The sequence below is a fragment of the Hibiscus syriacus genome, unplaced genomic scaffold, assembly GCF_006381635.1.
Source record: "Hibiscus syriacus cultivar Baekdansim isolate YM2019G1 unplaced genomic scaffold, ASM638163v2 tig00111199_pilon, whole genome shotgun sequence".
Classification (NCBI taxonomy): Eukaryota; Viridiplantae; Streptophyta; class Magnoliopsida; order Malvales; family Malvaceae; genus Hibiscus; species Hibiscus syriacus.
Window position 1 is genome coordinate 631,476 of NW_024063015.1, and position 144,179 is coordinate 775,654.

Genomic DNA, 144,179 nt, shown 5'->3' on the forward strand with positions numbered 1-144,179 from the left:
AAAAGTTAATGTGATCAGTGAAATGTGTAATCCTTTAGCAAATGTAATATCAGTGATGTCTGTCAAGAAATTACTGCTACAAGGATGTCAGGGTTTTCTTGCAAATGTGATAGATTCAAGAGCTCAAGAGAAAAGGTTAGAGGAGATTCCAATAGTTCGAGAGTTCCCTGATGTTTTTCCTGCTGAATTGTCAGGATTACCTCCAAGTAGAGAGGTAGAGTTCCAAATTGAAATAATGCCGGGAACAGCTCCGATTGCAATGGCACCTTATCGAATGGCTCCAAAAGAACTGCAAGAGTTAAAGAATCAATTACAAGAGTTACTAGAGAAGGGATTTATCCGACCAAGTGTATCGCCTTGGGGAGCTCCAGTGTTATTTGTTAAAAAGAAGGATGGATCAATGCGTCTTTGCATTGATTATCGACAGCTCAATAAGGTGACAATCAAGAATAAGTATCCCCTTCCACGTATTGACGATTTGTTTGATCAGTTAAAAGGAGCTTCGGTATTCTCGAAGATTGACTTACGTTCCGGTTATCACCAATTGAAGATTCAGGAGAAAGACATTCCGAAGACAGCTTTCAGGACGAGATATGGTCACTATGAATTCATTGTAATGCCATTTGGAGTAACGAATGCACCTGCTGCTTTCATGGATCTTATGAACAGGATTTTTCAGCCCTACTTGGACCAGTTTGTTGTTGTCTTTATTGATGACATACTGGTGTACTCGAAATCCCATGAAGAGCATAGCACACATCTGATGATTGTCTTGCAAATTTTAAGAGATAAAAAGTTGTATGCCAAATTGTCCAAATGTGAGTTCTGGTTAAATGAAGTAATTTTCTTGGGGCATGTGATCTCCGCAGATGGGATTAGGGTTGACCCTCAAAAGATTAAAGCTATAATGGATTGGGAAGTTCCTAAGAATATGTCTGAAGTTCGAAGTTTCCTTGGACTTGCCGGTTATTATCGAAGATTCGTTAAGAATTTTTTGATGATTGTGCTGCCTCTAACAAAGCTGATGAGAAAGAACATACCGTTTGTTTGGACTCCTGAATGTCAAGAAAGTTTTGAAGTTTTAAAGGAAATTTTGATAGAAGCTCTTGTATTAGTTCAGCCGAAACTGGCAAGAATTTCGTAGTGTTTAGTGACGCGTCCTATAATGGGTTAGGGTGTGTGTTAATGCAAGAAGGGAAAGTGGTAGCGTATGCATCAAGACAGTTGAAACCACATGAAAAGAACTACCCCACCCATGATTTAGAAATGGCTGCTGTAGTGTTTGCTCTCAAGATTTGGCGTCATTATCTTTATGGAGAGCGTTGTTACTTATATACGGATCATAAGAGCCTGAAGTATCTTATGACTCAAAAAGAGCTAAATTTGAGGCAACGTAGATGGGTAGAGTTCTTGAAAGATTATGATGTGATAATTGACTATCATCCCGGAAAAGCTAACGTAGTAGCAGATGCCTTAAGCAGGAAAACGTTTGCAGCCTTACGAGCTATGGATGCAAGATTATCTTTAACTAGAGACGGTGGTCTATGTGCAGAGTTAAAACTTAAACCAGCATGGTTGGATCGAATTAGAGAATTGCAAGGTAAAGATGAAATGTGTTTGAAAAGAATAGAGCAAATAAAGAATGAAGAAATTAAAGACTTTGAGGTTAAGTCAAATGGAAATTTTTATTACAAAGGAAGAATTGTGATACCCGACAATGAAGATTTGAAGAAAGAAATATTGACAGAGGCTCATTGTAGTCCATTGACGATGCACCCGGGTGGAACCAAGATGTATATGGATATTAAGGATCGATTTTTGTGGTCAGGGATGAAAAGAAGCATCACTGAATTTGTGTCTAAGTGTTTGGTATGTCAACAAGTTAAAGCTGAGCACCAAGTTTCATCTGGATTATTACAACCCCTTTCCATTCCTCAATGGAATTGGGATAATGTGACGATGGATTTTGTTTCGGGGTTACCCTTGACTCCGAACAAAAGAGATTCAATTTGGGTCATCGTTGATCGTTTGACCAAATCAGCTCATTTCATTCCCGTCAGAACTAATTTCTCTATGGGAAAATATGCGAAGTTGTACATAAGAGAAATTATTAGATTGCATGGAGTGCCTGTTTCTATAGTTTCTGACCGAGACCCTCGATTCACTTCGAGATTCTAGAAATCTTTACAGGGAGCGTTGGGAACTCGCCTTAACTTTAGTACGACCTTTCACCCTCAAACGGATGGGCAATCAGAAAGAACTATTCAAATATTGGAAGATATGTTGCGAGTACGTGTTATTGAGTTTAAAGGGTCGTGGGAGAAATATTTACCACTGGCAGAGTTCGCTTACAACAATAGTTATCAATCCAGTATTAAAATGGCACCCTATGAGGCATTATATGGGAGGAAATGTCGTACTCCATTAAACTGGTATGAGCTCAAAGATCGAAGTGTAATTGGTCCAGATTTGATTCAAGATGTGGAAGAGAAAGTGCGGGAAATTCAGCATAACCTCAAAGTGGCATCTGATCGGCAAAAGTCCTATTCTGATCTTAAAAGAAAAGGGATTGAGTTCGAAGTTGGAGATAAAGTTTTTCTTAAAGTATCTCCCTGGAAGAAAGTATTACGTTTTGGTCGGAAAGGAAAGTTAAGTCCTAGATTCATTGGGCCATATGAAGTTGTTAAAAGGATAGGACCCGTGGCATATCAGTTATCCTTGCTACCATAAATGGAGAAGATTCATAGCGTCTTCCATGTATCCATGTTACGAAGATATAGGTCCGATCCCTCTCACATCGTTGCACCAGAACAAGTAGAAGTCCAATCGGATCTGACATATGAAGAAGAACCAGTGAGAATATTGGCTTATGAAGTTAAACAGTTGAGGAATAAATCAGTTCCGTTGGTCAAAGTTCACTGGAGGAATCACAAAGTAGAGGAAGCAACGTGGGAGCGTGAAGAAGATATGCGTTATCAATACCCCTATCTGTTCGTGCAATGAAAATTCGAGGATGAATTTTCTTAAGGGGGAGATTTGTAACATCCCTCATACCGGGTTAGTGATCAAATTGTGAGATTTTAATTTCAGTGACCAAATTAGATAAATTGAAATTTCATGAACTGGATTAAAATATTTGGAGAAGGATAATTTAGCATATAAGGAAAAGTTAAGAGGGCAAACTAGTCTTTTATCAAGTAAATGAATTTAATATTATTTGGGGTTATCTTATAACCCACGTGGATGGCATTTGGGAGAAAACTTAGAGTTCTAGACATTTCTCTCATCTTCTTCTTCTTCTTCCCCGTGAAGCCAAGCTAAAGGTGAGTTTTCTTGTGAATCAAATTCTTGATGAATTTAAGGTTGCTTATTGATCCTTAGATAATAACTAAGCTTAAGGAAAGCTTAGATTATCTTAAAACCATAAGATGAGGAGTATATGAAGAATTAAAGAAAGGAAGTAGAAAAGTGAAATCTTGAAGTAGAGTTCATAATAAGAATTGAAAGTGGGATTTGACTTGTCATAAAGCTAACTAAGAAGTATGAGGTGTTAGAATTCAAATTAGAACATGTTGGAATTTGGGTTAGATTCTTAAATTCTACATGGAGAATTAGATTTCTAAGTTTTAGAAGTATTTAATGGATAATAATTAGTTTAAGTAAGAGTATGCAAGTTAGGGATATTAAAAGAGGGGAAATATAAAGTGTCAAGTAGAGTAAGAAGAGATTTTCGTGCTTAAATGACATTTCTAGGCAATGTGCATCGATGCACATTCATTATGCACCGATGCATCAATGATAAATCCCAGAAATTTGTTGAAGGTGCATCGATGCATATGAAGTGCATCGATGCATTAATTTAAATACAAACATCGAATGTCGTAAGTGCATCGATGCATAAGGAGTGCATCGATGCATGCCTCCATTAAAAGATAAAAATGGCTTTTCTTTTAGCCTAAGAAATGATAGTTTAGAATATACTAATTAGTATACTGATAAGTATCAATGAATTACTATGTAGATATCGAGCCTAAACGAGTTCTGGAACAATCGACAAGTAGGATCGATCGAGGAAAAAGCAAGGAAATATAGGTGAGTGCATATGCATAGCATGAATATAGTATTATAATCAGTTCTAGACTTATGATAAGTCTAGATTCAATATTTTAATAAATGATTACATTCCATATTATGAAACATGATATAAGTTTATACCATATGCATTACATGACATTAATATGCAGGAAATGATATGCCTATGTGATAAAGGTATGAAAATACTATGTCTACGTGATACAAATTATGTGAAGTGTGAAAGCCCATGTTATGTAGATGAGAACTATAGGTATAGTTGGCATGCCAAGGGTAGAGGGTCTACGCGGTCCTTCAGGATATATATATATTATGTGGAACATGTGTGAAGTCTTGTAAGACACATACTTGATCCCTAGTATATGTATATGATTCTTAAGGAATGATATGTAGTCCTTATGGACATTATTATATGGCACTACGGTGCAATTCTACGCGGTCCTTCGGGATATATATATATTCTGTGGAACATGTGTGAAGTCTTGTAAGACACATACTTGATCCCTAGTATATGTATATGATTCTTAAGGAATGATATGTGGTCCTTATGGACATTATTATATGGCACTATGGTGCAATTCTACGTGGCACTTCGGTGCAATTATACGAGCTATGGTGACAGCATAGTGCACAACCTCACAATACTCACATACCTTAGGTTCTCAATATGATATCATGGGCCAATAAACTTATTAATACAAATTCATGAATGTTAAAGTAATATGCTTACAGGTATGGATATTGGTGATGTAAACTACATTGATTAAGTACATGCTTTCATATTATTTCATATCATTATGACATTTTTATTACATTTCCTTGTTATTATTATTACATTGCCTTACTAAGTCGATGACTTAGCGTGTGAGTGTTTCACACGTAGGATCCAAGAAAATAGACGGGACACGTTAAATAGCTGGACAACATTACTACTGCAACCACCAGATCAGAAGCAACTTAATCAGTAGGTCATTTTGTTATGTAAATGGCAGTTGGCATGTAATTAAAGGGTTAAGTTGTGTATGCTCTGAATATTTTGGTAAACTTATATTACAATATGTATATTATCGTATTTTCTTAATATAAGTTCAAATATTTTGCTATTATTTGTTAAGAGTTGTGTTTTAAAAGTCAATGTAATATCTCCGACTCATATCCGGGTCGGGTACGGGTTGGGGTGTTACAGTCATTATATGGACTTAAGCATGCACCAAAGCAATGGCATGAAAAGTTTGACAGTGTTATGATATCAAATGGATTTAAAATAAATGAGTGTGAAAAATGTGTCTATGTCAAAACTATTGTTGATGGATATGTAATCCTATGCCTATATGTTGATTACATACTCATTGTTGGAAGTAACAATGAAATGATAAAACGTACCAAAAATATGTTAAATTCAAAATTTGACATGGAAGACATGGGACTTGCTGACATGATTTTGAGCATCCAAATCAAAATGTCACCTGAAGTCTCATATTGACTCAGTCACACTATATAGACAAGATTCTTGAAAATTTTGGCAAGGATGATTCTGGTGTAACCAAAAATCCGATAGATACAAGTCAACATCTATCTAAAAATAAAGGTGAAAGTGTTAACCAAGTGGAATATGCAAGGATCATAGGCAGTCTAATGTACCTTATAAGTTGCACTAGACATGATATTTACTTTCACTGTAAGCAATTTAAGTAGATTTACAAGAAATCCAGGGGAGAAACACTGGAAAGTAATTATGAGGGTATTGAGATATCTCAGATATACTCGAAACTATGTATTACATTATTCTAGAGATTCTGCTATGTCAGAAGGATTCTTTGATGCTAGTTGGATATCTGATAATCAAGATACCAAAGGCACAAGTGGTTATATTTTCACATTGGGAGGAGGAGTAATGTCATGGAAATCCTCAAGACAAAAAATTATAACCAGATCCACGATGGAATATGAGTTTGTAGCCTTGGACAAAACTAGAGAAGAGGCGGAATGGTTACAAAATTTTTTGGAGGATACTCTTGAATGGTCAAAGCTTGTACCCAAAATATGTATATATTGTGATAACCAAGCAACAATTAGTAGAGCACAAAATGTAATGTATAATGGTAAGTCGAGACACATGCGACGTCGACACAATACCATTAGACAACTGATCTCAACTGGAGTTATCTCTATTGATTTTATAAGATCAAAAGATAACATTACAGATCCGTTAACCAAAGGGTTGAATAGAGATCAAGTTGATAAAACATCAGGAGGAATAGGACTAACGCCCATTAATTGTTAAGCCCTATGTGAAGAAAAACCCAACCTAGTTGATTGGAGATCCCAATATCTAGGTTCAATGGGACAACCTACTTGCATAGACCTTGTGAGGTCATTGTAGGGGGTTTATCCCCAAGCCCATTCTTATGATAAAAACAGTGACTAAAATGTGGATGAGGTTAAACAATGCTTTTAATGACCAATGTGTTTCGTTGAACCAAAAAACATAAGTCACTTATGTGAGAGTGAAGTGGAGCCGCTTCAAAGAGACTATTGGGGTATAGTTCTCTACACTCTTGTAGAACCAGAAGATGTCCACGGCTATATGGACATAATAATGAGAACCAAACTCTTGTCAGTGAGATATTTGTGAGGTATGTCATCACTTACACAAACGGCAGGATAGTTCAAGGACATCACGTCTACTGGATAACCAATAAGGTAAACATATTTTCACAAGGGAATGTTCAAAAGGGGACGCCTAAATATCCTATGCAAATATCGAACGTAGAATCTATCACCATATTGAGTCAATATTTTAAACAATCAAATTCATTCATGTGGGGGTTATTGGGAAAATATGAATAAATTGATTTATTCAATCATGACTACTAAACATCTCTATTCATGAAAAATAGTTAAGTCTTTTCATGAAAAATAGTTAATTCATTTCACCCAAAAAGTTAAGTCTTTTCATATTAACCTTTTCATCAAAAGGTTATAATTTTTAATCAAATGGTTAAGTCATTTTTGTTGGGTTTTTTGAAGCTCAATTTGATCAATCGAAAATTGCACAAGGGGGTGAATTGGAAAAAATTTGTTTAGGGAGTTAGGAGAATAAAATATAGAAAATTTGGCACAGATATTTATAGTGGTTTGACTTCTCAACTAAGTCTACCTTTACTACCTTAGCTCCTAACTATGGATTTTCCAACAAATTCACTAATTTGTTCTTTCTTTTTCAAGGACAAAGAGATAACCTTTACAAGACTCCCTAGCTTTTCAAAGGCTCGGCTAGAACCAAAACCCCTTTACAAAGAAAAATATGTAAAAAAAATAAAACCTCTAAAAGGTAGGGTGTTTACAAGAATTTTGCTCACAATAACAAAATATTTACAAGAGAATATGAATAAAGAGTAAAAAGTTCTTCTCTTGTGTTTGATTGCTTGGATAGGTGTTCTAACCCTTCTTCAAGTGTCTTGAACTTATATTTATATGTTGGAATGTGTTTGTGGTCGTTTTTAGCCGTTGGGACTGATTTGAAGCTGTTGGGGATGTTTTCTCTACAAAATAAAACTGTTAAGTATAGAGGGTATTGGTACACCTACAGGGAGTATCGATATTACCTTTGTTATTTTTAAATAAAACTAGTCGTTTTTAGTCGTTGGGCCTGATGGTATCGATACTATTATGTAAAGTAGTATTGGTACCCCTTTGGGTATCGGTACCATTTTTGCATTCTGTAATTTGAGCAATGCTGGTATTATCGATACTACCTAGTGAGTATCAATACTTTCCTTATCTTTGGTATCGATACCATATGAACAGTATCGATATTGTTCATGAGGTATCGATACTGTAAGAACAATATTGGTACTTCTTGTCCAGAAAAGTATTTTGTGCTCAATTCCAAGTTAAATGAACTTTTAATTATTTTTGAAAAACTTTGAAAACTTTGAATAAATTTAATTCAAGTCCAAAAACATTTTGCCTTAAAACAAAACATTTAAAAAATTGTTTTTTGCAAAACTCCCCCTTAATAAAATATTTAATGAAAAATATGTCAATTGTTGAAAAATTTTCAGCTCCCTCTTTTTCATTTAGAAATTGAATTTTTCAAACCCATACTTTTCCCCCTTTTTGTTATATCAAAAATAATTCAACTTTAAAGTAAAAAAAATAACATTTGAGAGTAAGAGGTAAATTTGACATTAAAAACATTTGAAAAATCTAAGACTCCCCCTCAAAAAATGCATTCCAAAAAAACATTTGACTTTAAAAAAACATGACACTTAAAAAATTGAATTTAAAAAAAGAATAACAAACATGTTAGTAGCACATGAAATTCAATATATCCAAGTCTAAAATAAACTTTATGCAAAACCAATTGTTGAAATTAAGTGCATATGCATAAAGTTATCCAAAAATGTTATGCATTAAAAGAAAATTTGATATCAATTGTTAGAGAGATATCATTTGAAATAAGTTATATGCATAAACATTGAAATTTAGGTCAAAAATTAAAATTTGTAAAATCAAAGCATTTGAAATTTGATATCAATTGTTAGAGAGATATCATTTTCATTTAAAACCAATTTTGACCAAAATTTATTATGATGAACTAAAAATTATGAAAAATCATTAAAACTTTAGAGTTTTCATCATAACACATTTTTCAACATACATGAGATAGAAAACATGAGATCATTTAAAGTCAAAACTCATGCATGTATAAACCTAAATGAGCAACCAAATAATCAAAAAGCAAAAGCATTAAGCTTAGAGGTTACCCATTCCTTTTCAAGTGTGGCTAGAGCATTTGAACATCTTCATTTTCATCATCATTACTCCCACACACCTATAAGAGACATTTAAGTAGATTTTGGTATCCAAATTTCTTTGGATCCTTGAACGTTAGTTTCAATTCCTCTTGTTCCCTTGAGAACACATATTTGTCTAATTTTAAAACGTTTTCCTTTCTTCAAAGGACAAGTATGTTCCAAATGACCATGAAAATGGCAATGTGAGCATTTTGCCATTTTTAAACATAATAAGTTGTTTTTAGAAATTAATTCTTTTTCTTTTGTTAAGCTCTCGAGCTTAACTTTCAAATCAAAATTTTCTTTTTCTACATCATTGATTTTGACTTTTGAAAGTTCTAAATCATTTTTCAAAATTTCATTTTGTTTTTCAAAATCAATTTTTGTTTTCAAAACCAAATCATTTTCAATTTTAAGTTTTGAAAATTAATTTCTTATATTTGGAATGCATGGTCTCAAATTCCAAATACAACTTATTGTAAGCAACTGTAACTCATCAAAAGAATAAGAATCTAATTCATTTGAGTTAGAAGTTACCATTGAATCTTCTTGGATAGCCATGAGGCATAGGTTGGCTACTTCATCTTCATCATTTGAGTCATCTTCATCACTCCAAGCTGCCACAAATGCCTTTTTCTTGTTTTATCACTTCTTCTTTAGGAGGGGACATTCATACTTGACATGCCTCGTTCTTTGACAATTGAAGCACTACTGGGGACTCTTATTCTTACTCGATTCATGTTTCACTTCCTTAGAAGTCATTAATCTCTTGAATCTTTTGAAGAGCTTGGCCATCTCTTCCTCTTCATTATCGTCTTCATCCATCTCTTCACTTGAATCTTGATTGCTCTCATTGGTGGATTTGAAGGCAATGTCTACCTCATTCTTCTTCTTATTTTGATTCTCTTTATCTTCTTCATCTTCCTTCATCATCAGCTCATGAGTGAGAAGAGAACCAATCAACTCATCGAGAGTCAGAGACTTTAGATTCTTTGCCTCAATGATCGTCGTCTTCTTTGATTGCCACGACTTTGGAAGAGAGTAGATCATCTTCCTCACAAGCTTCTCGTTAGTGATTACTTCTCCAAATCCCTTTAGATAGTTGACAATCACGGAAAATCTATCCTTCATAGCTTTGATATTTTCATCCGGTTTCATCTTGAAATTCTCGTAGCTATGGTTGAGAAGACTTATCTTGGTTTCCCTCACTTCATCTGTTCCTTCATGAGTGACTTGGAGCTTATCCCATATCTCATTGGCATTGGAACAAGAGGAGACTCTTCCATATTCATCCGGGCATAATGCACAAAATATGATGTGCATAGCCTTAGCATTAAGTAAGAACTTCTTCTTCTCTTCATCACTCCAATCATTCATCTCATCGGGTGGTATAGAGTATCCCTTCATGATTGAGTTCTAAGCTCCTAGATCATTGGCTTGAATGAAGAGCATCATCCTATTATTCCAATAGGCATAATTAACTCCATTGAAGTAAGGTGGCTTGTTGACCGGTTGTGAGTCTTCAATGTAGTAAGAGTCGGAAGTCGAAGCCATCTTCTTATTGGTTGCGTCGGGAATTGGTAGAGCTTCTTCTAGGATCGTATTAAGGTTGTTAAACCTTCTAATGAGTCAAACTATGATACCAATTTTTGGGATTTTTGAAGCTCAATTTGATCAACTAAAAATTGCACAAGGGGTGAATTGGCAAAAAATTGTTTAGGGAGTTAGGAGAATAAAAAATAGAAAAAATGCCACAACGATTTATAGTGGTTCGACTTCTCAACTAAGTCTACCTCCACTACCTTAGCTCCCCACTAAGAATTTTCCAACAAATTCACTAATTTGTTCTTTTTTTCAAGGACAAAGAGATAACCTTTACAAGACTCCCTAGCTTTTCAAAGGCTCAGCTAGAACCAAAATCTCTTTACAATGAAAAAGATGTAAACAAATAAAACATCTAAAAGGTAGGGTGTTTACAAGAATTTAGCTCACAAGAATAAAATATTTACAAGGAATAGAAATAAAGAGTGAAAAACTCTTCTCTTGTATTTGATTGATTGGATAGGTGTTCTAACATTTCTTCAAGTGTCTTGAACTTATATTTATATGTTGGAATGTGTTTGTTGTCGTTTCTAGCCATTGGGAGTGATTTAGAGCCGTTGTGGATGTTTTCTCTGCAAAATAAAAATGCCCAGTACAGAGGGTATCAGTACTCATACAGGGAGTATCGGTACTTCCTTTGTTATTTTTAAATAAAACTAGTCGTTACTAGCCGTTGGGCCTGATGGTATCGATACTAAGCCTATGGTATCGATACTACTATATAAAGTAGTATTGGTACCTCATTGGGTATCGGTATCATTTTTGCATTTTGGAATTTAAGCAATGTTGGTAGTATTGATACTACCTAGTGAGTATCGATACTTCCCTTACCTTTGGTATCGGTACATATGAACAATATCGATAATGTTCATGAGGTATCGATACTGTAAAAACAGTATCGGTACTTCTTATCCAGAAAAACATTTTGTGCTCAATTCCAAGTTAAATGGACTTTAAATTATTTTTGAAAAACTTTGAAGACTTTGAATAAATTCAATTCAAGTCCAAAAACATTTTGCCTTAAATTGTTATATCAAAATATAGTTCAACATTTCATTTAAAGGTCTTAACCTTTCAATACAAATTCCTCTCCCTATATAAAGGCTAAGTTGTGACACATCTCAACACACAACTTTTCCAATTTTCTTTCAAATACTTTCCTTTGAATTCTCCGATTCTTCCAAAGTCATTTTCCTGTGATAAATAAAGACAAAGATTGTGTTCGATTGTTTACTACGGTTGTGCTTATTGTTGTGAACGTTTGTTGTTGTATCCTGGGAGACCGACGTCTAACGTTACTCAAAGCACCGGGGAGAGGATGAATATGTCTTAAGAAAACTGTTCATACAAACCTCAACAAAACTCTTCTTCTATTTAATCAGTTCCATCCGATTACAGGTTCCATTTTAATTTCACAATTTTTTTAACTTTATTATTGTAATTGAATTTTTAGATTATAATACTACAACAATAATTTTCAATATTTGCAACAAACCAAAAATTATACAGAAAACTACATATCCAAATATTTATGTACCATCAAAAGGAGCTCTGGCAACACAACTGGACTGAGGTTGTTAGTACCAATGACGATCTCTTATTGCATGAATTAGAATGAATTGATTGAACTTCTTGCAAGTTGAAAAATAAGAACAAACAACATTTAGAAAATGCAATACAACTTCTTTCATCTTTTCCCTATAAATAGAATGAATTGTTTATACAAATCATCTGCAATTGTTTGTTACTTTCCCCCAGCATACGGGACTGCCTTACGCAGGAGGCAAAAGTGGTACAATGTTTGGTCCAATTCCTACTGATATACAACTTAAGATTGACTGTACTAGCTAAGAGTTGAGTAAAGCATACAGTTTATCTGGTTCCTAGGATCGGAAAATTCAACCCTGCAAACTCGGGCGTTTCAAGAAGCTGTACCTTTAGGCTTTTGGGTGTCCAACTCATGCTCTGCTACCATGATGCATGAATCAGCTTCCAGAGACAAAGCCGGGCTTTTCTCTTTCAATGTTTCCTTGGGTGGATTGAACATGTCAGTTGTGCATTGTACATCAGGCGTTATGCCAACTTGATCTATGTCATGAAGAGCAGGTGATAGATACTTTGCAACTGTTACGAAAAGAGCAGATCCGTCGTGCAGCTCTGTGATACTCTGCAGCAAAATTCATTCAACAGTTATGTCGAATAAGCTTTGAATGATTAAGGCTTCAATTAAAGTCTACAAAATGGCCAAGTTCAGTACTAGAAAACAATTGGAATGCGATCCATCACTTGTAGGATTAAAGCAAAACTGGATAATATTGACAGGCATACATCATATAAAGTCATTCACATTAATAGCATTTGTGGTGCCAAAACGAATTACAGAACAAGCACCGCCAAAAGAAAAAAAAGCACCATTGGTGCTAAGTCCCATTGCTTTGGATGGGATAATTATCCACCAGTTTTTAACCAATATCCAGAGCAATTAAATGAGGTATGGAAAGATGAATTACCATCTCACCAACTGAACATTAAACTTACCTGAATTTTCCCTTTACCAAAAGTCTTGTGGCCCACAAGGATAGCTCGGCCATTATCATGCAGTGCACCTGCCAAAATCTCACTTGCACTCGCACTTCCCTCATTCACCTATTACAAAGTAAAATGATCTGTTTAAGTTCTTTAAAGTCATAACGAAAATTAAAATAAACAGATGCAATAAACATTTTCAGATTTTCAACAAAATTTCCGAGATTCAGCTTCAAGTTTCAGGGAGAGTGAAATGATCTAGTAAAAACCTTAGCAAAAACATTCTAAAAGTATTTCAATTTGGTGAAGATACGACATAGAGTTACGATCATTCTTATGCATTTCTCAAATTCATATTTCTTGGCTACCAGAGGTCATCTTTTTTGTGGTAGTTCATCCACTCAACCGAATCGTTATCTATGTTGAGAAAACAGTACATAAACTAAGAAAAAAGGTTAACTAGTTCAATTTAGGTTGATCTGAACTGAGAAGCTAAATATTAAAATACCTATCATACTCTGGCTGACCTGTCAACTAACACATGAGCTAGTCAAAAACTCTCTGTTTTAGAAAAGGTGTCGTGTTCTAGGTTACATTTTCCATAGTTAGTTACAGTAGAAGGTTGAACAAGAACAAAGGGACTTTCAGATATAAAGTTCATATTAGATGACAGTGGATGCATGTTCTGATAAAATTTGCATAATGACAACAAGAATGGTTGCCCAATGATCCGGCTAAGCCGTGATATAGGACTAGAAGCAATAAACTGTTCAGAAAACTTATGCGCTAACACACACATGGATACACAAAAAGGAAAGAACATAAAAATAAGAATTGTTCCAATGTTGTCAAAACTAGACTGAAGTAGCTGGTTGTCCATGCGGTCCAATACTCAACGTACTGGTTGAATTAATAGAAAACCAGAAAAATCAATTTTTTTAAACTTATTTTCAAATCCTTTTACGTGAGATTGATATATGTGATGAAACTTCGACATTTAACCCCTTGAATTTTTATTAAGATCTTGAATTATTCCCTTCAGGAAAATTTTGAATATCAAGTGTCAATACTCACAAGAACAACAAGAGGATCATGCGTTAAAGCATGACCATTGGCCATGTTAATGGGGGACATATGCCCATCACGGTCAATAGTGTTCACGAGAGTCTCATTCCCATCTAACCATATCTGAGCAACATCCAGTCCAACTTTCACTAGACCTCCCTGCACAATGATTTGGGAGGAGAAATTTAAGGACAGAAATTCCATCAAAATTATATTCAATCAACAAATATAGGACTGAAAAAATAACCGGGTTGTTCCTCAAATCCAGTATGTACGATTGTACACCCTGGTTCTCCATTTCATGAATTGTATTCTTCATATCTGTAGCAGCAGTCTGTCAAAGAAGAAGAGGAATGTCTTTATTAACCTATCTGGTAGTAAAATAGATCAAGATCATTACTTTCACAGTCACTTTTGCATGACAAAAAAAGGCTAGTTAACTGGTGATTACCTGCGAGAATGTCAATAGCTTCACGTAACCAGTTTTTGTTAGTTGGCCATCTGGGGTTCTATGAGGGATGACAGTACTGGATATTGGTGAAAGCCTAATCAACTCACGAGGTAGTTTGACCTTCAAGTAGAACAGGCATGTTTCAAAATTAACAGATAAAAAAATATACTAAAAGATTCCATTATACTTATAATCTAGTAATGTATGCATAATTCCTTGACTACTATAGCCAATTTTCAACTTTCCTTTCTATTTGTTGGGAAGCAAATCAATAGCGTAAAACTTCAAACAAAAAATGATAGGTGGCAAGTGATTGTTACTTCCCTTCTAGAAGCAAAAAGAAAAAAAAAAGAACAGAAGGGGAAAAAAAGGCATTTGAACACAGAAACAAACAATATTTTGAAAGAAGTAGCTATTTATAAATGAACCTTTCTGAAAATGATATTCTATATATACAAACAAAGGAAAAGAAACAATCAAAAGGAGCCCTAAAAAACACCATTGAAATGCCTGCATAATGAACATTGAACGGTTTGTTACCTCTTTGATACCAGAACCACTTCCTGAACCACTTCCTGAACCATTTCCCTGCAGAGCAAAACATAAGTTTTATTAAGCATATAAGCATTATGCGAGACCAATAATTTATTTAGATCGCCTGGCCTAATTCTGTCTAAAACAAGTAATACCCAAAAATAAAATATGAACTCAAGAGTTGAAATGAAACATAAGAATGTCACCAAAAAGGAGATACAAACACTTATGCCACTTTCACAATACTATATTGCTTGCTTTTGTGACATAGGTTATGCAGCAAAGTTCAACCAAGTAAAGATATGATAAATTTCATCTTCCACGTGCTGAGGAAATTTTTTAGGACCAGGCTTACCTTAGATTCACTGTTAGCTCTTACAAATAACCAATACATGCTAAGAGGGGTGAATTGGTCTTTAAAAACTTTGTTGTGCAAGCAACCATAAAATGAAATCTTGTACAAGGAATTTAAAGTGGTTTGACTTTCTAAACTAAAAGTAGTACCGTTACTACCGATACTCCCTTTGTGATTTTGGAAAACAAAAATCCAATAACCTATTTTGGTACCAATATTGTGCAGGTATCGATACTCAAGTTGGAATACCGATACTCCCCTCCCGACGGTTAGAATTTTTGTATTTAATGCAGGCAGTATGATACTCCAAGTACAAGTACCGGTACTCAAGGTGTTTGGATAGCATTTGTTGTGGGAAATTTTATCCCAGCGGCTCTATTAACTCCCACAGCAACTAAAACGATTAGAGTTGAATGAAGAGGTATAAAAACAAGATTTCAAGTCATATGTGAAGACAAGAGATCAAAGAGAAAGCCAAAGCAATCACATTGAACCAAAGTCAAAGTAAATATCCTTCATTTGCTTTCAAAAAACATTATTGTACTCATTTGTTTTATTTGTCAAGTGTTCTTATTTGTTCTTGTACAAACAATTTTCTTGCGAGGTTTTTACAATTTTCTTGTGAGGTTTTTCTAAATTTGCAAATTTGTAATTTTCTCTTAGGAGAGTGTCTCAAGAATTTTGGGTATAATTCTTGAAGGAGTTGTAAGGTTACACCTTGTCCTCAAAGGTTGATGCAAATTAGAGAATTTGTGAAAATCCTTAGTTTGGATAGCTAAGGTAGTGGACGTAGAATTTGATTTAAAAAGTCGAACCATTTTAAATTTCTTGTGTTCATTTTTCTATTTTCCATAAGCTTCCACAATTATTTGCAAATTCACCTCCTCTTGGCAATTTCATTCTTTTGATTGACTCAAGATTCACTATTTATGCAAAGAGATTATAACTTCTAGTTCATGATAAAGGGAGGGATAGAGCATTGTCAACTCTATTTCAGTCAATGTCTTCAACAGATGCTCAAGTTTAACGCGTCTGTATTTGATCTTAGTGCAATGAATTTAAAGAACGCCTGATCTCAAATCACTACATGTCCTGTCAAGATAAAAATGATCATATTTTATGCAGATTACTGAATCTTCATTTAGATTACAGAGAATCAGGATGGATAATTACTCTGTGGAGCTTCACTGTAACCGATGTTCCGGCTTGGCCTCTAAGCCTCTGGGCTGCTGATTCACTGTCAACACCATCAAGTCTCTGCCCTGAAACATCAAAAACAGCATGAAAATTTAAGCAGAGTTATGTTCTAACATAAGAACCATATTTGGAAAAAAAGAATGTTTTCACTCATGAATCATATCTTCAAGAAAGAAATATAGACGTCATGTATTTCTGAATTTGAATTGATAAAGCAAAAACAGTCCTAAATAAATTCAGCCATGATATATTACGAAAATTGTAATTTGTAACCGTGGAGGGGCAAGGTAAAAGCCCAATAACATACATACCATTAATCTCAATCAACTCATCTCCATCATGTATACCAGCACGAGCAGCGGGGCTACCCTCTACACATGACAAAACAACCTGCATGGTTTAAATAAATTATAATCACAATGCTTGAGCTTATTATTAATGTCAAATAGGAAACATTTTAACATACATAATGACTATCAAATTTGAGCAGAAGGTAGAAATCATTCATTAGTGCCAAAAAAATTGAAAACTTTATCGGGAGAAATTTACACTAATCAGTTTTCAATAATCCAGAAGGAAAATTCGTCACCTCCAATCCGTTGTCATTTATATGAACTAAACAAATTTAAATTGATTGCCACTGGAGCACAGATTTTTCCTGATCTCCTCCCGCAGGTTGGCATTGAAAGATAAGATTTTTGCACTCACCAAGTGACCAGTTTTTGGTTCAACACTTATGAATAAGCCAACTCCTTGCAAATTCCCATCGCTCCCAATTCTAAAACTTTGGTACTCCTGAAAGAGAGAATGTGACAGAATGGTATGGTAATCCTTCGTGTAGATCCATCAAAAAATAAATAAAAAATATTGTAATCACCAAGAATTAAGTAACCCTAAGAACAATTAGTAACTTGGCAAGATGAAAAGACATAACAAATGAGTAGCCACGTCACAATTCATCTTGTTTTTTAGCATCAGTATGGTACAAAATTATCCTAGCTAAACCAAAGCACAGTTCTCACAAGTCATAAGATGCAGATTGTTATACCTTTGGACTGATAATCCTAGTGAAGGGATCTCCAAGAGTTGAAAGCATTCCTCTGATTTTACCGTATGCGGCATCAGCTGACTTCAAGGGAAACATTTCCACCATGGTTTGCTGCAACTTCAAATCCCAGTCTGCAATAAGGTAGCTCTCAATAATTTATTTACTCACTATATGTTCTTTCTTAGTTCCAAAATAACAGAAGTAGGGGACAAAAAAAAACATAATACTCTATGTATATATACCGCTCCCTTCCCAACGATCTGTGAAAATCTAATTATCCATAAGGAATTTAAATCTAATTTTTCCAACTTCAGCCACAAGCATAGACCATAGCAGCTTCTATGTGGAGAAAAAAAAATCCAAGTCAGCGTTGACTGTAACAAATGTCAGTATATCATTTAGACTAAGGATTTATTTAATACAAATGTAAGAGCCTAACTTGAATACAATAAAAGTAAAAAAAAACTCACTTAGAAAACTAGAAAATCTTAGTGCGTGTTCTATTTTCTATTTTTAATGAAAGAAAAGAAAAAAACACACAATTGCTCAATTCCTCGTGTAGTGAAAGAAAAAGAGAACGAGAAACAATTCAATTACCTTGATGATTAAATGTAGGGTCAACGAATGTTTCTCTTATCAACCCCCAAGCTTCCACAAGAGTTCTTTGAACTGTGTTCACCTAACACAAAAACCTCTAATCAGTCAGTAATTTAAGTTCGACAGTCACACCAAGAACTCAGTTCAATGTCTAAAACCATGTCGGACAGTAAAAATAGAAAAACGAAACACCTCTTGAGCGCGGGAAACAGGAAAAGCAACGGTGAGGGACTCAGCAAAAGCCGGAGAATCACTACAAACGGAGGCCAGAGCCGTGGCGGCGGCGGCGAAACCGACAAAACCTTTTGTTAGCGACTTGATCAGGTCATGAGCGGTGGATTGTTGCGTAGGGGCCTCTGTTTTAACCGACGGGTGATGGTTATCGTTGCGGTTAAAAGAAGCGGTGGGACATGAGACACTCGGTCTTTTATGAATGCCAAGATTCATGGACGAGAATCGATGAGAAAAGAGGGGAACCGAAGTGAGCCGTGAGAATTTCAGGAGATCAAAATTCGGGCAGAGAGGCTCCATTATTTTTCGAAAGAAGGAATAATAATGTTTGGATGGTGGGGAAATCTATCTTTTAAGTCTGTAAGAAGCTGAGAGTGAATTTTCTTTCTATATTTTGCTGGCGGGATTCTGGTGGATTCGGGCCCACATGAATCTAACGGTGTGATATTTATTTATTTTCCTTTTTTGTGGCAACGGGATCTGTTGCGTAGCGTGTTCGGAGTATCTATCAGAGGAAGAATCCACCACCGTCTGCAACACGTGTGTAAGAATATAATTTTAACAAGCCTAAATTCTATTAAATGGTTCTTTCTCTTCTATCTCTTCTGATTTTGGCTGTTAACTTTTAATTGTTATGTTCTGCTCACACTCTTGTTACATTCATAAAAATTGTTAATTTCTAATTTAATCTTAAATTTTAATTAAAATTTTAATTTAATTTCTCCATAATTTTTATGATCCATGTTATAGATAAATTTTATTTATTTTTTTCACTTATAAGTTTCTAACTAATATGTTTATGAACTATGACAGTATGACACACTGAAATAGAAAATAGAGAGAGAAGGATCTGGTATGTGAATAAGGACTGTCATCTCTATGAAATTATGCCTGAATGAATAGAGAGGGGGCTAAATCACAAATTACATATATGTCATAATGTTTCATCTTGGCCATGCTACATTACAGTACATAGATCAGATTTCGAGCCTATTTTTTTTTCATGCCCTCCTAATCACAAGCACAAGAAGAATATTTGAATATGTTACGAATCAGTATAGCACATATTATCCTAATACAAACATTTTTTGCTACTGTCATTTTAACTGTCTAATACAAAATTTACCACATAAAAGCAAAGAATTGATAATGCATACACTTCTGTCATCTCATGACCAAAAGAAATATGTTTGGAAACATGTCAAATGAAAACGGACTAATGTAAGTGGATGTGATACAGACATGAAATTCCCGGCCATACGGAGGAGGGAGCTCGATCTACTGCTGTTTCTCCTGTCTTGCCGCTGAACTCTCCCCTTCCTTGAGTTTTCCTGCTGCAGCCTTGGCAGTAGTTGAACGCTCTGACTGAGAGAAGCGAATCATGTTTTGCATGAGAACGGTAATAACGGCCAAGCCAAATGCTGACAATGCAATGCCCTTCCATGAGGATAAAAGCGAAGACAATCGGAGAAATCTGAGAGCCCCGAAAGCCATGAGACATGCCCAAGTGGATACAACCTGACCAAGTCATGTTAGTTCCAGAAACAACTTTTATAACACTGAAATAACTACACAATGCCACATTAACTGAAGAAAATCAAAATGAAGATTCGTTAATATGAAAAAGAAAGAGCCTCACCAAAAGAGACTTGATTGGCCGACCAATATCCTGCAATGGTTGGTCACTGAAAGTATCATCATCTATGTGCTTGTCTAACAACTTGTCCTATACGAAAAAAAGAGAAACAATACAATAAGTAGGAAACTCATGCATGGCACAATAACATATACGATTAATTCACACATAAAAACACGACAATACACAAGCTTGTCAAGGTTAAGAGTAATTATTCTTTTCATTTTTGAGAATAAAATTCATCTTAGACATGCATTAAAGACCACCTATAACAGTGTCTTCATACGACACTAGATGAATATTACTCACCTTCTCCACAAACAGATCTTTACACCACTGTGCAACAGCCTCTTCCGTTTCAGGCAGTTCCTTCATGAAGTGTCGTTTTATGTGTACATGCACCTGCAAACGAGAGAGAATATATCTTAACAGATGAATAAACCCAATACAAAGATCAATGATGCTGGTAGGTTTAATCATCATAGCTTCAGAGTGACACATATGTTTACACCATAGGAAAAGAAATGAGTAAAGCAAATGCTCTTTCAGCATGACCTATGACTATTCTAAGTGAATTTCATGATAATGCATAATTTAATGAAGTCCTTGAGGAGATGTGCGTCAAATTCTCCCAAGGATATATCATACTAAACAAGGCAAAAGAAATGTAAATACTCAAAATCCATGCACAATTATGCAAAAATATTTGACTTGTTTTTCAATTAGGATGAACTCTGACTTACCACAGAAGGTTGCCCCTTGAAAAGTCTAAGCATTGTAGGTGATGGTGAGCTTTTTGGAATAGCCAATGTCACGTCATATATGGCTGGGACAAATGAACGCATGTGACTTACAGCTGAAACAAAACCCTGAAGCAACACAAGTGATATTGATATCTCAGACATGTTTTTCATATGGAATAATGATTAGCAAGGGCCTAAAAGATGAGTGCTATTAACAAAATAAAGAACATTATTACAAACAAGTAAGACTACAGCCAACATGATTAACTCTGAATTAGGACCGGGAACATATGTGATGATGCACAGATATATCGTGGCTGAGGCTGGCTAAGTATCGAACATGTGCAAAAGAAGCAAACTTGCAAGGCGAGAAACTGTCTGGCAAGAGTTTACAACAAAATCTACCTATAATGCTTTAAGGTAAAAATATGATAAACCTTGAACTGAAAGAGTGCCAAACACACACATACATTAAAAAAATGAAAAATAGCCTATAATTTAACAAAATGCTATAAGGTAGTGTTGGAATATTATGAATCTTGACAGTTCCCCACACACACAGACATACATGATACATATATATATATAATGATACCTAGATAAAGATGATAAGAAATTTAAGAAAACCGGAGCAGCAAAAATCCAACCTTTGTACGAGGAATCAAAACGTTTCTAGGTACAGGCAATCCTTGTGAGGTTGCATATTCTTGGGCTGCTACAAGCTTTGCTTGCGTAAAGCGAGTTCCTTCTACGAAAAGTGCCAGCCAAAACGGATGTGGAAAGTCCCTTAATCGTTGAAGGCCTGCCTGCACATATAATTCCACAAGATTTTGACAAGACAAATAAGGTAGTTTGAAATCAAGCATGCACAAGCACACAGCACACAAATACTTATGGTCAGTGTATGTGTATACTGTATAGAGGCATAAGTAACCAGCTATGTAGCCCGGACTCTTCATTTTATGCCTGTGACTGACACTTGGATATTGGGATATGACCTACAAGGATCATCCAAATATATGTAAAAATTTAACCATACCTGTGTCGGATACATAGCCGTGTCTGACACTTGCACATGATTCCAAGTAACATCGGTAACCAGTGAGGTTAAGGTGTGAGCCTAAGCGCTCAGCGGCTCAGGTACAGTAAAAAGGATCAGAAGCGCCTCAAAACCTCCCAGGCAAGGCTCTTTCAAAGAGGCAACACTTTTCTTGCACAATGAGCTGCGCTTTATTCTAGGCACAGAAAAAGCCAGCTCCACCTTTAGGACTTTTCAGTTTCCATTTTCTTAATTTCTTGGTTTTAAAAAGCGTAAAGCGCCCTAAAGCGCCTAGGGTCCTAGACGCCGAAGCGCTAAGCGAAAGCGCTCGCTTTATGCACAAGAAGCGCCAGAAAGGCCGAAATTCACAAAAAAATACAAAATATTTATAAATTATCTTATAAATACTTAAATATCAAAGTGTCAATACATATATTCAAAACTTATAAGTACTTAAACACCAAAATATAATTCTCAATTTACTTATAACTTATAAGTTATAAACACTTAAATACTTATATACGATTAACCATACGACTATACGAGCATACTAATCTCAAAAGATGGTCTACACTAAAAGTAGTCTAAAGTGAGATGAACAAAAGTATTTTTCTAAACCCTCAATTCCTTATAACTAAAAATCCTCTAAATCGTCATCGTCATCAACTCGGACAACACCATCTCCTTCATCACTAGACACTCCAATATCTTCTTCCATCTCATCTTCATCAACTAAGCATCTACGAGATGGTCTACTAGAGATAGGATTATGAGAAGGAGATTTTCCTTTATCATTTCTCGATGGTCCGGCTCCATCATTCACTACTTTTGATGCTCTAGTTAGATAACTAGGCTCATATGCACCGGAAGCGTTAGCAACATCACTCTATGTCAAATCCTCACCAACAAACACCGCCTCATCATCATCTTCATCTTCTTCCATTCTTCCCATCAACCACTCATTGCTCTCATCAATATCTTGCAAAAGAATGGGATCGGTCTCCTTACTTTTAGCTCGGCGCTCCAAGGCATGATTGAATTTCACAAACACCATGTCATTCAATCTATATTGTGCCAATCTATTTCGTTTCTTAGTGTGAAGCTACTACAAGAAAAAAAAACCAAAACTGATAATTTAATAGCCCGCTAAACCCTAAATAAGCCCAAAAATCGTATCTGCTAAAGCCCAGAATCGTATCTTCTAAACTAGCGATTAAGCGCCGATTAGCGCTTTGCTAAAAGCGCTGCAAAAGCGCCGATTACTACCGCTTAATGAATTCGTAGTACTTTTGCTATGCTGAAGCGCCAAGGGCCTCGCTCGCGTCGCTTAGCGCTTTAATCGCGCTTAAGCGGCGCTTTTTTAAACTAAGCTTAATTTAAAAGCCAAAATACTATAAATGTCATCTTTATTTTATTAATTAGTCCAACCCACCAACTTTATTGTGTTAACAATTCAAAACAAGTTTAAAACATTGTAATGCAACAAGAACAATTCATGCTTTGTCTCTGTTTTTGGGTTCGTAGTTTGAACTGTAATTTATTTTTTCCATTATTTCTGCAATCTGAATTTGAAACAAATATTTTACCTTACTAATTATTATTTACATGTATTACATATAATATTTTTATATATATATATTATACGTAGTGCTTTATTTTAGTTGGGTCAGAACTTTTTCAGCGCCTTGTGCCTCAGGCTATATGGAGGTCATAGCACCTGGAGTGCACCTAGTGCCCTTGACAGCACTATATCTAACCCTTAATAAACATGCATCAACAAAAGGAAAAGCAAACTTCTACCTTTAATGTGTTCTCATCCTTTGCCCAGCTTCGTTCCAGAAACAGATACTCAGAAAACCACATTGACCAACCGATGACCTGCACAATCAGACATGATTCTATTCTTCATAACTAAACACAACTAAATCAATCTCGCTTCTTTATAAAGAAAATTTTAAAATAAAACGTTGTATTCACTAATACAGTGAGATTCACAGATGGCAAATAAAGCAAAAGAAAATCTAGACTTCAATTACTTCACTACATGACCTATCTTCAAAAGACCAGCACTAATTGTCACTATAAAAGTAATAGCACTTGCCTCATCATTTTGCTTTAGTTATAAAGACGAAAATGTTAACAAAAAGAAATTGAGCCAATCGAACAAAAGTAGACAAGAAAAAGAATAAACTGCTGCTTCCACAGGAAGCTTGTTTATCCATCACCGGATCACCCAGATAAATTTCATTAATTTATACGACCATATTCATGAAAATACTAAGGTCATCCCTCCATACTCCAGACAGCTCACTTAACATGTGATTCAAACCAAACTTAAAACTATGACTAAGAATACTAGATTGTTCACTTAAGAATACTAGATTTTCAAGTGAACAATCCTATTCCAGTTCTAAAAGCAGAAGCTAATATTACATAGGATAAAATTAAGGAACATTAACCAGAATGTCACACTAATCATCTTAATATTCTTTCTTATCTCATTAACTACCTATTGCACTAATTACAACTCGAAATAAATACACATTAACATGTGTGCTCAAGCACAGACAACTGTGTATGAAAATACCATGCAATTGGCATTGTCATTAGCTATTACCATTTAAATCGAAGACAAAATATGAATATCATATAAAACTAAAAGAATTGGTAACAAACACAATCTCATGATAGAAATTTGAAACTTCAAACAAATAACACCAACACATACCGGAAGAAATTTTGATGATTTCTTCATAACAGCTAATGAACTGCCGAGACAACCCGATCGCTGTCAAAAGCAAGTGTAATTGTATCTTAGCCCAGAAAGCATTTTAAGAGAGAGAAATGAAGTTAAAGTGCCAAGTAGAAAATCTCTGAACACTGCCAAATATGTTTTAGAATGCATGCTTCAACAGTATGTAAAAAATTCTGAGTTGGAATATGTTAATTACAGACCTGAGCCAAAACCCATCCAACTAACCAATCAATATCACTTCTGTGATTTGATAAGACAAGGGCATGTTCCTTACCTGAAAAAATCTACAATATCAGATGGCAAGAAAACGATTCAAAAGATTTAGTATAGAACAATAACCATTATCCATGTAACTCTAAGACCGAGACCTAAGTTTCCTAGTAGAGGAGATTGACGTCACCCATTAAACTGAAGCTTTCATGGTCTGCAAAAACTTTAATCTGCAAATATATGTATCAAAGATCTAAAGTTAGTTTCTAGGAGACCGCTAAAGAAATGGCATCCATGGAACCAGTTCTTTTTCCACATTAAAAAAGGCTGGCTCAATAACAGTCAATAATTAACAACTTATTCATATAACACCTATCAGCCCTTAGAGAAGATAGGTCACACCAATTGTTCAACTCATTACTTGCCTAACATCTAGATGAATTGACAATGCACTGATCTTGATGCCTCTGGACACCAAAAATATGGGTTGGGCAAACATAATTCACCTAAATAGAGTTAGGCAAAACTTGCCACAGTCAGAGTCCCAAACGAAGCAGAGAAAATCTTTAACCGGATTCTGCATCTAGATACTTAGCATGCAAAATTATTTTGGAGACCTTTTTGAAGTCTAGTTGGAAATGGAAATACAAAACAATTCAAGCATTTGATCGTCATAAAATGCTGTCTATGATTTCAGAATTAAAACAATACAATGCAGAAAGGATTTCAGAATTAAACTATGCTATCTTCAAAAATGCCCAAAAGGAATAATATCTTCAAAAAGGATTTCAGAATTAAACAATGAAACAAAAGAGCTGGTTAACACCTTAACTCCCGCCCACCAATCAACAAGCCATACGAGTTCTAGCCACAACAACTCTGCCACCACACGGTTGATCTTTCTATACGTCTTCTTGGAAAGTGTCCGAATTAGAACAAAGCATACTGCCTAAAAAGGGCATCATATTGTATAAGATTGAAAAGGGTCATTGAACAAGAGAGTCAGAAAAACAAAATTTACACATCAGCCAATGAAACAAACCGAACTAACTTATCTAACCTAATAAATCATGATTGTTACGAATACATAGGGAACAAAAATGAACTTTAAAATACCATTTTTACCATCAAACAAAAGCAGAGGCTTGTAAAAGCTGAAATCAAATATCCAAACTTAAATTATCTTTTTCCTTTCCAAAATTTTATTAGCTCAGAAGCAAAGTATAATCCAAAACCCAAATTTGCATATGCAAGCTCATTTATAATTCAGCTCAAAAGGAAAACCAATTTAACAGCATTTTCCTTTCAATCCAACCGCAACACGTATGAGAAAAAGGGAAAAACGCAGAAAGCTACATTCAACAAAGAAAAAAAACAGAGCGCGAAAATTACCAAAGAAAAGAGGAGGGGAGCGCACTTAATCAAATCAAAAGAAGAAGCGAAACCCTTGAGAAGTAGAACAAAAGAAAATAATCTATCAAGAAATAAAAGGAAAAAAAAAACCTGAATGAGATTGACAACGAGGCCGGAGATGAAGAAGAGAAGGCCCAATGGAACGATGACAGTTGCTGCTACAGACGCCATGGACCACAACTACTCCAGATCTAGAGAAATCGTAGCAAAAGGGTGATGCAGTGAGATTTTAGATTGATTGGTTAAGGAAAAAGGAGAAGATTATTTTAAATCTATCCTTCGTTTTTTATATAAATTGGGAGAATTCATTGTATATAATGTTGCTATAAAGATGATAAAAACGTCAGCCACTCTTATATCACCTCTCCTTTATAACGGGATTTCATTGGAGGGGGAGTTGGTTTTAATAGATTTGATAATATTATTTTTTATGTGTTTGTGTAATTATATATATGATTTTATATTAATTCATATACTTGTTAAAAAAAAATTTCTTTATGATTCATGTCGGATAAAATATTATAATTCATATATACAATACATAAATTTAAAATATTATTATATTGATCATGGTATTATTATTTTTCAAAATTAAAGCAAAATTAATATATCATATATAAAATTATATAAGACTAAACTTTACATATTATGTGTACAATTAAGATTGCTATATAATCGTTGAGATAAAAATAATATTGTTTTTATTTTTTTGAAGCTTTAAATTCGAACAACAACTGTGTATGCGAGACTTTTTGTCAATATATTAGTAAAAGTCTAAGTAATAATATGATCACTCTAAAATATTTAAAATATAATGTATAAATTAGATAGTTTTTTCTCTTTTGAAAAACATAATTTTCTTTAATGGTTTGTCGTTCATTTTTTTTTTGTTAATTGATGACAGCACCAACATCAATGGTGGTTGTTGACTGTCTATATCTATTTATTATCTTTTTCCTTTCTTATATTGTATATTTATTTTTTTTTATTTTCAATAAGTCTATCTATATGACACATTTTCATATGTTTTTTTGTAGTACGTTTTCTTTTGTCTTTTGGTATATTTTTTGATCGTTTGACTTTTTTTTATATATTTTTTTGAAGGGTTGATTTGATATCGCCCCAACTAATCAAGATGTTGCTTATCTGATATCTTATTGATCTTCCCTGCTTTAGACCCTCGAAGTAGATTTGAATATCATTTTACGTCCGTGGATAGCTTTTCATGTCGTTCGAGTTTGATTTGCGATCTTGTCGACGGTCTTTCAATAGCTTGATATACTTTTATGGTTCGTTTATCGATGCGATCATATACATTTATATCTATATTTATTCGAGTATTTTTAATCTTTCCTCATATAGTCATTATGATCTTAAGTTGTTAATTTTGTTTAAATGATTATAGAAAAAAAATTATGTATTTAATTTACGATTATGATCGTAAATCTTTAATGTAATTTGTGATATTTACTAGTTTAAATAAAACTAATTGGTTTCGTCCAAAAAAATATAATGTATAATTATGGTATGTTAAAATTAAGAACATTACTCTCGTGTCAACAAAAATTATGGTGCAATTATAAAATATTTTAGGCGCTGAGGAGAGTGACCAGCAGCAGATTGCAATATGACGATTTTCTCGAAAAATCATATTTTTCTTAAATATGTACGTGTCAGACACCTTTGAGATAATATTTCGGATCTAACACCCTTTGCAGAAAGGCGCAACCTATGCACCGCGCCTTACGTCATGTGTTGAAAGGCACGACCCATGCACTGCGCCTTGTGTGACGTATAAAGATCATGTGTTAGTTTCATAAATTTTTTTAAAATAGTGTCTAATATGTAATTAACTTTTTTATGGTGATTTTTATGTAAAAACGTCAATTTTATTTATTTTTTTTTGTGTGAAAAAAACTTTCTACATTAAAATCTTTAAATTTTCTTTTACAAATTATTTTATAACTTGACAAATTTTATTTTTACATGAAATTACACAATACGTATAATCTAGTATAGGAAATCTTTGAGGGTAAGCAATTTAAAATATGAATAATTTTATAAAAGTTTTATAACTAGTATTTCTTTTACAAAATGATGACGATGATAAGAAATATTTTATAATTTAAAAATTATAAATTTCATATATTTTTAAAAAATTTATTGACATTTAAAATTAATTGTTTAGAAATATAAAAAATTTTAAAATAAACTTTTAATAACAATTAAGGGATCAAATGAATTATTATTTTTTAACAACAGTTAATAATTTTAATTTAATTTTAATAAAATTGAAATTTAATATTTATTTTATATTTTTTAAAATTAATATTAGAAAGAATATTTTAAATATATAGGTGATATTTTTTAGTTTTACATTTTTTTTGAATTTTGATACAAGTTTAGAGAGTAACATAAAAGAAAGAAAAATCTTTAGATTTTTATGTATTTATTTATACTTTTCTTTTATAAATATTTTACCATAATTTTTCTTAATTAATTTGAATAATAGAAAAATAAATGATTAATTTGAATTATAACTCATATATTTAAAATTCAATAAAAATAAAAAAAGAATTAAAAGTTAATAAAATTTAATAAAAAAATGTAAAGATAAAAATATCACATATATATTTAAAATATTCTTTCTAATATTAATTTTAAAAAATATAAAATAAATTTTAATTTTTAATTTTATTAAAAATGAATAAACATTATTAATTGTTGTTAAAAAATAATAGTTCATTTGATCCCTCAATTGTAATTAAAAATTTATTTTAATATTTTTTTATATTTTTAAACAATTAATTTTAAAAGTAGATAAATTTTTCAAAAATATATGAAATTTATAATTTTTTAAATTATAAAATATTTCTTATTATCATCATCATCATCATTATCATTTTGTAAAAGAAATACTAGTTATAAAACTTTTATAAAATTATTTATATTTTAAATTACTTACGCTCAAAGTTTTCATATACTAGATTATATGTATTGTGTAATTTCATCCAAAACTCAAAATTTGTCGAGTTATAAAATAATTTACAAAAATAGATTTAAAGATTTTAATACAGAAACTTTTTTGCACACAAAAAATAAATTAAAAAGTTGACATTTTTACACAAAAATACCCTAATAAAAATTAATTACATATTAGTTTTAGAAAATTACGAAACTAGCACCCAGTCTTTACAGATGGCTTAAGACTCAATTCATAGGTCGCGCCTTATACCACGTGGCGCCACATCAGCGTAAGGCTCGGTGCATGGGTTGTGTCTTTCTGCAAAAGGTGTTAGATCGAGAATATTATCTCAAAAGGTGTCTGACACGTAAATATTTAAGAAAAATGTGATTTTTCGAGAAAATCACCATGCTTCTCGATTTAAAAAATAAATTAAATAACATTTTTATTAAATATTTTTAGTTACTCTCGCCCATCTAATGTGAACAAATATACAAAAAAGATTTAAACTCGAGATAAATTTAAATAATAAAATATATTTAATTAAATGAACTATTTCTTGAGAAGTTATGCAGTGTGACACCCTTAATATACAATTAAGAAAAGGTGTTACCGATTTTGTTATTATTTAAATAATAAAATCGATAAAAAATTACCTAAAACATTAATTTTTTTTACATTTCCGATAAAGTGCCTAACAATAACAAAATAGATAAAAAATAATAAAATATATAAAAATAATAATATTTTCAATAATTTTTTACTAATTTTATTATTTAAATAATAAAAAACCGACAATACGATTTTTTGATCACATAAAAAGACTGCCACGCATTATCATTTCGCCAATTTCTTGCTCATTCGTTTATTTTCTTAAATTCCTCATCGTGTCCGCTGCTCTGTCACTTTTTGTTTTTGTGGTTTCAGAATAAATAATGTAATAATAACCATAAACATAGAATAGTGGTAGGAATATTTTATATGCCCTGAAATAATTTAGAACATATCTAAAAACATCTACTAATCAAATTAATATTCAATTTTAAAAGGTGTATTAGAGCTTTAGTGTACAACAGCATCATCAAAATCAAATTAATTAATAACATTTAGTTTCGTAAACTTTTACATACAGAGAAACAAAATGCCCAAGAGGACAATATCCATTTATATTTTCTAAACAACAATGGCTAACCCGACAAGTATCAGATTATTGGGAATATATATTTACTCTTTCCTTAAACCCCATAAATTACCAACATCAATAATAAAATGAAATTTACCCACACAACAAAAGTAAAGGATTCATTCGTGCTTCGTGAACCATGAGCATAACAACAAAAGCAAACCTCAATATTGCAGAAAAAAAAGATGGCTGAATCACAAAATTCCAGAGTCTTTTTAAAGAGAAACCATTAATTTAAAACTGTATCATCTCCAGAAGCATCCCAAATTCACAACAACAAGCCAACAAAATCAAAAAGAAAAGAAAAGAAAAACCAAAGTATAGATACATTTAGGGACGGGGGAGACTTGTTGAAAAAAAGAAGAAAGAAATCTACCTAGATAAGTGAAAAAACGGAGTGGAAGATCCGAGAAAACCCTAGATGGAGACGAGGATAAAGCCTAAGTGTATTCAAGCTGGTCTCTCGGAGCATATCTTCGATCGCCTCCACGAATAGGCTTAGGCTCCGAATCGGCGGCACATAAAGGGTCAACGGCACAGCCGAGAAAGCCACCGTGAAGAACAGTTGCAGCATCTGCTTTGGATCTTTCCTTGATTTGTTCTCTGTAGACGAAGAAGAAAATGAAACTTCAAATTTGAAGAAGGAAAAATGTGGTAAGTAGAGGGGAGCTTGAAATTGAATGGCTGCTGGGGGGAAATTTGTGGATGCCAACTCCTTCCATTTTATAATATTGGTGGTACTGGCAGGGCAGACCTCTCTACACAATTTTTTTTTTATTTGGATCTGATTTTATAAGTCAAGGTATTTATTAAAAAAACAATTATTCATCATTTTTGCCTTATTTAGTACTACTTTTGTTTAGGGTTTGAGCTGTACAATTTGGTAATGGTACATTTCAGAGCAATAAATTGGTAGATAGGCCACCACTTTTTGCAGGATTTTCATGGTCATAAAACTTTATTATAAAAACATATAGAAATTAATATCAAAATATTTCCTTTTATTCATCTTTTAAATTTAATAAGATCAAGGGATGGAGTTAAAAGAATTTAAAAATAAAATATAATTTAATTCATGAATATATATTAGAAAAAGTATTTTATAACTAGTTCATTTTTCAAATAAATTTAGAATGAATAAAATGTAATATATGTTCAAAGACTTATTATTTTAACGATGAAAACTCGTATATATGCGATGTTTCAGCTCAAATTTCTAAAAAATAACAATAATCTTTTAATCACTAAAATTATTTTGCGGTAAGTCAATCATTTATTATTATTATTATTTTGAAATAAATTCAATCATTTATTGAAAGTGCCACTTACGTTGGATTTTAATTGATTCACGATTTGTATATGGGTTTTCCCTTGATCAGTACTCTTTGGCAATGGATTTTGTAATGTAGCTTCTATTCTATTCTATGTTAATTAGAGAGTCACCTTCTTTAATTATGAATTTTAGGATAACTTTTTCCCCTTAATTTTATGAATTTAATAATTTTAATTTTTGAATTTTCATAATTTATTTTGGTCTCGAATATTTTTTATTCATTATCAAATTAAATTCAAACATAATAAAACAATAATATTGAGGGTAAAAATAACTTATAACTATCCACCCAAGAATAACTTGGTCTACTCTTATGGACGAAGCCCAAATGACCGGTAGGGCTATGAGTATAACTTGTAACTATCCACTTCAATTCTCCCAAATCGGTGAGGGATCTGATGTTCCATCAATTCCTGGAAGCCGCAAAACCTGGCCAAAACCCTTTGAGCCTCAGCCAACTCCCGTAGGAGCAAAAGTACAGAAACATCTGCAACATTCTCCTATCTTTAACCCACAAAAGGTCCCTCTCAAAGGGTCTCCAACTGCATGCCCACATCATCAAATCAGGCATACAAACCATCCCTCTCGTTTCCCATCACCTCATCAACTTCTACTCCAAGACCCAACTCTCTCTCTTTTCTCGCTTAGTCTTCTTCGAAGCCCCACATAGAAGTCCCACTACATGGAGCTCCGTCATCTCCACTTTCGCCCAAAATGAACTCCCTTGCCTCGCGCTCCAATTCTTCCGTGATATGCTTGTGGATCACATCAGGCCCGACGATCATATCTTCCCTAGCGCTACTAAGTCATGTGCCATCCTGGGAAGGTTTGATATCGGGCAATCCATGCATTGCCTGGTTTTGAAAACTGGGTATGATACCGATGTGTTTGTAGCCAGTTCTTTGGTTGATATGTATGGTAAATGCGGGAAAATTAAGGATGCGAGGAAATTGTTCGATGAAATGCCTGATAGAAATGTTGTTTCTTGGAGTGGGATGATATATTGGTATGCTCAGTTTGGTGATTTCGAGGAAGCTTTGGGGTTATTCAAACAGGCTTTATATGAACGTTTGGACGTAAATGATTTTACTTTTTCAAGTGTTGTACAGGTTTGTGCTAACTCGACTCTGCTTCAGTTAGGTAAGTAGATACATGGGTTGTGCGTTAAAACAAATAATGATCTGTCAAGTTTCTTGGGGAGTTCTTTGATATCTTTGTATTCTAAGTGTGGAGTGATTGAAGGGGCTTACCGGGTATTTGATGAAGCCTCTGTTAAGAATCTTGGGATGTGGAATGCAATGCTGATTGCTTGTGCTCAGCATTCACATACCGAGAAAGCTTTTGATTTGTTTAAACAGATGGAAGGACTTGGGGTCAAACCGAATTTTATTACCTTTTTGTGTGTGCTCTATGCTTGTAGCCATGCTGGGCTTGTTGAGAGGGGGCAGCATTACTTTGAATTAATGAAGGAATACGGAATTGAGCCAGTTGATCAACATTATGCTTCTTTGGTTGATTTATTTGGCCGCTCAGGTAAACTGCAGGAGGCACTTTCAATAATAAGGGAAATGCCCATTCAGCCAACAGAGTCTGTCTGGTCTGCTTTTCTAACAGGGTGTCGAATTCATGGGAACGCTGAATTGGCGGCCTATGCTGCTGATAGGATCTTTGAGTTGGGAACTGTGAGCTCAGGTTTGCATGTGTTTCTGTGTAATGCTTATGCCGCTGCTGGTAGATATGAGGATGCCGCCAAAGCTAGGAAGATGCTTAGAGACCGAGGGATTAAGAAAGAGACGGGTTCGAGTTGGGTTGAGGAGGGAAATAAGGTTCACACATTTGCTGCTGGGGATAGGTCCCATGCAAAAACAAAAGATATCTACCAAAAATTAGAGGAATTAGGAGACGAAATGGAGCGAGCTGGTTATGTTGCAGACACAAGTTTTGTGCTGAGAGCTGTCGATGGTGAAGAAAAGAATCAGACAATCAGATATCATAGTGAAAGGCTAGCCGTTGTATTTGGGCTCATTACCTTTCCACCAGATAGGCCAATCAGGGTTATGAAGAACTTACGCATCTGTGGTGATTGTCATACAGCAATCAAGTTTATGTCCAAGTGTACTGGAAGAGTAATTATTGTGAGGGATAACAACCGGTTTCATCATTTTGAGGATGGAAAATGCTCCTGTGGTGACTATTGGTGAATGAATTATAGGATACCATTATTGTATCCTAACAAAACTCTGAAACAAGAAATGAGCAAATAAATTCATAGAATGAGTATAGTGTGAGACAAAGAAGCCGCCAGCTATTTTGAGGATGTCAAAAATGCTTCTCTGATGACTATAGATGAACAAGTTGTAAAATAGTATTTATTGTGTACCTTAACAAAATTTTGAAATTAGAAGAGGAAAATAAAACTGATGAAAACCTTTTTATATGATGCTTCTCTGATGGTTAATCTATTTTTGTTTATGTGATGTTTGATGCTCAAGGATTACCGAGACACACTGAATATATTTGCTTGTAACATGTTGTTTTGGTGCTTACTATCCTATGTTTAAATGTAATGTTTGATCATTGACCAGTGAAGAGTCTTGATGTATTCCATGTTATTATGGCTTTCCTTCTTTTCATTCTTTTGTTATTTACCTTCAATGGTTGATTACATCTGTTGCATGGACTTGTGGACTTCACTTTCTTTTGAGGTTAGAATTACAATAAGGCATACTGGGAGTTTAGCAGCCACTTTACTATCTGTGGCACTGATAAAGTGTTATGCTGGGAGTATAATGTGACATAATACATCTTCACAATTTAAAGTACATGATTAACTATGATAATTAAATTAATGTATTTACTTTTTATGTTTATAAATTGTAATCCATAAATATATTTAAAAAAATTATTAAATGAATGGCTTAGAATTGATAAAGTTAATAATAAATGTAAAATAAATTAGTAATTCTGATCATTATATTACTAAATTTATTTTATTTTACTAAGTTTACCTTCTATATTTATTATGATCATAATATTAAAAAATAATTATATTTATTAAATGATTCATGAATTGTTTTTATGTAATAATTAATAACTTAAATATATTAAACATGATTCTAGTTATGATGATATTAGGATATGAGATTAAAAATTTAATAACTTTATAAATATTGAAACTAATAAAATGTATAAAGTATACAAATTAAATTTATTACAACTTAAAACACCACAATTACAATTAAATGTAGTAAATAAATTTATGTTAAAATCTAAGTTATCGGATCTTATAGCATAAGTTTTACAAAGTTGAAAGTCTGAATTTGCTACCAGAAATTTCTTTATCGAGCTTTTGTTTATTTCAAAAGATCTAAATGCTGCCAACATGATTAAATTATGGGCAACTTTTCAACTTTAAAAGCCAAAATGACCCTAGCATAATTTAACTATGGGTAACTAATTAGATAAGGATTTACAACAATTCTGTTCAATGAGACCAACAACAACAATTTACAAGGCAACAATAAGCTAACAAGCATCAATTTATCATTAGACCTAGTTCAATCAACATTCAGATGAATTCTAGTTAGCATTCAGACCAGTTCGTACAACATTCATACTAATCCAAGCAATGGTAAAGCCAACAGTGTCAAATATTTCTGACTTTACCAAACCTTTAGACTACAATTATTTCATTAATATGCTTGCTATAAGACACACTACTAAAGTAAAAAGTAATCCTTAATAAATTATTTTAAATATGAATGAAAAATATGAAATAAACGCAATAAAGAAGTTATCATAAAAGAGAAAAATTAAGAAAGAATTATTCTCAAACTCATTTAAATGTTCTTGCTGTAAGTGTAAAAACACCCTATAAAAACAAAACAAAAATCATTAATAAACAATTTAAATGAAATAAACACAATAAAAATAAAACAAAATCAAATATTTACCTTTAAAGGAAGAATCATTTGTTGGATTAAAATCCACAATTATGGGTACATATTTATAATGTATGTTGTTATTATAAAATATGACATAAATTAAGTAATCAGTTATGTTATAAAGTCATAAGGTATTAGAAGTGTCATGGAAATAAAAGTGTAGATACTATTAAAGTTGTATTTATAATTCGACGAAGGACAAAGTTATAAGTACATACAATAATTGATTCTTAAATCATTTATATAAAGGGTTTATGATCCTCAAGAAATAGATATACCGTATTTTTTTTATCCCTTCAAAGAGTTTATACTCAAGGAAATTCTATCTTCTTGAAAGATCACAACCGGAAGACAATCTTCAAGATCACAACCTTCTAGGTAATCTTCAACAATAGATTCATATACGCTTCCACAAATCTAGTATTTATTTTATTCTTGATGGTTTGACATGATTAGATCTTGGTTAGTTTTTAATATTTATTTATGGTTTGGTTCTAACAAGTGGTATCATCGTCAGATCGTGTTGAATCATTGAGAATGAATTTATTTCTTTTAGATTAATTCATATAATTTCTTGATATTATAAAATTTTAGTATTCGATTTTATTAATCATTTGATGATTTTATATGTGATAGCCCTCTCGCTGTTGTTATCGAATTTGGGGTCTTAAATATTATTCAGTTTATCGTTGCTATGATTGCAATGTGATTATATAGTTGTTAAGGGACATTGAAATTGCAGTTTAACGACGAACAATTGAATTGCAAGTTTCAATCGTTTATTATTATTTTTTGGTTCCTTTTTATATCGTGACATTTATTAGCTACAACAAATCCTAATAGATTGTTTTATTATTATGAATTCTATTTTGTGATATATTAGTTATTCAAAAATGCTTTTAATTTTTTTGGTGAGGTGATAAAAGATTACGTGCAATTTAATTTTAAATATTAAAAGCAGTGGACAATTTAGTTTGCAATCATGTTTGGGTTCTAAGGTTTTATGTTAATAATTATTAAATTCTTTGATATAAAAATAAATTTATGTTCCATGTGTATTTTCTTCCATTTAGAAGAATTTTATTCTTGTAACATGTTTTGTTTTAATCCATGATTAAGAAATTCTTGGAATAATCAAATATTTAGGTTTACGATTTCTAATAATGTCATTTAGAAAATCTTATTATGTGTTACTTCGGAAATGGTGATGTGATTAGAAAATTCAATTTTGGTTTTTGACTGTTATGGATTATATAATTCAATTTGATCATGAATTTTATTTTTGATCTCTGGCTATGATGGAATATGTATTTTAGAAGCCTTTAGGGACACATAATCTGAAAATATTACTCAGGCTAATAGTTTCCTTGATGAAATTCATAAATATTTTTCTGAAATAATAAGTTTTAAATGACATCATTTTTTTGACTTCTTTGATGTCTATAAAATATAAGGATAAAGGAAATATGAGGGAGTACATTATGGATATATTTCATATTGCTTCAAGACTTAAGACACTTAAAGATTGAATTTTTTTCTGAAGAATCACTTGTTCTTATGAATTTAGTATCACTTCCTATAGAGTTTAATAAACTCAAAGGGAGAAATGAACTCTAAATGATCCAATTTTTCATTGTATACAAGAGGAAGAAAGGCTGAAGCATAATAAGTCTAAAAGTACTCACTTGAAACTGCATATAAAGATAAGGGCAAAAAAATCAAAATGTAGTTGTTAAGGGTTCAACTTAAAAGAGACAACAATATGTTACAAATTGTTGTTCTCTTTTAAGTTATGTTGGGATATATGACGAGAACTTAAATTTTAAAATAGTAAGCAACTATTTTGGTTATTTTGAGAGGTCCGGGTTATAAGTTTTATGATCTCATAATTAAAAATATTTTTAAGGTGAGATCTATAATATTATCTTTTAGGATGTTGAGTTTAGGGGGAGAAATAAGGTTTAAGGAATTAATTTTGAGGAGGAATTGGATTATAACACAATTCCTATGATCACTTTTGATAATATCCATGTGTTCATACATGTCGTTAATCAAAAGTGAGTCTAGAATCTCAATAAGATTATTTTTGAACAATTCTCTAATTAAGAAAAGAAATTGTTACGGAAGATCAAACTTAACAATCTCAAAGAACAAGTGTCATTAGGAAGATCCACGAGATGAGAGAAATATTATTTTAGATTATTATGTTTCTACAAGAAATAAGGATGATAGTAAAACGATGAAAGATGATCTAATCAACTTTCGTCATGTTATAAAGGTTATGGCTCTCAAAAGTGGATTAATGTCAAGTAAGAAGAGTATAAGTTTTATACAAAATAATAAAGTTTGAGGACTTATCCCATTACTTGAAGGTGCAAAGTTAATTAGTTATAAATGAGTATTCATAATCAAGATGGATGCAAATGGTGATGTTGATAAGACATGTCCTGTATATAAAGGATATAATAAAAAAGGAGACATTAATTTTGTAGACTTTCTCTTTGGTTTCGTTGAAAGACTCTTTAGGATAATTATGATACTTGTTGCTCATATTTGATTTTGAGTTACATAAGTTGGATTTCAAAATTGTGTTTCTCAATGGTAATATTGATGAAATATTTTATACGGTGCAATTAGAAAATTGTATCTAATGATACAAAATTAATAATATGCAAATTAAGGAAATCCATTTATAAGTTCAAGTATTACTCTCATTAATTGTATAACAAACTTCACCAATTGATTATCTCATTTGGTTTTGAGATGAATTTGGTTGATAACTATATATTTTATAAGTTTAGTGGGATTAAACCAAATAATGCCCCTTATTACTAAAGGAACCAAGTTTAGTTTTGATTAAGGCCCTAAGGATGATTTTGAAACTAAGAAAATGTTAAAGGTTTCTTATGCTTCAAAATAACAAAAGAATTTAATGTATACTCATTTTTATAAGAATTCAGACATAGCGTATGATTTTAGGATATTAAGCAGATATTTAAGTAATTTTGGGTATGGATCATTTGATAGCAGCCAAATTGATTCATACAACATGTTTAAGAACAAAAATGTTACACGCTCACATATCGAAGGTCTAGTAAGAAAGAGATCATTAGGTTTATGGACTTTGACTTATTAGAATATGGATGCAAAATTTTGTCACATGAACAATTAATTATAGATTGATAAGAAAAATCACTTGAGTTATTTTGTGACAACTAAGTTGCAGTCCTTTTTTCCATATACATGTTTTTGGTTCTTAAAGAAAATTCAAAGTGATTATGTGTTTATAGAGCATGTTGGTACAAACTCATAACTGCGCGCTTACTAAAGAATTGTCTGTCACCCAAGGTCTTTCATGAGAACACTACTCATGTGGGTGTAATATCAATTAAGGATATTCGATTTTAGTGGGAGTTTGTAATTTTAATGTTCGTTTATTATAAACATAACTTCAGTTTAAGGATATTTATTTTAAAGTTATTTTCTACGAAAATAAAGTTTGTTTTGGTTTATTCACTCTGGTTTTGGTAAAATTTGATCTCACTAATGTTTAAAGATGACTAAGTTGGAAATAAACATGTGTGGTTCACATTACATGTAATTTCCATGCTACGTTCCATGATTGATCTATGTCATTTCATTGTATTTGTATGCATGACCATTGATGGGTCAAGTCATGATAGAAATGTCAAAGGCCGCTTTGATCCTATATGGATACAGTTGATGGACGAGATTTTTATAGAACACATATTACATGATAACAAATTTTGAGCTCATAAGGTTATACATTTATCAGGAAACATATGTTGCTCAAGTGGAAGATTGTTAGATTAAAATTCATAATTATGGGCACATATTTATAATGTATATTGTTATCATAAAATATGACATAAATTAAGTGACCAGTTATGTTATAAAGTCATAAGGTATTAGAAGGGTCATGGAAATAAAAGTGTAGCTATTATTAAAGTTGTATTTATAATTTGACGAGAGACAGATTTATAAGTACATACAATAATTGATTCTTAAATCAGTTATATAAAGGGCTTATGGTCCCTAAGAAATATATATCTCGTATTTTCTCTTTTCTCCGTTAAAGAGTTTATACTAAAGGGAATTCTATATTCTTGGAAGATAACAACCGAAAGACAATCTTCAAGATCACAACCTTCTAAGTAATCTTCAACAATGGATTTAGGTACACTTCCGCAAATATAGTATTTATTTTATTCTTGATAGTTTGACATGATTAGATCTTGGTTAGTTTTTCATATTTATTTATGGTTTGGTTCTAACATCATTAACCACTGTAAGATATTCTTCATCTCTTTCTTCCAGTTCAAAATCATACAACTAATTTTGAGTTGTTACAAAAATCTCAATATTTTTATGTAAGAGTTTCTCTCTTAACTTGTTCAAAATTTGACCCCCATGCTAAAGGAAGATTCAGAAGTGATTAAAGTAATTGAAATGGCCAATATATCTCTCGCCATGAGAGAGAGTACCGTAAAAGAAGCACTTTATGATTTTCCAATGCTCCAAAATGTCAAACTCAACTTCTTTATTACAGGGAACAAGAGGCAAATTAATGTAGGAGTCAACATTTGATTTTCCAGTTTTTGAAGCAATTAAATTGACATCAAAATTATGAAAAATAAAATAAAATGAAATAAGTATACTTTTGAAAACATAATAATTAAATTAAAATAGTTAAATTTACGAAAATTGACTTGAAATAGATCATATTTTTAAAATGTTCGATGCCGATTGAAAGTATTTGACACTCTTGTCTATAGAGATGTGTTACTTTGGATAAAAGAAGAAGAGCCTGAAAGTGCAGATTTTGAATACCATATATATAAATTAACAAACTCATTATATATGGCACTTACCCTTCGTTGAACCTTGTCCTCTAAATAAAGAATATTGTACAACTCCTTCAAAAGTTGTAATTTATATCGAGGATCAAGCAAGCCAGCAACGAACAAAATCAATGAGTGATCAGAATAATATTTCTCATATAATTCAAGCACATCTCCTACAACTGCAGAAATACCTTGATAAGAATCATTTTGAATATCACACAACAACTTTTCAATGCAACAACATTAGCCAAATACAAGTTAGAGGTGGAATACTTAGATCTAGATAGTAGAGTAGTCATTTCATAAAATGGCTCAAGAAAATCATAGTTTGTTTGAACAATTTCCCATTTATATTCAGTAATCATATCCAAGTCATTTTCCCTATTCATAATAAGTTAACGGCTAATTTAGCATCAAGTGCCCTATGAATCTTTGAGTAAGTAGAATTTCATCGAGTATGAACATCTAGTAATAATTTACCATGAAAAGAAGAATCACAATCTTTAACAACTAATTCAAAGACGCAAAGTGGAGAATAAGAAGAATCAATAAATTTAACGATTTCTCATAACTTAATAATAGAATAATCAATTACGTTCAAACCTTTTTGAACTATGAAGTTTAAAACGTGGACAACACACCTTATACGAAAATGTTTATCATTGCATGAAAGAGGAGAAATAACATACAAATCTTCTTTAAGGGTAATGTATACTTATATATATAAACTTTTTTATATACTTATAAGTATAATGTATACTTATATATATATATACACACAAAAACCTATATATACTTATAAGTATAATATATACATTCTAAATATATGTATACTTATAACTATACACTTACATCATACTTATAAATATATCGTATAGGTATACATTATATACTTATAATATATATATATATATACACACACACTTATATATATTATATATTTACATATTATAACTATAATGTATACTTATATACATTATATGTATACTTATATACTTATATAACTATAAGTATAACATTATACATATACATACATACATACATGCATCATCATATTATCATAACATTCATCATACATATTATATATGTATATATATATATATATAATATATGTATTACAATTGTTTTAATTTTTCCTTAACTTTTGAAATGAATAATTCAGTTCATTTTTTATTAATTTCAGTTTCATATTTTACAATTATTTGGATTTAATCCTTATATGTTGTGTAATTTATTTAAATTTTAAATTGAAATTTTATATTTATTCAATTTAATCCTTAAAATTATATTTGTATCTAAAATTAACCCATGCTTATTTATATTTTTGTAATTTACTTCAAACCCTAGAAATCACATAATAAACTTAATTTCAAATTCTATAAATTATATAATAATCTCAAAATCCTATAAACTTTTGTTCACCAACTTTTTAATTGGACGCAATTTAGTCTATTTTTATATTAATTTCAACTTCTTTTTTATTATTATTTAGATTTGATCCCTCATCCATTCGTGTTGTTTAATTTTTTTCAATTTCATGTTTGTTCAATTTAGTCCTTAAAATTATATTATTATTAAAATTGACTCATAATTATTTATATTTTTTCTAATTTATTCCAAATCATATGCAATTACAAATTACAGTTCGTCGTCATGAAAGGCAAAAAAAAACCCAAAATGACCCAACTTAAAGTCAATCCGTACCTGGTAAGAATCGACATGAATTTTGTCTGTCAATGATGCGACCCGATCTGAGTGAGATCTGACATGAAGTCCATCCAAACCTGAATTAACTTGAAATTTAATTGATTCAGACCTTAACCGTTTTGACATGAACTGACATTGATCAGAATTGAAATTAACCTGATTCGAACCCGAATTGAATATGATATCAAAATCAATATGAAAATAACCCGAATTGATTTGACATGAATTCAACTTGATCTAACTGAAACCTGAATGATTACCTGATTTCACACTTATAATCAGAAAATTTAACCGAAAGTTAAATAAGGCGCAATAAATACCAACCAATTCATAATCATAAACCTAAAATTAGAGTTAGACAAGCCATCGACGTCATCAGAGACAAATCTCGATCCTTTGCCAACTCAGAACAAATTAAAAAAAAGGGTAGTTGCAACATTATAGACAACATCTAATTATATGATTTAGTCCCCTTAATATAAAATTGTGTTGATATTTTATTTTATCAGCTTCCTAATAGAACATTTTATGATTTTTTTTTTAAAATTTTAAATAAAAATATTATATTTGAATTTATCCAAACCTCTTAACAATACAACGATATTATTTTTATTATAAGATCTGAATTTAAATAATTATATCTATAAAATATATATAATATTGATGATTAGAAAGCAGTTAAGAAAGAACCTTTGTCAAATTCGAAAGCATAATTGTTTTAAAGTAGATGCCGATTAGTAGTAGCATTTATGAGCTTCTAAATTCACTGTCGACCACTCCCCGGCCAGTTCTTAAGCACAAGTGCTCAATCATCCTAGTCCAACCATAAAACAAAAAAAGCCACGAGAAACACAAAGTGAAATAAACTTGTATACTTGGAAAACAAAAGCAAAAAAAAAAAAAAAAAAAAAATCCAGAAGACGACAGTACAACGACCCACCAAAGTCCAACCTACTAGCAGTTGCTTTACATACAAATTTTACATTAAAGCATGCCCAAACCCACCACCTCTCTTCCCTTCACTTGTCGGCAACCACAAGAAAGATTGTCCATCAATTCTGTTTCATTTACTCAACATAAAGTGTAGAGTCAAGCTGAATGAGTGCAGCTGAGGATCACAAGTTAAGATCTACCCTGATTTTAGCTTTGTAAATTCCGTAAGCAAAAAGATCAAATGTTGGTCCAAGATCGTGCAGTTCCCAAATCTTCTAAGCCTTCCCAGATCAGAACCCTCCCTACAACTCAACCCAACAGGTTCTCTGAGTCCAAAAACCTCGATTTTTCCATATGGGTTTCCGAGAATTTCTACAGAATCATATCAATCTTTGTCCTAATCTCCACCGTGGCCGCCGTTTTCTTCCTCTACAGTTCCACCGACACGGCTTCCTTCATTTGCCTCCAATCACGGACCCAACGCGCCATGGATTCCATATCTCTCCCTCAAATCAACTGGAATTCGGTCAAACCCATTACTGACAAGACTTCTCCGTACGCTAATTTCAGATCGGAGCAGTGGATAGTTGTCTCCGTTTCGAGTTACCCGTCCGATGCGTTGCAAAAGATGGTGAAGATTAAAGGGTGGCAGGTTTTGGCAATTGGGAATTCGAGGACTCCCAGAGACTGGAGCTTAAAAGGTGCGATTTTTTTGTCCTTAGATACGCAGGCTAGTTTGGGTTTCCGTGTTGTGGATCATTTGCCTTATGATTCTTATGTTAGAAAAAGTGTTGGCTATTTGTTTGCGATTCAACATGGTGCTAAAAAGATCTTTGATGCCGATGATCGGGGTGAAGTGATTGATAATGATATACGGAAGCATTTTGATGTAGAATTGGTGGGGGAAGGAGCCAGGCAAGAAGTTATATTGCAGTATAAGCATGATAACCCTGATAGGAAAATAGTCAACCCTTATATTCATTTCGGGCAACGGTCGGTTTGGCCTAGGGGGTTACCATTAGAGAATGTAGGTGAAATTGGACATGAGGAGTTTTACACTGAGGTTTTTGGTGGGAAACAGTTTATACAGCAAGGAATTTCGAATGGGTTACCGGATGTTGATTCGGTGTTTTATTTTACTAGGAAGTCGGGATTGGAAGCCTTTGATATTAGGTTTGATGAGCATGCGCCCAAAGTGGCACTGCCGCAAGGAATGATGGTGCCGGTGAATTCATTTAATACAATTTACCATTCATCAGCATTTTGGGCCTTGATGCTCCCTGTTTCTGTTAGCACAATGGCTTCAGATGTATTGAGGGGTTATTGGGGGCAGAGGCTTTTGTGGGAGATTGGTGGTTATGTAGCTGTGTATCCACCTACGGTTCATCGGTATGACAGAATCGAGGCATACCCCTTTTCTGATGAGAAGGATCTTCATCTGAATGTAGGTCGTTTGATCAAATTCCTGGTGTCATGGAGATCAAATAAGCATAGGTTGTTTGAGAAGATATTGGAATTGAGTTATGCTATGGCAGAGGAGGGGTTTTGGACTGTGCAGGACCTCAAGTTTACTGCTGCTTGGCTTCAAGACTTGCTTGCTGTAGGTTATCAGCAGCCAAGGTTGATGACATTAGAATTGGACCGACCACGGGCAACTATCGGTCATGGGGATCGAAAAGAATTTATCCCTCAGAGACTGCCATCTGTCCATCTAGCGGTGGAAGAAACGGGAACAGTTAGTTCTGAGATTGGGAATTTGATTCGTTGGAGGAAGAATTTCGGAAATGTTGTACTTATCATGTTCTGCAATGGTCCTGTGGAACGTACTGCCTTGGAGTGGAGATTGCTTTATGGGCGGATATTTAAAACTGTGGTTATTTTGTCTGCAAAGAAGAATTCAGATCTTGCTGTTGAAGAAGGACAATTAGATCACCTTTACAAGTAAGAATCATTTCCTTAACTAAGACATTATGCTTTTAGTTTATCATTTTATTTGTCTATGGTGCATCTTGCTTAGAACTTTGATTTTTAATTTATTTACTTTCTTCTCTTTTGAAATTTTCTTAAGAGAATAAAGTGACATTTTGGTTTACGGTTTACCTGGTAGCTTTTCCATTGAGCAATTAGAGTGAAGATTTGCCTTATTTCTTTTTCATCCTTAGCAGGGCATTCATGATCTTAACCTTCGATTTTATGTTAATCCTCATGCTTTAAATTATTTTATAAAATTTGAGGTAGTGAAATTAAGAACTAGACAATAGCAGATTCTACTATATTAGGTTATGAAGGGTGACGTGTTGTATAAAGCAACTCGTAATCATTTTATTTGAACTCAAAATAAGATAAAAAAAATGAGTGAACTATTGAAAGGAACATACAAATTTGAACATTGGTTGGGAGAAGCATGATGCTAAGAGGCTTTCATGAGAATTTCATGATGGAATCATTTACACATAGGTTATAGGTGCTTGGAATGTTTCTGGTATTAGATTTTTTCTCCAATGGGGGCTACCCCTGTTTGATTAGCTGTTCCAATATCCAGGCATGGTTTATTCTTTTGTTCAACCATTAAATCAAGCTATTAACTCAAAATATACTAGATATACTTTGTGAGTTGTATTTGACTCGGCTATTTTTGCAAAGGGCTTTTGTTAGCCTTAAGCAGCAAAAGTTGTATTTTAATGAATCCTTGCATAAAGTAGATACAGCACAGGGTTTGAAACTGGGTTTTGGAACCTTTTGATTTGCTGGTTCTAGATAGTATCATTAGATATTTTAAAATATCAAATATTGTCCTCTTTTCTGATTTTATTCATCATCCTCGACAACTTGTTCCTTTCTTCTCGAGCCACTCTTTTTTTTAGTATCTCTGCCTTTTGTTGCTGCTTCATACCTAGGCTCTCTCTTCTCACTGACTTCAGTGAGGTTTTTGCCTTGTAGGAAGAATTGTGGGGAAACATCTCTTTCAATCAAAGGCTGTAGATTCGTGATTAATTTTCGATTAAGAATTTTCTTTATTGCTGTTTAAACCTCCCTCTTGAGCACAACCTTGGAGGGGGGAAATAGTGCACATCCATTTTATTTTCAGAATAAATTAATTGTCTAAATAATTAATCATCTCGTTGAAGGAATTATCTTATAGTGCAAATGGATTTTTCCAATATAAATTACACCATAATTGCCATTTCTTTTCCTATTATGTTGACATGTAAGTTAGGTTTGGCATTAAGTCAATTAGGTTGTTTGTGTGTTCCTTTCTTCTGAAATAAGCCTTCCTAAAGGCAGCAAATTGTTGTTAGATGGTCAATTAATAGTTGATAATCATGGAAACTTATCTCATAAGTGAGGCCATACCTGTTTTACCAGGTGTCTGTCATGTTTACTAATTATCTCATAACATATTTTACAGGCAGATGCCCAAGATATTTAATCAGTTCCCTAGTGCGGACGGCTTTTTATTTGTTGAAGATGATACCGTGCTTAATTACTGGAATCTACTACAGGCAGACAAGGCTAAGCTATGGATTACAGATAAGGTACGTAAGCCTTCTCGGTGAGCATTTTATTTCTTTGGTGCCTACTCTTGATATGCTCCTTTAAATATTTAAAACAGAATTTTATTAGTAATTTTTGTCCCTAGGACTCTGGGTTTCATCTGTTTCTTTGAACCATTTATAAATGATTATATATTATTCTGGTAGGTATTTGTGAATTGCAATAGATTTTCCATTTAATGAAGGAAGCAGTTGTTATAAAATTGCTGATCATGAGTAACTAATGAGTCATTATTTTTCTTCTCAATTTGATGTGATTTAGGTACCCATGTCTTGGTCAACCACGACAACCAAAGAAAATTCGGATTGGTATTCAAAGCAAGCAGACATGGTCAACAAAGTTGTTAGTACAATGCCAGTTCACTTCCAAGTAAACTATAAAGAAGTTGTGAAGAATGAGCAGAGCCTAATAATTTGCAGTTCGGAGATATTCTACGTTCCTCGGCACTTTGTGGCTGACTTTGTTGATCTCGTTAACCAGGTCGGGCAATTAGATATCCATCAAAAGGTTGCTGTACCCATGTTCTTTGTGTCAATGGATTCACCCGGGAACTTCGATTCGGTGCTGAGTACAATGGTGTATAAGCAAGATCTACCTTCAACTAATTCTTCTTCAACACATTATTCGGCACAAGCACCGGCAGTTCATCCATGGAAGGTGTCGAGTGAAGAGGAATTCATAAAGCTAATAAGAATAATGGCGGAAGGTGATCCCTTCCTAATGGAATTAGTTTGAAGGTGGCAAATTTGTTTGACACCTAAGAAATATGGTTGGATGACCACTTTTGCAACTGTAATACCAAACACTTTTTTTTTTGGTGGGTTGGGGGGGGGGGTTCCTTAATTCTTTTATGGGGAAGGGAACTTCTCTGTAGATGGTTTACCTTTGTATGATTCTTTTACTGATTGGAAATTCCCTCCAAAGGTCTCATTTAAATAGCTGCGAAGTCTTCTTTTTTGTTTCCTTAGCTGTAAACTATGTTGAAACTCGAACATCAAATTTATTAAAAAGACCTTTTTTTTCATATAATGTTAGGATCCTCTGGTTCATATGCAAAGACATAGATGAACTCATTTTTTTTTTTATTAATTTGGGGTGAATACAATGTAATCATTTGACAATAAACGTTTATATCCCTTCATACGTAGTACTCGAGTTCAAGGTCTTAAAAAATAACAATAAATTCCTTAGTCACTAAGATATTGGTTCGTACAAAGACAATAGATTAAAAAATCGACATAGAAGGACAACTATCAAATTCAAACATTATTCAGCCATAAAAAAATAATGGGCTCATATTTAAACCAATCCCCAAATTCAAGCCCACATCAAACAAGCCCAAATTCCATAGCTAGACAAACTAATTTTTGTATAAATTTTGATTGAATGAGTGTAAATTGATCATAACTGAACATGAAAATGAATTAAACGGGGATCTAATACATTAAAAAATATATTTTATAATTTCAAAAAAATAAATATATATTTATAATTAATTGTTTGTTATTACAAACCCCAAATAATTAATCAAATTAATTCATTCCGATCGATTAATCTACTCTTAATCAATTTATGAGCTCCCTACCAATATATGGGCATGGAAACAGTGAATGCAACATACCAACTATGCATTTTTTTAATAAAAAAAGTAGCATTACTACATGACATATCATGTGATCATGACCTAAATGCATAATGGTTCAAAAAAGGAAAATTACCTAAAAGTTTAATGGTATGGGTTGTCTTTTTAAATGGTCTTGTATGAGTTGGCTTTTCTCATTTCTTATTCCTATTTATTTTATTTATTTTTTAGATTGGGGTCAAACTTGTCATCTCATATGACTTTTTTTCCCCTTTGTTTTTGTGTTATTATGACTTTTTTTTTTAAAAATGTCCCATTCCATATTTGATTATCCTTAAGTTTTACATTTTTTTTATTCAAATGAGTATACATTTAATAATAATAATTTAATGCGATATCTATAAAATTTATAATTAAAGTTTAAATCATTTGATATAATCAAAGAAATATGCACAAATAAATTTGATAGGGGACTAATAAAACAATTGGTAAAAATCAATTCTCAATTTTAATGGAACAAAGAACAAAATTAATCTTCAACAACTAGGATTATAATAAAATTTAACTTAATTACCAATTAAAATTTGAGTCAATATCTAACAATAATAAATATCATATAAAATTATAACCTTAACAGACATTATTTTTGAAGGTCCTTAATAGGCATAGAATTCCTAATAATATTTTTAAATTTTATTTATTTAATACATAAAATTCTAATCATAACACTTTAATCATATTTTTGAATAATTAGCTTTTTAAGAATAGAATAATAAAAATGTAAATATATTAATATTAAAGTATTGATAAACAATGTATTCATAAATATAATAACAATGAAAAAAATATTTTCATTTTATTAATAGTGAATGAAAAATATTTTCAAAAAATAAATATAATATTATTAGAATATAAAAACAATATATTTAATAAATACTAAAAAGATAGATTAAAATTATTATTAGTTATTTGAGCATGAATATAACTAAAATCTTGACTATTAAAAATATAACTAAAATCTTAATACATTCGATAAATAATGTTATTTGTTTGTATAAGAACTGATTTATCTCGATAATTAAAAAATTATAAATATAACAATTATAGCAAAGTCTTACTAATATTTAAACTGTAAAAAGAAAAAAAGAAGAAGAGAAAAGACTGAAAATAGAAGGAAAAAAAAATAAGGTAATGGTAATCGAGTAAAAGTTCTATCTAAGCAATGCTATGGTCACTGGATATTTTTACAAAGATATGATTTTTGTTGACCTAAAAAGCCTTACTTTCCTTCCTAACATTATATTGCTTGTTTTTTCGGCTTTTAAGTTTCAACCACAATTCAATCATTCATATTTCAGTTGCAAATCTCGAAGAAGTCTGAGAAAAATGAATATATAAAGTTGAAGAGAGACACTCAGCAAAACACACGACGATACCGTTGCAATAATTCACTTTTTTTTTTCTTTCCCAACATCTTCCCTTTTATTTTTTTTATTTGCCTACTCTGCTTACTCCAAGGGGGGGGGGGGAGATCTTTCTCAAGGTACCCTTTTGCCTTCATCACCATCTGTTTTTCCTCCTATTGCTACCATCAATCTCTTTGCTTTCTTTGGTTATCACTCATTTGGATCTCCATTTTTTCGTTTTTGTGTTCATGTCTATTGATCTGGGTATGCTTGATATTGTCTAAACTTTAATGGTTTTTTTCTTTTTTCCCTTAACTCTTGTTTTGATCCAATTGTCTGCTTGTTAAAGCTTTATTCTGACAAAGAATTCAGTTTTTTTTTGCAGGGGTTTAGAAATGGTTTAATTTGTTATTGTAACCAAGCATTATAGATTAAAAGATGAGTTAAGTTTTGAATGGTTGTTGGGTTCTTATTAGTCAGTTTTTCCTTGCTTTTTGATCCCGCGATTGATCATGTAACTTGCTGCTTGGATTGCTCATCAATGGCACTAATACTAAAATTCTGTTGCTGCCTTCTGATTATTTGTGTGATCAAATAAAAAATACTTTGCATTCCTCAAAGTGCTCTTGGTTGATTGATGTTTATGTCAAGTTTCGAGCATGATTGATTAGGGTATTCTCCTAAGAGCATGCGACAACTGCAAGCAAACGTTTGGAACTTAGTGTGTAGTATAAGTGGGCTTCTGTTATAATATAATTAAAATGAATGATTATTGGTTTAAAGAAAATCAGTTTATCTTATTTTATTTTGTTGGCCAGAATAATATGAGATTATTTATTATTAAATTCCATATCATGTGAAGTTGTCAAATGTGTGCATATCCATATGCTTCTTTTTTTTTTACTGTCAATTATTTGAACTTTATCTTGATGTTTTGAATTAGGCAATAACACGTCATTCAGTTTACACAAGCTGAAAAGTTGCTCTTAGTATTTCATATACTGGTGTGGAATATAAAATGTGTTAATTGTAGACATCATTCTTATTCTATTTTTTATCACCGCCTTTTCGACCCGGCTCAGCCAAGTCTTAGTCTTAGTATGGATACTGTCATTAGAAACTAAAGCTGTAATTACTTTAGTAACCTAATTAGAGCATTTTGACTGGACCGGTAGATCTGGTTTTGGAAGGAAGAAATACATTCTTAAGACATTAGTCTCTTCCTTCTGATGTGGATCAAATTCCAGACATTAATTTATGGAGGAGAGAAGATATATCATGAAGGTCATGGGTAAGACAGGATTCAGCTACTGAGATTGTTAATGTTAATTTAGAATTGTTTTACTTAGAAGCAATACATATCAAGTTGGCTGCATTGCATGCTTGGACACATAAAGACTATCTGAAATTTCTTAATGTAGGATCTTTGACAGTACATAGTGTCGTTGCATTGGCTTATTACTGAATATTGTGAAACCTATGAGTTCTTTTTGATTGTGCTGTTATAACAAGAAACTCTTTTTTCTGCTATGGCCCAGATTGTTACACTGTTGCACTTTGTTTTCTGCTTATTAGTGCAATGTGAAATCGGAACATAATTTTAATCAACTAAAATTATTGTATGCATTGATCAAATGGTTACTTTTTTTTTTCTATAAATATTTTCTACTGGGACTTCATTTTTGAGTGCATAATAAAATACATGTATTTCTCCAGTAAGTTTTGTGCAATTTCCTGGCTCGTGCAGGTTGTATTCTAAGTTGATCTATCATATATTTGCTTGATAAAACATCGATAAAGAATTCTGAGAAATGTCTAGCCCAGCAAAAGTTCAGGATCCTGCATTTCAAGGAGTGGGTCAAAAACCGTATCCTTAAGATGAAGGGGCATATAATGAGTTGTGAATTCATGAACTTGAGATTCTTTTAACCTTTTCTTTATATAAGAGTATGTATATTTATTTAAACCTAACTTTTGCTAAGAGAGACCATAATCAATTATTTTTCCAACACCACCTCGAAAATAAAAAATGACATGTTTTTTGCGTTCTTTTTGAGATGTGTGCTTATGTTCCATAAACATATATATGCTACTAGTTTTTCGCATAAAGACTGTTGCACTTGACATCTTATAGTGGGACTGAAATCTGGCGTATTGAGAATTTTCAGCCAGTTCCGTTGCCAAAGTCTGACTATGGAAATTCTATATGGGGGATTCTTATATTGTCTTACAGGTGAAGATTTTGTTTCTCTCTTGTTTTCTCTATTTTTTGTGGACTCGCACTGCTGCACATGCATTTTTTACCTTATTCTGGGCCAAGATAAATCATTCAATGTGGTTTACTGCTTTTTTGTAATGTCTCAATCACTTCTTTTATGTGCTATTTTTGTAGACAACATCTAGCAAGGGTGGTTCATATCTATATGATATACACTTCTGGATTGGTAAAGATACTAGTAAGGTGTGTTTTCGCTGCATCTACTTTTACTCTTCTTAATTTGTTCAGGATTTAAATGTGCCTTCAAATAAATTAAGACATCTTTTGAAATCATTTCGTTACGCTCAGGATGAGGCTGGAACAGCTGCTATCAAAACAATTGATCTGGATTCAGTACTAGGAGGGTGTGCAGTGCAGCACAGGGAACTTCAAGGCCATGAATCTGACAAATTTTTGTCATACTTTAAACCTTGCATTATTCCATTAGAAGGTGGCTTTGCTTCCGGATTTAAAAAGGCAGAAGAAGAAGAGTTTGAAAAGCAGTTATATGTCTGCAAAGGAAAGCGAGTTGTCAGATTGAAGAAGGTATCCGATGTTCACTACATATGTTTGATGAGTGTGGATAGAAAGAAGGAAGAAACAAAGAGTTCCTTGAACTAATTATATAGTTTTAAATGAGACTATTGAGGATCAACTGAATACCATTTTGTGTTATGCCCTTCAGGTTCCTTTTGCTCGATCTTCATTGAATCACGATGATGTATTTATCCTGGACACTCAGAATAAGATTTATCAGTTCAATGGTGCAAACACTAATATTCAGGAAAGAGCAAAGGCATTAGAGGTTATTCAGTTCTTAAAGGAAAAGTATCATGATGGAACATGCAATGTTGCAGTTGTTGGTAAGGGTTTATGCATTTACAGTATCAACAATGCTGTTTTTCCCACTTTTCTACTAATGTATGAGTACTAATTGAATTGCATGAAAGGTTTATTTATTTTACTCCAAGTCTGGTACATTTTGAATATATGCATTAATGTAATCACCCTGCAGATGATGGAAAATTGGACACTGAGTCGACTCTGGTGAGTTTTGGGTTCTGTTTGGTGGTTTTGCTCCACTAGGAAAGAAAGTTCACAGTGAAGATGATGTTATTCCCGAGACTACTCCCGCTAAACTTTATAGGTATTTTTATGTTTATTTTTATAAGTTGGTAACTATAATTTAGTTTCTTAGTGATTGCAACCAGATTACTAAATCATAATAGAAAATTAAGCAACTGTTCATGGATTTGGAAGACTGGAATAGGACTTATAACTTGTTTTCTCGTTGTTGCGAGCACACATCAAAGACTTTTTCTTTTTTATGTACTTGAAATACTTAAGCTTTCACATATTTCTGTATCACATTTAATTTATTACCCTCAATATAACAGTTCTTAAACTCAAGCTGTTCTAATGTAGCAAATATAAACCCTAGCCTCATTTAATGGAGTTATGGTAACTATTACCTATTAATTCAACCTTTAAGCTCCTTCTCATTCAGTTTGTTCAATGTCTTATGATTCTCATATGCTTTGGTACAAGCAATTATCTTCAATTCTTTATGCTGCAAGAAATACAAAATCAAGTTTTTTAATGTGTTATCAAGAATGTTGTGATTAGGAGAAGTCACGAGACAGTGTAGGTTAAGATTAGCATTATTTTATTCATACACTTATGTCAATTGCCTTTTTTCCTTTTCAAATAGGAAAAGGAGACACGGATATTTAGAGTGGACCTTAGAAAGTCTTCACGTGTTTAGACATTCTCTCTGGAGAGAATAAATTAACTTATTAACCTTAGAGTTTCTCCAGACAGCTTTAATACTACTTTTATGGTCACTATTATTATATGTAATATTGGTTAACTGAACTATCTTTTTTTATATGCTTATTTTAACACAGAACATCTTTTTAGTGGCTTTTTAAGTAGGCAGTTGAAAACTTTTTGGTTAAATATTATTTCTGTTACTATTGCTTTTGGAGGTATATGTCTTATCAATTGCTAATTTGGAATCACTGGTTTCTGTAGCATAACTGATGGTGAGGTGAAGATCATAGGAGGCGAATTATCAAAAGGCTTACTGGAAAACAACAAGTGCTATATACTAGACTGTGGTGCTGAGGTTTTTGTATGGATTGGACGGGTGACACAAGTAGAGGACAGAAAGGCTGCCTGTCAAGTTGCTGAGGTAGAGCTTGAGGCATGATATTGATTTCTTCATGTATTTTAAGACCATGAATTCTCATTCTCAACCTTTTATCTCCAGGATTTTGTTGGTGGCCAGAAAAGACCAAAAACAACCCGCATTACCCGTGTCATCCAAGGGTATGAAAATAATTCATTCAAGTCCAACTTTGATTCTTGGCCGGCAGGGACCGCAACTGTTGGTGCTGAGGGTAGAGGAAAAGTAGCTGGTAGGGATCAATTACTAAGTTGCAAATTACACTTATATTTTGTGGTTAATATTGGTGAATGGTGTTTTCTACTTCTAGCTTTGCTGAAGCAACAAGGAGCTGGTGTCAAGGGGACGAGTAAAAGTGCTCCCGTAAATGAAGAAGTTCCTCCTTTGCTTGAAGGCAGTGGAAAGATGGAGGTCGAGTTAATAGTCTGCTTGGGTTTTGCCAGTTGACTTAAAAGGCCAAATCTCTTTGCTCAAATACAGTGATGCTTATTTTTCAGGTATGGTGCATCAATGCCAGTGCCAAGACGCTATTGCCAAAAGAGGATGTTGGAAAATTCTACAGTGGAGACTGCTACGTTGTGCTTTATACCTACCACTGGGGTGGGAGGAAAGAAGATTACTTTCTATGCTGTTGGATTGGAAAGGATAGCATTGAGGTAATTTTTGTTGTTCTTAGTTGGTATGGAGTAAGTTGCACAATATGCCCTTCCCCATTCAGTCATTCACCTTCTACTCTGTGTTCATAATAGAACTTACAGTCGCATAGCAATGTGAAACAGTGGAATTTGATGTTAAAAAAGTATGGACTAGAGTGCTGCCAATATGAGCTGCTTGTCATTACTAAAATAATACGAGTGCCTACCACACCTGGAGTTTAAGAGTCGCCTTCATAATTTCATGTACATTGTGAAGTTGGATCTCCACCTAGTTTGGATTCTTAAGCTGCCAATTCATTTATCATTAGTTTTTGTCTATTTTCAAGATTGAAGCACTTCCAATTGAATTGGATCTGAGCCTCCTCTTTTTTCCATTCCTCATGTTTTTTGTATATAAGAAAGAGATGCTTATGTAGTTACATGTGAAATTGATGGACCATTATTCTGGTGATGTCTATTCCTGCTATATTATTGCTAAAATATACATATTTCTTAAATCAGGAGGACCAGAAGATGGCTGCTCGGTTGGCTAATACAATGTTTAACTCGCTTAAGGGGAGGCCGGTTCAGGTAACATGTTACCTTTGGCTGACTAACATGATTCTAATGCTTATGTTGCTAATATATGCTTCTTGCAGGGTCGGGTGTTCGAAGGTAAAGAGCCACCGCAGTTCATTGCACTTTTCCAACCTATGGTGGTACTTAAGGTATTCAATTTAACTTCAAAATTTAGAATCTCATTTCAAACTGCTTGAGGGTCTTTGGTTTAGAATTCGATGATATTGACTATTTTTCCTATGATTGATTCCTATCTAGGGTGGTTATAAAAAGAGTATAGAAGACAAAGGCTTGACAGATGAAACCTATACTGCAGATTGTGTTGCTCTATTTCAGATTTCAGGAACCGCCATGCACAATAATAAAGCACTGCAAGTTGATGCTGTATGTATTAGATGGTTATTTTGTCAAATTTTCCCCTTTAAATCATGTCTGGTGGGTTTTGCATTTCCAGTGCATGAATGTTTTTCCCAACTTACATACAAACCAGTAGTTCTGTTTATTTATTTATTTATTTTTTAAATGTAAGTACATTTTAGACCATAACATTTCCTGTTGACACCATTAAGTAGAACCTTGTTTGATGCAACATGTTTTTCAATTTGCACTGAAAAGTTTATAGTTGAACCTCTGTTTGATTTGAGGAATTTTTTAAAAAGTTCGGCAAGTTAACAGGCAAACAATTGAATGCTTCTATTCTCTTTTCCCGGTGAGGAATTGTTTCTTTCATCGACAAAATTTGATGCATCAAAAAGATATCTCTTTGTTTTGTTCTAGCTTTAACGACCTTGCCTATCTCAAATAATTGAGATTTTTTTCATTTATTTCTGGAAGTAGTGAGATTAATCTCTTCCAATACGCTTCCAAAAGCATTATATTATTCATAATTTGATGCATCAAAAAGCATTATAATATTCATCTTGTCTATCGAAGTTTCCATCCCTTCTGCTATTCTCTCAAGCAATGAAGAAAAATCCTTCTGCTATTGATTTTACTAATTATAATGTGACATTACTTTTTTGATAGGAATAGAAGGTCTCATTAAAAACTTCCTTCATAGTTGCCTCTTGTGTAGAGACAAAAAGGCTGAAGGAGTAAAAGAGTGCCTTAATATATTAATAACCCATAATTACATAAGATTACCAAACATTACATAAAATTGCCTAACATAGAAACATAACCAAAATAATACACCAGACCCACAACTCATAACAACAACCTCCTCACTCACTAACCAATTCCTGACTTAGCTAGACAATCAGCTTCCACATTAATACACCTGCTGATATGCTTAATAATAACATTAGACTGCACAACTGTGTTTTGAATTTTTGTAATCAAATCAACAAGATGAACCAGGCATAGTTTCGGGCTGTTGATCCACTTCACAGCAATAAACGAGTCACTTTCTAAAATCAGAATTCCTTTGTCCCTCCAAACTGACTCAAAAAACACTGCTAACCCCACTTTGATAGCAAAAATCTCAGCAAGAATAGGAGAACAAGGTCCTACTGCTCTAGAGAAGGAAACCAACTTGTTATTATCAATATCTTTAAGAACTCTACCAACCCCTCTTCTTCTCCAGTCAAAGTTAACAGCCCCATCAACATTCATCTTAAAATAACCTGTAGGAGGAGGGCATCATTTTAATCTTGACAGTCGAAAGTTAGAGGGGGACTTATGTATATCCGCCAAAGTAAGATCTCCCACAAGGCTGTCCACTTGAATAGACACATCCTTATTTTTAGCTAAAAACCATGACGCCACCCTATACCTCACCAAAAAAAAATAGATTAGCTTTATCCAATTTGCCTTTCTCAAATACAATCTGATTCCTGCATAGCCAGACAAACCACAAAACAGCTCTTGGAATAAATCTCCAAATACCCGAGTTAGGTCTTAATTGCAACCATGAAAGCAAGAAGCCTTTTGGATTATTAGGAAGAATTGAGATAACTTTCCACAGACGTAGGAGTTTACCCAAATCTGCCAAACCTGGACGCAAGAAAAAAATATATGACTGACCGATTCTGGTTCCACTCCACAGAACACACAAAGTGGGTTTTCGATATTTTTGACTCTTCTCATTAAAACAGTTTTGACAACCAACTTCTGATGAATAACTTGCCAAAGGAATATCTCCACTTTAGGTGGAACTAAACCCTTCCACACAATCTCCAACCATGAATTATCTGAGTCTGATAAACTAGAAAATAATCTAGAGCAAGATTGAACCGAGAACACACCATCCCCGCTACCTTTCCACGCCAAACGGTCTTCACCCTTCAACAGAGGACGAACATTATCCAACAATACCATCATTTCCATCCAATGTTCAAACTCACTATCCATTAAATTCCTCCTAAGTTGTAAATCCCACACCCACTCCCCATTCGACATACCCCCAAAATCAGCCACAACCCCTTCCTTATTAACTGACAGTGCAAAGATCCTAGGAAACAAATTCTTCAAGGAATAGTTAGAAATCCATGAATCATGTCAAAATCTAATTGAATCTCCTTTTCCCACCTGAAGCACTAGATTATTTCGAAAGCATAACCCAAATGAGTCATTAGTCCGATAGTTATTTAAAACACTTTTCCAAATCCAAGACACATTAGAAGGCACATTATCATTTAAAACAATAGAACTCATTCCCACATTATACTTAGAACATATCATTGCCTTCCACTGAGAGTCCATCTCTGTACCAAACTTCCATACCCATTTGCCCAATAAAGCTCTATTCCGTAGCTTAAGATCCGAAATTCCCAATCCCCCCAACTCTTTATTTTTACAAACAGTATTCCAGCTAACCCAATGAAACCTTTTCTTCTCATCCGATGAACCCCACAAGAAGCTGGCCATAATAGATTCCAGTTTCTTCCTCACAACCACTGGCATTTTGAAAATTGACATATAATAATTAGGGAGTGCATTCAAGACTGATTTTATCAAAACTGTCCTTCCTGCCATGGATAGAGAAGATAATTTCCAGCCTGCCAATTTCTGATAGAACTTATTCACAATCGGATCCCATAGTTGAATAGAATTTCTCTTTGCTCCCAATGGTAATCCCAAATATTCTGTCGGAAACGAGTCTCTTAAACAACCAATAGATTCTGCCCACTCCCCAACAATCTGATCTTGTAAATTAATACCAAAAATTCTGCTCTTCACCAAATTCAACTGAAGTCCCGTACACATCTCAAATACAACCAAAACCCTCTTCAGATTTTCCAACTGTCCCTTAGAAGCTTTGCAAAAAATAATTAAGTCATCCGCAAATTGTAAATGAGACAGCATCGAAGAAGAATTATCAGAACCTATTTGAAAACCCTCGAACAGCCCCAACACTACTGCTTTAGACAACAACATATTCAAAAATTCCCCCACTAAATTAAACAGGTGCAGGGATAAAGAACACTCTTGTCTCAGCCCCCTAGAAATTTTAAAACTTTCAGTAGGAGAGCCATTAACAAGAACTGAAATAGAAGTTGAACTTAAGCAATTATATATCCACAACCTCCATCTTCTACTAAACCCCATACACTCCATAATTTGAATTAAAAAATTCCAATCAACAGTGTCATAAGCCCTCTTGAAATCCACTTTGAAGACGAGACCTTCCCTTCCTTTCCTCCTCCAAAAATCAATGGCTTCATTAGCAATTAAGGAGCAGTCACAAATCTGTCTTCCCGGGATGAAAGCAAATTGAGATTGACCAATTAACCCTCCTATGCACAACCTTAGCCTTCTTGACAGAACCTTGGACAAAATTTTGTATATTCCCCCTACCAAACCTTGGACAAAATAATGTGACATTACTTATTTAGCCAATGAAGCTTACTCATAATGTCCTTGGCTTTTAGTTCATTGGTCCTATAAAAGAAATTTGTTTTCCCCTGCTAAAGTATTTTATTTGCCAATACATTTATGAGATGTTGAAAAGCAGAGAAGGGGACAAATGCAATCTTCATTCTCTCTCTATTAGATGCAAGCTACTTATTTGACATCAAATTTGTGATGATGATTGTATTCCTGTAGATTGTTGTCATGCTGTGTGCAGCACAATTATTCCTTTCGTAACCTAACATCAATGCTTTCTTTTCAAAAAAAAAAAAACTTTTGTTTAGGTGGCAACATCATTAAACTCAACTGAGTGTTTCCTCTTGCAATCTGGATCTTCAATTTTTACTTGGCATGGGAATCAAAGCACTTTTGAACAGCAGCAATTAGCTGCAAAAGTGGCAGAGTTTCTGAAGGTATATTACTTATACAAGTTGCAGTCTAGAATCTAAGTTCCACCAGTTCAAGTTGACTAATTAATCACTACAACTAAAGAATGTAATAACAGGAATATAGTTAATATATCATGTTCTAATCAAATGGTAAGATTTAATTCTTGTAATGATAACTGTACATTTTTATTGTTCTATTCAAGTTTTTCTTTGATCAGACTTCAGCTTATTGTACCTATTTTAGTTATGGTTTTCTCCTAAATGATAAAAGTCAATAATAGCACTATCTAGTTCTTTCAAGCAACTCCACCCATTTCAATCAATCATATATTCATTTTCTTTTGCATTCAGCCTGGAGGTTATCTTAAACATGCTAAAGAAGGAACAGAGAGCAATGCCTTCTGGTCTGCACTTGGGGGGAAACAAAGTTATACCAGTAAAAAGGCATCTACAGAGACTGTCAGGGATCCCCACTTGTTCACTTTCTCTCTAAATAAAGGTTTTTTTTCTTCTTTTTTATGATTGTGATTTGCTTCAGTTGTTAATGAAGCTTGTTTCCATTCTAACTGTTCTTTCCATGATTTTGTCTTCGTCCTCATGGACACCCCAGGAAAGTTTGAGGTGAGTTCTTAATGATGTAATTTACAGTCATTCCTACAGGCATCCAAGTGTCTTCTATGTATAAACTTTCATTTTGTTGTATAGGTTGAGGAAGTTTACAATTTCACTCAAGATGATCTCTTGACAGAAGACATTTTGATATTCGACACACATGCTGAAGTGTTTGTTTGGGTTGGTCAATCTGTGAACACCAAAGAAAGGCAAAATGTTTTTGAAATTGGCCAGGTATAAATAAAACAGTGATTCCTTCATTCTTTAATCTTTCCAATACACACATTATTCATTTTAGAAGTTACTTGCAGAAATATATAGACTTTGCTGCTTCTCTAGATGGTTTGTCTCCGAATGTCCCACTTTACAAAGTTTCTGAAGGAAACGAACCCTGCTTCTTCACAACATTCTTTTCATGGGATTCACCCGAGCCATTGTATGTCCATGACTGGATTTTTATACTTATTCTTTTGGTTTAATGTCACTTCAATTAATGTTGAATCATTTTTGTATCATTTTCATCTTCATCAACAAGAAATTATGAGAATTCCTATTTTCAGCTTGTTGATTCAAAATGGGAGAATATCTAGAATCTGTATTGTTTCAACCAACGTAATTATTTTCTAATGAGGAAATGTTTGAATAGTTTGATGTAGAGTCTGTATAAGACTAAATAACCATTTAATCACACCTTTAGCCATCAGATGTACCTGTTTTCACATGTTTTATTTTCCTATGCACTAAATAAGATTAGTAAAATGAGGGAAAATAAGAAAATTTTAGAGCAGCTTTGAGGTTCAGGAGGTAAAAAGTCAAAGCTTAAGGTATAAAATTCAGATTGAATTGATAGAGCCCCAATGATGGAAAGTACGATTCCATTATGACGATGTATTGATATTGTATGGACCATAGATGGAGTTGACTAGAATATTGTAATGAGTTTTAAGAAACTACCATTGAATTCACTGGGTGAATTGGAGTACAATTTGCAGTCCTTTGAACTGTGGTGGTCTCGGTGTTCTTGACTTGAATCATACCAATCGGGCTCTAATGGGGAAATGGTGTGGAAGTTTGCCAATGAAAAGAATTCCTTATGGAAAAGAGTATTATGTAGCAAGCAGAAGGTTAGTTGCAACACCATGTCTATTAGTAAGGTTATTTCTCCTCAATATTCTTGGATTTTGAGAGGTATTGCCAATAATTACTTGAAGAATGATTTGGAGGGTGAATGTCTTAGATCATATTCGAAGTTGCAAGTGGGTAATGGAAAGTCCATTTCTTTTTGGATTGATGCATGGGTGGATGAGTTTCCTTTAAAAAATATTTTCCCTTGAATCTTTGCGCTTTCTCCTAACAAATGGGGTAAGGTTGCTGAGTTTGGCAGTTTTGAATCGAATTGTTGGGTGTGGAATATTCAAACCAGGAGGAATTTGTGTGATTGGGAATTTGATCAATGGATGGATTTTGATGTCAAAACTGAACGATATAAAGCTGTCAGATTCAATAGAAGATTTTCTTTGTTGGTCTGCAAGTGGTGGACTGTTCTCGGTTAAATCTTGTAGAAGTGCACTTGGTAGGGTGTCTGGGGGTAGCGATCTGTGGTTAAAAGGGGTGTGGTTGGGACTGTCTCCACCTCGTGTGGAGGCTTTCCTTTGGCAGCTTGCTCATCAGAAAGTGGCAGTCAAAGCAGAGTTGGTTAACAGAAGAATGTCCCTAAGTGAAGATATTCTTTGTCCATTTTGCAAGAAACATGAGGAAACAATTCATCACTTGTTTATTTCGTGTTATGTAGTTTGGGAATTATGGAATAAGTTACTAAGCTTTTGGGATTTATCCGTAGTTTTACCCAAGGACCCATCTTCTTTACTCAACTCTTGGGGTGATTTGAGGGTGAATTCGTTGATCTGGAAATTTATTCTGGGAGTCGTATTTTGGTCTATTTGGAAAGCTAGGAATGCAATTGTGTTTGAAGGATTAACTCTTGACAGGCTGTCTTTTTTTTTCATTGTTAGATTTAGGTTATATAAATGGTTTCTAGCCAAGTTCCCTAAGTTTCCTATACAGGATGATGTGTTGATTGGTGATCCATCTCTTGCATATGGTATTTCAGTTCCTAAAACTAAGGTTGTTCTGTGCTTTGCTGGCTCCCCCCTCCAATGGATTTTTTGAAGATGAATGTTGATGGAGCTGTAAGGTTAGATGGCTCTGTTGGAGGTATTTTAAGAGACTAGAATAACTGCACTCTTCTGACTTTTTCAGAGCATATTGGTCAAGGTCCCCCACCAGTTGCTGAATTGAAAGCTATTAAAAGAGGCATTGAAATCTTTGTCTTCTCGTTGGGTTTCTATTGGTAGGTTGATTGTTGAGAGTGATTGTAAGTTTGCAGTGGAGTGGATTTAGTCCCCGTCTTTGGCTCCTTTTTTTTTACGCCTCTAGTTAAAGAGATTTTGTCACTAATTTCTGAAAAGGTGATGTTAGTTAGGTTGATTCCAAGGGCTTGTAACGGGGAGGCAGATAGTTTAGTAAAGAAGGGATTGATTGATTATAAGGTTTAAGTTGTACGTTATTTTCTTGTCGAGTTAGTAGGTTTTTGTTGTCGGTGGAGTTGTTAAGTCTTATGTAATTCTGTTTGCTGTAATTGTTAAGTCTTATGTACTTCTGGTATATTAATAAAATGAGGTACTCTTTTCCTCCTTCCGCGAGTTGATTTTTTCTTCCGGGAAAGGGTTAGCTATGAGGGAGGTTTTTAACGAGGCCTCTTACTTCTATAAAAAAAAGCGATATCAACATTATAATGTTGATGCCACTCACAATGTACCCGAATAAGAAATAAATACAGTTGCTATTATTTCTCTACTCACCGAAATTTATGACACCCTTTTTTTGTTTTCAAGGGTGGATTAACATAGATTTGACTGACATGATTCATCCTTTCATGTATGTTGCATTCAACTTTATCTATTTGATATTTATACTTAGATATGCTCCATGACACAGGTTCAAGGAAACTCATTCCAGAAAAAGGTGGCATTGCTCTTTGGAGCTGGTCATTCTGTAGAGGCAAGTTCTTTCCTTAGTTCTCATGAAGTAAAAATTTTAATGGTTGAAGTTTTTGCCTGTACCAAGTGTCAGAGATTAGTTACCTAAGTTAAGAAGATTGAGTTGGATTTGTAAATATTCTATCTAATTAGTATCCCTAAATCTAAGGGACTTTTTTTTATTACTAGAATTAGTCTCTTACCTAGTTTAGAAGTTACCTAAGATAAAACTTAGGCTTGTATATATAATTGTAAGTTTACTACACGTTTAATAAGAGTGAATTAGAGTAAAAGGTCATGGCTTTTGTCATGGTATCAATGCTAGTCGTTTTTGGGTCTTAATCTCCTTGTTGAGAGTCTTTTTATAGTTCTTAGGAGAGTATGACACATGATCAGCAAAATATAGGCGATACGGGTAATTTCAGCAGTACAAAAACTGCTCAAGGAGGCACAATGGGTGAGGGAAGTCACTCTAATTTGATAAGTGACTTACAAAATATACAAACCACTTATAGGTTAAATGGAAAAAACTACCTTAAGTGATCTCAACTAGTTCAGACTTTCCTAAAAGGGAGAGGTAAACTTAATCATCTCCTTGGAATGGGTCCAAAGGAAGGAGATCCCGAATTTGAGGCTTGGGATGAACAAGACTCATTGGTTATGTCTTGGTTGTGGAATTCAATGGTGCCTGAATATAGTGACACCTGCATGTTTCTTGGAACAACCCAAGAGATATGAGAGGCTGTAAAACAAACCTATTCGAAGGTTCAAGATGCTGCCTAGATATATGAAATCAAGAGCAAGATTTCATCCACTAAACAAGGAAGCAAATCTATAACAGAGTATTCTAATATGCTGCAGAATATGTGGCAGGAAATGGACCACTATCAATGCATTCAGATGAAATACAATGAGGATGCAACAATCCTAAAAAGGTTTGTAGAAAAAGATAGAATTTATGATTTTTTTGTTGGACTAAATATAGAATTTGATGCAGTAAGGGTCCAAATTATAGGAAAAGAAGACCTGCCCTCACTGAATGAAATTATTGCTATCATTCGCGCTGAAGAAGGAAGAAGATGAGTGATGGTGGTTGAAAATAATCAAGTAGAAATCTCAGCCTTGGTTAATAAGGTTGTTCCTGAGGGACCAAATCGTCTGAAGCAGCAGAATATTTGAAGGAAGAGAAGGAAAAAGGACGATTAACAAGGACTCCTTATGGTGTACTTATTGCAAAAAACTTCGTCACACCAAAGAGAAATGTTGGAGGCTGCATGGAAAACCTCAGACTGCAAATAAGAACTTCACAGAGAAAGGAGGTTCAGCAAGAGGACAAAGCAGAGCTCATGCAACTAAACATGTGGCTAAGGAGTCTGATGAACAATATGTTGAATTCAACCGAGAAGAAGTAGAAAAATTGAAAAACCTACTGGAATCCTTAGAAAAACCATCCTCTGCAGGTACATGCAATTTAGTTTTCTTAGGTATATCTTCTTTCTCTTTTCAGAATTCTAATGTCTTGAAATCATCTACCCACATACTTACCCAAAATTCATGGGTAATTTACTCAGGAGCCACTAATCACATGACTAATTCTTCACTGAACTTCCTCACCTACATACCCTGCTCTAGTAACAAGAAAATCACAGTTGCAGATGGTACTATGGCAACGGTTGCTGGCCAAGGAGATATTGCCATCAGTAAAAACTTATTGCTTAAAAATGTTCTACACGGTGCCAAAACTATTTACTAGCTTTATCTCTATTCCAAAGCTTATCAAAGACACTAACTGCAGTGTTTTATTTCATCCTAGACAATGTATTTTTCAGGAGCAAGAAATGAAGAGGATGATTGGGCGTGCTAGGGAAATAAATGGCTTATACTACCTTGAAGACCTTAGTGGACCAGCTAGAGTTTTGAATACTCAACCATTGTTTTTTTTATCCGAATCTACAACCAATAAAGATCAAATCTGGCTACATCACTTTCGCCTTGTTCACCCACCTTTTTGACTCTTAAAAACTATGTTTCCTTCATTGTGTAATTCCTTATATGTTGAAGAATTTCATTGTGAAGTTTGTGAATTTGCAAAGCATAAACGTTCCTCTTTTCCAGCAAGTAATAAATGAACCAACAGTCTCTTTACCCTTATCCATAGTGATGTTTGGGGGTCTTCCACTATTCCTAACATAACCGGGGCTAGATGGTTTGTGTCTTTTATAGACGATTGTACTAGGGTTACTTGGATTTATCTACTAAAACAAAAGTCTGATGTTACCTCTACTTTTAACACCTTTTACACCAAGATCAAGACTCAATTTAGGGCTGAAATAAAACGAATCAAATCAGACAATGCCAATGACTACTTTAATCAAATCCTAACTCCTTATTTCTTAGAAAGAGCTATTATACATGAATCCTCTTGTGTAAACACTCCCCAACAGAATGGGGTAGCAGAAAGAAAGAATGGACATCTTCTTGCCGTAACTAGAGCCCTTTTATTTCAAAACAATATCCCTAAAAGGTACTGAGGGGAAGCCGTGTTAACTGCCACTTACATGATAAACAAGCTACCCATTAAAGTTCTTGAATCCCAGAGTCCCCTTCAAACCGTTACAAAGTTCTTTCCAAATTTCAATCTATCTCTTAACCTAAAACCAAGGGTATTTGGGTGTGTTGCTTTTGTTCACATTCATTCTCAAGGCCGAGGGAAACTTGATCTAAGGGCATTAAAATGTATTTTTATTGGGTATCCCTCCACTCAAAAAGGCTACAAGTACTACCATCCTCCTACAAGAAAATACTACACTTATGTTGATGTCACTTTTGTGGGAAAAAAGAGTTATTTTACAGTTCTTTATCTTCAGGGGAAATATCTTTTAGGGAAGATAAGGATGCAAATTTGTTTTTACTTCAACCCCTTGTTCATTTTCCTATACCTACACTTATACCTATACATTCTACAAAACACAGACAAAAACACAGCTTGCTTCTACTTCATCCTCTCCCCAGTCAGAACCTAGTACTCCTCAACCAAACATTAATACATCATAGCCCAATATTCAAGACACTACCTGTCCCCTAAGGGTCTATTTGAGGAAGAAGGCACCTATGCAGATTCAATCATCCCTTTCTCCTGCTTCTGCTCCTATACAGTTTGAGGTACACTCTGAAACTTCTTCTGAACAAAGTGATGCTGAAAATACTATATCTGCTTCTGATTTTGAATTTATCATTGCTATTAGAAAAGGAAAAAGAACATGCACCACCAAACATCCTACCTATCTATTTTTGACCTACAAAAACCTATCCCTTAATTACAGAACCTTCCTTACTAGCCTAAATGACATTGTTATTTTTAAAACAATATCTGAGGCATTTGAAAATGAAAATTGGAAAATAGTTATGAAAGAGGAAATGGAGGTGCTGGAGAAGAATAAGACATGGGATCTAGTGAAGCTTCCAGAAGGGAAAAAAACAGTAGGATGCAAATGGGTATTTACTGTTAAGTATAAATCATATGGTTCTCTAGAAAGGTACAAAGCAAGATTGGTGGCAAAAGAATACTCTCAAACCTATGAAATTGACTATCTTGAAACTTTTGCCTCTGTTGCAAAGATGAACACAATGAGGGTTCTACTGTTCTTAGCAGCTATTCAGGGATGGAATTTGCAGCAGTTTGACATCAATAATGTTTTTTTCATGGGGACCTTGAAGAAGAAGTTTACATGGATATTCCACCCAGATTTGATTCGAATACTGGACAGGCAGTGTGTAAATTGAGAAAAGCTCTTTATGGACTAAAGCAGTCCCCAAGAGTTGGTTTGGGAGATTTACTAAAGTAATGCTAAAACAAGGCTTTAAACAAAGTCAAGGTGATCATACTGTGTTTGTGAAATACTCTCCTTCAGGGGGAGTAATTGCACTGTTGGTGTATGTAGATGATATAATTGTTACAGGTAATGATTCTGAAGGAATTTTAATTTAAAGAAGTGTCTTATAAAGAAGTTTGAAGTGAAGGAACTTGGAAGATTAAAATACTTCCTTGGTATTGAGGTGGCTCACTCACAACAAGGGATTTTTATATCTCAACAGAAGTATACATTGGACTTGTTGAAGGAAACTGGAAAATTAGGAAGTAAACCAGCATAAACTCCTATAGAAGGCAATCACAAGCTTGGAGACTCAAAGAAGGATGATATGGCAGTTGACAGAAGTTTTTTTTCAGAGACTGGTAGGAAAGCTTATATATTTGTCACACACCAGACCAGACATAGCATATGCTGTTGGGGTTGTGAGCCAATTCATGCACAATCCCAAGGAATCACACCTAAGGGCTGTACTCCAAATTTTGTAGTACTTGAAGGGTACACCAGGCAAAGGAGTTCTATTTAGAAGAGGGGGGAACTTGACTCTGGAAGCATACACAGACGCATATTATGCAGGATCCATAATTGATAGAAGGTCAACCCAGGCTATTGCACTTTCTTTGGAGGAAACTTAGTTACTTGGAGAAGAAAAAAAACAAAATGTGGTGGCTAGATCAAGTGCAGAAGCTGAATTTTGAGCTATGGCATTGAGAATTTGAGAGTTATTATGGTTGAAGATTATTTTAGAAGACTTGAAGATAAAGTGGAATGGACCAATGAAACTCTACTGTGATAACAAGTCAACAATCAACATTGCTCATAATCCAGTTCAACATGATAGAACAAAACATGTTGAAGTGGATATACATTTCATAAAAGAGAAACTTGACAGTGGCCTGATCTGTACTCCCTATGTGACCACTGGAGTTCAAGTTGCAGACATACTTACCAAGGGTCTACTTGGTAAGTATTTTCAGAAGTTAACAAGCAAGCTGAGGATGAAAGATATCCATGCTCCCAGCTTAAGGGGGAGTGTCAGAGATTAGTTACCTAAGTTAAGAGGACATTGTCAAAGATTGGGCATCTAAAGCAGGTTGTGGGATGGGCTATTTTCCTATGACTTATCTTGGTTTACCAATAGGTGCAATTAGAAATTCAGAAGTATTATGGGAGCCAGTTCTGCAGAAAGTGTACAGCAGGCTAGCAGGTTGGAAAGTTTCCTCTTTATCGATGGCTGGGAGGGTGGTGTTGGTGAAATCGGTGCTGTCTTCTTTACCTATTTTCTACCTTTCTATCTTTAAATTACCGTTGAAGGTTAATCAGAAACTAAACTCTATAATGGCTAGTTTTCTTTGGGGTGAAGGACAAGCCAAGAAACGGATCCATTGGATAAATTGGAATAAGGTGTGTCAACCTTATGACGAGGGTGGCTTGGGAATCTTGGACATGAGATTGGTGAATAGAGTATTGCTAGGGAAATGGGTTTGGAAGTATGCAAACGAGAAGGAGGCTCAGTGGAAAAAATTACTGTGTTGTAAGCTTAATGTCAGTAATTTATCCTTGCCAATATGCAATGCCATTTCTCCTGTAGACTCTTGGATTTGGAGAGGTATTCTGAATAATTATGAGAAAGAGGATCGAATAGGGGAGTGCTTGAGGTCCAATTCGAAGATTCACGTGGGGAATGGTAGATCAATTGAATTTTGGAATGATGATTGGGTCAATGGCTCTTCCTTAAAGAGTCAGTTCCCTAGGATATTCGCTCTATCGAACAATAAAAAAGGAAAAGTTGTAGATTTTGGGTGCTTTGAAAATAATGGTTGGATTTGGAATATTCAGTTAAGGAGAAACTTATGTGACTGGGAATTGGATCAGTGGATGTCATTAATGCTTTTGATTGATAATATTCGCCTGACTGAATCAGTAGATGATTTCCTTGGGTGGTCGGGGAATGGTGATGGTTTGTTCTTGGTTAAGTCATGCAGAATTGCTCTTTCAAGCAGAAATGGAGATAATTTCCAGTGGAAGAAGTGGGTTTGGTCTGGTTTGGTACCTCCTAGAGTGGAAACTTTCCTATGGCAGATTTCTCATAGGAAAGTGGCTGTTAGAGTGGAACTTAAGAAGAGAGGAGTTAATCTGGAAAATGTCCAGTGTCCATTATGTCATAACTTTGAGGAGTCAATTCAACATCTTTTTGTATCTTGTTCGGTTGCAATGGAGCTGTGGAATAGATTCATTAATTTTTGGGATATTTCTACAGTTTTGCCCCAAGATCCGGTTTCACTACTTTGTTCTTGGTCCTATATTTGGGAGTACTCTACCATCTGGAAGTTTATTCCTGGAGTAGTTTTATGGTCACTATGGAAAGCAAGGAATTCGGTGGTATTTGAAAACTGGAATTTTGATAGCTCATCTCTGTTCTTTATAACCAGATATAGGCTGGCTAAATGGTTCTTAGCTAAATTTCCTCTTGTTAACATTCAGGCTGACTTATTAATAGGGGATCCATTGCTTGCGGACAGAATCCATACTAAGATATCTAAGAAGAAGAAGGTTATTTGTTGGTCTCTGCCCCCTCATGATTTCTTTAAATTCAATGTTGATGGGGCGGTGAGAGGGGATGGGCTGCAGGGAGGAATTGGAGGAGTTTTGAAAGATTCCAATTGCTCTATTTTAGCCTCTTTCTCTATGGCTGTGGGACCAGGCCCTCCTATGTTAGCTGAGTTAAAAGCTATTAAGCAGGGAATTGATGTATTTCTTTCATCGGAGTGGGCAACGAAGGGAAGACTTATCCTCGAGAGTGATTGCAGGAAAGCAGTGGATTGGATCTTGATACCTATTTCTGCCCCAACGTTCTGTAGCTCTTTGGTTGAGGAAATTGGGGCCTATGTATCTGCTAGGGGTTTTATTATTAATTGGATTCCAAGGAGCTGTAATTGGGAAGCAGACAAGTTAGCAAAAGAGGGGATTGGTTGAGGTGTTGTGTTCTGTTGTTGTAGTGTTATGTATTTTATCTAGGGAAGTTTATTATGTAAGTTGTATCTTATGTAATTATGGGTCATTAATAAAATGAGGTACTCTTTTCCTCCTTCCGCTAGTTGCCTCTTTCACAAGAGCCAACTAAGAGGGAGGTTTTTAATGAGGCCTCCTATTCCTATAAAAAAAAAAAAGTTAGTATCCCTAAATCTAAGGGACTCTTTTTATTACTAGAATTAGTCTCTTACTTAGTTTAGAAGTTACCTAAGATAAGGCTTAGGCTTGTTTATATAATTGTAAGTTTCCTACACATTTAATAAGAGTGAATTACAGTAAAATTCATGACTTTTTTCACCGAGAAATTTGGATCATAAAAAAAATCTAACTAGGGTTAATTTTCAAGGCTCCTTGTATGGAAAATAACTTATTATCAATCTATGAAATTTTGATGGATAAAGAGCTAGGATAGAATATAACAATACATCTTTTGCCATTCAATTTCAATTCTTTGCGGCTTCCTGTTAATCTTATTATGGGTCTTTTAACAAGTTAAAAAAATGCTTTAGTTTTTAATTCCTTGTTGATTTCAAGAACCATTTTTTATTTTAAGCATATTTCTACTAAATTCAGAAAGAGGACGTGTCTTGAGTGACATGTAAAGCAAAATTTTACGACGATGAATGAAAATAAGTAGTGGTTGAACCAGAGGTGGAACCTTGATCCTGACCTTGTAGTATTTGTTGAGGTTGACGATTTGTATTGGTAAATTAAGGACAAGTGATATTATGTCATGTTTATAGATGATAATTTCTTGGTCTCTCTTTTCTCAAAAGGAAAAACAAATATATTTACTATATGTACTAGTTCCCTGACTAATGGATTCCATGCTCTGCTGGGACAGGTCAAGTCCAATGGGAACCAAGGAGGTCCCACTCAAAGGGCTTCAGCTTTAGCTGCCTTATCTTCTGCATTCAATCCATCTTCTGCCAAACCAACCTCATCGGTAATGAAACTGCATATGCCACTTAACTTTGCTAAACTCTCTCTCTCTCTATATGTATGTATGTACAGTTTTGACTGCTTATGCGACTTAACTTTTCGTGAGCTCTTTTCTATATCTTTTTTTCTTTCTATTGTATCTACTTTGAAGTCTCAATTAATAAAAACTGAAAAGGAGCTAGTAAGCTGAACCTGTTAATTCCATCTATATTAGCTGTCTAGTAAGTTGAAAATCATTTTTGCTTTATTGCTGTCTTTCATTCTAAACTTCAAATGTTGTCAATTTGATTCCTATGTTTAATTATGGTTATGCACCTTCCACTTGAAGCCCCTATTTTACAAATGGTAATTTTATCAAAAGTTATCACACCTATGTCATCCTTGCCTGCCCCTATTTTGCGTCTCTCTTCTTTGATATGCTTATGTACCTGCTTGAAGCCGATCTGACATTAGGTTTTCACTGCAGAAAATGAAGCGTGTTGAGTTATCCCGTGTACTAGTTTTTTTTCCTTTCCTTTCCTTTTTCTTTCCATCTTATGAGTTATGAAAAAGATTATTTTCTGCGATTTGATTTCAGTTTTGCCTATTTTGCACACACTGATTCATTGGTTTTGAAATTTGACACTAGGGAATGGTGAAACTTGATATCCACCATATTATCAGGAACATAGGAGAACCATTTATAATTTACTTTCAGGAACCACAAGGAAAGTCATGGCTTTTGATCAGCCTTATTGCCTAGGCAAAATGTCTAGTTGTTTACATCATACTGGCTGGAGAAGGGGACTTCTTCCAGGATCTCCCTAGACACACGGTGGATCCTCTTCTACAACCTATTAATTACACCGGCTATGGCTCTTCGCCCACATCAGAAGGGGTGAATTGCACAAAAGCCGCCACAACCCTTAATTTATCATCAACAATACTTGATTAGGGATGTATTCTAATTTGATGCATGTCTAATGTATTATTTTCTTTCATGTATATTATTATGGCTGATTTGTGCCCGTATTTTGAGAATTCAAGGCATTTGTTACACTGCTTGTGAGCTAAGGATTTGATATGTGCCATTGTTGCAGTCCCAGGCTCGATCAAACGGAAATAATGGTGGGCCTACTCAAAGAGCATCAGCTCTAGCCGCCTTATCATCTGCATTCAATTCATCATCGGCAAGCAAAAAGTCAGCTCCAAAGCCTTCCAGAACGGGTCAGGGTTCGCAAAGGGAAGCAGCTGTAGCTGCTCTTTCTGCAGTTCTTACTGCTGAAAAGAAGACGCTACTGCAGGATGGATCCCCTGCAAAATTCGCTAGCAGCACTCCTGTATCTACCCCACCATGTAAGAACCCGTGTAATTTGGACTAGAAGATATCTAGAAAACGAAAATTGTTGCTTTAAGCTGGTTCGCAAGTAGTTGCTAAATCATCCTAATGCCAGCTTCTTTATTGAATTTGACCTCATCTTTTTCATATAATTGTGAAACTGTCTGATGGCGTTGAGATTGTACAGCCGAAACAAAAAGTGAAGCATACCCTTCTGAAGTTGAGGATTCTCAAGAGGTTGCCGAAGCCAAGGAGACAAGTGTAGCACCTGAAACCAATGGGTTGGATTCAGAACCAAAGCAAAAGATACAGCTGGATGAGAATGGTACATATAGTTATGAGCAGCTGAAAGCCATATCTGGTAATGCTGTAACCGGAATCAATCTCAAACGGACAGAGGTTTGTTCTGCCATCAATGTATCGTTGTTTCTAAGTTAACTCCTTATTTTCTTTCCCCGAATATATTGTTCTTATTCTTTGATTTCTCAGACTTATCTGTCTGATAAGGAGTTCCAGATGGTTTTCGGTATGGAAAAAGAAGCATTCTATAGATTACCAAAGTGGAAGCAAGACCTGAAGAAGAAGAAAGTTGATCTATTCTAAGAATTCCATGTGCTTCATCTGCATCTGAGTAGCAATCCGTCATTTAGTTTGATCTCGAATTCTGTTAGGAAAATTGTGTTGTCGATGGTATATGGTTCCTGGATTGGCATCCAAGATTTGATCATACGATGTTGTCTAAAACAGTGATATATTTGTGGGGTTTTCTTTTTCCTACCTTCTCATAGCAAACACACGCATAGTAGACGAGGACAGCTTTGGCACCATTCTTTCACTTGGTTTGCCATGCCATGCATCTCCATAATCATTGTTTGTTATTCAACTTTCATTTATTTTAATTTTCCGTTGTTTTGATTTGTTAAAAGGAAGGTGATGTACATGATGTTGCATTGTATTGAACTTCAATACAAGTAATGGAAATTCATTGTTTGAGAACCTTATCATTCTTTTTTGATTGAATTTTTTCTTTTCTCGGTGAATGAAACTATTTAATATAAAATATATTTTATTTGAAGTTTTTAATTACTTTATTTAACAAAAATATTAATATTATAATATACGAAATAAATCAACTTAAGTTATGAAAAAAATAGCAACTCATTATTAATATTTGGATATATAAACTATAAAGTTTAAATTTTTTTAGATAATATTGTAAAATTTAATTTAAATATATAAATTATATTTTAGATATTAGAATTATTGAAACGTCATTTTTTGTGTGTCTTTCTTGTCTTCTTCCAACCGGACATAGATTGAAACATCATTTCTTCAGCATCCACCATGTTTTTCTTCTCATTATTGCAGAATTATTTAACAAAATCTAGAGATATAATTCTACAAATAGAAAATAAAAGGCAATACAACAATAGAGTGGTGGATGTAGGTCCAACTCATTTTCAAACTTTCGAAGTGATAATTACAAAATTAAAATATAAATACAAAATATTTTTTTATTGAATAACAAAACTTCAACATACATATAGTGAATATTATTTTCTATAAATTCTAATTCATATATATTTGTTCTTTTTCAAAGAACACAACCCAAGAATCTACTTCAAGCTAACTTAGTTTTACAATCTGACAGTATCATATAAATTATGTTTTAACCAAAAAACAAATAATTTACAGAGGAAAAAAAAGTAAAAATATACTTTCTTATTTTTATTTTCTGAAATGCCAAAGATTCTTTTATTTTGCTAGCAATCCCTATAAACAGAGGATTCTACTTCAATTAAACATATTAGCTTCATAATAACGGAATTACTATTACCCCGGTGGATAATTGAATCATCTGAAGCTGAGTTGGGACTCAATCCCATGGCTGAACTGGCTTCCTGAATTGACTCACTCGATGTAATCAAATTTATATTCTTCAGTATGTGCCCGTTGCCGACGAGTTCACTCAAAATTCCCGACTCAGAGATGTAACTCTTCTTCTTATGCTGCATTGTAGCCCTCACAATCTCGGTCAACATCGCATTGCTTAATCTTCGAATTCCCCTAGCTCCACCCATCAAAATCCCCGAGTTAACCAGGTGATGAGACTGAGTTTTCTCCGAGTTCCGCTTGCTATGCTTACCGGAGCTGCTTTCCTTCGTTAATATATAAACCGACTCGGGGCTCCGATTCCTGACACGGCCAAGCGGATCACTCAGTACCATTAAACTTTTAACATCCAATAACATTACGTGCTTGAAATTTCGACGAAGCCTCCCTAATAGCATCGGATAACAAGCCCATCTTCTCAAACTCATCGGAACGTGATCTAGGAACCCAGCCAACGAGTTCTCAGGATCCAACTCATTCACATCAAACCCCACAACCGAGCCATATATCAACCGAGTTGACTCACCACCTTCAACTTCAGTTGAATTACTATAACTTCCCCGGCCTTTCTTTCCCCAAATAGTCTCCTTCACATCTTTCTTCCCAGATTTCCAAAACTGGGTCGAGTCAAAACTCAAGACCGAGTCACGTAAACCCTTACCGCCACTCGAGTCGTAGTGTCGAACGAGTTTGAAGAAGGACTCGTTCTCTTCCTCAATAACAAAGCCAAATTTCGAAGATGAGGAAGAAGGCCCGAAGAGGAAAACAGTGTCGGCTCTCGAAGTGACGCCCGACCTATGCAAGACACGCAAGAAAAGCCTGAGATCATCTTCGTTCACATCTTCAATAACATGGCCGACAACAAGATCATTCATGGCTTTCGTCCCGCGTCTATACAAAGTTCCTATCCCTTGTAAAGCGAAAGAAGCACTGGGTTTTTTAGTGCGTTGTAGGGGTTTATGGCCCCACATTGGAAAGAACCATTGGGATGAAGAAAGTTGGGGTTTTTGGGACAAGATTCGACGAGGGGCGGCTTTAATGGCTGATGGGGTTCGAGTGGAGGGTTCAAAGTTAGAGAGCGTGAAGAAGAGAAGGGTGAGCAGAAGGAAAAGAGCACAGAGGGAGATGGTAGATAAAGCTTTGGTGAGAAGTAGACCGGAGCTTGTTCTGCGAATGGAATTTGCAATTTTGTGTTGGTCATAGGGGAAGAAGACGAGGAGTAAACCCATGGCGCCCCTGCTTTCTTTGTTCCCTTTGGGGTTTGGCTTAGCTGAGAAACTCATGTCTCTCCTCTCTCTCGCTATCTGCCTATCTCTTTCCTTTGTGGGATTGTATGGTTTTCACTATGAGTAAGACCAACAAGGAGCTGCTATAGACTATAGTGCCCTATATTTCACTAATCAAAACTGAAAAAAGTTGTTCATAATTGCTTAATTTGGTACTTACTTAAGCGTCCTGTCCTTTCTCATTTGTTTTTATTGGTTGTTTTAAGGTTGCAGTAGCTTTTTTTGGTTTCTGTAGTAGTAAATCACAGATATCATCACTCATAATAACTAAATGAAGTGAAAGAAAAGGAAAGATGAAAGAGGGGCCCGTCCCTTGTTTGCAACATGCATGTGTTTGCTTCCCATTAGTAATGTATTTATGAGGTTGTGAATGCACGCAACTCTTCCAACCTTATCCCTATTGAACCTTCCAATCAAACCAAAACTCAACACCCTTTTCTTTTCTTATTTCTAATTTGGATAACTCTTTCTTTGTTTTATTATTACACTGTTATTAAATATCCTCTGAATTTAAATTTATTAAGCGAACTTAGTAGTGAAAGGAAATTTTATTCTTTCAAGAGTTCGAACAGTTTGTATTTGCAACATGTGTGTTATCAATATATACATTATAAATAGATATTATTTTATAATTAGCTTAGACTATTATATTATTGATTTACACTATACATAATTTTCTAAACTAAAAACCTGAATTTAATATCATAAATTATAAAAAAAAAAACTAACCTTCAAAGGATTAACGAAGCCTAAGATTATATACATGCAATTACGTCTCTTTTTATTCTTTGTAAGTCAGCGGATGCTATTATGTTGAAATGCTACTTAACAGAGACATATACAAGTCTTACAAACAATCAAAGGTAATATGGAGTTATTCTATCATATGTATACATATGTTTATTTTTTTAAAAAAGTTAAAAATATTATTTAAAAATATTTTTTAAGAAAAACATCTCTCTATCCGCATGCTCAAAAGATTTTTTCCCTCACCTTTGCAAAAAATCCCCCCTCTCCAGTTGCATTTATAACCTCCTTCATCGTTCCCATAAACCCCTAAAGTTAATGTTATATTTTGACCTAAATTGTAATTGATAATTAAGTTGAATTTTATTATAATTCTAGTGGTAAAAGATTACTTGGTAATTAGGTTTATTTAATAAAGTAAATATTTATTTTAGACGAGAATTCTTTGTGAACAAGTATTTTGATTTATAATAAATATTATATTTTAACCTTTAGGATTATGTGAGAGTGAATTATTTTGGAGAGATATAATCATTTTTAGGTTCTCTACAACTTCTGGAGTTTATGGTGTAGATATAGTTTTGTAGGGATGTTGGAAGAATGTTTTGGGATATACAAGAGGTTTTGGTATCTATACCGAGTTTTTAGGATGCATGTGATATCATGTATTTTTACTTTTTATTCTCTACATTTATAGTGGATTATTGTTCATCTTGCTCGTGGAGGTAGGCCATGCTAAACCAAATTAAATCTTGCTTGTTGTGTATGTCTTATGTAACACCCTAATCTTATCCAACCTTCAATCCAAAAGATTAGAATATCACACGGAACCACCCAAAGTGGCTAACCATCTCTCCTTTTTTTTTTTAATTTTTTTATCACATCCTTAATATTTAAACCATAATTTAAAACATAATAAAATCTAAATATTTTAAGTTTACAAAATGTGGGGAGCTCTCAATAGTACATCCCAAAAATATATATGTCAAAATAGAATTTAGGACTCGAAATACATAAGGGGCAATGATAGTACATGCCCACTACAAATACTCGAGACGTACTTTAGAAAAGTCATAGTCTAAAATCTACAAGTTGGCGATGAGCTCCTCGACAGACACCTAATAACATGCTTACAAAAACACATTCTGAACAAATAACACAACTATACTACATACATTTAATAAATGAACATGTTACAAGTATAATAATGAACAATAAGGTACATTCAACACTCAACATAAGTAAGCATTATGGTGTAGCTCAGGGTCACATGGCATCGTGGAACTTACACCCCTATTTGCTTACTAGGGGTAATTTGGCTAAGATCTGAGTCACACAACATCAACATTTCCCAAATACCCTAAGCAAGGTCCAGGTCACATAGCATTTGCACCTTGCTTAGCTAGTCTACTCTTATAGAGTACTCATAACTTATTTGGGTCACTTAGCATCAATACCATGTTTAACTAACCCTAAGTGCTCTTGCATTAGTTTGACGATCGCAAGTAACTTGTGTTCCCTCATTGTTTCCTGAGCATTAAATAAAGCATATGTCTTATAAAGTCTTACCTCATAATGATCTTATGTTACCACACAATTATTAATATTCTCACTTGCAACATTTTATTAGAGAAGTTTCCCATCGATCCTAACCCTTTCTCGAATCCCTCGATTGCAGCAAGGTTTATGGCCTTCACTTTCACGATATTACTGATACTCAACCTTAGGGTATCGATACTACCTTCTCTTATGGTATCGATAGTACCCTAAGTATCGATACCAAATTAGCACACTAGAATTTGACAAAATGCTCAAAATCGATACCCTACCTAGAGTATTGGTACTACCCTTTTGTGGTATCCATATTTCCCGAGTATAGATACAAAAATTGTATTTGATGTTTTAAAATTAAATGGACGTCGATACCAACTTTATGGTACCAATACTACCTAAGTATCGATACCAAATTAGTTTACTGGAATTTGAGTTGGTCTTCTAGTATCGATGTTGTAGAATTTGAAGTAGAATACTCTTTCACTTGTATTTTATTGATTAGTAGAGAGGGGTATATATACAACTCTAATCGCTTAAACTAGGTAATATAATATATTACAATAAAAGTAATTAGCCTAATAATCATCCTAACAATTAGCCTAAGAATCTGTAACACTCCTCCTTAAGTTGGATTATAGATATTGATCATGACGAACTTGTTACATGGATAATTAATTCAGATTTCGTTGAGAGCCTTTATAAAGATATCTCCTAGTTGTTTTCTGGTCTTCACATATACAGTAGTGATCAATCATTGTTGTATCTTTCCGCGAAAAAAATGACAATCAATCTTAATATATTTTGTTCATTCATGAAAGACTGGGTTGGAAGCAATGCGAAGCGCAACTTGATTATCACATTAAAGTTTTGCAGGAGCTGAACTTTTAATTCCTACTTCATTAAGGAATTGATAGACCCATATGATTTCATATACGGACTTGAAAATTGCTCTATATTTGGCTTCTGCACTAGAATGTTAGACCACAGTCAGTTTCTTACTCTTCTACGAAATTAAGTTTCCTTCAACAAACACATAATATCCCGAGGTAGATATTTTATGTTCCTTGCACCCAGCCCAACACGAGTCTAAAAAATATTCGATATGAGTATGACCATGATTTTCATATAACATTCGATAGTTGGTGATGCCATATATTGACTCAGAACACTCACATGATAAGTAATATCAAGATGCATTACAATATGATAATTCAATTTTCCAATTAGTCTTCTGTACCTTTCATGACCATCAAATAATTCAAATTATTTGGATAATTGTAGATTGGGGCCATTGGAGTACTACAAGGTTTATCGCTCAATTTTCTCAACTCCGATAATAGATCAAACACACATTATCTTTGGGATATGAAGATTCCTCTTTTACTTCTGTTCACCTCAACTCCCAAAAAATATTTTAACATCCTTAGATCTTTGGTGTGGAACTGAGTATGGAGAAAAGACTTTAGAGATAAAATTGCAAGAGTCACTTCCAGTTATTACAATATCATCCACATACACAAATAATATGATAATTCCCTCATCAGACTTTTTAAAGAAAACAGATTGATTTGACTTATTTTTCTGCATCCAGAACTTCTCAATAGCCAGACTAAACTTTCCAAACCACACCCTAGGGCTTTGTTTTAAGCCCTATAGAGATTTATTCAAATGGCATACTTTCACATACTCCTCTGAGCAATAAAACTAGGTGGTTACTCTGTATACACCTCATCATCAATATCACCATGAAGAAAGGCATTATTTATATCCAACTGACGTAAAGGCCAAGCAAAAGTGGCTGCAAGTGAGACGGATAATCTAACCAAAACAAGTTTAGCAACAAGAGAAAATGTATCATAATAATCCACTCTATAACTTTCAGCATATCCTTTAGCAAAATGTCAAGCTTCCAATCGATGAATAGATCAATCAAGATTGAATTTAACAGTAAAAATTCATTTGTACCCAATAGCTTATTTACCAATAGGTAAAGGTACCAAAGTCCACGTACCATTTTCTTCTAGAAAAGTCATTTCCTCAAGCATAGTTGTACGCCATCCTGGATGAACTAATGCCTCTCGAACATTTTTAGGGATAAAAACATTATATGAGGAGGTAAGAAAAGCACGAGAAGATGAGGACAAACAATTATAGGAAACAATAGAAGAAATTGGGTATGTACATGTACGTTTACCTTTTCGAAGGGCAATAGGAAGATCAATATCATTTGTAGTAATCGAATATGATGACAAAGATATTGCATCATCATGACATTATTCCTATGCCTCTATAACCAGGTTAGAGCTGTGTAGTTGTGGCCAAAGTGAGTAGGTGTTTTTAATGGGAGGTTTATAAAAAAAAAGGTTGAACCAATGTAAAGGATGGCAAATCCAAGTTTGATGGGATATGAAAAATTAAGAAATCATCTTCATCTTGATTCACTTGACCTGAATAAAAATGGAAAGATGTTTCTTTTGAAAAAGTAACATCGATAGACACAAGATACCCACCCAGATTTATACAATAACAACAATCCTTTTTTTTGCACAAGAATACCCCAAAAAATACATATTTTAATTACTTAGGGTCAAACTTTGTAACATGATGACGAACATCCCAAACAAAACAAGTACAACAAATTTTTTTTGGTGAGACGAAAAACAGATTTTTATTTAGGAACAAAGTATGACGAAAAGTTTTACCAAAAAAATAAAAAAAGACGTATGATTGATGCGAAAGCAAGTGGTTGACACGACATCAACCCAAAAATATTTCAAAACCTACATATGAAATAACAAGGCATGGGAAATTTCAAGAAGATTTATATTTTTCTTTCAGCAACACCATTTTGAGAAGGGGTACCAACACACGAGGTTTGATAGGCATGCCTTGATCAAACATGAATTTTTAAAAAGGACCTGAAAGATACTCTTTTACATTATCACTTCGTAATATTTGAATAAATGTACCAAACTGAGTTCAAATTTCATCTCAGAAAGAAGAAAAATAAGTAAACATTCAGAACAAGATTTCATCTAATAAAACCATGTCATCCTAGAATAATCATTAACAAAGGTAACAAAGTATCGAAAACCAGATTTAGATATAATTGGATTAGGACCCCAAACACCATAATGGACTAACTCAAATGGGGAAAAGGAACGTTTATTAACTCTAGGGTTTGAACTAAGGCGATGATGATTAGAAAATTGACAAGATTCACAATCTGAAGACGTTAAGTTGGAAAATTGAAGACAAAGTTTCTTTAAAGAGGAAAGTGAGAGATGACCTAAACAACAATGCTCTTCAAAAGGAGTGATCGTTCCAATGCAGGCAACAATTCTGGTTCTCAGGTAGCAAGGATATAAAGACCATCAGATTCATGTCCTTTACCAATAATCTTTTTCATCAAGAGATCCTGAAACAAATATTAACCAAAAAAATGAGACATATCAATTAAGGAGACGCATAAGTTTACTAACTAACATCAAATTAAAAGATAATTTTGGTGAAATCAAAATAGATGATAAAGAAAGTAGGAAAACCAACATCATGCTCATCCAAACACCACTTTCTCATTTCCTTTGATCTTGGAGCATTCTCATACTTCTCTCACCACCATAAGTAAAAATGATGGAATACTAAGTCGTATAGGAGATTAAGAGAGGTAGAAACGTGATTTATAACCATTAAGGATGTCTTATAATCACCCTAAGCCTTCAAAACTCAAAACCTTTCAAAAGCCCTCACCATGGCCACCATGGCCAAACCTCGAGGTAGAGAGCATGAAAAAAATCTTAAAGGATGAAGATTCCCAAATTTACCTCTGGCATTTCAGACTAGGGATGCAAACCAACATATTCTTCACTTTTGTTCTAGCCACCAAGAAAAAGAGAGAAAGTTTGAATGAGAAAGAAGATGAAAGGTGGGGAAAATAATATATGAGAAAACCACCCATTTTTCTTATTTCCTTATGACTTGTGACCCCATTAACCATTAAAGAATCCAACCTTTGAAATACTTTTGGGTTATTTATAGTCCTAGTCTTCCCTCAATTAACCTTAATTCAAAATACCATTTTTTATCTTTAATTGGGCTCAACCCAAGCCCAATTCAATTCATAATTGCACCAATACTTTCTATAAGGCTATTGGTCTTATCCAAACCCTATCGTATTAGCTCAAAACTACTAACCTAGAAATCAGGGCATTATAACTCTCCCTTTATAAAAAGAAATTTTGTCATCGAGTTTTACCTGAATAAAACAGATATAGACACTAAAGTTTCATGTTTTCCTCTATCTCCCAAGTTGTCTCCTCGGCCCTATGGTTCCTCCATAATACCTTCCAGAACGAAATCTATAGATTTCACAACTCCTTAACTTCTCGATCCAAGATTCTTATAAACTTTTCCTCGTAGGACATGTCTTGGATTACCTCAATTTGCTCTAGCGAGATGATATGGGAAGGGTCAGAATGATACCTCATAAGCATCGATACATGGAACATATTTTGAATATGTTTCATCTTCGACAAATGATAACCTATGAGTCAGTCCTCTCAAGAATCTCAAAAGGTCTATTGAAAAGTGGAGTTAACTTTCCCTTGTGCCCGAACCTAAGTACTCTCTTCCAAGATGACACATTGAGGAATACTTTATCACCCACATCAAGCTCTATGTCTTTACATTTCAAGTTTATGTATGACATATTTTGATCAAAAGCTTCCCTCCAACGACCTTAAATCATCCTAAATTTCTCTTCGACTTCTCTGATCAAATCAGGATCGATCAATTTCCTCTCACTAAACTCTGTCAAACACAACAGAGTGCTATATCTTCGCCCATAAAAAGCTTTATAAGGAGCCATTTAGAAACTATACTAGTAGCTGGTGCAGTAAAACAACCCTACCAATGTAATATGGTATTCTCAATTACCGTCGATGTCTATAACGCAACACTAGAGTATGTCCTCCAAAATTTGAATCACATGCTCTGATTGGCCATCAGTCTGCGAGTAGAAGGTGGTACTAAAATGTAATTTGGTACTTAATGCCTCATGAAGAGCTTTCCATAATCTCTAAGTAAAACACGGATCTCAGTCAAAGATGATTATCGTCGACACCCTATGAAATCTCTTTATCTCTTGAATATATAGTCTAACAAATCTGTTAATGGTGAAATCCATTCGAACCAGTAGAAAATGAGCAGACTTGGTTAATCAAATGACTGCTACCCAAACTTTATCGTGTTTTCATTTGGACATCGATATCCCAGTCATAAAGCCATGGTTACTCTATCTCATTTCCAGTGTAGAATCTGGATCGGTTGAATAAATATAGATAGAACTTTATGTTCCGCTTTAACATGAAGTGGTCATTGACTATCATCCAAGGAAAGCTAACATGGTAGCCAATGCATTAAATTAAAAGACATTTTCTTCTTTAAGAGCCTTGGATGCGAGACTATCGATGAAAGAAGATGGTGCAGTGATCATAGAATTGAGAATAAAGTCTACATTATTGGATCAAATATAAGATCTTTAAAGAAAGGATGGAAAGTATTATTCAAAGATCGAACAAGTGAAAAAAGGTAAAATCAAATACTCTAAAGTTATAGTCTGATGGATGTTTATTTTATCAAGGAAATGTTTTTATTCCAAATGATGAAGAGAAAAAAAGATTCTCTTTTAATCACATTATAATCCTTTGACTACGTATCCTGGAGGAACTAAGATGTATATGGATCTAAAAAGTTGGTATTGGTGTTCAAGCTTAAAAAGGTCTATAGCTGAGCTTTATGCTAAATGTGTGAAATGTAAGTATGTTAAAGTAGAACATCAAGTGCCCTCAGGACTATTGCAACCGATTTTCATTCCTCAGTGGAAATAAGAATGAGTTACAATGAATTTTGTTACATGATTACATTTGACGCTCAACAAAAAGAATTAAATATGGGTGATTGTGGATAATTTGACCATGTCACCGTATTTCATTTTGGTTTGAACTGATTACTTTATGGATAAGTATGATGGATTATATAGTAAGGAAATTATTCAATTTCATGGAGTGCCTATTTCGATAGTATCTAACAAAGATATAAAATTCAATTCGATATTTTTGAAAAAAATGCTAAGGACATGTGTAATTGAATTCAAAGGATCGTGGGAAAAGTACTTGCCTTTAGTAGAGTTTTCTTATCACAATAATCATCAAACAAGTGTTAAGATGACTTCTTATGAAGCCTTAAATGGAAGAAAATATCGAATACCTTTGGATTAATATGAGGTTAAGATTGGGACTTGAAAATAAGAGTAATAGAGTATCAAGTTGGTGACAAAGTATTTCTCAAAGTATCACATTGGAAAGAGATACTAAGAAATGGACGAAAAAGTAAATTTAGTTCAAGATTTATTGACCGATATAAGATTATGAGAAGAGTTAGTCTGGTGAACTATGAATTAGAACTACCCTAGAAATAGATAAAATTCATAATTTACTTAATATATAGATGCTTGAAAGATATCATTGTTATCCTTCATATGTTATCAAGAGGAAAATGAGATTAACCGAATTTGACATAAGAATAAGAACATGTAAAGATATTAGAGTAATAATTCAAAGAACTGAGGAATTAGTAATACTACTTGTTAAAGTTCTTTGAAGAAATGAAATCATAAGATCGAGAAAACTACATAGAAAAGAGAAAGATAAGATGAAGAAGTGATGTCCTTATCTTTGGAATCAAGTACGTGTTGAAAATTTGAGGACGAATTTTCTCAAGGAGGGGAAAATTTTAATACACAAAATATTTTGGCTAGTGACCAAAATTTAATTTTTGAAAGTTTAGGGGCCAAAGTGTAAACTTAGGAAAAGTTTAAGGATCAATGTGGTAATTTCCCAAAAATAAAATTTATCCCATGAAAGAATAGTTTACCTCCAAGAATAATATTTTATTGGGTTTCATGCTTTTGATCCGAGATATGTATTAAAAGCTATAAAGTGATAAATTTTGATAAAAATTTGGATAATCATATTGAATCAGATTTTTGAGAAATTTAGAAGGATGACAGAGAAATATTAAATATGTCATTTCCAAATTTTAAATTGGTATAATTTAACATGGACCATTAGATTTAAGTTGATTTTTCATGTTAAATTGGGACCGTTGGATTAAAATGGTAAGATTGTAATTTTGGAAAAATGCAAGAAAAAAGTTGGAAGATAAATATATCCTTTATATTTGATTTTATGTTGTAAGGATGATGATATCATGATGTTGCATGGTAATTTACATGGAATTTTAAGGGTAAAATGGTCTTTTAGAATTAAATGAATTTTTTGTTCATTTTAATTAGTTTAAAGCCAAGTGTCTTAAGATATTTGTACAAAATCAAAGCTTCTTTTTCCCCCAAGCTTGTTGCGGTGAACTCCATTAGAAATGTGAGAATTTTGTTTAAATTTTTAAGGCAAGTTACTTGATTTTGGATGAAATCATGAAATAAAAACTAACCTACATGAAATTCTCTATAATCTAGTGTAATTTGTTCATGTTTTCCTTGCTTAAATATTTAGTTTCATGAATATGGTCAAAGAAGGGGAGATTGTATTTTGATGATTTAAGGATGGATTATGATTTTATTTATGTTTTAGAATCATTTCCATGCTTATATGATAATTGAAAACAATTAAAAATGGTTGAATCAAATTTTGGTTAATTAGGGTTTTGATATGAAATTGAAATTGGATTTATTTTAATATGGAATTGATTGTAGATGCATAGAAATGATGTTTAGAGATTGAATTCATGCTTGAATCAAGTTGAAAATCAAGCCTAAGGTACCCTAAAGCATTTGACCATGAAGGAAAAATTAGGGAAAATTATGGAAAATTTCCTAAAGGCTAGAAATGATATGATAATGATTCTACATGCTTTAGAATGTTGATTGGGCCAATTTGGGAGTTTTTAAAGTTGAATCGACCTATTCACATATTTTAAAAAGTTTGGGATTGAAATGGAAATAGTTTATAAATTGATGTATGAAGTTTGAATACATATTGAATGCTTGATTATGATATTTGACGCTTGAATTAAAGTTAGATGGTAAGGGACCATTTTGAATAAATTGGAAATGTTGAGATGAATTTAAAAGAATTCATATTAATGGTTGAATTGTGAAATTTTAAAATATCATGTGAGCTATTAATGAGTATGAATAGTAAGTGACTTGAAGTTTTATTTTGAAGTATTAAAGTTAACATTGAATAATAAGTGACTTGACGTTTTATTTTGAAGTATTAAAGTTAACATTGATGTTGTGAAATAAAATTTGAATCGAATTAGTATCGAAAGAATATTTAGGAATTGTATTCCTAATATGTGCCTATGTTAGAATGATACTAACATATTATTTGAAAGATATGTTTTTAGTAAATGATGGTTGTGTAGATCATGATCAAGATCAAGATTGCGAAACGAGTAAGCTTAAAGCAAAGGAAAAGTACAAGAATAGAGGGTATCGATAGTAAGGTTTTCTAGTGAGGCATCATGGGAGTGCATTCTTACCTATTATATGTATAATATGAGAAAGACTTGCGATGAGTCAACCTCAAATGATTTGGAAAAAATATTTATATCTTATTTTAAATTATTTTCATATTGTTTACCAAAATGGTATTTAGATGATTTGGGTATGATTTACCTAATATATTTTATATGATTTTTTATGAATGATTTATGAAAGATTTCGGGCTGAACAACTCAATACACTTGTATATGACATTTTGTTATGTTAGTATTTGTTGATAATTTTGGATAATGAATAGTATATGACATTGTTTTAAAAAGCCCATTATATGCATATTGAGATTCTTGTATAATTAGTATTTCGTCAGGTGGATTATTAGTACGTAGCACAATACAATATATGGTGCATAACATACTTTCAAGATACATTATATGGCACAACATATTACATAGTGCCCCCAAAATATAATACATGATACAATGTATCCCTTATTATCGATACAGTGATATTGTATTTTACAGTACTTTTATATTTTATATGGCCCTAAAATGTGCAAATTGGTTATATGGCCCTAAAATGTGCAACATGTGTATTCTCAACATAGACTTGCATACCTTGCATTCTCATTTATTATACATTGGGTTGTGATGAAATGAAATGGAAAAGTACAAGTTTAACCAAAATGTTTTAAAGTAAAGTATTCAATTAGAACTTTGATTTGGCATTTCATGCCTTATATGTGAAATGTTAAATTACATGTTATATTATTTGATTGACAACAAATATTTTATTGAGTACTTTGATTTCGCATTGTATGACATATATATGAGAAATGGTGCTTTATAGGTTATATGATGAAAGAATAACTTTAATAAGTTAGTTTTACAGGTTCATATATTTTTATATGATATTTATAGTACTTTGATTATTTATGATATTTTCATATTTTGAAATACCTTACTTTAGTTTATATATGTTCCTCACATAGTGAATACTTAGCGTGTGATTGTTTCACGCGTAGGTAAAGAAATATGTTTTATATATTTGTTTCATTTCTAGTTGGCATGTATATTTTATATGTTATGTTTACTCTGATAAAAATAAGTTTTTAACCGGTTTATATAATTAAATATGTTAACTTATAAAGGATATTACTATCTAATAGTTTATTAAATTATAATTTAATTGTTAACTGGATGCATTTTAAAATAGACAATTTTCAGGTAGTTTCACTCGTCTCATGAAACAGTATTGAACTGCATGTTGCTTACTGAAATTGAAATTGATTTGGATGTTAAATTATTATATTTTGATTTTACGTGATTAAGTATTTTAGCGAATAAGGTTAAATTGGTAATTTTTAAAAGAAATAAAACTTTATCGATTTTTAAATAAGAGATGTTTTAAATGTTTGGTGTGACATCTCTAACATGTATTCAGGGAAAAATAAGGGAAAAGGGTGTAACACGATGGATTAGAATTGTTGCACTGGCCATGATGCTTCGTCGCGACATTAAATGTTGGTGAATCAATCACCTTTTTCGGTGTTTTGCCTTTAGGTTGCGGTTTAGGCCTTTCATCCTCTTTCTTTTTATGCTCATCTTTCTTCCCAACTTAGAGTCCACTTCTCATTGTGACAACTTTGCAATGTCGGTTACAAGTAACTTCACTGTCACTTGGCAATACTCTTTGTTATCTGTTGATTAACACATTCTCTAATTTTCTCACTTGATTTTCCAATGCTCTTAGTGATGCATCGTTCCTTGAAATGTACTCCACCAGTAGAGACTCAAGTGATGAAAATGTTGAATCTTGCTTGAAATTCTACCCTGATGATGCGTTCGTTGATGTGGCAACATCGATTATTGCTTCACATACTATTGGTATGATTGATGTTGTGGTTGTGTATTATCAAAATATGGATTCAATACTTCAGTAGGGTTGGCTACATTCTGATTTCCACATGATAGATCAAAATGATTCTCGAAGTTTGGATTGTAAGTGTTCTCATAGGTGTATGCATTATCATTCCAATTGTAGTTCCTTGTGAAATACATAGAATCAGGATTTTGAGGACATTCCTCAAAATTATGATGGTCACCACAATAGACACAAGTAATAATAAATGTTGATTTAACTTAAAACATACCTCTTGGTTGTTGCATTTTCATCACAATCTCAATCAATGTAATATGTGAGGCCATTTTGTTGATAGTTGGTTGTTGCATCTTCATCACAATCTCAATCAATGTTGTAATCCGTGAGACCATTTTATTGATAGTATCATTGTCCATTTTATAGATATGTATAATAATGATTTCTTTTTACTTTATACATCAATTTATCAGCTTTAAATATTTATTTAATTAGTTGATTTGGTTGTTGTTCAAAATGAAATGTGTGTATATTCTATGGTTATTTTTAAATACCACTAAAGTTTTTTTCTTCCAATTCATTCACCCTTTTTTTTTATTACTTTTAATTGCTGCTAGTAATTTCGTATGTCTTTCATTTTATACTATTAGATTTATAGTCCTTTAATTTAACCCCTAGTAAAAACTTAGATTTTTAAAGTTAGTCCTTAGATTAGGAGTTCTCACACTTTTGTCGTTGAGCTTTTAATTAGATATTCATTGACATAATTAATTAGGTTATTAACTAGAAACTCCACTTTAGGTTTAATTTCATATTAGTCCTTTAATTTAGGAAACATTTGAAGTGGCTCTCGTATTAACATGCACAATCGACCATTTAGATTTTTCGACTCAATATTGGTTAAAATGAATTAGGACTAATATTAGAGACTTCATTTTAGGTTTAGTCCTCTAGGTTTTTTAATTTCCATAAATTGATACTTTAATTTAGGAAAGCCTTAATTAATTCACTAGTATAATTAGGTTCATAAATGGTTATTTGATTACATTTCATTTTTCAAATGATAAAGAAATGTTCAATTATCAAGGAATTAATAATGTATCCTCCACATTATGCTCAGGAGGTGACCATTGGTAATTCCTGCAGTAAATCCAAATCATTTTCAAAACTCTATGTCTGATTTCTTAATTTTCGAGATAATGTTTGTTTATTGGGGTCAATAATTAAACTTTTGCATAAATGCTTGAGGGTGGATGTTATTGGTCCCAATAAATGGTATCATTTTCAAATTTGCATCCATAATAATTTTTAAATTAAATAAAACCTCAAACTCAAAATTTCCAATATTTTAATATAGAGTAATTGATTAGGTACTGATTCTAGGCGTTGTGGGGGTATTTTTTATAAAATAATTTTTTTATTAAAATTAGCCGATTTTAGGTGTTCCAATCACACCTTAAAATGACTACTGGTAGTTCCAAACATTTCATTTCAAAAATAAAATAAAAAACTCTATCGTTGCAACTAGTCAACCTTTCCCCCAAAGTGCCGATTACGATAGGTTGGTGACTATGTGGGGATCAAATCCAAAATCTCTAGTTTTCGTAGATCAAAATTTGGCATTTTGATAAAATAAAATGTTTTTTAATTTCGATTTCCAATCCCACCTTAAAATGATTGGTGGTGACACAAAACATTTCATTTCAAAAACCATCATTACAACTAGTCGACTTTCCCCCCGAAGGGCTAGTTGCGACTTTATTGCGGATCGAACCCAGAATCTCTGGTTTTCGTAGACCACATTTTGGTATTTTTCATAAAATAAATTATTATATTATATTATCCGATTTTAGGTGTTCCAATCATACCTTAAAATGACTGGTGATGACCTCCAAATTTCATTGCAAAATCATTTCGAAAACTCTATAATTGCAACTAGTCATCTTTTCCCCAACAGAGTCGCCAAGCTGTCGCAACCGAACCTTTAAGGGGAAAGCCGACTAGTTGCAACGATAGGGGTTTTAAAATGATTTTGTAATAAAATTTTGGGAGTCACCACCAATCATTTTTAAGGTGTGATTAGAACACCTAAATTGAGTAATTTTAATAAAATATTTTATTTATAAAAATTCAAAATTTTAGTTTGTAGAAACCAGAAATTAGGTTCGAGAGTCAGTTACGCGTGGGGAAGGATAACACCCCACAACGCTCAGAAATTAGTACCTAGTCGATTACCATATATTTGAAAATTATAAATTTTGAGTTCGATGTTTTATTTAGTTTAAAAATTATTATGTATGCAAAGTTTGGAGAAGGATGTCGGTTTAACAAATTATCATATGAGGCTGTGAAAAGAATGTTGACTTACTTCAAGAATTACCAGTGGTCACCCTAAGCATAATGCAGAGGATACACTATTAGTTCCTTTATAAATGAATATTGCCTTATTATTTTAAAATCAAGATGCATTCAGGCAACCTTTTAAAGACCTAATTATGCTAAGTGGTTTAATTAAAGCTTTCCTAACTTAAAGTGTCAAATTATGAAAATTAAAGAACCTAGAAGACTAAACCTGAAAAATAGTCTCTTATATATCATAATAATTATTTATTTTAATTATAATTAGAACCGAATTTGAGCGCGAGAGCCAAATCAAATTATTCCCTAAATTACAAGACAAAGTTGAAATTAACCTAAAGTGGAGGCTCTAATTAATAACCTAATTAGTTATGTCAAATGAATATCTAATTAAAAGTTTAAGGACTAAATTGTGATGAGTCTAAGGTTAAGGCTAATTATAAAACCTAATTAATTTTTACCAATCACTGAATCGAATAATCGAAATGAACCCTCGTGCATCTTAATGCGATAGTCAAATCGAATTATTCCCTAAATTGATGGACTAAAGTGTGAAAAAACTAAATCTAAGATTAAATCTAAAATCTAAGGCTCTAATTATGGAATAAAAAATAACCTAAACTAAAAGGTTAATCCTAAAGTCTAATAAATTAAAGGAAAAAAAACTTAAGTAAAATAGATTAAAAGTATCAAAATAAAATAAAAAACTTACTTTAAAAACTAAATTTACTAAAATTAATAATACAAAATTAACAAATAATAAAAAAATTAGCAATTTACAAATTATAGATTGAATTCATTGATCTAAATTAATATTATAGTTAACTAATAACCTAATTAATCTAGGGATAAAAATGTAATAAAAATAGCAGATTGAGGATCAAATTTAAATAAAACATAACACCCAAATTAGTGACCAAATAAAATAAATACAAAGAAAAAAATCGAAATAAATTAAAAACATAAAATATTGACTAAAATGTAAAAATACGCTAAAAATTGAGGGACTAAAGTGGACTTGCACCTAAAATTCTAAGTAAATTAAAGAATAAACAATAAAAGGTAAGCTGATGCAGTTAGGGCACAAACATTTGAATAAAATAAACAAACAACACTAGGGCTATTGTGCAAAAATAAGACAGATGTTAGATGGCTTTAAAGAAATTAACCTAAAAGTTAACACTAATTCATAATAAGGGAGAATAGCACGATCAGGACATGCAATTTGAAATTTCAAGAAAAAAACACATCGCGGGGACCAAAATGGAAATTCGCGCGCAACTTGGATGGCTTAAGCATTACCTCTAACCTCAGAGTATTTACTAACTTAAGCTAAACCTAGCCCTAAAAATCAATCATCACAAATTTGTTTCTTCTCCAATCCTCTCTTTTTTCACTCTGGACGAACCCTTAAACAAGCCTTAAAGCTGCCGTTAACCCACCGTAAATCGAAAAAATTGCACTCCGACTACTCCCAAAATGGAAGCACAAAGATTCCCTTGACATTAACCATACGTTGGTGACTGACTTAACCCGACCACCATCCGCGTGGTCGGGAACACCTACCTGAGCCTCAGAGACCGAAACCAACTCGTTTCTATTATGAATCCTAAAAACCAAATTCCATACTAACATACGAGCATATAAAAAACCAAAGGCGGATGACCCTTTCACTCCCGAGCCCCGACGCCACTCTGACGAGACTACGACAACTAAGGTAAAGCTCTAACAGCCCTCCCTATTTCTATTTTAATTTTTCTGCTTGAGAAATCTAAGAATGGTTGTTGTAAGAAAATGGAAAGAAAAAAACATTTCTAAAATTCTCTATTTATTGTTTTGATTCAAAAGGGGCAAGAAAAAGCCCTTTTTACATTGTATGCTTTGGGTTTTTATATTCACCCAAAATTTAAAATAAGCTTATATAGACATCGAAAATAATGTTCACTTATCAGAAAGAAACAACATCGAGAGAATACATTAATAGGATGATGATATAAAAAGTAAATATAATATAAAATTCAAAAACAATTTCATAAAATGTGTAACAATTAATTTGAGAATATAACGTCTAACCAATGGCAGCAACAAAGTAAGCATGTACAACATCTCTAAAATGTAATGTTTTTAAAGTCTGAATCGGGATATACTTACAAACATGGAAAGGTAGATGTCAGGCCGACTCGAAGCTGACAAGTTCCTCATTTTCGAATTGCAAGAATCCTTGCAAATTTTCTTTAGTAAGAATCACACATGATCGAACTCGGTGGTTTCGTTTGGGATTGTCCGAGTTCATCAATGGATTATAAGGAGGTGTCAGGATTTCATTTGAACTTGACGCAAAGGACGAAGAGAAGAGTTTCCCGACATGAAAGTGAGATGTTGAAATGTGGTCGGGATGTACAGTCGATTATCCTTTCACTCAGGGTTGGTCTTGACATTTTAAGGGTCCTAGCCAAAATAAGAGATAAGGTCCCTTAAATAAATAACTTAAAATTCAAGAATAAATTTCAATAAACGCCAAACAAATTTTTTCATTAAAAATTATACGAGTAGATTATATTATATTAACCAACATTATTTTATCAAATATATAAATAAACATCACAATTTTTTACTTAATTTACTCCTATTATGTCTTCAATTATATCTTAGAATCGTTTCTCTCAATCGAAAATTGGCGCATCTCACCTACAAAACAACATATACAAATTCTCATAAGAAACGATTTCTTCTAGCATTTTGAGATGCAAAATCATTGATAATAACATTAACATCAATGTTTCCTATAATCTCCTTCTCAATATCTAATGTTGCTAAATCATTCAACATTTCTTGTGACATTGATGACCTTAAGTACGTTTTTATTAATTTAAGCTTTGAGAAACTTCTTTCGGCTGAAGCTACGGTCACATGCACAGTTAATAAAATCATATAAGCAATTGAAGCATTCGAATAAGAATCTGCAGATTTGACAAACTTAAGAATTTCAGTGGCGAATAAAAAATCCGTTGGCAAAGTCATTTGTAAGACTTTCAATTTAGATAAATGATCATCTAAGTCAACATCCGATGAATTGCCATGAGAAAAGGTCTATAATATTTTCAAATATAATGACTTTAACTTATTTGAATCATATAAAAATCCAAAAATACTTTCAAATGTCTTCAATTGCTCAAATTTATTCTTCAAAGAAGTAATTTCCATAACTACCACAACAACAAAAATAATTGGCTCTAAATGACTCTTCAGGTGATTCAACTTCGTTATCCTCATTATTCTCTCTCAAAATTCTTCCTATCACACACGTTTTGTGGAAAAGATAGGCTCCACATCCATTTCAACTGCAAGACTTTTACCTACATTTATACTAGTTGTAAAGCCTTCATCTGTATATTTTTCAAAGTAGGACATCACACCTTCTAATTGCCTTATGGTAGTATCAATACACATAGACTTAGATTGTAATTTCTTGCTTACCATATTAACTGCAAATAAAATGTTATACCAAATCACAACACCAAGCAAAAACACAAAACTTGAAGTGCATTCACCAAACTTTCATCTTTACTTTTGACTTGCATCATTTTCACAAGATTCATATAATTCACACAAAGCCAATTTTATTTGGGGACATTGAAATCTAATAGCTTTGACACTTTTAATTAGACTCTCCTATCGAGTATTTGATAAATATTTCACAGTTAATCCAGGAACATTATCAAGTAAAATTTCCATCTCTTTGTAGAACCCAAAACAATATATATACTTTGAACAACTCCAAAAAAAGAAATAGCTTTAACACAAGAATGTATCATATCACCAAGAGTGAGATTTAGACTATGACAAGCACAAGGCATGTATAATGCTTTTGGATTAATTTTAAGAAATCTTTTTTGAACACCTTGGTACTTTCCTTTCATATTAGAACCGTTATCATAACCTTTTCCCCTCACATTATCAACATTAAGATCAAAAGACTACAAAACATTTTGTAGTTCATTAAAGAGTCTTAATCCAGATGTACCATCCACTTTTAGAAACTCCAAAAAGAACTCCTCAATTTCAACTTTGTTATTTAATATATTAACATATCGAACTATGAAGGTCATTTGTTCTTGATGGCTCACATCAGGCGTCAATCAAGAATTATGGAAAAGTATTTAGCCTCTTTAATGATCTTAATGATAGAATTTCTCACACTTTGAGACAAAAGTGAAATGAACTCATTTTGAATTTTATGTCCAAGATAATGATAATGAATTTCACGATCTTGAATGCGTCTAACATGATCTTGCATAATCACATCAAACTCTGCAATAATTTCAATCAATCCCAGAAAATTACCATTGTTATCTTGATATAGTTTTTTATTGGATCCTCGAAATGCAAGATTATGTTTAGCAAGACATTTCATAAGTGGAAATATTCTTTGTAACACTTGTCTCCAACGCTCTTTCTCTTTCATAATATCTTCTTACAAATTTTTATCGATGTTTGATTTTATCCATCTTACTCTCAATTCATTCCAAGTATTCATATTAGTCATATGTTCAACACTATTTTCATGTTGTTTAAGCATTTGGCTAATATGTTTACAATCACTTAATCCATCATTTGCTAACAAACTTACATTACTAATCGATTTGAACAACTTGCAACAAAAACAATATACTTTGTTAACATTTTTGGAATAACTAACCTTTTTTTATCACTAGTCTCACCATTGCTCAACTTTCTAGAATAATGCATATGAATGTCTATATATTTATCAATAGGAATTTCAAGATCCATTTCTCTTATGGGCCCTTTTCCAACTAATATATCCCTCGCATTATTGTCAAGTGCCTAAATTTTCAACATTTTCATCAATTGGCACATCATTAAAGTCAAGTGGATCATTCACTTCATTCATATTTTCAAAATTTCCAGGATTTTCAGTATGCAAATTTTCAGTTGATTGATTCAAAGTTTCATGAGAATCAACATTTTTAAACACAAATTTATCAAGAGCACCTTTTTGTGACTTCTTTAACTCCTCCTCTCGCTTCCTTTTTTTCTTTTTTTTTCTTTTTTCACTTTCAGGCAAATGTTTTTTAGGCAACATCTCATCAAAGAGTCAAACACAAACCAATTCTAATAAATAAGTATAAGAAAAGAACAATTGCACATTGATTCTTCAATTAGAATTGTAACCCATTGGAGTAAGATAAAATCTCAAATTCCCAATTGATAATTGACACTGTTGACATAAATTAATATTTATAACATGAACACCACAATAAACAACATCAAATAAGACTCTAAATAACTACTGTATACATTTGTTCTAAAAAAATCTATTGTACAAAATAGGCATGTGATAATTACTTTAAAATTTATAATTTATAATTTATAATTGTAAGTTTGTACAGAATTAGAGAATTACAATTTGTACCATAGACAAAACAAATACAAAAATACATAATTACTATACAGAAAAGAAATTTACAGAATTATCAGACATCATTGTAGATTTGTAGAATTTTTTAAATCAAGAATATTATTATAATTATAATTATAATTATAAGTTATGTTTAATAATTAAAAATAGGAAAGAGAAGGAGAAACAAGCATACCTTCTAATTTCTCAATTAGACCAGTTCACAATCGCCAATTTCCCTCTGCAAGACCGCGAGTTGGAAAAATTAGAATAGTAAATAAGGACTCAATTGATTGAATATATGATTCTAATATTTGATAGATGAGATTTGATTATTTGTGGTTGATGAATCCATTCTTTCTCTATTATATTAGGGAATTTTATTCCCGTTGTGCCACCATATTGATTGGAAAAAAATAGGAATTTAGGAAAGGAAGAAGAAAAATTTAATGGTGTTTAATATTATGATTAATAATTAGACTGTTGTAAACTTGAAACTTGAGCTTCAGAGAATCAGTTATAGTGGACTGAACTACTGAAGGTAACAAGAAGAAGGAGATGAAGCGTCAAAAGTTTTTAAGAAGATGTAATTGTGATTCAAAGGTAAAAAGTAATTTTAATTTTTTTATTTTTTAAATATGCATGACAACTAACAAGCATTAATATAGGAAGTTTATTTTTGTTGTGGGCTTGTGGGTTGTGACATCCCGTCATTCAACTTTGCAGTAGGTAAGAATAATTTTTTTTAAAGTAATAGTAGACTAGCAGATTGGGAAGATTGGGCCCTTCCAAACTTGGGCCCTAGGCGGTCGAACTTCACGCCTGGGCTCAAGGCCGACCCTGCCTCCATTGGAAAACCGGTATGAAAATCCTCTGTATACCCAAAAACAGGATGATATATTAGCAAAGGTAAAACCAAAATAGGCTCAAAATCTGCATCATCTGACAATTCTGGCACAACCGAATGCATGGAGTAGGACAGAACGACGATCGACATCAACTGAGAGGAATCATTAGTGGGTAGTGAATGAAACGAAAAAGACTCTTGGAAGGATATTGCCATGAATGGAAAGGACTGGCAGCATCAGTCCGCTGTGAGGAAGAAGGTCAGTGTCCAGACGCTGGAAGGATATGTTTCGAGTTTGTCGGTTCAAGGAGTGGGTGCTTGCTGCTGACATCCACCATGGCGAGGAGGGGATGACGGCGTGGGATCAGAATCGCTTGGAAACACAAACGTTAGACCAGCAAATTAGTGATGATTGGATTACCGGCGGTAACAAATCACCGTTCCCATAATGAACCGACAGTGGTAATAATGAACGCTGGTGTGTGAGCGACAAGCATCGAATGTTGATTGGTGAGAAGGTGGTAAGTGGCGGTTGTTTGGGTCATTCGATGTAGTAGTGTGTGTGTAAGGGTATGGCTTAGTTTTGAAAAATAAAGGAAGAGGGAAGAAAGAGTGATGTACGGCTGAGAGAGTAATAAATAAAGAAAAAGAGTTTTTGTTTTAATTAAGGTACGTGGGGTTTGGGTTAAAATAGAAAAGGAATTTGAATTAAAATGGGGATTGTCTCAGGAAAGGCATGCTAATATACGGCGTTACTGGATACATTAAAAGATATTTAACAAATTAGGTTTAGCGTTATCGGAAATGTTGAGTAATAATAATGTATTAGGTTTAAATCATGAAGAAATATTAAAAAATTTGGCAACCGACAAACTTAGCTTGTCGGTTTATGTCGATACTTTATAAAAATATATTGATCCACATCAATATAACATGAAAAAATATGAAAAAACCGGTCACGAAAAGATAAAATCGGTAAAGTGCTACTAGATATATTGAAAGTGTCGATACTTTAATATAAGTATCGACACTTTGTGAATTTAAAAGAGAAACAGTTTTAGCGCCTATAAAGTGTCGATACTTTATAAAAATGTATCGATACATAACGATATAACAGGAAAAAATATGACAAAACCGGTCTCTAAAAGACAACCGGTAAAGCGTTACCGGATATATTGAAAGTGTCGTAAGTATCGACACTTTGTGAATTTAAAAGAGAAGTAGTTTTAGCGCTTATAAAGTGTCAATATTTTATAACAATAGATCGATTCACAACGATATAATAGATAAAAATATGACAAAACTGGTCTCTAAAGGACAAAACTGGTATAGAGCGACCGAATATATTGAAAGTGTCGATATTTTAATATAAGTATCTACACTTTGTGAATTTAAAAGAGAAGCAGTTTTTAGCGCCTATAAAGTGACGATACTTTATAAAAATGTATCGATCTACAACGATATAACAGGTAAAAATATGACAATCGATTTCTAAAAGATAAAACCGGTATAGAGCGACTGGATATATTGAAAGTGTCGATAATTTAATATAAGTATCGACACTTATTGAATTTAAAAGAGAAACAGTTTTAGCACCTATAAAGTGTCGATACTTTATAAAAATGTATCGATCCATAACAATATAACAGGTAAAAATATGACAAAACCGGTCTCGAAATGACAAAACTGGTAAAGCGCTACTGGATATATTGAAAGTGTCGATATTTTAATAAGTACGTGTAATAAAGTATCAATACTTTCAAAGAAATAGGTAATTATACTATCGAAAGTATCGACACATGACATAAAAGTATCGAAACTTTTGTAGTTGTATCGATTAAATATAAATAACATATCCGGTGAAAATATAAAGGGCATAGTTAAATATCTTCTGAAAAATAGATAGAACAGACGAGTTTTTGAAATCAAAGCATAATTGTTGCTGCATTTTAGAAGGCGTTTCTAAAGTAAGTTTGTTTGTTTGTTGCTGCAGTCGAATCGAAAAGTAATTGTCGAAATCCTAGTTTTTTATTATTACAATAATCAGAAATAGGGTTTTTATGTGTTGTTTGGGGTTTTGGAGTAAAGAATCATTTGAGACCGATTACAGGTAGAAAGTGATATTCTAGGTAAAATATAAATATTGATACTTTTATTAAATATTATAGGTTGTATAAATATGCCAATACTTGAAGTATTGAGTGTTCCCATTCGTTTGAAGGAAATAGGGATTAGGGTTTTTTGTTTGGTTTGGGGATTTTGAATTGAAGGCAAGAAAGATTTTGGACCGATTATATAATATTGTAGGTAGAAAATAAATATAAATACATGTATATAATATTATAGGTAAAAAATGATATTTTAGGTTGTATAAATGTGCCAACATATTTTGTAGTGACCATTCAATTTTTTTTGAAGAAAACTGTTTTACCACAAGAGTAGTTATCTATATTTGTATATTGAATAAAGTGTATGTAACAAGTATTTGATTTGATTTGCGTAAACTGATATATGAAGGAAAAATGGAGTCAATGGGTGGAAAAATTGTTGGTGGCGCAGATGACTTTGAAATTGAGACCGAGACTCGAAAGCAACCAAATGGTGGATATATGTACTTCTAGTAAGTATCAATGTATTTTTGTTATTATTATTGAAATGGTAATTGGATTAAAGTATTTAAGAACTTTAAATTGATGACAAATTTTAAATGTTGACAGTATGACCGAATGCAAAAGGATGAAAGAAGGTGGCGAACACATCAGTTCGGTATGTAAATTGAAATTGACATTGAGTATTATTTAGCGTTAATGTATTGATTAAGAAACATTCTTGCTTAATATTAGGTGAGAAATGATGTTTTGGAGAAATGAAATTTGATGAGTGAGGCTGATAAGAAACTTTACATAGCACAGTCAAAGATGGATATTGAAGAATACAAAGAATGGAGGAAAGCACATGAAAAGAATGTATTCATTAAACTTGTAAATACGTTGATACAAAATAAGAACTATAACATTATATATTGTTAAAAAAATGTAGGAAATGTCGACAAGGTGCAACATTGAAAGGATGAATTCATTAATTAAACACCTTAAGGAGAAGGGTCAGTTGAATGTGTTGGGAGAAATGGGGTTTGGATCGTTGGTAGGAGTAAGAGATTGATCTATTCGGAGGGAATTGTGTTGATCCTTGATGGCGCAATTTGATGTCAAACAATGTATTGCTAAATATGGTGATTTTTCATTTCCTCTCGGGATCCCATGTGCTGCAGCCGTCTTGGGGGTAGGAATTGAAGACAAAAGTGATGTAAGAGTCTCTAAGAGTAAGAACTGGAAATCACTTGCATCCAAATATGGTTTGAAGCAGAAGGTGACATGCTAACTTGAAGAGGAAATCAAAAGTGGATCTTACGGGGGATGAGCTGAAGGCCCGAGTTCTATTGTACTTTGTTGGGATCTTTCTTTGTCCAACGGGTGATACGTCAACGAACAAGGACTATATGAAGCTCATTTGCGACGAAGGCTTGAAGGGTGAATTCAATTGGGATGAATATGTCCATTCGAGATTGATTGAATCAATAATCACATTTAAAAAGGGCAGCCAGAGATACCTCAAAGGGTACATAGCAATCTTAGAGGTAAATGAGTTGAAGAATGTTTTTGTTTTTTTTTATATAAAATGATAGTATAGTTATTATATAAAATTATAAATTTTATTATAAATGCAGGTTGCACTATTGGATTTTTGGTCGGGCTGTGAGGTAGTGTCGGCTTATGAAAGAACCGGAGTGGCACGCATCCGTGGATGGGGGAAGGAAGAGGTGGTTAGAGTGATGGCGAAGTTGAAGTTGGATAGACCGAGGAAGCAGAAAGGGTAATAAATGTAATTAAATAATATTAAGAATATAATGTAATATTGTAATTTAATTTTGAAGGTTACTGGCAAGGAGGCAGTGGAGGCAGAGGAGAAGGAAGAAGAGATGATTGTATTGGGGGATGACAGTGAGGGAAAACAAAGTAAATTCGACATTTTGATGTCTGAATTGACTGATATAAAAAAATCCAATTTGATATCATGCAAAGACAATCAAGAGTCAAAGAGAAACTTGAGAGAGTCGAATAGACACTTTAGAGGCATAAGGGGGAAGTGGAAGAAAAAATAGATGGAGTGGTGAAAGGAGTTGAGGTGTTGAGAGGTGAAGTGGTGAAAGAAGTTGAGTTGTTGAGGGGTGAACTTAAGATGGTGACGGGTGAAAAAATTGATGGAGTGGTGAAGGAGGTTATGGAATTGAGGAGTGAAATTACGGGGGTGAAGGGGGTGGTTGATGAAAACTTGGATGAAGGGGGAAATTTATGGGTGAAATAAAAGAGATGAGCTATGTAGAGCAAAAATAAGATGAACTGAAAAAAATATGAAGAAGAAAAGAGGGAGGAAGAAGAAAAGAGGGAGGAAATGAGGAGGAAGGATGTCGATGTGATCTATACACCTGAGAGTGTTATAGATGCAGATTTGGATTCAGAATGTCCTGCACCCTAGAAGAAGAAGCAGAAGGTAAGTTGAATAAAAGAAAACTTAACTTGATCTTTATCATGTTGTTGTGACAAAAATTTGTATGCAAAATTGTAAGTTGAAAAAGCAGATATTCCAAGCGGTGAAATAAAAGAGATGAAGAGCTATGTAGAGCAAAAATAAGATGAACTGAAAAAAATATGAAGAAGAAAAGATGGAGGAAGAAGAAAAGATGGAGGAAATGAGGAGGAAGGATGTCGATGTGATCTATACACCTGAGAGTGTTATAGATGCAGATTTGGATTCGGAATGTCCTGCACCCTAGAAGAAGAAGCAGAAGGTAAGTTAAATAAAAGAAAACTTAATTTGATCTTTATCATATTGTTGTGACAAAAATTTGTATACAAAATTGTAAGTTGAAAAAGCGGATATTCCAAGCGAAATTGATGACATCGAAGCTGCAATTTGTGATTATTTATGGAATAGTGGGTTAGAATCAGGGTAAGTGAAATATATTGTTTTGTGAGTGATATTTAAATATTTCATGACAAGATATTAATCCTAATGATTCATACAGATATTCTATAATCTCAGTGGGAAATCAATTCGCTAATGTATCTGATGTTGCAACGTTGAAGCCTACGGAATGGGTTGACGGTGTGGTAAGTAGAAAGTACAACATGTTAACAACCTATTGAATATGTTCTGATTGTGTAATTAATTTTGTTAGGTTATTGATTTCCTCGCCTGGACAGTATGTTACGATTCGAAAAAGTCACTCCGGAGGATTGGCTACCTTCCATACCACTTAGCGGTGAGTTAAATTAATAAATGTTGAAAAGTAGTGTTATAGACGGTAAATTAATAATGATTGTCGTGTAATTGTAGCAACAGGCGTTGGATGCTAACATCAAAGTAAGTGTTGAGAGTATTGCTATTTTTTGGGGTCCATATTGGGTAACTATGTGAAATTCATCGACTGTGAGAAGGTAAGACACCATACGAATTGCAAATGATATTTTCGGATATAGAATGTTGAATTTTTTTAAATTAGGTGTAGATTTGTTGCAGATCATGATCACAATAAACTACCTTAATTCACATTGGTATTTGCTGGTGTTGGATATGGTAGATCATATTGCAACAATATATGATATTCTGTTTACATCTGAAGCAATTAAACAGAGAGTGAATGATGCTAAAAGATTGGTATGTATGAAAGGATATTATGTAAATTATATTGCCTAATTTGTTTGGATCATAACTTCATATTTTTTAATACAGATAAAAATATTAGATAGTTATAATAAGAAATGCAATTGGGTAGAAGAATGTGGATCTCTAGGAAAGTTTCCCTTGAAAAATTTCAAATTTGTGGAGCTAAGATGATGAACATTGAATGTGTATGAGATGTTATCATAAATAGAAAACTTAATTTTGCAGGTTTCATAATTGACATGTGTAGTTTTCAAATTTTGTAACAGATATGATTGCGACTTGTATGTGATGATGTGGATGGAATCGATTGGTTCTATAGGGAAAACTGGTGATTTTGTAAGTGGAATTAAAAATTCGTTTGCGGTTAAATTGTTAAAAGTCGTAGATTGAATGTTGTGGTTTACAATACTTAACGTATTGATAATTTGAATTTAGGTTGTTGGAGAGTGGGATCGATTGCGAATATTAAACGATATCGTAAGCCACAATCAAAATCAACTAAGACAGGAGATAACAAAAGCTGTCATGAGACACAAGAATAACAAAATGAAGCGATGATGTAAATGTAGGGTTAATTTTGTATAAGATTTATAATTTTGTATACGATTTATAATTTTGTATGTGAATGTAATTATGTATGAGATGAGAAAAGTTAGTAGTAGGTTGTTGTACATGTTTCGTATACACAGTAAGAGTCATATTGGTACTTACGAGATATGGAGATCGTTGTCTGCATTATTCCAAATGTCATCATAATTGTTATCATGTGCGGGATTAAAAGACTACTATTCTATATGAGGATATGTACAATAACTACAAAATTCAATAACTTTAAAGTAAAAGGTAAATTTACAATGTAGTTGGTAAAAATAGACTTTTTTTTATGAAAAATTAATAAACACAAAGATTTGTTTCCAACATTTTGTCCAGTATGGTTACTAAACGTAAAATTTCCAAAAAATAGGTAAACATATGTGTCGATACATTTATAAAAATATCGATCCCAAAAACATCGAAACCCGTAATTATAATGTAATAAGTAATTTTGTAATATAACCGATATAAATATACCAAATTTATGTGAGAATAGGTCTACATAATGTATCAACACTTTCTCATTTTGTGTCGATACTTTTTGTCCAGAATGAATGGCCAAAATGATGAACGCATTTGTGTCAATACATTTATTAAAAGTATTGATCCCAGAAACATCGAAACTCATAAATATAATGTAATATGTAAATTTACAATGTAACTGATATAACTATACCGATTTTATGAGAAAATAGGTCTACATAATGTATCGCCACTTATGGAATTTGTGTCGATACTGTTTGTTCAGAAGGAATGCCCAAAAGGGTGCACCCATAAAGTGTCGATACATTTTATGAAAAGTTTCGATCCTAAAAACATTGAAACCCCTAATTATAATATAATAGGTAATTTTTTAATATAACCGGTATAAATATACCGATTTTATGTGAGAATATGTCTACATAATGTGTCGACACTTTTTAATTTTGTGTCGATACTTTTTTGTCCAGAATGAATGTCCAAAATGGTGAACGCATAAAGTGTCGATACATTTATAAAACGTATCGATCCCAAAAACAACGAAACCGATAATTATAATGTAATAGGTAAATTTAAAATGTAACCGGTATAAATATACCGGTTTTATGTGAGAATAGGTCTACATAATGTGTCGACACTTTTGAATTTGTGTCGATACTTTTTGTCCAGAATGAATGCCCAAAATGGTGAACGCATAAAGTGTCGATACATATAAAAAAAAATATCGATTCCAAAAACATCGAAACCGATAATTATAATGTAATAGGTAAATTTACAATGTACCCGATATAAATATATCGATTTTATGTGAGAATAGGTCTACATAATGTGTCGACACTTTTGAATTTGTGTCGATACTTTTTTTCCAGAATGAATGTCCAAAATGGTGAACGCATAAAGTGTCGATACATATATAAAAACTATCTATTCCAAAAACATCGAAATCGATAATTATAATGTAATAGGTAAATTTACAATGTAACCGATATAAATATATCGATTTTATGTGAGAATAGGTGAACTAATGTATCGACACGTTTTAGATTTGTGTCGATACAATTTTAAATATCACATGTTTTCCCCCTTCATTATTTATAAATTATAATCGATATAAACTCCAAATCGATAAACCCTAAACCTAAAGGCAAAAGAGAACTCTTCATCTCCAACGAATAGTAGCGTTATCATAACAGTGACAATCAGATATTCATGTAAATTTATTGATATTTTATGGGTTTGATTGATTTCCAGATTGGAGTTTTTTTTCCTAAATGTGTTTGTGTTCCAATGTAATATCATCCACACCCAAAATGGCTCCAAAACGTCAGTGTCAGAACCGAGGTCTTTCTCAAAGCTCTTCTCAACTCAGGTCATCTCAACCATAACATTATTCTCAAATAATCGCTTCTTCTGATGAAATCATGTCGTTCGAAACTCTGAACTTTAGATCCGATACAGAGAAAGAAAGATAGTAGACGAGTTTTAAAGTAAGGAAGATTCGTCCCGAACATGTCATTGACCTGAGTTTCTTGTTTGATGATAAATATGCATTTAGTTTTAAATTCACATTTACATCTTGGGGTTGACTTGAATTCCTTGGTGTAGAACCAAAATATTACCCCAACCTAGTTAGAGTCTTCTACAACAATGCTTCCTTACAGCACGAGCATAATAAGAGTAATATAATAGGAATTAATACCCATGTCATGGGGAAGGATATATATATCTCCGAAAACTATTGTGGAGGGTCTAGGTGTCGAGAATAAAGGGGATTCAAATGAAAATAATATATATACTACAATACAACGGGTTGCTAGAAATAACCCAATTCACCTAGATGTAGAGTCGAGAGTGTTTCACAAAATGCTCACTTGGTATATTCGGCCTAGTGGGGGAAACATTCAACGCTTCGAGACAGCGATTATTGGTGGATAGCAAATTATAAATCCAAAACGGCTCCAAATATTGCTAAACTGATATTTAATACAATTGTATATATGATCACAAAGGGAGCAACAATTTCAATTTCACTACCATATGGATGTGTCATCACCCATATGTTGAATAAGAAAAAACTTGATTTTTCGCATGACGCTCCTGTTCGATTAACCCGCAAGATTGACATGTTATTTATTAAAAAACAGGATATGATTTTGTTGAAAAAGTCGGTTGGAAGCGTGCCAAGGAGGTCGGATTAGATCAAGAGAGGGAGAAAATGAACCTCATTGGCCATGAAGACGACTAACCAATTGGAGACACAATGATGGAAGAAGCTTCAGTTGGAGATGATGTCACAATTAAGACGGTGATGGAATACATGATCAATTTTCGGGAGCATATTGATTCCCTTGTGAGTGGAATGCGAGCCGATGTTTCATCATTGTGCGATGAATTCTCCATGTTGCGTGACGAATTACGTCAACGACATCAAACGAGTTAGGTAATTAATTATTTATGTTTCTAAACATTTACACATTCTGAAATGTATTTTATTTTCTTTTAACAGATGTTGACAACCAAGAGGTCAATGAAGATGAAGATGACGACGACGATGATGATGATGATTATGATGATCCAAACAAGTATATCGTGTCTGTAACGCCGCCTGCAAGAAAACTTTTAATTTTTTATGTCAATGGTGTCCTTGCCTACTTCCCAAGACAGCCAAAAGGTTTTAATTCTGTTATTTTGTATCCATTATTTTAACATATAAGCGTAGAACTTTAATCTCATTTTCTTTATGTTGTAGATTTTGTCCTCAGAACATGATTATATGAATTTATACATTTTTGTGTAGACAATTTTGTTGTTGTCATTTGGTCTTCCAATATGAGGTTAGAACTGCTGACCAATTGCATTACTGTAGACAAAATCGTTAATATACAATTAAATGTTAACATTCAAACTTGATTACAATCTCAGGCATAACATCGACCATGTACTTGAAAAACTACATTTGCTGTCTAACCATTTTCTAGTCACTTGGGTAAGATGAATCTCATTAAAGTTTGTTGACTTTTATTTGTCTATGATTCCTACATATTTATGTTCGACTATTTGTGAACAGGATCAAGCAAATTGCAAAACATACGATAATATTACATACTGTAAAGATCTTAATGATGTTTGGAACGCATTTCCTTATTTCAACGACCTAAATACATTGTTGGTCGATGATTCACCGGAAAAAATGATTTATAATATGGTAAGTTACATTTATGCAATATGTTTTTCCAGTTAAATAGGTATTTATACATTGATTGATTAATAATTTATGTGTTATATAGAAATACAATTACATATTTCCACATCCCTTTGACGCTGCTTTCCATTTGGGCGACAATGCTCTAGGTATGACACAAATTTATTCATGCTTATGCGAATTTAGTTTATTGTTAGTAAAATTGCACCTCATTAGTTTGATAATTGAAATTATTTATATATGTCATCAGAAAAAGGCGGTAACATACGAGAGTATTTGGAAAATTTGTTGAATGCGCCTAATGTTCCGGACTTAGTTAGAAATAACCCTTTTTCATCGGATTAATTTTGTTGTGGGTACATTATTTGAACATTGTATAATTTCTTGTGTATGTATGTTTTGGTTTGATTATATTGTGTGTATATTTTCATTCGGATGGGATGGGTTGTGCATAACAAAATAATATATCTATCTCTTACATGTGAGTACATTATTCCCACCATGTGACAAGTGTGACAACCCCATCAACTCACAACTCAGCTTTGAACTCAATCAATATTGTGTTTTACCCGCTTGATGGTTCATAACGTATGTTACTTGAACAATATGAATCAATTATGCAATTTTCATATTCAATTTAACACTGCATTTAAAATTCATTTCATATGTAATTGGAGTTTGAATTTAAATTTCAATTTGAGTTTGAGTTTCAATATAAATTTCGGCTCCATTATAAATATTAGCCTGAGCCTTTGTTCCATCCAAACAACAATTTACTCAATGAAAACATCGGGAGTGTCTCAAATTTCATTTATAAGGTAACAATTTATATTTTTCAAAACTTATTAACTTAGCTAATATGCATGTTATCATTGATTATTCCATATTTGCTTCTCTGTATACAGATACATTTAAGGATTGTTGAAATATCAATACTAGTTATTAATGTATTTTATATCTGCGTGCAAATGTATCGAAACACATTATTAAAGAATCGTTTTCTATAATTTCCACAACAAAGTTTTTATACTTAGAAATATCGGTAACTTACAAACATGTATCGACACATAAAGTTTCCAAACTTAAAGTTTCCCATAAAATGTCGATACATTTTTAAAAAGTATCGATCCCAAAAACATCGAAACCGAAAATTATAATGTAATAGGTAAATTTACAATGTAACCAATAAATATACCGGTTTTTTGAGAAAGATATACATAATGTATCGAAACTTGTAGAATTTGTGTCGATACTTTTGGTCCACAAGGAATGCCAAAAAAAGTGTACCCATAAAGTATCGATATATTTTTAAAAAGTATCGATCCCAAAAATATCAAAACAAATAATTATAATGTAATAGATAAATTTACAATGTAACCAGTATAAATATACGGTTTTTTATGTAAGATAGGTGTACATAATGTGTCGACACTTTTGAATTTTGTATCGATACTTTTTCTAGAATGAATGCCCAAAAGTGAACGCATAAAGTGTCGATACATTTATAAAAGTATCGATCCCAAAAATCGAAATAAATAAGTATAATGTAATAGGTAAATGTACCCAATATAAATATTCGGTTTTATGAGAAAATAGGGGAACATAATGTGTCGACACTTTTTTAATTGTGTCGATACTTTTGTCCAGAATGAATGTCCAAAATGGTGAACACATAAAGTGTCGATACATTTATAAAAGGTATCGATCCCAAAAATATTGAAACTAATAATTATAATGTAATAGGTAAATTTACAATGTAACCAGTATAAATATACCGATTTTATGAGAAAATAGGGGAACATAAGGTGTTGACACTTTTTGTCCAGAATGAATGCCCAAAATGGTGAACGCATATGTTTACATTTATAAAATTGATCCCAAAAACATCGAAACCAATAATTATAATGTAATAGGTAAATTTACAATGTAACCAATATAAATATACCGGTTTTATGAGAAAATAAGGGAACATAATGTGTCGACACTTTTTAAATATGTGTCGACACTTTTTAAATATGTGTCGATACTTTTTGTCCAGAATGAATGCAAAAAATGGTGAACGCATAAAGTGTCGATATATTTATAAAAAGTATCGATCCCAAAAATATTGAAACCGACAATTATAATGTAATATGTAAATTTACAATGTAACCGATATAAATGTACCGGTTTTATGAGAAAATAGTTAAACATAACGTATCGACATGTTTTAGATTTGTGTCGATACTTTTTGTCCAAAATGAATGCCAAAAGGGTTGCACGCATAAAGTGTCGATATATTTTTAAAAAGAATCGATCCCAAAAACATCGAAACTGATAATTATAATGCAATAGGTAAATTTACAATGTAACCGGTATAAATATACTGGTTTTATGAGAGAATAGGTCAACATAATGTATCGACACTTTTAAATTTTTGTCGATACATTTAAATAACGCGTTTTTTCTTTCTTCATTATTTATATGTAAGGCTAAAAACCCCAAATCGATAAACCCTAAAGGTAGTTCTCTTATCTTCCTATTTGACGAATACCAGCGTTCATAACAGTTACGATCAATTATTCATGTAAATTTATCAATATTATGGTATTGATTTCCAGATTGGACACTTTTTTCCCTTCTTGTGTTCGATAGGTATGTTGTCAAAACCCTAATTTTTTAAAAAGTATTCAGAAAGAGGGGGTTACGTTTTAAAGTTTGTTGCTTGTGAATGGTTATAGGTTGCAAGTTCAATCTTTGTTCGCGAAGATGATGACCTTCAAATGGAGCCCTAGCGTATCAATATTGAAGAAAATCGAAAGCGACCGCTAAGTATCAATGTATTCATCTAATTGTTCTTGAAATGGTAATTGGATTAAAGTATTTAATCCAATTTAATTGATTCAAATCTCTATAGTCTGACTGAATGCGAAAGGATAAAGGAAGCTCATAATCATGTTTACAGCATAGCCAATAAAACCCCTTGCAGGGTCCAAATGATAAGCTAGGAATTGGTAAGGCAAGATTCCTTTAAGGGTTTAGGGTTTAGAGCCCTCCAACGTAAGGATTGCATGATTGAACATTACGTATAATAGTTGTATTCAGTTGTTGAAGAATTGTTCTTAATTTTATATAAGGATAGTTGTTATGATATACGTTCACGTTTCAGGACCAATTAGTTAGATGCGTGTAGTAGCCTATATCCTCGAGGTAGAGCACAAGAAATCTGGCACTTAAAGATTTACAAAGAGCGGTAGCTTTTGCTCTGAATAAAGACCGAACCTAGAATCAACTTTGGAATTATGCCTATCATGCTGAAGAGAACCTGCTGAATAATAGGATGTGCACACAACTGCAAGCATTTTAAACCCTAAACCTAACTACTCAGATGGAAAATTATGCAACAGAGATGTCAATCATTTTATGGGAAATCCTGGCATCTTTGTTGTATAATATTCTATGTGAGAAGTTGGGTTTAGCGTTTAAAATGCTTGCAGTTGTGTGCAAATCCTATTTTTCAGCAGGTTCTCTTCAGGATGATAGACATAATTGCAAAGTTGATTCTAGGTTCGGTCTTCATTCAGAGCAAAAGCTATCGCTCTTGGTAAATCTTTAAGTTCTAGATTTCTTGTGCTCTGCCTCGAGGATATAGGCTACTATACGCATCTAACTAATTGGTCCCGAAACGTGAACGTATATCATAACAACTATCATTATATAAAATTAAGAACAATTCTTCAACAACTGAATACAATTATTATACATAATGTTCAATCATGCACTCCTTTCATTGAAGGGCTTTAAACCCTAAACCCTAAAAAGAAGTTTGCCTTACCAATTCCTAGCTTACCATTTAGACCCCCAGGTTTTATTGGCTATGCAGTCAATATGATTAACCTGTATAATCCCAGTTACAAAACTGATTCCGGCCATGATTGCGGGAGACTATAGTCTACAGATTATTTGGCATTTATGAGATGATGCGGATGAAATATTAAACGGTCTCGTAAGCCACAATCAAAATAGACTAAGAGAGGAAATTTTGTTAATGTAGGGTTAATTTTGTATAAGTTACATACGATTTATAATTTTATATATGTGAATGTAATTATGTATGAGATGAGAAAAGTTAGCAATAGGTTGTACACGTTTCTTATACACAATATGAGTTATGTTGATACTTATGATATATGGAGATCGTTTTCATCACGTGTGAGACTGAATGGCCATTCCATTCCGTCTTCAAAAAAAGTAGTTGATGTAGGCTGTGTGCTTGTATTCAAACTGAGCTTGACTTGAGGACATGTTAGTTTGTTATGTCCCTCACCGTTGCAGTACCCACATCGCCTAATTTTCTTCTCGACCTTGTTCTTTGATACTTCCGCTTGCGTTGTTTTCGTTGAGGGTCCGAACGTTGTTACTACACTTCTCTGGTTAACTGAATCATTCAAACCAAACGAGTTTTCAACTTCTTCTATTAGTTATTTCATCTCATCTCTTGCGATTTTGAAAGACGCGTCTGTCTTTGATGCACTGTAGCATAACCTACTTGACGTTGAACGTAGAGCAGCAAACCTTGCCATTTGCATCACTTCTGGAGGTACATTCAAGTCAACATAATTGGGTGTAGCACCCTTCGCATCATTAGTCCACCTAATTTGAATCAAAGTCCCGGGAAAATATGTGTAATCCAAGTGCTTCAAAATTTGAAGTTGATGGCGATACAGAAGTCCAATGGTCTCGAATGTTTTGCAGGAGTAAATTATGGTTTCCGTACGAGAATCAAAACTAATTTCAAATGTCCTATTTTTTTTCTTTGTACTTTGTCAAAATATAATGTTGAGATTCATCTGATAAGGACTGAATCTCTTCCTCAATCTGGTATAATGTCTCCCGTTGAAGTTCATCTTGGAACGCACGAAAAGATTCGTGGGTAAAAATCTCATCAGCATGGCTTTCAAGTTCGACCAGTTTTTTGATCTAGAAGGGCTTCGTCTGGGAACTTAAGTAATCCACTTTCAACTCGTTCATACGCATTCTACTAATTCCGTCTTCAATTGCATGAACAACATCTAAATTTGTCTTCTTGTGTTTCAGTGCAATCTCTAGTGAAGCATTCATAGACTCACACCTTTGTGTTGAGCGAATATTGGCAAAGAAATGACTGGTTAGATATTCTTGTGCCCATAAGTGTCGATTATTTCCCTTCTCAATCATCCATGGATGCTTTTCGACGTTGAATTCTGAAATAACCGAACTCCATTGAATATCGAATTCCTCGGTTGTCCACCAAGAAGCCATGCATTTTGAGAATGCAACTGTAAATTTTAGGTCACCAATGTTAGCTTGTGCATTGCGAGAAAGATGCCAAGAACATAATCTTTGCTTAGCATAAGGGATAACAGATTTGATAGCCCTCTGCAATGCCCTATCCCCATCGGTGACAACTGAAATAGGCGATTTATTCATCATGGCTTCTAAAAAATTCTGTAGCACCCACTCGAAAGATTGGGATGTCTCGTCAGCGATTATGGAAGTGGCAAACATAATTGTTTGTGATGATTGACACCGACAATAGCATAATTGGTCGACCATACAAATTATCTTTGTACATTGTGTTAAACGCAATTACATCACCGAAGAATGTGTAATATGATCTTGATGTAGAATCCGACCAAATAAGATTATGCAATGCCCCTGATTCGTCTACCGAGTATGTCATAAAAAACCCGGGATCATTATGTTTCTTATAATCAAAGTAAGCAATAAGCGCATTCACATCCCCATCGATGATTTCCTTTTCTTTACCTCTTTGATGTGCATTGTAGAGGTCTTTATGTGTAAATCCACATTATGATAGCCCCCTGCCTGCTACGTTAAATAGTTCATTACTTGTGACGTGCCAACACCGACCTCTTTCAATATTGCTGCTTCGTCGATATCAGCCTTACTTACAGCTCTATTAGAACGCATAAATGGTGTCATAGTAGGTGTGCACAATTCATGATTATATTTCTGATAAGACTTACTTATAACCCAGTGATCGTTTGTATTTGTTGTTGTAACTACGACTCTAGCCTTGCATCCTGTTCTTGCGACTGGCGTATGAGCACGTTGACGATTAACATTATTGCCTTTTGATACTCGAATCCCTTCTTTGGAACAACAAGATTCTTGTATCTTCACATTCCCTTCCACGTCAAGCCGTGTTATTCCCTTACGTGCACTAAACCCATGTTCCCGTGCGAATCTCTTGTAAAAGTACCAAGCTTGATCACGTGAAGAGAAGAGCTGACCAACCAATCTTTCAGATTCATTAACATTATGTACTTCTTGGCATTCCTCGGTTGGCTTAACATTGTCTGCATCAGTATGATCCATGGCAAAAATTTTGTTGTGCAAGTTCAGTGGTCCCGGAGTTGATGGTGATGTAAGTAAAGGTTCATTCAACATGTTTTAGTCGTGTTTTCAATAAGATGTGGTAGTGGTAGTTCAAGGGTGGGTACAACATTAAATTCGCATGACATATTTAGGTATGTACAATAACTACCTATATATATGTCGATACATTTTCTAAAAGTATCGACCCAAAAAATCGAACCAATAATTATAATGTAATAGGTAAAACAATGTAATCGGTATATATATATCAGTAATAGAAATAGTCAACATAATGTATCGACACTTGTGTAATTTGTGTCGATACTTATTGTCCAGAATGATGCCCAAATGGTGCACGCATAAAGTGTCGATACAGTTATTAAAAGTATTGATCCCAATAAATTGAAACCGATATTTATAATGTAATATGTAAATTTATAATGTAATCGGTATAAATATACCGGTTTTATGAGAAAATAGGTCATCATAAAGTATTGACACTTGTTAAATTTGTGTCGATATATTTTGTCCATAATGAATACCAAATGGGTGCACGCATAAAGTGTCGATACATTTATTAAAAGTATCGATCCCAAAAACATCGAAACCGATAATTACAATGTGATATATAACTTTACAATGTACCCGATAGAAATATACCGTTTTATGAAAAAATAAGTCGATACATTTAAATTGTATCGATCCAAAAAACATCGAAACCGATATTTATAATGTAATAGGTAAATTTGCAATGTTACCGATATAAATATATCGATTTACTTATAAAATAGGTCAATATAAGCGCTACTTAATATGTTATTGTACTTGATAATATTTCCGGTTAAATGCCTATTTTATTATATAAGCGCTACCTATTATATTATATAAGCGCTACCTAATATGTTATTGTACTTAATAATATTTCCGGTTAAATGATATAACTTAACTGGTCTAAATTTTTAACCAGTCACGCCATTTTTTAACCATTTTTAGCCGCCACACAACAAAGTTCCCATTAAAATGGGAATGCTATTGGTGATAGGTTGTGGGTGGGGCCCAAACTTTAAAAGAGTGGATACTGTTGACCGGTCAAAGGGGTGTTGAAATTGGGGAAAGTTACAGAAGGGTGGGTGGCAGAATTGAGTTTTTTGGGGGAAACGACTACTTATGCTGAGTTGGAGGTGGGTTACGCTAACGTCCGTCGACAGTTAAAATAAAAGGTGGAGATAGGTTTACTAAAACGGAACGCACGAGGGAAAAGAGAAAATTCTACTTATTGACCGTGAATTGTTGTTCCAAGGACGAAATTTTTTTCACTATTCGATTAAAAATATCAGATCTTACTCCATTTAAGTTCGATAAAAATACCTAGATACCTAAAAATTTAAGAAAAATAAAATAAATACTCGATAAAAATAAATAAAATAAATAAAAAATGGGTACCTCACACTAAAATGCTTTGTTTAACGTCGTTTAGCTCGATGACCTTATTCAAAACTATAGGTTCTTCCAAAACCATGGTCGGCTCTGAGTCCAGGCGTGGAGTGCGACCGCCTAGGAGCCAGGTTTGGAGGGGGCCCATTCTTTCCAATCTGCTAGTCTACTACTACTTTAAAAAAAATTATTCTTACCTACTGCAAAGTTGAATGACGGGATGCCACAACCCACAAGCCCACAACAAGGAAAATAAACTTCCTCAATTAATGCTTGCTAGCTGTCATGCATATTTAAAAAATAAAAAAAATAAAAACATTACTTTTTGACCTTTGAATCACAATCACATCAGATTCTCAAAAACTTTTGACGCTTCTTCTCCTTCTTCTTACGGCATTCAGTAGTTCAGTCCACCATAATTGATTCTTCGAAGCTCAAGTTTCAAGTTTACAACAATCTAACTATTAATCATAGTATTAAACACCATTAGATTTTTCTTCTTTATTTCCCAAATTCCAAGTTTTTCCAATCAATATGGTGGCAACGGGAATAAAATTCCCTAATATAAATAGAGAAATAATGGATTCATCAACCACCAATAATCAAATCGTCATCTATCAAATATTAGAATCATATATTCAATCAATTGATTCCTTATTTACTATTCTAATTTTTCCGAACTCGCGGTCTTGCGGAAGGCAATTGGCGATTGCGAACTAGTCTAATTGAGAAATTAGAAGGTATGCTTGTTTCTCCCTCCTCTTTCCTATTTTTAATTATTAAAACATAACTTATAACTTATAATTTATAATTATAATAATATTCATGATTTAAAAAATTCTACAAATCTACAATTATGTCTAATAATTTTGTAAATTTCTTTTCTGTATAGTAATTATGTATTTCTGTATATGTTTTGTCTATGGTACAAATGTTAATTCTCTAATTCTGTACAAACTTACAATTATAAATTATAAATTTTAAAGTAATTATCACATGCCTATTTTGTACAGTAGATTTTTTTGAGAAAAAAATGTATACAGTAGTTATTTAAACTCTTATTTGATGTTTTTATTATGGTGTTCATGTTATAACTATTAATATTTATGTCAACAGTGTCAATTATCAAATTGAGAATTTGGGATTTTATCTTACTCCAATGGGTTACAATTCTAATTGAAGAATCCAGGTGCAATTGTTCTTTTCTTATACTTATTTATTAGAATTGGTTTGTGTTTGACTCTTTGATGAGATGTTGCCTAAAAAACATTTGTCTGAAAGTGAAAAAAGAAAAAAAAGGAAGCGAGAGGAGGAGTTAAAGAAGTCACAAAAAGGTGCTCTTGATAAATTTATGTTTAAAAATGTTGATTCTCATGAAACTTTGAATCAATCAACTGAAAATTTGCATACTGAAAATCCTAGAAATTCTAAAAAATGTGAATGATGAAGTGAATGATCCAATTGACTTTAATGATGTGTGCCAATTGATAAAAATGTTGAAAATTTAGGTATTGGTGAAGAAACACTTCCTCATTTGAATATATATGATCCTATAAATTGGGAGAATCTTGACAATAATGCGAGTGATATATTAGTTGAAAAAGGGCCCATAAGAGAAATGGATCTTGAATTTCCTGTTTATAATTATTATAGACATTTCTCATATGCATTTTATTCTAGAAAGTTGAGCAATGGTGAGACTAGTGATATAAAATGGTTAGTTATTCCAAAAATGTTGACAAAGTATATTGTTTTTGTTGCAAGTTGTTTAAATCGATTAGTAATGTAAGTTTGTTAGCAAATGATGGCTTAAGTGATTGGAAACATATTAGCCAAAGGCTTAAACAACATGAAAATAGTGTTGAACATATGACTAATATGAATACTTGGAATTAATAGAGATTAAGATTGGATAGAAATTAAACAATCGATAAAATTTTGCAAGAAGAGATTATGAAAGAGAAAAAGCGTTGGATACAAGTGTTACAAAGAATATTCTCAGTTGTGAAATATCTTGCTAAACATAATCTTGCAGTTCGAGGATCTAATGAAAAACTATATCAAGATAACAATGGTAATTTTTTGGGATTAATTGAAATGATTACAGAGTTTGATGTGATTATGCAAGATCATGTTAGACGTATTCAGGATCGTGAAATTCATTATCATTATCTTGGACATAAAATTAAAAATGAGTCCATTTCCCTTTTGTCTCAAAGTGTGAGAAATTATATCATTAAGATCATTAAAGAGGCTAAATACTTTTCCATAATTCTTGATTGTATGTATGATGTGAGCCATCAATAGTGTTGTGGCTGGGGCGGTGTGAACTGCGCAACGGCGTAGGGCCCCCAAAAAATGGGGGCCCAAAAAAAGTGTATATATAGTGGCGTTTTTCAATAAACACCACTATAGATGGACCTATTGTGACGTTTTTCAAAAATAAAACGTCACTATTATTGTGGTTTTATTGAAAAAACGCCACTATAGACGGATCTATTACGACGTTTGTCAAAAAATACCACTATTATTACCCCAAAATCGAATATATCTAAAAAGTAGGGGCCCCTTTATAAGAATTTGTATATGGCCCCTGAAAACCTAGCCACGACCCTTGCCATCAAGCACAAATGACCCTCATAGTTCGATGTGTTAATATATTAAATAACAAAGTTAAAATTAAAGTGTTCTTTTTGGAGTTTCTAAAAGTGGATGATACATTTGGATTAGGACTCTTTAATGAACTACAAAATGTTTTGAAGTCTCTTGATCTTAATGTTAATGATGTGAGGGGACAAGGTTATGATAACAGTTCTAATATGAAAGAAAAGCACCAAGGTGTTCAAAAAAGATTTCTTGAAATTAATCCAAAAGCATTATACATGCCTTGTGCTTGTCATAGTCTAAATCTCACTCTTGGTGATATGGCACATTCTTGTGTTAAAGCTATTTCTTTTTTTAGAGTTGTTCAACGCATATATGCATTATTTCGGGTTCTACAAAGAGATGGAAAATTTTACTTGATATTGTTCCTAGATTACCTGTGAAATATTTATCAAATACTCGATGGGAGAGTCGAATTAAAAGTGTCAAAGCTATTAGATTTCAATGACCCCAAATAAGATTGGCTTTGTGTGAATTATATGAATCTTTTGAAAATGATGCAAAGTCAAAAAGTGAAGTTGAAAGTTTGGAGAATGCACTCTCAAGTTTTGAGTTTTTGCTTGGTGTTGTGATTTGGTATGACATTTTATTTGCTGTTAATATGGTAAGCAAGAAATTAAAATCTAAGTCTTTGTGCATTGATGCTACCATAAGGCAATTAGAAGGTGTGATGTCCTACTTTGAAAAATATAGAGATGAAGGCTTTATAACTAGTATGAATGTAGCTAAAAGTCTTGCACTTGAAATGGATGTGGAGCCTATATTTCCCACAAAACGTCGTGTAATTAGGAAGAAACGTTTTGGAGAGAATAATGAGGATAACGAAGTTGAATCGTCTGAAGAGTCATTTAGAGTCAATTATTTTTTGGTTGTGATAGATATGGCAATTACTTCTTTAAAGAATAGATTTGAGCAATCGAAGACATTTGAAAGTATTTTTGGATTTTTATATGATTCAAATAAGTTAATGTCATTAGATGATAATGAGTTGAAAGAATGTTGTGCTCATTTTCATTCTACCTTTTCTCATGGCAATTCATCGGATGTTGACTTAGATCTTTTCTCTGAATTGAAAGTCTTACAAATGATTTTGCCAACGGAATTGTTATCCAACATTGAAATTCTTAAGTTCGTCAAATCTACAGATTGTTATCCGAATGCTTCAATTGCTTATAAGATTTTATTAATTGTTCCTGTGACCGTAGCTTCAGTCGAAATAATTTTCTCAAAGCTTAAATTAATAAAAACGTACTTGAGGTCATCAATGTCACAAGAAATGTTGAATGGTTTAGCAACATTAGCTATTGAGAAGGAGATGATAGGAAACATTGATATTGATGTTATTATCAATGACTTTGCCTCTCAAAATGCTAGAAGAAACCATTTCTTATGAGAATTTGTGTATGTTGTTTTGTAGGTGAGAGGCGTCAATTTTTGATTGAGAGAAACGATTCTAAGAGATGATTGAAGACATCGTAAGAGTAAATTGAGTGAAAAATTGTGATGTCTCTTTATATATTTGGTAAAATAATGTTGGTTAATGTAATAAAATCTACTCGTATAATTTTTAATGAATAAATTTGTTTGACGTTTACCAAAATTTATTCTTGAATTTTAAGTTATTTTTTAAGGGCCCTTATCTCTTATTTTGCCTAGGGCCCTTAAAATGTCAGGACCAACCCTGTCTAAAATTAGCTCTTCAATTAGACAAGCTTGATGGTTCTTGTAGTAAGGCTTTAATCGTTGACTATTCACTTTGAAACAAGTTCCCAAATCATCTTTAACATCAACTGCACCATGTGGGTATACTTTAGTCACAAGTCCTAGCCACTTTGTTCGAAGTTTTCTTTAAAAAAAATTAAAATTCGAATTAAAAACAACTTTTTGACCAATAGGAAAAGACTTAAAAGAAATTCGGTGATCATGAAATTCTTTTGTCTTATCTTGGTGTCGTAGTTATTCATACGAATTTCTTCCAACTCTTGAATGTGAAGCTTTCTTGTTTCGCCAACCGCATCCATCTCCATATTACACTTATTCACTGCCTAGTAAGCCTTATGTTCTAATTCAACCGACAAATGACTTGGTTTTCCAAAGACTAAGCGGAAAGACAACATGTCGATGCGACCTTTGTAAGCTATACAATATGCCCAAAAGGCATCAATTAACTTCAAACTTTGGTTAGATGATTTTTTCAAGAATCTATTTGATCTATCGATTTGATACTTTCGCTTAACCATTCGTATGAAGGTGGTAAGCGGTAATAATTCTTTGAGTTACTCAATACTTCTTCATGAGTGCGTCGATGACTCGGTTAACAAAGTGTGTTCTTTGATCACTGATTATTGCTCTTGGTGTGTCAAACTTGGAAAAAAATAAATTTTTTTAGAAATTCCACAATAATTTTAGCATCATTATTTCGAGTAAGTTTATCTTCTACCCATTTCGATACGTAATCGACAACAAGTATGATGTAACTATTTCCAAAGGAAGAAATAAAAGGTAACATGTAATCGATTTCCCGTACATAAAAAATTTCACAAATGTGAATCGAATTAAGGGATATTTCATTCCTTCGACTTAAATTATCTGCGCGCTAACATCTTTCACAAGATTTGCAAAAAAATATACAAGTCACAAAAATTGTTATACCAGAAAAATCTACATTGTAGAATTTTGTGCGCATTTCACTTTGGTCTGAAGTGACCTCCACAAGAGTAAGAATGAAAAAAAACTAATTATAGAATTTACCTCACTTTTGGTAAATACAAACTTTCTTCAAGGAATTCTTCTCGAATTGGTGCATTGAGTGGACAACTAAGTTTTCACATCCTTTCTTATCCTTGATTTTGTGATTAAACTCTTGTAAAAGTAAAATCTAACGAATCAAGCATGGTTTCGCCTATTTTTTGCTTAGTAAATACTTCAAGGTTGAATAATTAGAAAAAAAATTATTTTAGTGTGAAGAATATATGAACGAAAATTTTCTAAAGCAAGAATGATAACAAAGAGTTCTTTTTTGGTAGTCGAATAATTTCATTGAATCGCACCAATGTCTTGGACGCATATCTATCGCATGGGTCTCTTCGCCGATATTTTTTCCAAGTAATGCTCCAACACTCCAATCACTCACACCACACATGATTTCGAAAGGATAATCCCAATTAGACGGTTGACGGTAGGTGCTGAAATAAGCTTTTCCTTCAAAATATCGATAGAATCTATGCATTCTTGATCAAAGTTCAATGTTATGTCCTTTTGTAACAAATTGCAAAGCTGTTGTTCCATTTTAGAAAAATATTTTATGAACCTGCAATAAAAACCTTCATGACCTAGAAAATAACATATTTCTTTCAGAGTTCTGGGGTGTGAGAGTGAGCAAATTATATGATTTTTTCCCTTATCGACCAAAATTCCTTTAGAATAAATGATATGGACTAAAATCACACCTTTATCAACCATAAAATGATATTTTTTGTAATTAAGAACAAGGTTAAACTCAATGTATCTTTTCAAAAACTTAGTTAAATTAGTCAAACACTCAGCAAATGAGTTACCATAAATCGTGAAGTTGTCCATGAATACTTCGATTCCGTTCTCGATATAATTGGAAAATATACTCACCATGCATATCTAAAATGTAGGCAATACATTACCAAGTCCAAATGGTATATGACGATAAGAGAAAGTCCCAAAAGAGCAAGTAAAAGTAATTTTTTTCTGATCTTCTGGCGCCACTAAAATATTAAAGAAGCTTGAAAAGCCATTAAGACAAAAATAATGAGATCTACAAGCTAATCGCTCAATCATTTGATCAACAAAAGGAAGCGAAAATGGTCTTTTCGAGTTAAAGAGTTCAATTTCCTGTAGTCAATACAAACTCGCCATCTGTTTTGAACTCATGTAGGGACAAGTTCACCTTCAGAATTTTTGACAATTATGACTAGTTTTTTATGAACCACATGGATTGGACTTACCCAACTGCTATTACATATAAGATAGATCATGTCGGCATCCAAGAGTTTTTGAATTTCCTTTTTCATCACATTCATCATTGGAGGATTCAGGGCCTTGACCTTCTCGGGAAGGCTTTATGTTTTCTTTGACTTTGATCTTGTGCATGCATGTCGATGGGCTAAGTCCTTTGATGTTGGATATGGTTCATTCAATTTCTTCTTTATAAGTTCTTAAGACCTTTACCAAATCACCCTTTTTTTTCTCGGAAAGCTTGTTGGAAATTACAACCAGTAAAGTAACGTTATCTCCCAAAAATGCATACTTTAAGGGATTCAGTAACTATTTCAGCCCAATTTATAGTGCCTGCAAAATTGAAGGTAGCATTTTATTTTTTTTGAAAAAGTTTGGCGAAATCAGAATAACTATAAAAAATATTTTCTAACTCCCTTATTTCGTCATCTTTAACTTCCAATTCCCCGCACAAATCATCAGATAAGTTAGTCTCCATAAATTCATCGGCAAAAGGCTCATATATATCAACAAAACTAATGTTTACCATAGAATATGGATACTTCATCGCCTTATAGAGATCGAATTTTACTACTTCACCGTAAAATTTCATAGTAAGAATTCCACTTCTAACGTCGATTTTAGTATGATATGTGCTTAGGAAGGGTCTTACGAGTAGAATTTTGGGGGAGTTATTGGAGCAATCATCTTCCATGTCAATGAAATAAAAACCCACTGGGAAGGTCAAATCATTTACCATGATGAAAACATTCTCAATGACACCTTCAGGATACAAAACGAACCTATCGGCAAGCTGGATTGTTACACATGTTTCCTTCAAAAGCTTAGCACTAAGTAAGTTATAAATGGGAAGATGCATAACATTTAGTGAAGCATCCAAATCTTACATAACTCGTTTTATACCTACCTTACCAATTTTACAAGGGATAATGAATATACTTCTATCCTTATACTTAGGTAGAATTTTATGTTGAATGACGACAAAAACATTTTCACCTAAGTTTACCTTTTCATTCTTGGTAAGCTCTCTTTCTTGTGCAAAGATCCTTTAAAATTCTAGCATACCGTGGAAATTTTTTGATAACATCAAGGAGGGGTATATTTATCTCGAACTTCAGAAAAATATCAAGTATCAGTTGCTCCTTGTCTTCTTTGACACGTTTTAGTAGTCTTGACAAAAAGGGAGGTGGAACGACATAGAGTGATGGGGTGGATGGTTCCATAAGTGGTTCTAGCTCTTTCTTCTTCTTCTAGGAGTGTACTCCTACCTTCTCTGAAGTGTCAGTCTCAACGACAGTGCCACTTCGAAGGGATATGGCTTTAGTGTTTTTCCTCGAATTAGGCTTATTATGTGACACTAACTTCCCTTAAGACTCTAATCATCTTTTTGTTTGAACTAGTTGACTCATTTGCTTATCCAACTCTTATAAATGAGCTTCATTTTGGTTTTGAAACTTCTCCTGAGATATCACCAAACATTTTACAATTTACTCCAATGATGTTTTTATGGTTGATATTGTTGAGGTGAAGGTGGCCTCAGTTGATATGATTGATTCGGTCTCAGATTTTTTTTCATAGTTGAAATTCGAATGATCCCTCCACCCTAGATTATTTGTTTTGGGGTATTGATTGTATGGTCTCTAGGGCGGTCTTGGAAAATTCCTACAGCATCGACGTGGGCAGTAGTACCTTCTTGAAGCATTGGACAACAATTTGTGTATGATCTAACATTGTTCAGATTCCACATAATCTAATTGGTCTTGTTTTCCTGCAATAAGAGTTAGAACCACAATAGTTAGCTTATAAATTTTATATTCTAAAGCGAAAGTACTTATCTCGTGAACTCTTCAAGTGGGTTCACTGGATTGGCGAAATTGCTGAGAAGTCACGGCCATAGTTGAAATCAGATTTCTGGCTGCAGCAGTACACATGTTAGCAAGAGCCCATCCACTTGTTGCATCAATCATTTTCATCTCCATAGGAAGTAGGCCTTTATAAAAGTACTGAGAATAGTCTTCTTAGTTAAACAGTGTTGTGGACAATTGGTGCAGAGTTTCTTGAATCATTCTTAATAATCATATAATGACTCATTGTATTTCTGTGGGACTCCTAAGATGTTTCTCCTTAATTCACTTGCTTTTTCCATAAGAAAGAAACTGTTAAGAAACAATCGAATCATATCAGTCCATCTAGTAACGAAATTATGTGGTAAATAAAATAACCAATCCTTAGCCAAATCGACTAAGGAAAAAGGGAAAAGCGCGAAGTTTAATCCGATCCTCAGATACTCCCTATGGTTTCATGCTTGAGCAAACCATGTGAAGTTTCGTGAGATATTTGTGCAACTTTTTATTTGCCAAACCATGAAAGTTCAGTAGAATATGGATTATACTCATCCTAAGTTCGAATGGTGTTTCACTATGTGGGAATATGATGTACAGCGGTTGTTATACGATAGGTTCCACAGTTAGTTCTTAGATTGTTTGATCAGCCATCAACAATGGCGCCAATTTGACAAGCGTCATAATTGTCAAATAAAATTCCTTATTCTCAAAATAAAATAATTAAAATAAAATGTAGTAAAGAGAAGAAGGGTCGATCTACATGGACTAAGGAGCTTTTAATGTTTAATTGTTTTTATCTTGTTTGAAAAGAAAAATAAAGAAAAAGGGTGATGAAATCAAAAGAAAAAGAAAACAAGATTTGAAAGATGATGAAAAAGAAATAAAACAATGTAAATCTTTGAAAGCAAATTTAATAAGATGAAAATACCATCAACCTTCGCTTTGCTTCAATTCTAATGGATCATCGAAAGAGATTTTACTCTAGATACGTGCCAATTACAGTCTACAAGGCCCAACCCTTGAAACTTACTTTTCTCTCCGGTAAACTAATATTCCCAAGACAACCTCCAAAACCTATTCCTTACTTGGACTAACCACGACTATCCTTGTTAGAACCAATGTAGCTTTAAGCGCTAGAAAAATTCGTGCTCGGTTATGGTGTCTCAACAAGAGTTGAACTCGATCATGATTCACCATAGTGGACTGCCGCTAAATATGTTCCTAGGAAGTTGAATTACGACCAACCGATTCTTCCTCCAAAACTGTAAATCCAAACAACATTCAAACCAACGACGACTTTTTGAAATGAAAGTGTAAAGTTTTTTAAAGATAAAGCCGATTGCCAAATCAAGATTTCAGAAAATCAGGAACGTTATATGAAGATGTTAAGTGGTTTTGAATTCTCTCAAATGGAATTGAGTCATCGCTAAGCCTTTGGCTAATTAAAAGTTTAGCTATGATTGATTGAAATCATACTTAGCATTTTTTGAAAAAAAAAAGTAAAAACTAAAGTAAAAAGAAAGAAAAATAACTTTAACAAAAAACCTTAGAGAATTTTATAAAACTAAAAGAGAAAGTACATTATCAAGCTTCACCTAAGGGGTATTTATAGCTTATAGAATTTTACAAAAGATAAACTTCCTAAGGTAAAAGAAATATTTAAAATAATAAAATATCCTAAAAAATGAATAATAAAAAGATAAATCCCAAATATTTGTTTCAAGTTCAAATTTAATCTCCTAAACAATTTCGCTTGTCCTCCTTCTAGATGAACGTTGATTGGACCTTCTATAAACTATCGATGTAAACTGGATCACCCGATTCTTCCACATCAGACCACATTATGCCCCAGGTCGTGCCCACGCCTCCAGCCACAATTCCAAAAATTAAAAAAAATTAAAAATTCGCCCTTTTTACTGCTAGTTCTGGAGAATCGGTTCTTGCATAAAAAAATAAGCACAACAGCAACAAATCAGTAACATCAAATTAACAAAGAGGAATAATTGTTAACAAAATAAATACAAATTTTATCACTTATCACTCACCATAGCCGAAGTAACTCGTTTTGTTAAATTACACTCTCGGGAACCTTAGCTTTCCCTTTAGGAGTGATAACTTCCACTGGTCCTCTTGGCTCCGAAACTTGAATTAACACTACAATAAAATGTTTATACTATCGGGATATCAAATATGTATTTACTTTTCAGTTTAAGTGAGAGGAAGACTTCAAATTTCTTGAGAGTGAAATAGTGTTTAACTTGATGTGGGGTTATTCTCACGGTTCCAAGGTTGAAGATGAAGATAATATAACTTTTCTAACTTCCTTAACACATTATAACCGATGGAAGAAACCTTCACCTTTGGGTTTGCTTAATTTGAGCTAAAATTAAATAAATTTAAATATTCTAATTGGATCAAAATGAAGGAAATGATAAATTAGTACCTTATTCATCAACCAAAAATTGATAAAATTATAATTATAGTCATCCACCTGACCATCTAGAGATGGCAAACGGGCGGGTCGGATGCGGATACCCCCTCCCCCATCTCCATACCCACCTAATATTTTTCAATCCACCACCCGCCCACCACCCATGATGGGTACAAATTTTCAAATCCACACCCGCCCACGCGGTTACATTTTCAAATCCATCCCCACACCCACTACCCACTAGCGACATACCCATCTAGACCCGCCTGACAGCAAACTAATGGGATGTTAGAGTTGGTTCCCAGACAGTTCGTGATGGGGTAGCAGCACATGCTTCAATATGTCAGAGGAGTGGCTCTACAAATGTTATGGAGACATATTGTAGGGAGCATGTAGTCACAGAGCTGGATTGTTGTGTTGATTTCGATGTTAATGCTCATAGTGCATCTAATATGGGTTTTGAGGGGCTAAAGAACATGGAAACTACTGCTTTTGATGTTAATGCTTATAATACGGTTAATTTGTGTTTTGGATGGGTAGCATGGGCTAAAGAACATGGAAAGTGACGTGGTTAGTGGGATTATGGGTTTAATCAAAGAGCCGAATATTTCCCTAATTAAAGACCAGATATCTTTAATATTTGGTTAAATTATATGTTATATATTATACAATATTAAAATTTATAAATTAGTCTCCAAAATTACACCTAAATTCATAATGGTCCAAAATTTAATAGATATTTAGCTGGGCGGGAGAATGTGGGGCGGATGCGGGGCGGGTAATGTCTCAAACCCATTACCCGCCCACCACCCACGACGGGTACCACTTTAAAAATCCACACCCGCCCACTACCCGCTAAAATTATACCCATCCCCGCTCCAATTGGAGCGGATGCGGTGCAGAATCCACGAAACTGTACCCGTTTGCCATCCCTATGACCATCTCTCCTCCTCTTACACTTTATCATGGTCCGTCCAATAAACTCTTAGCAATTTAATTTTTCTATTGTTTTCACTTTAGCCTCTAACTTTCAAATGTTTACAAAAGTTTCAAAATTCTTCATTTATTCCATTTTAGTCACTAATATTTATCCAAAAATCAATTATTCTTTAATCCACGATATAAAAAGAATTAATTGAATTTCTAAGAATATTAAATACTAAAATAACATGTAGAAAACAATTTCTTAATAGTCGAATGTCAAAAAAAAATTGAAATTAATTTTGGGGTGTTGTAATCATCTTTTGATGATACTAAAATAACAATAGACGATTTAGTGATGGTTTGAAAATAATGTTTAGGACAACCTTAAGGTAAATAATACTCGGTTCGTATCATAGGATAATCCATTGACGCTGCTGTAGGAATATGATGAAGAAGAATATTTGGGGAGAAAAAACTAGTGTGCTGATGTGGAGGGTTGTAATTATAGGGAGATTAATGAATCACGCATGGATTAAGTGAAAGAAATATTCCCAATACAATTGAAGCTGGCAACATGACAAACAAGGATGATGTTAACGTGGCCGATCCCTTGGATTTGGGTACATCCTCTATATAGGTATTCGGTGTTATTCGATACGAGGACTTGAGGGCCAATATTGAGCAATATTTAGTTGCAAATTCAAATACATTTGAAGGTTTAATTAATTGGCTTGGTTAAAATGGCCCTTATGTTGGTATCAATTCATAGACTCATAAAGTTGATAAAAGCAATAACACACGGATGGTGTCCAATTGTAATCCTGGTTTTCATGTGATTAAGGGGTCGGTGGAGCTCTAATGGGGTTAACTAAAACCCTAAATAAAAATAATTAGTTTGATTGAGGTATTCTTCCATTTGTTGCCCATGCTCTAAGTTTATGGTAGGGGCGTGTTCGTAGTACCTTTTAATGTATAGTTATCCTGTCGACAAAGGTGCTATCTAGCTCTGTAGCTTCGTTTTCATGACGACCATGTTAGAATGTGCTTTATGAGAATTGTCTTTGGTGCAACATTATTTAATTTTGTAATCCCATTTCTAGATATTCGATCTTTCTTTTAATAAAAATTATATTCAACTGTTATATTTAAAACAACTCATTTTTTGAATTAATTAGGAAACATCTCTATTTCAAAATATATATAAAATAAAATTTTAATAAAAGTTCATTGATATCTAAGTTGATCCATATATCCTATAATGTTTTTAGATGACCCTATTCCCATATGTAATGGGGTAAGGGGGAGATAGGGTAGTAGGTTGCCCTCAACGCCAGGTTGAGAGCAGCTTCCATGGAAGACCTCCGTTATGAATTGCCCTCAGTGGGACTCGATCCCACGACCACAAGGTTAAGAGCCTTGCGCTCTACCAACTGAGCTAGACGGGCAATTTTCATATATCCTATAATGTGATATCTTAAATGTTTTCATTTTTTTAATCAAGTTTAAACTAGCTTTGTAATATATTTTACAATTTAAAATAAAAAATTGTTCAAAAGTCAAAGATAGGTGGTGCATAAATGCACCGAAAGTAGCTGGAAATTTGGCACCGAAAAGTAGATTGAAAATGTTGAGTTTTGAAATGGTAAAATTGTTGGATATATGAACTGCAAAACTATACCGTTAGTATTGACTGGAAATATAAACAGTAATTAAAAGGAACAAATTCGTAAACCGTGTTGTGGTAAAAACCAATGCCTTAGAAACGAATTCGCCCCGATGTGTGTAATCGCTGCAGTAGGCGGACCGTCCCCCGAGGTTAACACGGTTGCTCCGAATTCCGTACACCCGAAACCGGAGTGGATTGCTGGTGGTATTGCTCTTCTGATTGGAAAGCACTCAGAGAGATCTCACAGAGAGAACTGTAGAAAACACTTTTGTAAGTGAATTGTGAATGTTTGAGAGTGAGTTGAGAAGCAGAAAATAACCCTCTATTTATAGGCTAGAAATAGGGTTAAAATCGTCCATAAAATTTCAGGATTAAATCTCTTCTTTTGTAACAGTTGAAACTTCTAGATGAACCTGACTCAAAAATAATCCAGGTTCATTCCATCATTGTTCAGCTGTTATAACTCCCGAAATTATATCATGTAACCCATGTAATTAAATCAAATAACTCCTGTAACTCATGATATTAACAGCTTGTCTCCTCTGTACAAAGCTGGAAATCAGTCCAGATACATCTTAACATTTTTTATTTAATTTAGGAAAAGCTGTTTAACTTCTGATAACTCTCATAAACCAGCTGTTATCATTTGAAATTAAACAGTCCTCAGCAGCCTATAAATATCAGTTGAAATCTTTCACATTTTTCCATTTGTTTATTTCAAAGAGAAATTCCTCAAGAATTTTATCTAAAAAGATAGTATCCGCGTGGACGTGTCGAAGACACGTATTACCACGACCACGAGCCGAGCCGAGCCGAGACAGACAGACGGCGGCGGCGATGCGCGAGAGTCCCCCTTGTTCTCTATCACTCAACAAGGAAGTGGGAAAGCCAAGCCTTAAATACCATTCCCAATAGTATTTCCAATACTATGTGGGATTGAGCATTACCAACATTCCCCCACTAATGCGAAAGAAATCTTCTGAAACTCGAAAACAAACTTTCCAGAAGAGCAATAGCGAGATTAGTTGCTTAAGCACTAGTGAACGTATCTAGAACTAGTACATAGTGATGATGAGCAATCCTTCTCTTAGATAAGTGAAACTAGTTTGGAACTTTCTAAGATCAGGGTAAACTCATAACACACAACTAACCCCTTCATCCACCTGAGTCCCCGATGTGTAAGATATATATATACAAAGTATATATTTGGCCATCTTACCTCAGGATTCTAGTAAGTGTGCTAGAAAAATGGCCCAACATTTTTCATAGAAGGCGGCTAACCCTTCTCACTTACATAGGTTATTTCATCAAGTTTATCTCAACATAAACCACCCTTTAAAAAGGGATATGAAATAATTAAGAGTTTTATAATAGCTCAACCTCACAAAGGGTATGATGACTTTCTTCAAGTTCATTATTAATGAACCACCCAAACTCTGGGTTAAGAAGTCATTAAGAATAAATATTCAACCTCATTTATCGGTAAATTTAGTAAGTCCTTCTCACTAGAACCATCCAAATACTTGGATTTGAATTTATTAAGAGTTTAACAAACTCAACCTTTCTGTAAGTAAGTTCATCATTTCCTACCCACTCACTCTGGGTTATGAACTTATTAAGAATATATATATTCAGCCAAAATCGGTAAATTCATCAAGTCTTTCTCACTAAGACCACCCAAAGCCTGGGCTATGAATTTATTAAGAGCACTTAAGCTCATCCTGGGCATGCACATTATTCGTCATATGGATAGGCAGTAGGGCTGAGCAACGAAATCAAGAAAACTGAGAAACCGACACGAACCGAGTAAAATGGTTCGGTTCGGTTTGGCTTTAAACGGTTCGATTTTCGGTTCGGTTTAAAGGCTTCATTTTTTTGATTCGGTTCGGTTCGGGTTTTCCATATGGAACCCATTTGTTCCATATTGAACCGAATAGGCAATTTTTGTAAAAAAAATTATAGTTTCAAGTGATTTTTTTTATTGAAAACCGATAAACCGAACTGAATCGAAAAACCCGAACCGTTAAAAAACCTGAACCGAACCAAAAAAACTGGTTTCGGTTTTTTCGGGTTTTTAACTATTCGGTTTCGGTTTCGGTTTAAATATTAAAAACCTGTTTATTTCGGTTCAGTTTTTGGTAAAAAAACCGAACCGAACCAAACCGAATACACCCCTAATAGGCAGTAGGAATGTGCATTATGAGTCTTTCCATGGTTTCGTTTGACCACATGGAACTTAGATAACTAAGTTGGGTATCCACCATGAATTCCTCAACCAATGGGCTTTAGACCCATCCCCCTCGACGAATCTAGGACCAGCTTCCAACTTAACCCTTTGGTAAGTGGATCTGCTAGGTTCCTTTCCGACTTCACATACTCTAAAGAGAGCACTCCATTCTTTATTAAGTGTCTAACAGATTCATGTATTATGCGAATGTGTCTTTTCTTACCATTGTAAACTTGGTTCTTAGCCACACATATCGCAACTTGTGAATCACACAATAATGAAACTGGAGGAGTCGGTCTTCCCCACAACGGAATATCTGCTAACAAACTTCTAAGCCACTCGGCTTCTTGCCCAACTAGGTCAAGAGCTATAAACTCTGACTCCATAGTAGAACGAGCAATACAAGTCTGTTTTGATGATTTCCACGAGATTGCTGCTCCACCCAAAGTAAAAACATACCCGCTCGTAGAGCTTACCTCATCATTATCAGAAACCCAGTTTGGGAAACGCTACTTCCTTTATTTTTAACTAAATATATGCTAGGGTCATAAGGAGTTCGAACATAGACGACATCAAAACTGTCAAATTGCTTTAGCACTTTCTCTATATAATGTGCTTGACATAAAGAAAATCCCTTCTCAGTTTTGGTAACTTTGACTCCTAAGATTACATCTACTTCTCCCAAATCTGTCATCTCAAACTTAGTGGATAAGAAATTTTTAACTTTGTTAATGGACTCAATGTTAGAAATGAAAATCAACATGTCATCAATATAAAGACTTATGATAACACATTCAGTGTCAAACATCTTCGAATACACACAAGCATTCGAACCATTCACAACAAAACCAAAACTAAGAATAGTTTTATGAAATTTCTCATACCACTGTTTAGGAGCCTGCTTAAGTCCATAGAGTGACTTTTTGAGTCTACAGACTTTGCCTTCCATACCAGGTGCTTCAAAACCTAGTGGATGCTCCATGTAAATCTCCTCATCTAGATCTCCATTCAAGAAAGCAGTCTTAACATCCATTTGATGTACCTACAACTTATGAATAGAGGCTAGTGCAAATAATGCACGAATCATTGAGATTTTTGTAACGGGAGAATATGTATCAAAGTAGTCTAAACTAAACCTTTGAGTGAACCCTTTGACGACTAACCTTGCCTTGTATCGCTGAATCAAACCATCTGGCCTTAGTTTTTTCCGGAAGACCCATTTGTTGGAGATTGGTTTGAATCCCTTAGGCAAGTCAACTAATTCCCAAGTATGATTAGACATTATCGATTCTAGTTCATCATTAACAACGCTTTTCCAAAAACTAGCATCGATAGATCTTATAGCTTCTTCAAAAGTTTTAGGATCCTCATCTAATAAAAAAATTTGAGCTATAGGATCTGAAATAGAGTCTAAATCATTTATCTTAGAAATAAAGAAAGTAATAAAGTCTGGTCCAAAAGAGGTTTCAACTCTTTGCCTTTTACTTATTCTAGGCTCGAAATCAATTTGTTCAAAAGACCTAGCAGGATTACTAGAAGAAATGGATGGAATATATTCTATTTGTGTTTCAATATTCATTCTCGATTCCTTTAAAGGAAAAGTATTTTCAAAGAAAACAACATCCCTTCACTCACAAATAGAATAATCTTGTAAAAGCATGAATCTGTATACAACACTATTCGTAGCATACCCTATAAACACTGCATCAACAGTTTTAGGTCCGATGGTGGACTTCTTAAAGTCTGGAAAACCCACTTTAGTCAGACACCCCCACACTTTCAGATATTGTAAATTAGGAGTGTATCATTTCCACAATTCATATGGGTAGAATCTAATTTCTTATGAGGAACTCGGTTCAAGATATGAGTTGACGATAGAATGGCTTCCCCCCACATGTTATCAGATAACCCTAAACTTATTAGTAAAGAATTCATCATCTCTTTTAAAGTTCTATTTTTCCTTTCGGCTATACTATTCTGTTGAGGAAAATAGGGGGTTGAAGTTTCATGAATTATGCCATTCTTTTCACAAATATCTTTTAAGAAATTAGATCCATATTCACCACCTCTATCAGATCTAACCCGTTTGATTCTCCTATCTAACTGATTTTCTATTTCTGCCTTATAAATAAGAAAGAAGTTTTCAGCTTCATCTTTAGTTCTTAAGAGATAAACTTTTGTATATCTTGAATAATCATCTACAAAAGTTATGTAGTAGTATTTTCCTCCTTTACTTTCAGTGTTTTTAAAATCTGCTAGATCAGTATGAATGAGATCTAACAGTTCAGTCTTTCTATTAGAAACAGTCTTAAAGTGAGGTCTAGTATGCTTAGCTTTTACACAAATCTCACATTTGTTAAAGCTAGTTGTGTCTAGTTTAGGCAGAACATTCATATTCATTAATTTCTTTAAAGCATGAATATTCACATGTCCTAATCTAGCATGCCACATATCAATGGATTCAACAATATAAGCAGAAGTGGTAGCTTTATTTTCATTAAATTGAGTTTCTATGACAAATAAACCATTGCTTAAAAACCCTTTCCCCACATAATCACCATTTCGGGAAAGTACAAGTTTATATGCCTCAAAAACTAACTTAATGCCTGCCTTATTCAGAAGCCCACCACTTATCAAATTTCTACACAAGGCATGTACATACAGAATATTATTTAAAGCCAGAGTTTTACCAAAAGTCAGCTTGAGTAAAACCTTGCCTTTGCCTAGCACTTCAGAACTGCTAGAGTTCCCCATGTACACACGTTCACCAGTGTTCCCATCCTTGAACTCGGTGAAAAACTCATTCCTTGCGCATAAATGCTTCGAAGCGCTAGTGTCAACTACCCATTTTGAACTGTTCTCCACCAGATTAACTTCTAAGACCATCGCAGCAATGATCTCATCATCTTCTTCTATAACGTGCATCTGTGGCTTGTTGTCATTCTGGCGGTCTGAGCGGTGTTGGCATTGGTAAGCTTTGTGGTCGGGTAAACCGCATACATAACACTTGAACGTCTTCCCTTCCGGTTTGGCCTTTCCTGACTTCTTGAAGTTGGTAGCCTTCTGTGGTTTCGTCTTCTTGTCTTGATTCCCACGTTTCATGATCTTCTTAAATTTAGACTCAACCAAGTTAGCTTTAAAAGATAAATTACTCATAGAATTAGTAAGCTTATCTTTTAAACGGTTGGCTTCTTCAATCTTTATATGGCCCACAAGTTCTTCAAGCAAAATGTCTCTCTTCTTATGCTTAAGAGAGTTGCGGTAGTCGGACCAGGACTTGGGCAACTTCTCAATGAGTACATTGGCTTGCAGCACCTCACACATTTGCATCCCTTCAGCGATGATGTCAGCGACTAAGTTCTCATAGTCATGGACTTGATCCATTATTGACTTGCCGTCTGTCATCTGGAATTTGAGCCATTCGTCACCAACGTACTTCTTGATGCCCGCATCGTCCGCACCATACTTTTTGTCTAGAGTGTCTGATATTGCCTTGGCACTCCTTTCTCTAAGGAACATATCAAATAGTTTATTTGACATGTGGCTGAGCAGATGTCCTCGCATTGTCTTGTTATCTTTCTCGTATTTCTCGTAGGTAGCGAGAGAGACGGCGGCGGTTGCTAAGGCATCATCATTGAGGACCACATCCGCATCATTACCGGCAGCTGGGGGTTGGCGGCATGGAAGGTGGTGGCTTGAGCAGCACGTAGTCAAGATCAAGCTGCTCGAAGAATATCAGGATTCTTTGGGACCACCTTCTATAATTCTTTCCATCAAGTGCATCGAGCTTGGAAAGATCGGGGATTAGTTTGCTCAAAGGTGTTGTCATGATTGCAGTATATGGAATTCGTTTCTAAATTGTTGGATATATGAACTGCAAAACTACACCGTTAGTATTGACTGGAAATATAAATAGTAATTAAAAAGAACAAATTCGTAAACCGTGTCATGGTAAAAACCACTGCCTTATAAACGAATTCGCCCCGAATTCTGTACACCCGAAACCGGAGTGGACTGTTGGTGGTATTGCTCTTCTGATTGGAAAGCACTCAGAGAGATATCATAGAGAGAACTGTAGAAAACACTTTTTTAACTGAATTGTGAATGTTTGAGAGTGAGTTGAGAAGCTGAATATAACCCTCTATTTATAGGCTAGAAATAGGGTTAAAATCGTCTTTAAAATTTTAGGATTAAATCTATTCTTTTGTAACAGCTGAAACGTCTAGATGAACCTGACTCAAAAAATAATCCAGGTTCATTGCATCATTGTTCAGCTGTTCTAACTCCCGAAATTATATCATGTAACCCATGGAATTAAATCAAATAACTCCTGTAACTCCTGATATTAACAACTTGTCTCCTCTGTACAAAGCTGGAAATCAGTCCAGATACATCTTAACATTTTTGATTTAATTTAGGAAAAGTTGTTTAATTTCTGATAACTCTCATAAACCAGCTGTTATCATTTGAAATTAAACAGTCCTCAGCAGTCTATAAATATCAGTTGAAATCTTTCACATTTTTCCATTTGTTTCTTTCAAAGAGAAATTCCTCAAGAATTTTCTCTAAAAAGATAGTATCCGTGCGGACGTGTCGAAGACACGTATTACCACGACCACGACCACGAGCCGAGTCGAGTCGAGCCGACCCGTGTCGTGTCGTGCCGAGACGAGACGGACGGACGGCGGCGGCGGTGCGCGAGAGTCCCCCTTGTTCTCTATCACTCAACAAGAAAATGGGAAAGCCAAGCCTTAAATACCATTCCCAATAGTGTTTCCAATACTATGTTGGATTGAGCATTACCAACAAAATTCACAAACTTTAGCCCCTAGACTTTAGGGTATTTATAAGATTAATCCTTAAGCTTCAACTATAAATACCCTAGCTCATTTAGCTTCAAAACCATCCCAAATCATTCTAGCTTTCTCTCAAAACTAGAGAATTTAGAGAGTTTTCTTGAGAGTTGTTTTCAACTTTTTACCAAGAGAGAATTGTTATTGTTTTCTCCTTGTTAGAACAAGAGAAGTTATAATTCCTATTTTCTCACAGTGAAATTCTTCTACCGTTACCCGTAGTTTTTACCCTATATTATTTAGGGGTTTTCCATGTACATTTTGTGTCTTCTTTATCTTCATTTTTTTATTTTCTCAAATTATCAGTTGTGATTTTTCTCTATTCGATAGCCGTATTCCACAATAATTGGCATCAGAGCCAGATTTGAGTGTGTAATATCTACTTATTGTCTTTGTGGTTGCCACCAAAAGATGGATCCTCCAACATAAGAAAGTAAGAAGGTATTACCCATTCTTTGAAGGTTCTAGAGAACTATTCACGATAGTGAAATAGTGGGAGTTATCCATATTAGAAGCTATGACAACGAAATTTGATATTGAAAAGTTCAATGGGAGAAATTTCTCATTGTGGAAATTGAAGATGAAGACCATCCTGAGGAGATGAAGTATTGTCAACCATTGAGGAGAAGAAGACAACTAAGGAGATATGGGATAAAAAAATCCAGGAAATGCAAATTCTTGGGGTATGTTGATGGAGTAAAGGGGTATCGTATGTGGGATCCTATTGCCCGTAAAGTGGTCATCGGTAGGGATGTTATCTTTGTAGAAGATAAACTGCGAAGAAAAAGAAGACGATGATAGCGCTGAAAAGTCAGAGCCTACATAGATACATGTGGAAAAGGAGTTTGAACAATGAGATTTTTCTGAAGCAGAACCAGCACATGATGAACAAGAACCAGAGAGTTTTAAGCTCCAACAACTCATCAATCAGATCGTGTGAGAATACGTCCTAATTGTCACTCATATTATGTTATAAAAGGTAGTATTGCATACTGCCTTTTAACAGAGGACGATGAGCCATCAATATTCCAGGAGGCAATAAATAGCTCAGATGCTTCACTATGGATGATGGCGATGCAAGAAGAAATTGAAGCCCTTCATAAAAATAATACATGGGACCTTGTGCCACTACCACAAGGAAGGAAGCCAATTGGTAACAAATGGGTCTTCAAAATCAAGCGAAATGGTGACGATCAAGTAGAGAGGTATCGTGCAAGACTGGTGGTCAAAGGATATGCTCAAAAAGAAGGTATTGATTTCAATGAAATATTTTCTCCTATGGTTCGACTAACAAAAGTTCGAGTAGTCTTGGCAATGTGTGCTACATTGAACTTACATCTAGAGCAACTAGATGTTAAACCAGCTTTTCTTCATGGAAATCTTGAAGAAGAGATTTATATGCTCCAACCTGAAGGTTTTGAAGAAAAAGAAAAGAAGAACTTGATTTGCAGGTTGAACAAATCTCTGTATGGTCTAAAGTAGGCATCAAGGTGTTGGTATAAGAGATTTGATTCCTTCATTATGTGCCATGAATACAACAAACTTAACGCAGACCCTTGTGCTTATTTAAAGAGGTTTGGTGATAACGATTTTGTTATATTGCTGTTGTATGTGGATGCCATGTTGGTTGCAGGACCCAACAAAGATCATATTAAAGAATTGAAGGCACAACTGACTAGGGAATTTGAAATGAAGGACTTGGGATCAACAAACAAGATTCTAGGGATGTAAATTCACCGAGACAGAAGTAATAGGAATATTTGGCTTTCACAAAAGAATTACTTGAAGAAGATCTTGTCACGATTCAACATGCAAGATTGTAAGCCAATTTCTACCCCTCTTCCTATTAACTTCAAATTATCCTCCAATATGAGTCCTAGCAGTGAAGAAGAGATGATGGAGATGTCTCGAGTACCGTATGCATCAGTAGTGGGAAGTTTAACGTTCGTTATGATATGCACAAGACCATACATTGCACAAGCAATGGGAGTGGTTAGTCGGTACATGGAGAATACATGCAAAGAGCATTGGAATATAGTAAAGAGGATCCTGAGATACATCAAAGGGACCTCAAATGTTGCATTATGTTACGGAGGATCAAACTTACTCATCAATAGGTATGTAGATTCTGACTATGCAGTGGATTTGGATTAAAGCAAATCTACTACAAGATATGTAGAAATGATCATCCAGCTCAGTTGGTAGAGCACAAGGTTCTTAACTTTGAGGTCGTGGGATCGAGTCCCATGGAGGGCATTTCATAATTCGGAGGTCTCCTACGAAAGCTGCTCTCACCTAGTGTTGGGGCAGCCTACTATATTACCTCCCCCTTACCCCATTACATATGGGAACAAGGGACAACCATTTTTTTTTACTACAAGATATGTATTCAAAAATTACAGGTGGAGCTGTAAGTTGGGTTTCAAAATTGCAGTCAGTTGTGGCTACATCCACAACAGAGGCAAAATATGTAGCAGCTACACAAGCCAATAAAGAAGCAATTGGGTTGAAGATGTTATAGGAGGAGCTTGGGCACAATCAAGAGTATGTCTATCTGTTTTGTCAGTCAAAGCGCCTTGCATCTAGCAAGGAATCCAACATTTCATTCAAAGACAAAGCACATACAAGTTAAGTACCATTTCATTCGTGAAAAGGTGGAAGAAGGGACGGTAGATATGCAGAAAATCCATAACAAAGACAACATAGCAGATTTCATGACGAAGACGATCAATGCTGATAAATTTACTTGGTGTCGATCCTCTTGTGGTCTGTCAGAAACGTAAGCAACATGAAGGTACAATGTAGAAAGAATGGTGTGAAGATATGATTGTTCCAATCAAATCTTCAAGTGGGAGATTATTGAAAAGTCAAAGATAGGTGGTGCATAAATGCACCGAAAGTAGCTAGAAATTTGGCACCGAAAAGTAGCTTGAAAATGTTGAATTTTGAAATGGTAAAATCACAAACTTTAGTCTCTAGACTTTAGGGTATTTATAAGATTAGTCTTTAAGCTTCAACTATAAATACAGTAGCTCATTTAGCTTCAAAACCATCCTAAATCATTCTAGCTTTCTCCCAATACTAGAGAATTTAGAGAGTTTTCTTGAGAGTTGATTTCTCCTTTTTATCAAGAGAGAATTGTTATTATTTTCTCCTTGTTAGATCGACAAAAGTTGTAATTCCTATTTTCTCATAGTGAAATTCTTCTACCGTTGCCCGTGGTTTTTACCCTATATTATTTAAGGGTTTTTCACGTAAATTTTGTGTCTTCTTTATCTTCATTTTTTTTATTTTCTCAAATTATCAGTTGCGATTTTGCTCTATCCGATAGTCGTATTCCGCAACAAAAATATGTTATATTAATATTTAATTAAGATAAACATAATTAAATAAATTTGTGCTTAAACCCAACATTTTAGACCTCAACCTCGAAATAATTACGTTCATTTTCTACACTCACCTTTGAAACTGAGTAATGTATATCCTTTTCCATACATGATAATCATTTTACTCTCTACATACATAATTACTTCTCAAAAACTTCTTAATCATATACCACATATTTTATGTAATATTGATCGAATAAATTGACAAAGTTTAATATTTTATGTAATATTATAATTATTATACTAGTTTAATTTTTTTCTTTTATTCCAAGATCATTTAAGTTTGATTGTACATCTTTCTTTAAACTTCTTAATCATATACCACATTTTTTATTTTATATAAGTAATTTTGGACGTGGGACAATTTTACGATATGAATGCCATAACACATATATAAATTAGGGTAAATTATGTATTTAATCATTCACTTATCATTTTAGTTTCATTTTAATCATTTAATTATTTTTTTTTAAATCATACTTAACGTTAAGTTTTGATTCTGTTTTAATCAATCTTCATTTAAAAATTATATTGAATTCATTAATCGATTATATATTATAAAAATTTATTATGAATATAATTTTTTATATTTAATTTGGACCATTTATAATATCAATATTTTAATATAATCAATTCCTTATTTTGTGTCGAGCAACTGATAATTAATATCATTTGATATTTAATGCCCTTACATGTCTTCCGAAAATTTCAAATTCATCTTCGACTTTTACCCGTTCTCTCTCTCTATATATATATATATTTAATGCTGTCGGGGTTGATCTGATCCAAGAAAGAATAATTTAGTACATATACGAAATAAAGTGTAATTAGTGCGTTATTATAACTTTTTAAATTTAGGTAAGATGCTTTACATTAATATTAATATATGAAAACAAATTGACTATTATATTAATTAAAATAATTTTTCATATTCTAAAAATTAAAATGAATTGATTTTAGAAATATCAATAAAACCTCAAAGAAATAGGTAATATTTTCATCCTCTTTCAAATTAAATCATATAAAAAATTAAAAAATTAATTGAAAATAAGTATTATTAATTTATATACTAAAATATGAAGAAAAAATTAACACTTCTACCAAACCTACACGTTACTCATTAATCAATGAAGAAGATAGGTAGATCATTGCCTTGAGCGATTAAATACATTTTAAGATTTTTTTAACCTGAAAATGTCATTTATTTTGGGTCTTTACTCTTGACAAGTGGGTGGCATGTGGATGTATAAATTCCAGAAAAGAATAATTTTAATTGAATTTTATATTTATATAAATTTCATTTTAACTCATATATTTATATATGTTTAGTGACACCAATTAATATGATATTTAATAAAAATAATTTAAATGTGAATTCTTTTAGATTAATAATAAATAATTTCTAATACCATACCATACAAGATCCAGATATTTTTCTTGTTCTTTTTCTGCCTAGTAATTGTGAATTCGGACTGGGTTTTTGTAAGCCTTCAACTGTATGTTTGGAGGAATGCCTCTTTAGGCTTTAATGGTAGTTCTAATCCATATATAATTAGGGGGAATTTAGAAATGATTTTTAGGATGGGTACATAGTGAAGTTACATATAATAAACGTTAATAAAATATTAAGATAAATGTCATCAATAAAATAGATAATTAATATAAAAAATTCAGATACTTGGACAAAACTTAAATCTACCAAACTATACAACACTGATTCAACGAAGACAAAACGTCAAATATTTGACATCCAAATTTGATTATTTCACCCTAAATCTAAATATTAGCTAATTCTATTCTTTTAGAATCGAAATTTATTAGCATTTGGGTCAATAGAGAGAGAGAGAGAGAAAGATATTATAATTTTTCCACCAATTATATTAGTTTAATTATATTTTTATTATTATTTTAGTTTTAGTTTTAGTTTTATATTTTCTTACCATTTTTACCAAAAATACATATATAGTAAAGTTTCCAATTGGTAGGTAAATAATCAAAACAATACAGGATAAGCATTATTAAGTTTTCCATCTATTAGTGGAAGCTTATTAGAGATGATAATTTAATTATTAAAAAGGGTAGTTTGCCAAATACCTCTCCATAAATACTAATCTTTTCTTATCGTGTAAATAAGGAAGCCAGGAGTTGCAATTTGAATGCGATATGTATAAATAATAAATCCTTTGTCTGGTCCCAAAGACATCATGTAATAATATTGGTTTTAGCTACCTGCATGTATATATTTAGAAATATAAGCAAAATTTTTCCCAAAGAGGAAAAGTTTCCACTGCATACCATACTAATTAAAGGGAAATCTACTTAAGATACTATTGAATTTAGTTTGTTGATTCATTTATACCACTGAACTTTTAATTTTATCAATTATAACACAGAATTTTAGTTTTATATTCAATTATACCACTCCACAGTTGAGTCATTAACTCGACGATGATATGACTAACGGTTACTAACGTGGCACGCTGCACCAAAACGACGTTATTTTAGTGTGACAGTTTTTATGCCTAAATCGAAGTTACTTTTGACATTGAACTTTAGGGTCTATAGATTTTGTCACTGAACTTTTAAACCCTTTACTTTTTGGCACTACACTTTCTAACAGCCACCGATAGTCAATCATCGTCCGTCAATGATCATCTTTCACATCAAAATTGGTATCAAAATGTTTGTATTTCACTCTTCATTCTTCTCATATGATTAGTTTTCCATGAAACCTAATCAAAGTCGACGAATTTAATATATATGTGTGTGTGTGTTTATGTTTTGATATTTTCTTAGATTTACAGGACTTGACATGCTTGTTCGAAAATTTGAATAGTGAAAAACATTATTCGGAGAAGACGAACAACATACCTCAAAATTAGCCTCATCGAATTACCATTGAAAGAGATCAGATTATTAATTCGTCAAACTTTAAAATGAATTTTTATTGATTCTGAGTAAGTTTCGTGAAAAATCAATTCTAGGTGAAGAAAGAAAAGTGAAACATGAACATTTTACTATCGATCTTGCCGTGAAATATGATAGATGATGGGTGGTGTTTGGCTTCCAATGACATCCGAAAAATGTAGTACCATTAAAAGTTCAATAGCAAAATCGATACACGCCTAAATTTCCGTGTCTAAAATGTTAAGCATAAAAAAGTTACACAAAACAACATTGTTTTTGTGTGACAAGCCACATTAGCAGCCGATGGTCATATAATCATCTAGTTACTGACTTAACGGTGGAGTCATATAATTGAATATAAAACTAAAGTTTAATGTTATAATTGACAAAACTGAAAGTCCGATGGTATAAACGAATCAAATGACAAAGTTTAGTGACATCTAAGTAATTTTTCCTTAATTAAACTAATTTATATTTTTTTCACTTATTCTTCCCTCTAACCTGGATTTACTTTTATTTGATTTCATAATTTTAAATTATTTGAAATAATTATAAAATAATATTTATTAATTTTTTATTATTGATAATGTTTATACCAACACTATAAATACAATTATTTAAATCAAAATTTTGAAAATAAAATAAATTTTTCTTTTATATCATTCTATATTATCATAGACTTTAAAGGAAATAAATTTTGTTCATAGAATATGATATGGTCGAAGGGAAGTATTCATACGGTGGCAGTGCTTTGGTTATAATAATGATAAACCTACCTAATGATACGAGTAATGAAGGAGTCCCACTCCTTAGAAACTTCACCTTCACCCACCGACTGCCGCACCCCGACGCGTAGTTCGGCCGCCCTCTTCCTTACCTCATCTCCTTCCTTTGAAGTCATCAAACATCTCACGGCGTCTTCAACTACGGCCGCCGTCGCTGTCTCATCTCGGTGTGCCCAGTCCTTAACGGTAATGCCAACTTTGAGCAGCTTTGTAATTAGCACCGCGTTTCTCGGTTGATCCGAGTGCATAGGCCATGCTCCGATGGGTACTCCCATGGTGATGCTTTCCATGCATGAATTCCACCCACAGTGGCTCACAAAACCACCTACGGCAGGGTGGGCTAAAATCTCAAGCTGCGGTGCCCAGTCTCGAATCACCAATCCTTTCTCTTTCACTGAATCAACGTACCCGTGTGGAAGCTCTGGGCTTCTAACTTCTCCATTGAAAACATCGCATTTGTCTGCATCTCTCAATACCCAAATGAACGCTTGTTCGCTTCTTCTCAAACCGATCGCTAGCTCTTGGATTTGTTCATCTTCCATGCTGGTCGTCGTCCCGAATGATACATAAAGAACAGAGTTTATAGCCTGTTTGTCGAGCCATTCCAGACAGTGGTGTCGGTTACCGGAACTGTCTTTCTCCGGTACTCTCAACGGATTCAATGGTCCTAAAGCCCAATGTTGTTTTGCTCTGATAGTTTCAAGCAACCCGAGATAAGTACCTTCGATCACTTTGCTTGTGTTAGATATACTCCCGACATTGACGTTCAGATATTTGTGTTGCACGGAAATGAACTCGGAGAAATCTTCAGTGAAACATCCGTCAAGAGAAGGAACGTCAGGCATTTCTACATTAAACTGTGGCTTCCCCATTGATTCCCACATGTAAAAGAAGAGAGTAAAAGCGGAAACGGTGTGGAAAGCGTACGACTCTGAGTTAGGGACCGATGGAGCATCTTGAACAACGGATCCCATCATCGAGTCGTGGATGACGATGACCCTCCTCGCTTGGGAAGAAAGTGTGCGCAACAGTTCACCGACGGGCTCACGAAGATGCGAGCAGGCATCGAAACATGGCTGGAGATGGGAAGGGAACTGGATTCCGGCGTGGGGGTTCGGAGGAGGGGAAGAAAACGGCGGGACTTGAAAGTCATGGAAATGGAAACCGGCGACGGCAACGGGATCCCAACCGTGGACTCTGACATTCGCCTGACGGTTGTGCGTGGATAAACTGACATAATGGACCGGAATGCCATAGGAGAGGATGATCCGAGAGAGGTGAAGCAGCTGATTCAAATGACCTTGTGCTGGAAACGGCACAATCACCACAGTCACTGAATTTTCTTGGTTCGACATTTTACAAAAGGATCAAAGCCTCTTCCAAATGCTAATCCTTTGAAGAAAATATGGATCAATCTAGCTTTGTGTTGGGGTTAGATATGAGCAACCATGTGATGTCGTGAGCATTTTTTGTTCATAGAAAAGGAAGAAATAAAGAATGGAAAAAGAAACTGAAAGTGACAATTCACTTTCTCTGCCCGATTTGTGTCAGCCATTAACTGCGTGAATTCCATGGTGTAACGAAAACGCCACCTTAAATTCCTTGGCATGAATTTTTTTTTTTATTGTTGAATTATTTTTTTATATTGCAGTCTTAAGTAGAAAAAGAACACAATCTTTGGCAAAAGTTATCCAATGCTGACTCATTTTTAAGGTAACTTTTAC

At 33.5% G+C, this 144,179-nt stretch overlaps 5 protein-coding genes, 1 non-coding gene and 2 pseudogenes across 6 annotated transcripts; 3 read left to right on the forward strand and 5 right to left on the reverse strand.

The window, feature by feature from the left end:
* Positions 1-12,158: 12,158 nt before the first annotated feature.
* Positions 12,159-18,856, reverse strand: LOC120155606 (carboxyl-terminal-processing peptidase 3, chloroplastic-like). The gene is made up of 12 exons (XM_039167124.1): positions 18,462-18,856; positions 18,270-18,351; positions 17,673-17,803; positions 17,333-17,419; positions 16,936-17,014; positions 16,601-16,689; positions 15,079-15,126; positions 14,539-14,658; positions 14,335-14,421; positions 14,097-14,246; positions 13,035-13,142; positions 12,159-12,663 (listed from the first exon to the last, which is right to left on the reverse strand). The coding sequence occupies exons 1-12, from the start codon at positions 18,798-18,800 to the stop codon at positions 12,418-12,420; spliced, it is 1,566 nt and encodes a 521-aa protein (XP_039023055.1). The 5' UTR covers positions 18,801-18,856; the 3' UTR covers positions 12,159-12,417.
* Positions 18,857-19,533: 677 nt separating this feature from the next.
* LOC120155598 (1-acyl-sn-glycerol-3-phosphate acyltransferase 2-like) lies at positions 19,534-26,569 on the reverse strand. Its single transcript, XM_039167118.1, has 11 exons — positions 26,387-26,569; positions 25,710-25,832; positions 25,074-25,113; positions 24,874-24,947; positions 24,647-24,706; positions 23,719-23,796; positions 21,527-21,685; positions 20,880-21,005; positions 20,446-20,538; positions 20,140-20,226; positions 19,534-20,018 (listed from the first exon to the last, which is right to left on the reverse strand). The coding sequence occupies exons 1-11, from the start codon at positions 26,465-26,467 to the stop codon at positions 19,779-19,781; spliced, it is 1,161 nt and encodes a 386-aa protein (XP_039023049.1). The 5' UTR covers positions 26,468-26,569; the 3' UTR covers positions 19,534-19,778.
* Positions 26,570-31,835: 5,266 nt separating this feature from the next.
* Positions 31,836-34,061, forward strand: LOC120155616 (annotated as a pseudogene).
* A 9,211-nt stretch (positions 34,062-43,272) lies between these two features.
* Positions 43,273-47,742, forward strand: LOC120155632 (probable glycosyltransferase STELLO2). Its single transcript, XM_039167139.1, has 3 exons — positions 43,273-45,167; positions 46,636-46,762; positions 47,043-47,742. Exons 1-3 carry the CDS (start codon positions 43,468-43,470, stop codon positions 47,514-47,516), a joined length of 2,301 nt encoding a protein of 766 aa, XP_039023070.1. The 5' UTR covers positions 43,273-43,467; the 3' UTR covers positions 47,517-47,742.
* Positions 47,743-49,682: 1,940 nt separating this feature from the next.
* On the forward strand, positions 49,683-73,480 carry LOC120155630 (annotated as a pseudogene).
* A 729-nt stretch (positions 73,481-74,209) lies between these two features.
* LOC120155629 lies at positions 74,210-92,421 on the reverse strand. Its single transcript, XM_039167136.1, has 3 exons — positions 92,418-92,421; positions 92,123-92,127; positions 74,210-75,369 (listed from the first exon to the last, which is right to left on the reverse strand). The coding sequence occupies exon 3, from the start codon at positions 75,343-75,345 to the stop codon at positions 74,245-74,247; it is 1,101 nt and encodes a 366-aa protein (XP_039023067.1). The 5' UTR covers positions 75,346-75,369; positions 92,123-92,127; positions 92,418-92,421; the 3' UTR covers positions 74,210-74,244.
* A 35,582-nt stretch (positions 92,422-128,003) lies between these two features.
* TRNAK-CUU lies at positions 128,004-128,076 on the reverse strand. Its single transcript has one exon. It is a non-coding gene; the product is annotated as a tRNA-Lys (tRNA).
* A 14,251-nt stretch (positions 128,077-142,327) lies between these two features.
* Positions 142,328-143,910, reverse strand: LOC120155627 (zeatin O-glucosyltransferase-like). The gene has a single exon (XM_039167135.1). It carries the CDS (start codon positions 143,808-143,810, stop codon positions 142,443-142,445), a length of 1,368 nt encoding a protein of 455 aa, XP_039023066.1. The 5' UTR covers positions 143,811-143,910; the 3' UTR covers positions 142,328-142,442.
* Positions 143,911-144,179: the final 269 nt, after the last annotated feature.

What these genes read in the sequence shown, in the direction of transcription:
- LOC120155598 (XM_039167118.1), bottom strand. Translation starts at nt 26,467, where the DNA reads ATGGCGTCTGTAGCAGCAACTGTCATCGTTCCATTGGGCCTTCTCTTC. An exon ending in TTGGATGGGTTTTGGCTCAG is followed by an intron (nt 24,707 to 24,873) that starts GTCTGTAATTAA and finishes TGCTTTTGACAG; the next exon opens with CGATCGGGTTGTCTCGGCAG. An exon ending in AAGATCTGTTTGTGGAGAAG is followed by an intron (nt 20,227 to 20,445) that starts GTGAGTAATATT and finishes TTTTTCGTATAG; the next exon opens with GACAAGTTGTTAGACAAGCA.
- LOC120155632 (XM_039167139.1), top strand. Translation starts at nt 43,468, where the DNA reads ATGTTGGTCCAAGATCGTGCAGTTCCCAAATCTTCTAAGCCTTCCCAG. An exon ending in CAATTAGATCACCTTTACAA is followed by an intron (nt 45,168 to 46,635) that starts GTAAGAATCATT and finishes CATATTTTACAG; the next exon opens with GCAGATGCCCAAGATATTTA. An exon ending in AGCTATGGATTACAGATAAG is followed by an intron (nt 46,763 to 47,042) that starts GTACGTAAGCCT and finishes GATGTGATTTAG; the next exon opens with GTACCCATGTCTTGGTCAAC.
- LOC120155606 (XM_039167124.1), bottom strand. Translation starts at nt 18,800, where the DNA reads ATGGAGCCTCTCTGCCCGAATTTTGATCTCCTGAAATTCTCACGGCTC. An exon ending in TGAGTTGATTGAGATTAATG is followed by an intron (nt 16,690 to 16,935) that starts GTATGTATGTTA and finishes TTGATGTTTCAG; the next exon opens with GGCAGAGACTTGATGGTGTT. An exon ending in TTACAGTGAAGCTCCACAGA is followed by an intron (nt 15,127 to 16,600) that starts GTAATTATCCAT and finishes TTTGCTCTGCAG; the next exon opens with GGAAATGGTTCAGGAAGTGG.
- LOC120155629 (XM_039167136.1), bottom strand. Translation starts at nt 75,345, where the DNA reads ATGTGGGGCCATAAACCCCTACAACGCACTAAAAAACCCAGTGCTTCT.
- LOC120155627 (XM_039167135.1), bottom strand. Translation starts at nt 143,810, where the DNA reads ATGTCGAACCAAGAAAATTCAGTGACTGTGGTGATTGTGCCGTTTCCA.